General features: G+C 38.0%; 2 protein-coding genes across 3 annotated transcripts; one reads left to right on the top strand and one right to left on the bottom strand.

Moving 5' to 3' along the window:
* Positions 1-10,175: 10,175 nt before the first annotated feature.
* LOC129762527 (uncharacterized) lies at positions 10,176-22,538 on the top strand. The gene is made up of 3 exons (XM_055760915.1): positions 10,176-10,615; positions 10,847-11,019; positions 22,001-22,538. Exons 1-3 carry the CDS (start codon positions 10,366-10,368, stop codon positions 22,295-22,297), a joined length of 720 nt encoding a protein of 239 aa, XP_055616890.1. The 5' UTR covers positions 10,176-10,365; the 3' UTR covers positions 22,298-22,538.
* On the bottom strand, positions 22,275-99,974 carry LOC129762526 (uncharacterized). Of its 2 annotated transcripts, none has more exons than XM_055760913.1 (8): positions 99,138-99,974; positions 62,231-63,170; positions 48,656-49,234; positions 30,924-31,076; positions 30,555-30,687; positions 23,017-23,199; positions 22,734-22,872; positions 22,275-22,667 (listed from the first exon to the last, which is right to left on the bottom strand). In XM_055760913.1, the coding sequence occupies exons 2-8, from the start codon at positions 62,473-62,475 to the stop codon at positions 22,537-22,539; spliced, it is 1,563 nt and encodes a 520-aa protein (XP_055616888.1). In that variant the 5' UTR covers positions 62,476-63,170; positions 99,138-99,974; the 3' UTR covers positions 22,275-22,536. The 2 variants fall into 2 exon arrangements, with proteins under 2 accessions (XP_055616888.1, XP_055616889.1); XM_055760914.1 differs by having other exon boundaries at positions 62,231-63,166.
* Between the last annotated feature and the right edge of the window lie 31,572 nt (positions 99,975-131,546).

Here is a 131,546-nt window from a genome sequence, read left to right as displayed (position 1 = left end):
CGATGTATGGGTGCCACACACGTTGACGCAATAAAACATCTTTGACCGTATCGACGCATGTGAATCGCTGCTGAATCGCAACAAAATCGACCCGTTTCTGAAGCGGATGGTGACTGGCGATGAAAAGTGGGTCACTTACGACAACGTGAAGCGCAAACGGTCTTGGTCGAAGCCCGCTGAAGCGGCTCAGATGGTGGCCAAGCCCTCATTAACGGCCAGGAAGGTTCTGCTGTGTGTTTGGTGGGATTGTCAAGGAATAATCTATTATGAGCTGCTTCCCTATGGCCAAACGCTAAATTCGGACCTGTACTGCCAACAACTGGACCGCTTGAAGGTAGCACTCATGAAGAAGAGGCCATTTTTGATAAACAGAGGTCGCATTGTCTTCCATCAGGACAACGCCAGGCCACACACTTCTTTGGTGACGCGCCAGAAGCTCCGGGAGCTCGGATGGGAGGTCCTTTTGCATCCGCCGTATAGTCCGGACCTTGCACCAAGTGACTACCACCTGTTTTTGTCCATGGCGAACGAGCTAGGTAGTCAGAAGTTATCCACAAAAGAGGCCTGTGAAAATTGGCTATCCGAGTTTTTTGCCAATAAGGAAGCGAGCTTCTATAACAGGGGTATTATGAAGTTGGCATCTCGTTGGGAACAAATCATCGAACAAAACGGTACATATTTGACTTAAAACAGATGATTGTAACTAATTTTATGAACAAATGAAAATTTAAAAAAAATACCGCAGGACTTTTTTGACAGCCTAATATAATTTTATCGTTCAGAATAATAAAAACCTAATATTTGGCGAGAAGTAAAATTTAACAAATGACAAATGTATGGGAAAATGGAAATGCTTCTAGTTTTCATCAATTTAAACCGTTTACACAACTGGGGATTGTAATATATAGCATTAAATACAAATCTTAGAGAATTTCCGATACGTTAGGTATGTAAATCGTTAAAATCCGTTCGCGGCAAAAATAGTTATTAACGTTAACTTTATTTCATCAAAACGTTTTCTGATTTGGCACCCTTAATGAAAGGCGTAGTTCTACGTCAAACAAAATGTAAGACACTGGAGGGAAAGTAAACAAATGTCACTAAGCAAAAATTTCCATTTGCTATACTTTCAATTTAGATGTTCAATTGATGTTTTGACGTAGGACTACGTCTAACCGGAAGATATAGGGGGTGAAATGGAAATCTAGGCACTGAACAAGTACGAAAAAATGCAAGATTTGGAACACTTATAACTCGAGCATTTTTCAATAGATCGCAAAGGTTTTTGCATCAATTGATAGGAAATATATCTACGCATCTATCATAACGAATAACATTTCATTTTTCTTGAGATAAATAATTGAATAATTGTGAAATATCAAGCATTCTCAAAATTCACTATGTGCCCATTTTTGATTGGTCCATTTTGTGCTCCTCAAATCGTACCGACCAAAACGGGCAACCAGAGCAGCAGCGAAATAGAATGAAGCACGATTGGAAAGGAAAAAGAAAAAAATGAACGAAACATTGGTCGCAGTCTCACACATGCGTAATTCTCGAGGCAGCCGGTCAGCTTAAAAATCCCCGCTCCGCTGCCGTAACGATCATTCTCATTCAAACCGTACACCACATCGGTTCGCATCACAACACATCAACAAACCAACCCAAGCACCCATGTCTGGACATGGTAAAGGAGGAAAAGTGAAGGGAAAGGCAAAGTCCCGCTCGAACCGTGTTGATATGGAGTTCCCCGCAGTACCAGTGCACCAGTCGCCGCCGTTATATAGTTTCGGCCGCCGAAGTGATCGAGTTGGCTGGTAAAGCTGCTCGCGACGATAAGAAAAACCGCATTCAGAACAGAACACATCAAGACAACAACAGGCAGTTGCAGCGAGTGGCGAGTGGCAAACGCAATCGCAAAACGGCAGCAGGTAGCAGAAGAAAAAAGTTTGTTCTTTTTACAATCTGCTTTGGTGGCAAATCCAGAACAAGGCGGCATCGAGGGCGTTCGAAATGGTTTTTTTTTCAAAACCACGAGTACTAAGTTTTCTAAATTGGAACCATTCCATAAAACAAGGCGCTTTTCAGGGCCATTAAACCTTCCAAAAAAAGAGTTTAGGAAATAAAGTTCAATGCGTTCTAAAACATTATCCAAAATAATAATAAAACACAAATTGATGTTTTCATAATTTGTTTGCCAGGATCTGATGAGTATGTGAATTTGGCAGTAGTTCTGAGCTTATTGTTAGTTGGGGACTTTCAAGATTATTCAATTTTCACCAACTCTTAAATTGTTTCCAGATTGAAAGTACAGTAATTTACAATTAGTTCGACATTTAGCTAATTGGACGGACATGTAATGCGACTTATTTAGTTGGACATTTTTGTAAACATAGAGATCCAAATTATGACCGCACATTGAAAGTCGACACTGTACCACTGTCATCGCAAATGTTCAATTACAGGTTCAAATCGCCTCCAATGCGACACTGAGTGGCGCTTCGGTACGTTGCATTGAATGTAATTTACTGTAAAATATGTCACAAGCTGGATGGGAAGAAATTTTCCAACTGTGAAAGATGAGGCGAGTGGCAAATGCAATCGCTAAACAGAAAGGTTTAGCCGAACAAGATGGGGATATCGAGTGACAACAAAACAATAAACTCTTTAGATTGAAGATAATTTTGTGATCCTGAAAAGGACCCTTTTCAGCCTGCATGTGAATCCAACGAGCGAACAAATCGTAATGAATGTATTTTTTTGCCATCGCTGCCTTTTAACGCTCATTCGTTCGTCTCGTTGGACTCGCCCCTCTGGCTGAGTCTGCCGATTTGTCTCTATCCTGTGAGTGTGTACCGCTAGAGTATAAAACACGCGGACCCCAAAAAATATCTTATTTTCTTTCAAACCGTAAACCCGTGTGGTTGTACGGCATCGGCACCGTGGACGTAACAAAGGAGGACAAGTTAAGGAAAAGGCAAAGTCTCACTCGAACCGTGCAGGTCTCCAGTTCTCTGTTGGTCGCATTCACTGATTGCTCCGCAAGGGTAACTAGGCCGAACGGATTGGTGCCGGAGCACCAGTATACCTAACAGCGATTATAGAGTTTCGGCCGTCGGAGTGCTCGAGTTGGCTTGCAAAGCTGCTCACGACAATCAGAAAACCCGCATCAAGAACAGAGCAGCTTCGGTTCGGCGCTCATCAAGGCAACAATTAGTTTCAGTGAGTGGCAAACTGCTTCTCCGGCACGTCGCATTAAATGTAATTTACTGAACAATATGTCACAAGCTGGATAGGAAGAAATTTTCCAACTGTGAAAGCTGTGGCGAGTGGCAAACGTAATAGCTAAACAGGAAGGTTTAACCGAACAAGATGGGAATATCGAGTGATAACAAAAACACAACACCAAAGGTTCTTTTCAACCCTCAACATATTCATAAAGAGTAAACAGTAAACTAATCCATTTTTCAGGTAGATAGGTAGGTATTCACGTAGGAGAAGAAAATAAAACAATATATTTAAAATATATATTTAACAAAAGCTGTCCCCTTTGTATAGTCCTACGTCACTCCGGTTATGTCCCTGACATTACCCACCCGTCTTTTTTTTAAGAAAAATACGCTATAAATCAAATTGAGGAAGACCCCTGTCTGTAAGGTCGAAAAATAATGAATTTCGTGTTTTTTTCCCTGATGATAGTAAAGAAGTGAAGTGTTCAGGTATTTTAGATATTGTTTAAGGTATGTTTGAAGATGTATTTTCCATTTTTTTGAGTGCACGAATAATGATTATTACGCCGTTGACAGCTGGATGCGTAAATGATGTCTGTAAATCGGAATCATGCTGGTGGTATCGGTTCTGAAGCAACGGGATATCGCAAAACGAATTGCAATGAATATTTTGAAACTTTAGGACGATATAGGGGTTTTAGAATTTCGAAAAAAATCGGCAATGGCGGCCTTTTTTATTAAAAATAAATTATTTTTAATAAAAAATCGGTCATGAAAAAAATCGAAAACAATTTATTCAGAAAAAAAACATTTTTACATGCTGATAAAAAGTTTCAGCCAAATCGGTCGCGTAGATCCTGAGATATCGATACCACCAGCTGAAAAAACATAGTTTCGGGAAAAACGCATTTAAAAATTCGTACAGCAATACTATATTCTTTGAGGTGAACTCATACTTTTGCCTGTAACTTTCCAACGAAATCATTACTAAGGGCACAAGCTTCCCAAAAATGACAAAAAAATCGATTTTTTTGGGGTCGCTCCTTGAAGGAATTTCTACAATTTATTCCAGTTCTAATCGTATTTTCATTATTTTAGCCAAGGCGCGTAGAAGTATATCCTAAGGTGGGCCAACTTGCTAAAACCACTCTTCAGCCATCTTGGAAGTCTACTGTGTTTTGTTTGTAAACAAAACACAATACGCTAGTGCCGAAGCTCGTTCCTGATCAGTCTGTCTCATTCACGCTTCAAGGAAATAATTCCCCTTCTGCTTTCTTCCGTACTGTTTTCATATACCGCTCCCCTAACCATCTTAGTGACGAAACGGCCTCACCTAGTACAATAGATCCGTCTTGATTTTAGCGATACCAAAATTAATTAATTAAAATTAATTAAATAATGTAAATGAGTCACGATACAATCTTCATCTATTATAAATCAAATAGTTGTAGTATTTCATTAGTATTTTCGCTTAAAACATCATGAAACCATGAGTTTTTTTTAACATTATTTTGTTTCTTCCATATACATTTCATATTGAATGCAAATAATATGACACCATATTCACCAATACCAATCCGAATATATTTCGCCTACTACTTCACCTCGATATGCATTAATTGCTCCAAATCTAGTGAAATCGATTTTATAGCAAAACCACGAACGAACAAAGCGCCACCTATGAATCTAGTGATGAAAACGGTGGCAAAAACTCGGCATTTTATGGCATGTGTTTGTATCTTGGTTATTTCACTTAGTTTTTCGGGCGACACGAAATTTAAGAGTATGAGTACATCACAAATTGATACATTCGAGTACCGTCGATAGGGGTGAGAATGAGTCAAAACGGAGGAAATTACTAGTTGTAATATCTTGACAAATATTGCGAATATTTTTGAAAGCTGTAAACCGTTTAGTAGGAGACATACTTTCACAACTTTCTATGCATAATACTTAACTGTAGTACAAATAGTTGTTGTTTAATAATTTAATAATACATCAAACTTCGATAATCTCATAAAAATACATACATGTAAATACATCAAACTTAAGCTGACCAAACGTTTTTAATGGGACAGTACCGTTTTTTCAACCGATTTTGGTTGTACCGTTTTTTGTCAATTTGTACCGTATTTTGAGTATACAGAAAATTTTTATATTCCGTAATATTCCACTATCATTATTTTCAATAATTTTATTTGAATGAACATCTGATGAATGGATTATGATTTACATTGTTGTATTCGCAGAGATTTTACACCAAAAAAAATTGTAAAAGTTGTAAAAATTTATAAATATGTTCATATTTACTCGATTCGAGTAGAAAAATTTAATAGTTTTTTGTGATTTTTTCGGTGAACATGGTGCTAAATTGCTTGAGCAGGGTAACACACGACACCTTCTATCGAGAGGATTCTTAGTATTTTTCAAGGATTGCGCTTTTATTTTTTCACAAGAAAAGTGTTCTGTTGTACTACGGGATTCAGCTGAAACCCGATGCTTAAGACAATGGTTGCTTTCTTCCAGAGGCATCAGTTTCAAACATTTCAAACATTTATTAGCCTTGTTGAAAGAGACGATGTATCTGCCACTGATATTGCCATTCATTTTGATAATTTTATTAGAATTATTATCGGTGTCAAATCGTCTTCAACTCGATTATACCCAAGGTTAGCAACTTCTCCCAACTCAAATCCAATCACTGTTCACTAGACGCGCTGTTATTGCGCATCAATCTGGCCAGCAACAATCCCTTCGTTTTCGTTTCGTGTGGTCATACGAGATGTATCTTGTGGCCAGATTGAATTTAGAAAACTCTCATCGGGTCTGAGGGAAACAACCCATTGTGCCGGTGCGGGATGTGTTGGTTCGGTTATACCAAATCTATCTTTTCCTCGAAACTGTCGATCTCCGTGTGTAATCATCAAAATGGTCCAAATCTCATTATGTCCCCTCCTCTCGATGATAAGAATATGTCACATTAAACGAAATTTAATTAAACTGTGGATAATTAAACAAACAAAAGTATAAATGTATTTTATTAAAGTCCATTTCTAACTGATCATTCAAAGTAGCATTAGTGAAAATCTTAATAAATAAAATGCAAACATGTTGTTTGATGAGCACACAACAACTAAGTAATTGAAATTGATGAGATAAGGTGGTGATGGAACTAATAATCCTTGCCAGGTGCAAATCTTTGGGTGTAAATATTCTTTATATTATTTGGCTTACTTATTATATTTTATGTGTGTATGAAAGTACCGCATCAGTTGGAATGATTTTTCCATGATGAACAATTTATGAACAACGGAAAAGTCACGACTCAATATTGAAATCATAAATAATTTTCGAATAGAACTTTTATCGGGATTGTGACAAAATTTATGAGAAAATTTCCAAAAATCATAATTATCTCAACATTCTTTCTTTGAAGAGAAAAAATAGGGGTATATGCAGCCATTCCAGGCAAAAGCGGTATGGAGCTCTTTTTCCAAAAAAATCGGTCTAATATTTTACAATTCACCAATTTAAACGAAATCTGAATATCGGTTTGACATGCAATGGCTGTATGAGAATGTTTTATTGTTTTGTTTTGTTTTGGCTCACGTGTCCCGTTTTTAGTCCGGAACTATTTGTTCAGCCTAATTAAACTTCGATAAATTATTAAACAATACCTATCTGTACTACAGTTAAGCAAGTTCACAGCTCTCAAAATATTCGTAATATTTTTTGACCCATTCTCACCCCCATCGACGGTATATTATGAATGCAATTGAATATGCTGCAATGGAAATTTCTCACTTATTCGTATTTATGTTCGTTTCAAATATGCTTTTATTCATAAACGAGCCGTGCTCGACGAGCATTGCGTCTTTTGAAAAAGGATCTACCTGCATTAATCAATTCTGTTCATCAATATTTTCTTTCGTTTATAACTCAGCGGTAAAAGGAATTCCTGATGTGTTGACCGATCAGGAGTATAGTAACGTTTATGTAACTATATGACAAAACTGGTGCAAAATCTGTTTACGAGACCCTGGTTATCGAAAGCGGAAGTCAATGAAGTGAATCGATCAAAGCACATACAGTGACTCAAACATTCGTATATCACCATGCGAGAGATCTGCAGGAAAGTCGTTCACTACTTTTGAAAGTCGAAAACTAGCTTTCGAAATTTATTTAGATAAGGGGCTGTCCACGTACCACGTGGACAACTTTAGGAGGGTAGGGGCTAAGAAAATGTTCACGCTTGTCCACGGAGAGGGGATATAGACTGATAGGAGTACCGGTAAGTTTCGTTTTTTTTAAATTAATGCTTTACTCAGTAAAAATGGTTACAAATTTAATATTCAAAATATTTTCAACCAGGCAAAAGCGGTATGGAGCTCTTTTTCCAAAAAAATCGGTCTAATATTTTACAATTCACCAATTTAAACGAAATCTGAATATCGGTTTGACATGCAATGGCTGTATGAGAATGTTTTATTGTTTTGTTTTGTTTTGGCTCACGTGTCCCGTTTTTAGTCCGGAACTATTTGTTCAGCCTAATTAAACTTCGATAAATTATTAAACAATACCTATCTGTACTACAGTTAAGCAAGTTCACAGCTCTCAAAATATTCGTAATATTTTTTGACCCATTCTCACCCCCATCGACGGTATATTATGAATGCAATTGAATATGCTGCAATGGAAATTTCTCACTTATTCGTATTTATGTTCGTTTCAAATATGCTTTTATTCATAAACGAGCCGTGCTCGACGAGCATTGCGTCTTTTGAAAAAGGATCTACCTGCATTAATCAATTCTGTTCATCAATATTTTCTTTCGTTTATAACTCAGCGGTAAAAGGAATTCCTGATGTGTTGACCGATCAGGAGTATAGTAACGTTTATGTAACTATATGACAAAACTGGTGCAAAATCTGTTTACGAGACCCTGGTTATCGAAAGCGGAAGTCAATGAAGTGAATCGATCAAAGCACATACAGTGACTCAAACATTCGTATATCACCATGCGAGAGATCTGCAGGAAAGTCGTTCACTACTTTTGAAAGTCGAAAACTAGCTTTCGAAATTTATTTAGATAAGGGGCTGTCCACGTACCACGTGGACAACTTTAGGAGGGTAGGGGCTAAGAAAATGTTCACGCTTGTCCACGGAGAGGGGATATAGACTGATAGGAGTACCGGTAAGTTTCGTTTTTTTTTTTAAATTAATGCTTTACTCAGTAAAAATGGTTACAAATTTAATATTCAAAATATTTCCAACTTTTTCCTATCTTTCTGGCAATTCACGGATCCCTTTGCGGAAATAATCGGCCGGTTTGTCGGCTAACCACGAAACGATCCAATTTTTGACTTCATCAAAATTGGAGAAGTGCTGGTCAACCAGGCCATGTTGCATCGATCGAAAAAGGTTGTAATTGGACAGAGCTATGTCTAGAGTATACGGTGGGTGGGATAGGACCTTTCATTTCTGCGTTTCCAAGTATGTTTTGACCGGTTTCGTAACATGCGGCCGAGCATTGTCGTGCTGCAAAATAACTTTATCGTGTCTTTGCTCGTATTGTGGCCGCTTTTCCTTCAGTGCATGACTCAAACGCATCAATTGTCGTCGGTGGAGCTCCCCTGTAATGGTTTCATTCGGTTTTAGCAGCTCATAGTACACCACATCCAGCTGGTCCCACCAAATAAACAGCATAACTTTCTGGCCATGAATATTCCGTGCGGCCTTCGATGTTGATGCATGACTGGGGTATCCATACGTTTCCCGACGTTTAGGATTGTCTTAATGAACCCATCGCCAGTACGATTCGATGCAAAAAACCCTTTCTTTAATGCCGTAGCAGCAGTTGTTCGCACGTGAAAAAACGGCGTTTAACGTCTCGTGGCTTCAATTTATATGGCACCCAATGTCATATCTTTCGAATCATTTCCATTGCTTGTAAACAATCGGATATGGTTTGCTAAGCTACTCCAAGTGTATCTGTAAGTTCTTGTTACGATTGTGACGGATCTTGATCGAGTAAAGCCTCCAATTCTTCATCTCCAACTTTTTTGGCGGTCCGAAAAGTTCTTCGTTTTCCAAGTCAAAATTACCACTTTTAAACCGTGTAAACCACGTCTGACATGTTCGCTCAGTTGGAGTATGGTCACCATAAACTTCCACCAAAATGCGATGACTTTCCGCAGCTTTTTTCTTCATATTGAAGTTATGAAGTAACACTCCTCGCAAAAACACTTTCGTTGGTACGAAATTCGACATATTAAAAGTGGCAAAAAACTATGTTGTTTACGCTTCAATATTTTGTCATATACTGAAAAAGACGCGCAATGACAGTAGCTTTCCAACGAATGTCTGGAAATTTGATTCACTGGAATAATAATCAAGTTCCGCCATCTGTTGTAATACCGAAGAAACTTACCGGTACACCTAATATTTTCACAAATGATATTTTGATATAAATATGGAGATAACGTAAATTGAATTTGGAAGGAAATAATGAGCTTCCCAGACAATGTTGAAAAAAAATTAAAACTATTACTAAGGCTATCAATTTTATCAATAATACATGGAATAGAAAATAGAAACAAACTCGGAATAAAATAAAATTTTACTGATTTTTTTTCCAAAAACTGTTGGAATGATCACGTAAACAACAGGGGGAGGGGCATGAGGAATGTTCACGCTTGTCCACGGAGGGGAAGTGGGTGTCTAAAATTATGCTTTTTTTGTCCACGTGGTATGTGGATTTCCCTATATTAGTTCCTTCGATTTTCAGGCAACCCTATGTCGGGAATGCAATCTCTTTTGTTTTTGTCCCGACGAACCCGAACGACAACGACGAAGACTTTTGTTTTGAGATTTTCACTGGGAGTCGCTTCGAGCGACCCCGTAAGCAAAACACAAACCCAATCCGAATGTGTGACAAAACAAATGATGCGCTAGTCTGAATTCGCATATCCTCGGGATAACATCTGGCGTCAGATTGTAATCATTGCACTGAAAACATGTGAGAAACTAAATGCTTTAAATCTTCGTCTAGAAACAATTAGTTGAAAATCTTGGAGTGAACGATAGTTTAGTGAACTTGATTGAATTTAGCGGAAGTGAGTTTTCGACATCTGCAATGTGTTGCTGTATGAAGGTGTCGGTGAACCTGTTCATGAATCTGCTTCAACGCGTCTGTGATAATATAATGCAACTGATTTACTGCCAAAGGCAGTGGCCTCCGTCTCAAGCCGATGCCCAGAGTGGTCCCCCAAGTTGCGGTAGTCTCGCACTAGCTATTGCCGATGAAGATCAATATCAGTACCATCACCAGAATTCTTCTAACGGTCGCAAACCGCAACAACCAGTCGATCGTGATGCCCTTCGAGGTGATTAATGTCAATACATGTTAGATTTACTGTTCCAAATAGTGTTTGATGTTCCGTTGAATGGAACTGATGCAAAAGACCGTTGATAACTACATTCAAGTTTTGTCCACTCTTATTTCTGATATTGTCTAGGAGGTTGTTCCATACAGCTGTTTCGTGAAAAATAACAGGAAAAGCAACTAACATTGAGTGTATGTTTCATTTTCCATCTAATTCGACTCTGATGCACAGATGTGGATAGCGGAGAGGCCATTGACCGAGGCAAAGGATCTAGCATTTACAACGTAATTTATGACACTGTGGAACTCGAGTCGTATTACTATGACGTTGGTCGACGGCAATGCGAAGCATTGCTCAAAGGTTACAAGGAAGGGACATGTTTGGTGAGGCCATTTAAATTCAAGGTATGATCGAGGAATTTTTACATTTGACGGATTTCGCGCCAACTCGAGCAGATGTTGGCATGACCCTCTCAGAACTCAACGAAACTTTCTGGGCGTGAAGACCTTACCTAATTAAGCAACTTGGCATACTTAGTTTTCCGAAAATTTATCTAGACTAACATATGGAAAGGGCTGAATATTTTGACGTAGGACTACGTCTTTCATTTCTATACCGGGGTGTAAAACCAAAGTTTCGAAAACGAAAGCGTTACGCCGGAGACCGAGATTTTGAGCGTTAATAGCTCCTAAACAACTGAACGAAATGGTATGATAAACACTTCATTCGAAAGATAAAATGTCTACGCGTTCTATATTTGTTACTTTTTGATCCAAAAACTTGTTTCAATAGTCTTAAAATTGCTTTCAAAACAGGCTATTGAAACCACCAATCGGTATATAAGCGAGCGCCGCTCGGAAATCCACTCAGTTCTAATTCAACAGCGATTGGAGCATGTTGTCGCTGTTGTGGTGAAGCTCTTCGTTTATCATGAAAGCGCGGATGAACGGTGTCACCAAGAGCCTGTTTGTGCACCCTAGGCCAGAAGGGAATCCATCAGGAGGAGAGTGATGCCACAAACGGTTCCCCGGGAAGACATCGCTACATACACATCACGCGCGGAATTCTTTCCGTTTGGATGCCTTTCCGTTTAGATGCATCGAGAAAGTTCCGGAAAGATCTAATCATTTCTGGAAAATAATCTGCCAGTTCCTCTGGGAATTCAAAAATACATCATGTGAAAGAGTTTATTTGAATGTTTTCTATCCATGTAACACTGTGACCAAATATGTTTCAATCAAGTACTATTAACAGGTGGTTATCGAGTTAGTATTAACCACTGGTGGGCTTCCAGTATCGAGGAAAATGTGGAAATATCTAATCGTTGCTGGAAAATAATCTGCCAGTTCCTCTGGGAATTCAAAAATACATTCATGTGCAAGAGTTTATTTGAATGTTTTCTATCCATGTAACACTGTGACCAAATATGTTTCAATCAAGTACTATTAACAGGTGGTTATCGAGTTAGTATTAACCACTGGTGGGCTTCCAGTATCGAGGAAAATGTGGAAATATCTAATCGTTGCTGGAAAATAATCTGCCAGTTCCCCTTGGAATTGAAAATTACATTCAAGCGAAAGAGTTTATTTTAATGTTTTCTATCCATAAAATATCCATATAATACATTTGGGTTTGTGATTTGTCAATCAAGTACAGTTAGCAGGTTAGCTTCTGAAGATTATTCTTCAGAACAAGGTTTTTCGTATCCTATATTGGATGCATTAAACCTTGTGCCTCCAACGTAACGCTCTCGTTTTCGAAGTCCCCCAAATATTCATTTATTCATTCATTCAGAATGGATTTAGATTCAACTTCAAACAAATGATCTCTAAATCAACGATAGTCCTACGTCACCCTTGCGGTTATACCATAGATATAACCCACTTCCTGTTTTTTATCATTTTTTATAAAATTTTTTTACTCGAATTTTTTTTATGGAGCATGTGAATCTTTAATATTTTGGTTAGTGTTATCCTCATCTATACGTCGTTTTTTCTGTTGAACAAACCTATTGTTCTAAATCACTGCTGAACAAGTTTCACAAATTCGCGTTGTATCATCCAACGGATGGGTATATCCCGCTAAACGTCTTTTCTCTATTACTGTTGGTAGGCGAACCAGCCCAGGAGGCTGAAAGCCTCTCAAATAAAGAATAAAAAAAAAATATTACTGTTGGTGTTAACCGACGTAGTTTATTACGGTTACACTTGGGATTGCTAACCCTTTCCCGTACAACATCGAGTCTCACTTGTAGTGTACTTACATAACATAGGGCGCTAGAATGCTCTGCAGAGTAGTGGACTCACATGATGTGTGACGTATGAAATAATACGGGAGGGGGTTAATACCAGCACTGCATTTGTAATCCTTGCAAATCTTGGAGATCACGGCTTGACTCATGTTGCTAAATCATGTCACACTTTTCTTTTTTGAATCCTGATGATTACGCAGAAACGAAATAATGCTATTTCTTTTCCGCCACTTTACATTTGCTGCCGGTCATAAATGGTAATTTTCAAACAACTGCAGAGTCATTTTATTCATCATTTAGGTATCTATACAACCCATTTATTATTATCATATCTACAGAGACTTACAGTGACTCTTAATAGATACCTAAATCTACAACAACTATTCGATACCTATCCGACCGATCAAGAGATTGTTGGCAGATAGCTATTGTTTGAGAACTGTCGTTGCTCTCTGAATTGAAACATATTGTATTTGACTACAAAAAGACGGGTGGGTAATGTCGGGGACATAACCGGAGTGACGTAGGACTATACAAAGGGGACAGCTTTTGTTAAATATATATTTTAAATATATTGTTTTATTTTCTTCTCCTACGTGAATACCTACCTATCTACCTGAAAAATGGATTAGTTTACTGTTTACTCTTTATGAACATGTTGATGGTTCTGAAAAGAACCTTTGGTGTTGTGTTTTTGTTATCACTCGATATTCCTATCTTGTTCGGTTAAACCTTCCTGTTTAGCTATTGCGTTTGCCACTCGCCACAGCTTTCACAGTTGGAAAATTTCTTCCCATCCAGCTTGTGACATGTTGTTCAGTAAATTACATTCAATGGCACGTCGCATTATCACCACTCAGTGTCGGTTCTGTATGCGGTTTTTCTTATCGTCGCGAGCAGCTTTACCAGCCAACTCGAACACTTCGGCGGCCGAAACTATATAACGCCGGCTAGGTAGACTGGTGCACTGGTACTAACGCGCTCGGCCTAGCTACCCTTGCGGAGCAATTGGCGGATACACCTACGAAGAACTGCACACCTGCACGGTTCGAGTGGGTCTTTGCCTTTCCCTTAACTTGTCCTCGTTTGTTACGTCCACGATGCCGATGCTGTACAACCACACGGGTTTACGGTTTGAAAGAAAATAAGATATTTTTTTGGGGTCCGCGCGTTTTATTCTCTAGCGGTACACACTCACAGGATAGAGACAAATCGGCAGACTCAGCCAGAGGGGCGAGTCCAACGAGACGAACGAATGAGCGTTAAAAGGGAGCGATGGCAAAAAAATACATTCATTACGATTTGTTCGCTCGTTGGATTCACATACAGACTAAAAAGGGTACTTTTCAGGATCACAAAAAGTCTAAAGAGTTTATTGTTTTGTTATCACTCGATATCCCCATCTTGTTCGGCTAAACCTTCCTGTTTAGCTATTCCGTTTGCCACTCGCCACAGCTTTCACAGATGGAAAATTTCTTCCCATCCAGCTTTGTGACATGTTGTACAGTAAATTACATTCAATGCGACGTGCCGAAGCGCCACTCAGTGTCGCATTGGAGGCGATTTTAACCTGTAATTGAACATTTGCAGTGGTACAGTGTCGACTTTCAATGTGGGGTCACAATTTGGATCTCTATGTTTACAAAAATGTCCAACTAAATAAGTCGCATTACATGTCCGTCCGATTAGCTAAATGTCGAACTAATAGTAAATTACTGTATTTTCAATCTGGAAACAATTTAAGAATTGGTGGAAATTAAATAATCAGGAAAGTCCCCAACAATCAATAAGCTCAGAACAACTGCCAAATTCACATACTCATCAGATCCTGGCAAACAAATTATGAAAAAATCAATTTGTGTTTTATTATTATTTTGGATAATGTTTTAGAAAGCATTGAACTGTATTTCCTGAACTCTTTTTTGGAAGGTTTAATGGCCCTGAAAAACGCCTTGTTTTATGGAATGGTTCCAATTTAGAAAACTTAGTACTCGTGGTTTTGAAAAAAAAAGACGGGTGGGTAATGTCGGGGACATAACCGGAGTGACGTAGGACTATACAAAGGGGACAGCTTTTGTTAAATATATATTTTAAATATATTGTTTTATTTTCTTCTCCTACGTGAATACCTACCTATCTACCTTAAAAATGGATTAGTTTACTGTTTACTCTTCATGAATATGTTGATGGTTCTGAAAAGAACCTTTGGTGTTGTGTTTTTGTTATCACTCGATATTCCCATCTTGTTCGGTTAAACCTTCCTGTTTAGCTATTGCGTTTGCCACTCGCCACAGCTTTCACAGTTGGAATATTTCTTCCCATCCAGCTTGTGACATGTTGTTCAGTAAATTACATTTGATGCGACGTGCCGGAGAAACACTTTGCCACTCACTGAAACTAATTGTTGCCTTGATGAGCGCCGTACCGAAGCTGCTCTGTTCTTGATGCGGGTTTTCTGATTGTCGTGAGCAGCTTTGCAAGCCAACTCGAGCACTCCGACGGCCGAAACTCTATAATCGCTGTTAGGTATACTGGTGCTCCGGCACCAATCCGTTCGGCCTAGTTACCCTTGCGGAGCAATCAGTGAATGCGACCAACAGGGAACTGGAGACTTGCACGGTTCGAGTGAGACTTTGCCTTTCCCTTAACTTGTCCTCCTTTGTTACGTCCACGATGCCGATGCCGTACAACCACACGGGTTTACGGTTTGAAAGAAAATAAGATATTTTTTTGGGGTCCGCGTGTTTTATACTCCAGCGGTACACACTCACAGGATAGAGACAAATCGGCAGACTCAGCCAGAGGGGCGAGTCCAACGAGACGAACGAATGGGCGTTAAAAGGGAGCGATGACAAAAAAATACATTCATTACGATTTGTTCGCTCGTTGGATTCACATGCTGGCTAAAAAGGGTCCTTTTCAGGATCACAAAATTATCTTCAATCTAAAGTGTTTATTTTTTTGTTATCACTCGATATCCCCATCTTATTCGGCTAAACCTTGCTGTTTAGCGATTGCATTTGCCACTCGCCACAGCTTTCACAGTTGGAAAATTTCTTCCCATCCAGCTTGTGACAGTAAATTACATTCAATGGCACGTCGCATTACCACCACTCAGTATCGGATTGGAGGTAATTTTAACCTGTAATTGAACATTTGCGATGACAGTGGTACAGTGTCGACCTTCAATGTGGGGTCATAATTTGGACCCCGAACTCTATGTTTACAAAAATGTCCAACTAAATATGTCGCATTACTGGTCCGTCCAATTAGCTAAATGTCGAGATAAGTGTAAATTACTGTACTTTCAATCTAGAAGCAATTTAAGAATTGGTGAAAATCAATAAGCTCAGAACAACTGCCAAATTCACATACTCATCATATCCTGGCAAACAAATTATGAAAAAATCAATTTGTGTTTTATTATTATTTTGGATATTGTTTTAGAAAGCATTGAACTGTATTTCCTAAACTCTTTTTTGGAAGTTTTAATGGCCCTGAAAAGCGCCTTGTTTTATGGAATGGTTCCAATTTAGAAAACTTAGTACTCGTGGTTTTGAAAAAAAACCCATTTCGAACGCCCTCAATGCCGCCTTGTTCTGGATTTGCCACCAAAGCAGTGTGTATAAAGAACAAACTTTTTTCTTCTGCTACCTGATGCCGTTTTGCGATTGCGTTTGCCACTCGCCACTCGCTGCAACTGCCTGTTGTCTTGATGTCCACCGAACCGAATGTGTTCTGTTCCGAATACGGGTTTTCTTATCGTCGCGAGCAGCTTTGGCAGCTAACTCGATCACTTCGGCGGCCGAAACTATATAACGCCGGCTTGGTGGACTGGTGCACTGGTACTAATGCGCTCAGCCTAGCTACCCTTGCGGGGAACTCCAGACCGACACGATTCGAGCGGGTTTTGCCTTTCCCTTAATTTTTCCTCCTTTGCCATGTCCAGATTTGGCTGCTTGGTTTGGTTTGTTGATGTGTTGTGATGCGAACTGATGTGGTGTACGGTTTGAATGAGAATGATCGTTACGGCAGCGGAGCGGGGATTTTTAAGCTGACTGGCTGGCTCGAAAATTACGCATGTCTGAGACTGCGACCAATGTTTCGTTTCATTTTTTTCTTTTTCCTTTCCAATCGTGGTTCATTCTATTTCGCTGCTGCTCTGGTTGCCCGTTTTGGTCGGTTCGATTTGAGGAGCACAAAATGGACCAATCAAAAATGGGCACATAGTGCATTTTGACAATGCTTGATATTTCACAATTATTCAATTATTTATCTCAAGAAAAATGAAATGTTATTCGTTATGATAGATGCGTAGATATATTTCCTATCAATTGATGAAAAAACCTTTGCGATCTATTGAGAAATGCTCGAGTTATAAGCGTTCCAAATCTCGCATTTTTTCCTACTTGTTCAGTGCCTAGATTTCCATTTCACCCCCTATATCTTCCGGTTAGACGTAGTCCTACGTCAAAACATTTCGAACGCCCTCGATGCCGCCTTGTTCTGGATTTGTCACCGAAGCAGTTTGTATAAAGAACAAACTTTTTTCTTCTGCTACCTGCTGCCGTTTTGCGATCGCGTTTGCGTCTGCCTGTTGTTGTCTTGATGTCCACCGAACCAAAGCGCGAGCAGTTTTACCAGCCAACTCGCTCACTTCAGCAGCCGAAACTGTATAACGGCGGCTAGGTGGACTGGTGCACTGTTACTAACGCGCTCGGCCTAGCTACCCTTGCGGAGCAATTGGCGGATACACCTACGGGAAACTGCAGTCCAACACGGTTCGAGCGGGATTTTGCCTTTCCCTTAACTTGTCCTCTTTTGTCACGTCCACACGTCCACGTTGCTGCTTGTGTTGCTGTGTTGATGTGATGCGATGCGATGTGAAACGATGCCATACAACCACACTGGTTCACGGTTTAAAAGAAAATGAGAAATTTTTTGGGGTCCGCGTGTTATATACTCTAGCGGTACATACTCACAGGATAGAGACAAATCGGCAGACTCAGCCAAAGGGGCGAGTCCAACGAGACGAACGAATGAGCGTTAAAAGGCAGCGATGGCAAAAAAATACATTCATTACGATTTGTTCGCTCGTTGGATTCACATGAAGGCTAAAAAGGGTCCTTTTCAGGATCACAAAATTATCTTTAATCTAAAGAGTTTAATGTTTTGTTATCACTCGATATCCCCATCTTGTTCGGCTAAACCTTCCTGTTTAGCGATTGCGTTTACCGCTCGCCACAGTTTTCACAGTTGGAAAATTTCTTCCCATCCAGCTTGTGACATGTTGTACAGTAAATCACATTTATCACCACCACTCAGTGTCGGATTGGAGGCAATTTTAACCTGTAATTGAACATTTGCGATGATAGTGGTACAGTTTCGACTTTCAATGTGGGGTCATAATTTGGAACCTGCACTCTATGTTTACAAAAATGTCCAACTAAATATGTCGCATTACATGACCGTCCAATTAGCTAATTTTTTATTTTTTTTATAAATTCGTTTATTTTTACAGGCTCAGTTACATAAGTTTAAAGGAGCCGAAATCTTAAATATATTTTTAAAACTATATATATGAACAATTTTCTTAAATCTATGGTTAGTAATGTGGGAAACCAATTACTCGCGGTGGACTCAAGATTAGAAGGGTGACATATTTTTCTCAGGAAAAGGATGGGGTATAAGGAAATTATTACAATGTTGATAATCACACACACTCAATTCTTAAATCTATTCGTACATCTATTGTGAATTTACATTTCATTCTCCTGTTTATAGCAAGCGGACCAATTACTCACAAAGGAAGAAATGGAGGGTATTAGGATATAAGGATAATCACACACGAACATCGATAGATTTAAGGAAAACATATATTTGGGACATGTAATCAAGGTCTAACCGAGCCAACACATCTCTCACCGGCACATTGGGCTGCCTTCCTCTAGCCCGAAGGGAGTAACAAGATACACCTCACACGACCAAACAACGTGTTCGATGTCGTGATAACCTCGGCCACAAACGCAGATATTGCTGCCGGCCAGATTGAAACGAAAGAGTAGCGCGTCTAACGAACAGTGATTGGACATGAGTCGGGAGAAGGTGCGAATAAAGTCCCGACTCAAGTCCGGACTTTTGAACCATGGTTTGAGGCTAACCTTAGGGATAATCGAGTGAAGCCACCGGCCCAATTCATCTTCGTTCCATTTGCGTTGCCAGTTAGCGATGGTATTTTTACGGACTAAAGAGTAAAATTCATTGAAGGCGATTTGACGCTGATAAATATCGCCTTCAATCGCACCTACCTTTGCTAATGAGTCAGCCCTCTCATTACCCGGAATTGAGCAATGAGAAGGGACCCACACAAAGGTAATGACATAACAGCGTCTGGATAAAGCACTCAAAATTTCTCGTATTCTCTCAAGGAAGTACGGCGAGTGCTTTTCCGGCCTCACTGAACGGATAGCTTCGACGGAGCTAAGACTATCCGTTACAATGTAATAGTGTTCAACAGGTCGTTAGGCGACGCTGTCCAGCGCCCAGTGTATCGCTGCCAATTCAGCAATATACACTGAGCAAGGAAACTGAAGACTATGGGAGGAGCTGAAAATTTTGTTGAACACTCCAAATCCTGTGAACTCGTTTATAGTGGACCCATCAGTAAAGTACATATTATCACAACTGATACCCCCATACTTTGCATCGAAGATCGTTGGAGCGATCCTCGATCGTTGATAATCTGAATATTCATGGATATCTTGCTTCATGGACAGATCAAAATGTACAGAGGAATTGATGTAGTCAGGAAAACAAACACGGTTGGGAATATACGAGGAAGGATCAACCTGCATGGAGATGAATTCATGATATGAGCTCATGAATCCTGAATGAAAATTTAGCTCGATCAGCTGCTCAAAATTTCCGATCACCAATGGGTTCATAACCTTACACCGGATGAGGAACCGAAGAGATAATAAATTGAAGCGATCTTTTAGTGGGAGTACGCCTGCCAAAACCTCGAGGCTCATGGTATGCGTTGAGGGCATACATCCCAACGCAATACGGAGACAAAGATACTGAATTCGCTCGAGTTTAATTAAGTGTGTTTTGGCAGCTGATTGAAAACAGAAACTGCCATACTCCATCACTGAGAGAATAGTTGTTCGATACAACATTATAAGATCTTCTGGATGGGCTCCCCACCAGGTGCCGGTAATTGTACGGAGAAAGTTTATTTTTTGTTGGCATTTTTTACTCAGATACCTAATATGGGCCCCCCCAAGTACATTTGGAGTCGAACCATACCCCAAGATACTTGAATGACATAGCATGAGTGATCGGTTTACCCAAAAGTTGAAGCTTTGGTTTTGCTGGTCTATGCTTCCTAGAAAAAACCACCATCTCTGTTTTCTCCGTGGAGAATTCGATCCCTAGCCCAATGGCCCAGGTTGAAAAATTGTTCAAAGTATCTTGTAAGGGTCCTTGCAGGTCGGATTCGTTTGATCCTACGACAGACACCACTCCATCATCTGCAAGTTGTCTTAGGCTGCAATTTTGTGTAAGGCAATTTTCGATGTCGCTTACATAGAAGTTGTACAAAAGGGGGCTTAAACATGAGCCCTGGGGGAGGCCCATGTAAGAGACCCGACTTACTGCCGAATCTCCGTGAGAAAAGTTCAAATGCTTCTCACAAAGCAAGTTATATAACATATTATTCAATAGAGGCGGCAGACCCAATTAGCTAAATGTCGAACGAACTAATTGTAAATTACTGTACTTTCAACCTGGAAACAATTTAAGAATTGGTGAAAATTGAATAATCGGGAAAGTCCCCTCTATAATAAGCTCAAAACAACTGCCAAATTCTCATACTCATCATATCCTGGAAAACAAATTATGAAAAAATCAATTTGTGTTTTATTATTATTTTGGATATTGTTTTAGAAAGCATTGAACTGTATTTCGTAAACTCTTTTTTGACAGGTTTAATGGCCCGATAAGCGCCTTGTTTCATGGGATGGTTCCAATTTAGAAAACTTAGTACTCGTGGTTTTGAAAAAAAACCATTTCGAACGCCCTCGATGCCGCCTTGTTCTGGATTTGTCACCAAAGCAGTTTGTATAAAGAACAAACTTTTTTCTTCTGCTACCTGCTGCCGTTTTGTGATTGCGTTTGCGTCTGCCTGTTGTTGTTTTGATGTCCACAGAACCAAAGAGCGAGCAGTTTTGCCAGCCAACTCGCTCACTTCAGCAGCCGAAACTCTATAACGGCGGCTAGGTGGACTGGTGCACTGGTAATAACGCGCTCGGCCTCGCTACCCTTGCGGAGCAATTGGCAAATACACCTACGGGAAACTGCAGTCCAACACGCTTCGAGCGGGATTTTGCCTTTCCCTTCACTTTTCCTCCTTTGCCATGTCCAGACATGGCTGCTTGTGTTAGTTTGTTGATGTGATGTGATGCGAAACGATGTGGTGTACGGTTTGGATGAGAATGATCGTCTGGCTCGCTCGAGAATTACGCATGTGTGAGACTGCGACCAATGTTTCGTTCATTTTTTTTCTTTTTCCTTTCCAATCGTGCTTCATTCTATCTCGCTGCTGCTCTGGTTGCCCGTTTTGGTCGGTACGATTTGAGGAGCACAAAATGGACCAATCAAAAATGGGCACATAGTGCATTTTGACAATGCTTGATATTTCACAATTATTCAGTTATTTATCTCAAGAAAAATGAAATGTTATTCGTAATGATAGATACGTAGATATATTTCCTATCAATTGATGCAAAAACCTTTGCGATCTTTTGAGAAATGCTCGAGTTATAAGCGTTCCAAATCTTGCATTTTTTCCTACTTGTTCAGTGCCTAGATTTCCATTTCACCCCCTATATCTTCCGGTTAGACGTAGTCCTACGTCAAAACTACCAAAAAAATTTAGCCCTTTCCATATGTTAGTCTAGATAAATTTTCGAAAAACTTAGTATGCCAAGTTGCTTAATTAGGCGAGGTCTTCACGCCCAGAAAGGTTTATTGAGTTCTGCGAGGGTCATGCCAATCCCATAGACGAGTTGGCGCGAAATCCGTCAGTTGTGTTTACATGCATTTTTTTTTAATTTGACTCTTTTTAATTTAAGCAAAGCCACATCCGCTACATCCTGTCGATTAAAGCGACCAGCAACTACTTCCACCTCTTCATTCGTCAAACCGGTCCAAACCGAATGTACGCACTCGGCCTGGAAAAGCAAAACGAGCGACAGTTTAAATTTCCCGCCGATATTGTCCTCTACTATCGCACCCACTTGTTGAAATGCGCCAGGAATAAAATCCAGATAATGCTGTATTTGGTGCCGCTCGAAAACACTGAAATGATTGAACCGGCCGGGACTGCACCGACAGTGCCACAAAAGAAATCGTTAAAATTTAGGCCATAATGTTTTTTATTAACATAAAACTGAGTATATGTACAAATCCTTACTGCAGTGATAGATCACCTGTTTGGTTAAAAATGACGATTCTTATAATATTTTTGGAAACAAATTTCTCTGTGTGTACAATCTATTTTGTATGTTTTGATTGTTATAACGGCATATTGGAGAGCCGTTTCAGTTATGATCAATAAAATCGCATTGAGCAAAGTATCACTGTGACTTTGTAAATACTCGGTGTGTTATTACGTTGCCACGACGGCTTTGTGGACACAGCGTCCGTTCTGCATCAGGGCGGGCCACAGAAAGGCCCGTATGATGTCCGACCGTTTCTCCGAGATAGGGTAACGTTCGTGCTTCTCCGGTTGAAGGAGACCTAAAAACCATTTTTATCGTCAGTAATGAAAAATTTACTTATTTACATTAGCGAACAGTATCTTACCCAAGGTAAAGTCTGTGTCCAAATAGTACGGCACGGTTTGGTTGGACATTTTCCACGCTAGCCGCACACAATCGCTGATATAGTGAATCAGTGGAATGCAGGCCTCAAGGCAAGGATATTCATGTAACGTTGACAGAACCTATAATGAATGATGAAATATGCTTCAGTTCCGTTTCCGTTGCGGCCGCAAAGCCGCAATTACCACAATCCACCTCCTAATCCAAACGGGCACCGCTGTCGATGGGTATTAGCGCTACCGCGATAGCGATCCCCGTAAACTCACCTGATTGGCAACCTGTCGCTCGACGTCACCCATCGGGAACCGGTCCGCGGTATCTTTGAGGTTTTGTCGTACCGCCCGATCCAGGGCAGCCGTCGCGTCGTCGTTCGTGTCCAACACGTGCAGCGTTCGTCGAACCTCGAGCACCTTGCGTTCCTTCAGGCCATGACAGGCGCGAAATGCCAACTGTGGACGTGGTGTGCCCGGATGGTGGTGGTGATAATGCGGTGACGGGTTTGACGAGATCCGAGAAAGGGATGAAAGATAATAACCGTTAATCATTTTCGGAGCTGCGAACTACGGAACTGCGATAAATGATTGCAGTCGTTGTGCAACTGATAAGCATCCCGGTCTGTGTGCGTATATGGGCGATGATGTCAATTTCACCTTTCACGGTGTTTGATGGACAGGTCGGCGATAGCAACGCTCGCTGAGAGGAGTCGATCAACAAGTCTCCGGTGTACCTATAATGGGCGAGCTGTGGTAGATCACCTGCATTGCCACCGGGATAATCTTGTCTAACAAGGTAAATAGCAATTTACTGAAATAAGTGCCCAGCGATTTGGGTGGTTTTTGAACGCCGAGCGTAATTATCGCCTTGTGAGCTTTTGGGATCATAATTTGGTGTAACCTCGGGACTACATCTGAACCCGGGTAAGCATTTATTATGCAGTTGGAACTATTAAATCTACAATTACCCGAGTTGTCGAATTGATAGGTAGAGCAACGAGAGAATTGATTGATAGGGAAACAAGATTCTATAGCACGTGAAACAAATTTTTGATGCAACTTCTGGTGTTGATGAACTTTTTGGGCCTCCTACGCGTGAATCGTCTTCATGACTTGCAGTGGCGCAGTGGAAAGAGTTAAAAAGAGTTAATCGATTTGCATCCCTACTCCTCCGCCAGAAAAGGATATCAATCATATTTATTAAATTATTCATATAAATTCGGTTTATTCTGCACCCCTAAAACCGTGTACCCGGAGGCGGTCTGCGCTCGAGTCTTACTGAGTCTTGCAACGATTGGGGTATTTTCAATGCTTTTGCAGTTTACCCAGGATTTTCGTTTGGCTTGTCTTAGTTCTCTGTTATATTCGGTTAGAACACTTCTCTATTGAGACCAATCCGAAGTAATTTTAGCTCTGTTGAACAGTTTCCGCACTGTTTTGCGAAGCCACTCGAGCTTTTTGTTCCACCAAGGAACGTTTCTTGTCGGAAAGACTCTTCTTACTGGGCAATTACTGTTACAACAAAAAATATCCTTTCGTTTAATTCTTATGGTTTAAATTGGTGAAAATTGGAAGCATTCCCTTTTCCCGTATAATTGTTCTGTCCATTTGTGTACTTTCCCGAACAGAGCTGTTAATAACGGGCAACTTATGCAGCCGCTAGAATAGAAACAACGGAGGGGGATAGCGAGAAGAGAATATTTGCGAAGTAAACTCCACCCTTGCATGGTAAGTAAGCTGTCGCTAGCGTATAAGTATTGCATCTCCTCTGAGGAAAATTCTCAGAATTTTTCTGTGCCCGAAACAATAAAGGTAGCTTATTCTGCTCATTCTGTGTTTTATGTTTCCACTCGAGCTGTGATCAGCCATTAGTGCTTGGCTTTGTGTTGCTTGTTTTCGTTACGCGAAACTTAGAACTTGTTCATTTCCTGTACATGTGAATAGAGCACCTTCGATAGTTTTAGTTGCCATTAGTATTTGCTCTCATGCGCATCGGCTCTGTTCTATTGCAACAAACTCCTAGCTTTGTTGACGGTTTCAACCGAAAGACGAGAAACGATTTTTCATAAACGGTCATTCTCGCGTCATATTCATTTTCATTCGAATGGACTATATGCCAGCATCATTTTCATATGTGAAAGGATGATCGATGCTTTCAGTTGATGTTTTGTATGTTTTCATTTCTCCAAACTGAATTGTCCCGAACCGTTATCCAAAAAAAGTGGAATTGAAAGAGCCATATGACCTACGATCACTGATTAGGCCTGCTGGCTCACTGCACATCCTTTCACATCCTCATTTTCATTAGCTTCAGTCAATACGGTTCGTGCTCCAACGAAAAATTTGAATATAAGACACATTCATTCGATAGAAGAATCTTTCATTTTCATTTGACGATTTGATAACTTCGCTTAAGTGTGAAGAATAAAAAAATTGAACTTGAAACGAAACGAGACTGTACGAAGGTGAAGTGGTAGTCTTTTTATCCAACGTGAGAAGAGAGTAGCACTATATTCAGCCTGCATGAGTTTGCATGAAATTGAAGGCGATATGCTCATAAAGGGTGTGTCACATCAAATTGCATCACGGAAAAAACGCTGTAGAAATTCACCCAGTAGACCGATCCTTTTGAAAATTTTAGACAGTAAAATAAAAACTATTAAACAACTTTTGGCATTTTCTTTTTATTCATACTTCGAGCCCAAGCCCGTATGCTCGCACCTTCCTCTTTAACCCGTCCATAAGGTTCTGTACAACGTCAGGTTGTAGTTTTTTCGAACAGAAATCCATTTTCTCTTGAAGTCCGCCTCCGATAAGCATTTATTATGCAGTTGGAACTATTAAATCTACAATTACCCGAGTTGTCGAATTGATAGGTAGAGCAACGAGAGAATTGATTGATAGGGAAACAAGATTCTATAGCACGTGAAACAAATTTTTGATGCAACTTCTGGTGTTGATGAACTTTTTGGGCCTCCTACGCGTGAATCGTCTTCATGACTTGCAGTGGCGCAGTGGAAAGAGTTAAAAAGAGTTAATCGATTTGCATCCCTACTCCTCCGCCGGAAAAGGATATCAATCATATTTATTAAATTATTCATATAAATTCGGTTTATTCTGCACCCCTAAAACCGTGTACCCGGAGGCGGTCTGCGCTCGAGTCTTACTGAGTCTTGCAACGATTGGGGTACTTTCAATGCTTTTGCAGTTTACCCAGGATTTTCGTTTGGCTTGTCTTAGTTCTCTGTTATATTCGGTTAGAACACTTCTCTATTGAGACCAATCCGAAGTAATTTTAGCTCTGTTGAACAGTTTCCGCACTGTTTTGCGAAGCCACTCGAGCTTTTTGTTCCACCAAGGAACGTTTCTTGTCGGAAAGACTCTTCTTACTGGGCAATTACTGTTACAACAAAAAATATCCTTTCGTTTAATTCTTATGGTTTAAATTGGTGAAAATTGGAAGCATTCCCTTTTCCCGTATAATTGTTCTGTCCATTTGTGTACTTTCCCGAACAGAGCTGTTAATAACGGGCAACTTATGCAGCCGCTAGAATAGAAACAACGGAGGGGGATAGCGAGAAGAGAATATTTGCGAAGTAAACTCCACCCTTGCATGGTAAGTAAGCTGTCGCTAGCGTATAAGTATTGCATCTCCTCTGAGGAAAATTCTCAGAATTTTTCTGTGCCCGAAACAATAAAGGTAGTTTATTCTGCTCATTCTGTGTTTTATGTTTCCACTCGAGCTGTGATCAGCCATTAGTGCTTGGCTTTGTGTTGCTTGTTTTCGTTACGCGAAACTTAGAACTTGTTCATTTCCTGTACATGTGAATAGAGCACCTTCGATAGTTTTAGTTGCCATTAGTATTTGCTCTCATGCGCATCGGCTCTGTTCTATTGCAACAAACTCCTAGCTTTGTTGACGGTTTCAACCGAAAGACGAGAAACGATTTTTCATAAACGGTCATTCTCGCGTCATATTCATTTTCATTCGAATGGACTATATGCCAGCATCATTTCCATATGTGAAAGGATGATCGATGCTTTCAGTTGATGTTTTGTATGTTTTCATTTCTCCAAACTGAATTGTCCCGAACCGTTATCCAAAAAAAGTGGAATTGAAAGAGCCATATGACCTACGATCACTGATTAGGCCTGCTGGCTCACTGCACATCCTTTCACATTCTCATTTTCATTAGCTTCAGTCAATACGGTTCGTGCTCCAACGAAAAATTTGAATATAAGACACATTCATTCGATAGAAGAATCTTTCATTTTCATTTGACGATTTGATAACTTCGCTTAAGTGTGAAGAATAAAAAAATTGAACTTGAAACGAAATGAGACTGTACGAAGGTGAAGTGGTAGTCTTTTTATCCAACGTGAGAAGAGAGTAGCACTATATTCAGCCTGCATGAGTTTGCATGAAATTGAAGGCGATATGCTCATAAAGGGTGTGTCACATCAAATTGCATCACGGAAAAAACGCTGTAGAAATTCACCCAGTAGACCGATCCTTTTGAAAATTTTAGACAGTAAAATAAAAACTATTAAACAACTTTTGGCATTTTCTTTTTATTCATACTTCGAGCCCAAGCCCGTATGCTCGCACCTTCCTCTTTAACCCGTCCATAAGGTTCTGTACAACGTCAGGTTGTAGTTTTTTCGAACAGAAATCCATTTTCTCTTGAAGTCCGCCTCCGATTTGACAACTTTTGGGTTCTTCCGGAGGGCCTGCTTCATAATCGCCCAATATTTCTCTATTGGGCGAAGCTCCGGCGCGTTGGGCGGGTTCATTTCCTTTGGCACGAAGGTGACCCCGTTGGCTTCGTACCACTCCAACACGTCCTTTGAATAGTGGCACGAAGCGAGATCCGGCCAGAAGATGGTCGGGCCCTCGTGCTGCTTCAATAGTGGTAGTAAGCGCTTCTGTAGGCACTCCTTAAGGTAAACCTGCCCGTTTACCGTGCCGGTCATCACGAAGGGGGCGCTCCGCTTTCCGCAAGAGCAGATCGCTTGCCACACCATGTATTTTTTGGCAAACTTGGATAGTTTCTGCTTGCGAATCACCTCCGGAACGCTGAATTTCTCCTCTGCGGAGAAGAACAACAGGCCCTGCAGCTGGCGAAAGTCCGCTTTGACGTAGGTTTCGTCGTCCATTACCAGACAATGCGGCTTCATCAGCATTTCGGTGTACAGCTTCCGGGCTCGCGTCTTCCCCACCATGTTTTGCCTTTCGTCGCGGTTAGGAGCCTTCTTGTATGTACGCAGGCCCTCCCACTGCTTGGTCCGCTGGACGAATGAACTTGACAAATTCAGCTTATTGGCGACATCCCGGACCGAACTTCTCGGATCACGTCTAAACTGCTTAACTACGCGCTTGTGATCTTTTTCACTGACGGAGCATCCATTTTTGCCGTTCTTCACCTTCCGGTCGATGGTTAGGTTCTCGAAGTATCGTTTTAGTATTCTGCTGACCGTGGATTGGACGATTCCCAGCATCTTACCGATGTCCCGATGTGACAACTCCGGATTCTCGAAATGAGTGCGTAGGATTAATTCACGACGCTCTTTTTCGTTCGACGACATTTTTCCAAATTTACTAAAAATTGACAGTGAAGCATGGCCAACGTGATCTATACACTCTTATCTGATTATAAGCGAAAGCTGAAGATATAATTCCTAAAAATTAAATTTCTACAGCGTTTTTTCCGTGATGCAATTTGATGTGACACACCCTTTAATTCATGTCCATACTCCTTTCCCTTTCCTATACAACGGTTTCCTTAGCACCCAATGAGATCAGTTAACTACAACAGCTACAAGAACTTCCTAAGAGAGCACTCATGGCCATAGGATACTCAATATACATCACCTGGCTATAAAGTTATTACAACCCTATACAAACAATGTTCCAGACAACGTGGCAACGAAGGAGAAAATGCTACTTTTTATCTATATAATATTTTTGTAGTCATAGATTCCCTTGACTCAGGCTTATATTTATGTAGATCTAAACTATTTAGACTATTTAAAAATGAATAATGATGACTCCTTGTCTTCTTCTGCATAATTGAATAAACAGGCGAAAATGGTAGTAATGGCTTTAATGGTATTTTTGTGTACATTTTTGAACAGAATGTGGTTCTGGATTTCTCCACGTTATCTCATCTAACCGTTTGAAGGATACAAGTTCATACAGGAAACGGTTTTTTTCAGGGCTTCCATTTGATGAATCAAAAGGGATTTTGAACAATGAAAAACTCAATTAAAATGCAATTACATCTTAAAAAATTTGCGGATCATGTCGTTTATTTATATTTTACAGATCATGCCATTCATCTCTATATCTTGATCATGATCAGCGAATTTTTAAATATGTATCTAAAAGGACATTGCATCTAATTAACTTAAGTTTCTCAATCACTGACACGGTTTGGAAACGTTCTTCATATGAACGTTTCTCGGAAACGGTCTACAACACGAGAATATTTTGTTTCAGTCCATTGTGGTATACTGTTATTCACTCTATACGGAAGATTGTTCGACTGATGAACGATGTTGATGATGAGGTTGAATTAAAGAGGCTTTAAACTTTTCAGTTCATGCGTCTCTAATGATGAACGATGTTTGAATCTGAGTAACTTTTCATACATATACAGAGGTCCCTTAAATATACCTGACTTCAGGTACAATCTAGGCATAACGTAAACAAGTTATTTGTTTTTGTACCCATAACGTCCGGTTGAATCAATAAGGTTTATTCCTGTTGTTGGGCTTTCAATTCTACTTTGAAAACTGTTCGTGTTTTGATTGTGCAACACGAATAATATATTAAAAGTTTATATCATAAACTTTTTTTCATAAAAAATTGTTTTTAATATCGCAACGTTTTGTATTAACCCACATGTCTTCAAATATAAAAATGTCTTCAAATGTCAAATGTAAAAACATAAACGTGGCCGAGTGTCACATTATCATGCCGGGTGTTCGGGTTCGATTCCCGTTCTGGACGGGGGATTTTTCGTCAAAGAAATTTCTTCCGACTTGCACTGTGGTCACGCGTGTTCTAGAGCTGACGCAAATTATTACATACGTTCAGACGAAAAAAGTATTAAAAGGGCCTATTCACTATAAAAAACGACGATAAATTGATTTTTTTTAATATCTCGAGAATGGCTGTGTTTAGAAGGAGATTGATAATGAGCTGTTTTGTTTTAAATCACATAAGGATCCACAATTTTTGGCTAAAAATGATTGTTAAAATACAAAAATTCGAAGTTTCGAAATTCATATAAATTCGATGTTCCAACAAAGTTCGCCAAAAATAGTTATACCATCTTGAACTAATCTTTTAAACTTTCTACATGACTTCTTTTTTAAATGAAAAAAAATGAAAAATACATATTTTAGATATTGCGAATTAATTTTTTTTGTAAATAAAAAAAGGGTACTACTTTTTTCTCAGTGTACCCTTTCTATGACACTATTTCGGTACGACTCATAGTTTTTTAGTTTTTATCTATCAAAGATTTCTCTTACCAAAATCGATAGGCCCTTTTCAAAAGTTACGCTTGGGTCAAAAAAAATCCGAATGCTGTGAAAAACTCATATTTCCTCCAACCCAAACGGAATACAAGCTTTCAATCGAATAAAAAATACTCATGTTTTGTCATTTGTCGATGTCATTTGAAATTGCTCAGACGGTACTCCCAGCTTAATAACGCTCGAAATCAGTTTGAGCGTTGCGCGCCACGCATGACTTGAACCTAATCGAAAATACTAAGCTGACCCTAAAAACCGCAATGACTTACCACGACAATGGAGAACAGTATCTTCGCCTTGAGTTGGTGCGCGTGCTTGAGCTGGGGCAAACTGTTGAGGGAATCCAGGGTGTCGATGCGGTTCTTGCTGTACATCGCATTGTATTGCCGCACAAACTCGGAACTGGACCGTGACCGATTGCGCGACGACGACGACGGGGAGACACACAGTGGGTCAGTTTGTGTTTTCGGTGAGGGCAGAGTTTGGTTCGTCACAGATAGCAACAGAAAAAAACAGGAGGATGGTATAGAGAAGAAGAACAAATGTGCAACGGTGCATTAGTCGATTGTGGTTCCCTAGGTGGGTAATTTCAGGCTGTGGGAGGGTAAAAGAAAGCGCAAACATAATTTTCGCAATACTTAGTTTCGTCTGAGTCTGAGTCCGAATGGTAACCGTCACTTCCGCTGCCACATCCGTTGCTTGTTGGACTGCTGGGGGCGGACAGTGGTCCCATCAGTCCCAGGACCGCTTCACAACCACGAGAGAAGTTCATCAGCAGGCCGGCTGCAGGTCTACGAATGAATAAACGAAACCAAAATAAACGAACAATATTAATAACTTTCTAGGAAATGTTTTTAGTACATATACAGCTTACTGAGGGTTGTATTTTCTAGTGAAATCGTTTTTTGTTTGACGTAGGACTACGCCTTTCAGAAATTGTGCTAATTCAAAAAACAGGTCACGTTTGAATGACGTAAATAACTATTTTTGGTTCCGGCGATTTGTATACCAATCGAATCGAAAATTCTCTAAGATACTGTACATTAGTTTGTAAATGCTGAATGGTCTGAAAATTAGAAGCATTCCCATTTTCCCATATTTTTGTTCTATTCACTTGTGTGTTCATCTATCCGTACCGTCAATAAAAAGCAACTTATGCAGCCGCGATAATATAAACAACGAAGGGAAATAACGAGAAGGGAATATTCGCGGATAAACCGCAAAGTTTAAAACCACATAAAAACAAATAAGAGGAAGAAGAGGGCAAATTTTCAATCTCTCTGTATATTCAAAGCAGCGAAGATCCCTTGTTATATGCCGCACAAAGAATAATGGAGAATAATCAAGCTAAGCCATCGACAGCTCTCCAAGAAAATTAAATTTGTGCTGGAATATTCTATATGATTTGGTTTCGCGTGCCAGTTAGGATTGGGCGATCTTGGATCGGTTTTCAGAAGATCGATCTTTTCCATTTCGATTTACGATTTTTTTGGATTGATTCTTTGTACCCGAAAAAATTGTAAAGATCGAACTTTTTCTTCCGATCTTTTCGATCTTAGAGTTTTTTTTCAATGTACATTGATTTTAATCTCAACACCTGACAAATTTTATGAACATAATGTCAACATTTGGATAGCTTTCGAGGATGTCAAATTAGTGATAGTGAATAGTATAGAGCTATCCATGATCGATATTTAGATATTTAGAGGTTTTTTTCTCTCCGATTTGTCGGATTGATTTTTCCTACTCCAAATAAAATTGCGAAAATCGATCTTTTCTTTGCTATTTTCCCAATCTTTTTGACCGTAGAAACTTTTTTGTAAATTTGTTTTTTTTGTGAACATTGGTTCTCACCAAAATCCACAAATTTCATAAACATTGGATCCTTTGCAAGGTTGTCAAATTAGTGGTCGTAAATTCAGGAGAAGCAGTTTTGTAAGTTTGGTAAGTTTTCATTCATATTTTTTGTTTTAAAAGTGCATTTGTTACACCTGGAAATCTATTAAAATTTTCACTTCACATTGATAGACAGGGTTGTCAATAATATTTTTCAAATAAAAACTGGAAGAAAACTGGATAAAACGGTTTTATTATAAAAAGATCGATCTTCATTTACCTAAACTGATCTCTATCCATTCCAATGCTTAAGAAATAGGATTTTACATCTAAGCTTCGTATAGTTTTTATATGTAGTTCATAAAATGGCGATATAAACTCCTAATTAATCAAGTTATTCGAGTAGTTCAAAATGATGTTTCTCACCACTCGAACATTACTGTAAAACAATATTTGATAACAGGGGGGTCTCCGCATTGGTTGCACGTTCGCTTAGTAAGCGATCGATAGGGAGTTCGAAAACTCAGGGCCCTCATTGACCACACATAGTTTTTTTGAACCTATATTGCAAACTATCAATTTTTAAAATTTTCGAACTGCTCCCACGATGTTTGTCCAAATCCTTTGATCTCAAAATAACGTTCATCGTATCGTTGCTGAGCCGATTTCAACGCTTATTCTTGTTCTAATTATATTCAGAAAAAATCGCTTGACAGTTGCCGAGGAGTGAGGCATAGTGAGAACGTTACAAACAAGGCATCGAAGCGCCTTCAATTCATTTTAGGTATCCAATTTTTGTCCACCAACCCTGCACATGCTAGTTTTCTGAAATTGTGATTTCCTTACAAAATAATTTTATCTTTAGGCTACAAAATTAATTTTTCACATCTTGTACATTCCCATTCTAGAATCCTGGAAACGCTTCTAACACAACGTTAAAGCTAGTCAAATGAGAAATTTTTCTGGGATTTAACATTGCCATAGACTTGAGCGTCGAATCATCAAAATCGAATCTTTTTCTCATTTGTTTGATCAGCTCCACGAAAAAACTGCGACAAATATCCTTTGAAATGATCTGCCTTTTGCTGACCATTGTTCGGATAATTTCTTCTTAATTTTTTCTGCTGCTATTCCAACCCAACATTTTTGTCGCTTTTCAAATCATCTTCGTATTCAATAGCATTGGACATTGAAACAACGTAAGATTCATCGCAGATATTAGTGAGAATGATCAAATAAAAATCATTCAGCTCTTCATGTAGCCTCGAGAATTCTTTTTTTTCAGCCTGGAACAAACGATTTAATCTGTTGATCTAGGACAAAACATACGTCGCACTGTCCGACGCGGATCCTTTCAGACGATCCTTGTAAGGAATTTCGTCCTTATGAAACTGATCATACATCGCATTGTAAATGCTTTTCTGATCAGCATCATCAAGCGATAATGCGGCGTAAAAGTCGTCATGTACCTCAATGCTGCTTTGTTCAAATGTAATAAATTTCACAAATGGAAAAAATCTGCCCAATCTGTACCTTTTGACTAAAATCTGTACTCTGTACCGAACAGAATCAGTACCAAAAATAACGGAAAAATCTGTACCATTCCAGATAAATCTGTACGTGTGGCAACACTGCATACAACTGCTCTGCAAGACACATCGGGCTGCTGTTCTATTAATAACTCAACAATGATCATATAAACTGTCTCCGCTGTCCGGTGGTTTAACTGGATAATGGAAGAACAGAAAGAATACTCTTACGCGTAAATGGCTACTGTGTAAATGTACCATATGCAATAGCATAGAAGGAATACTCTTACGCCAAAAAATGGCAATTGTGTAATGTGCTTATTATAGATATGACATGTACACGATTAAAATTCGGCACTGTTGCAGGTAAAATGCTAATGAGCCTAAAGTAAACAAATGGGATGAAAAAAAACCTCTCGGACCTCTAGAAAATACGCTTTTATTTGGATTAAATTTGAAAAATTTCATATTTATTGCTTCATGCCCAGGAAATCACTGATAGAAGATCATCGCAAAACTTGCGACAATTGCATTCCGATACTAAAATGAGCACATTCAATACCAAAACAACCCTACTCAAGGGTTTCTTTGGTATTGAAATTGTCAAATTTTATTATTGAAAAGCTATTTTTCTCCAATAATGTGGTCTTATTGTTTAGTATTTTACATATAATATCGGGTTTGTCCAAACAAAATTTTGGTATCAAGATCAAATGTGGTGCCCTTAAATAGTTCCTCCTGCTCGAAAAAATATTTTTGGAGAAATATACATAGCACGCATACTTGCAAAACAAGCACTATAGTGCATATGCGTTTTATGCAAAGTGTAGATTGTCTCTTTTTATTAAGAACTATGCGCCAAATAGCAGAGTTTAGATCATGCGTATTATTTAGAACTGGAAACGTTTGAGTGACCATTTGGATTTTTTACTCATTTCAATCAAAGACAATGGAGCAGATAGAGATGTTCTTCTCAAGTTTAGAATGATTTGAAGGACCTATAATAATCCTATCCTATAATAATCTGATACTTAAACTCAATGCCAACATAGCAATAGGTTTCTATGAACCATTTTTGGTAAGATTTCTTCCTATGAACATTGCACCAGTCGTGGTCGACATGGTAGATCAATTAGCTTGAACTTCAGAATGTTTTGAAGGACCTAGAAAATCGGATATTTATATATATATACCCGAATTTACTCATATTAATTCAGAAACCAGAATAATTTATCTTTCTTTGTAGAGTAATATATACACAAATCTGAAGAAGTAGGATTGGACTTTGGAGTTTTTGAGCAGCATCTGAAGAAGTCAAATATATCTACATCGGTGTTGAAGTAGTAGAAACAGCAGCTGAAATAGGTGAGTGCAGAAAAATTAAGCTATCTACGGAATCAAACGTTTGATTAAAAATATTCACTAAAAAATTTAATAAAAACATACCCGATTATTTAATTTTGAATTAGATAATTCCACTAAAACCTTTATGTACCCTAAGCATATGGCTCTATGCTATGATACATACTGATACTAAATGATAATAAAGCTAAGATAATTTTTTTCAAAAATAGAACAATTTTTCAAAAATTGGACTGATACAGATTTTCTGAGAACAAACTAAGATGAAAAGATTTGTTTAGATCAAAAACACAGATTTTCTTGTGACAACCCTGTGAGGAATAATATTTATACATTGTGAGTATGTTTACATAAAATGAGTAAAGCTGAAGCACACATATAAAAAAACTGGATTAAACTGGAATATAATAAAAAATCTTAATATTTAGAATCTAACTGTATTACTGAATCGAGAAAAAAACTGGAAGAATTCAGCTTAAACTGGAATATCGGCAACCCTGGTGACAGAACACAAAGCTCAATGCCGTCAGCGCGAATTGAAGGAATCTAAAATAACCTGTCAGAAGTGCCTATCACGACCAAACTTTTTTAGAACTTAACTATCTGTCATTATCAAAAACTACTAAAAATCCATAAAAACACGTAAAAATAATTTTAATAGAGGGCCTAACTGATAATGCTTAACTTTTTAGATAAACCATTTTGATACAAAAGGATCTAATTTCAATTGGATCAAATAAAAAGGTAGGTCCTTTAATTGAACGCATCCGTTTAATATTTTCTGTATACAGAGTCTTTCAGATTAAACGCTCACGCAAAAAAAATCGAATAGCTCCTTATAAAAATTATTTTTCGCTCCGTCGTTGGTAACACTGCGATCTCCCCACTTCGGGTCGATAATATTCGGCTACTCGTTCAGTTAAAGTTCATTCATTATGATCTATTAGGTAAGATCATGCAGTTTTTGACGTAGAACTACGTCTTCCATTAAGGGTGCCAAATCAGAAAACAGGTCTCGTTTTTATGAAATAAAGTTAACGTTAATAACAATTTTTGTCGCGAACGGATTTTGGTGATTTACATACTAAACGAATCGGAAATTCAGTAAGATTTGTTTAATATGCTATACATTAGATTCCCCTGGTTTGTAGATGGTTAAAATTCATGAAAACTTTAAGCGTTTTCATTTTCCCATACATTTGTTCTGTCCATTTGTGTGCTTTCCCGAACAGAGCTGTCAATAACGAGCAACTTATCGACGACCAACGGAGGGGGAATCGTAGGATTTAAAGTCTCCGTGAGCAAAGGAAAAGGTAGAAGAATGAAGGGGAATACTTGCCAAGAGTATAAACAGTGGAACTCGCTGAGGCAAACTTTTATTCGGCATCGGACTGTTGAGCAATCCCGTTCACTTTGCTTTTGCTGCGCTTCGATCTAAGATTGGACCCCACCAATGGTAATCCAACTTGGATATCGTCGTTTGGTTTTTTTTTGTTCGTTTTTCGCGTTATTCGTATCGTGTGTTTTTCTTTCCTCGTCATAAATTGGACGCTTCGCGTAGTGTGTGATGAGCAAGAAGAAGAGGAAGGCAGGTTCGAGCCTTGCAAAAAACGAACGCATTGTAAACGCCGTTACCCAGACAGCAACTAAAATCAAGCTCCCCCGCTGGTGGTGAAGGCGGTCGCTCTTGACAAACTCATCAGCGAATTCGCATCGATGGGCGTTACAGCAGAGAACAAGCTGTGTGGCATAATTCAGTCTTTTTCCAAGCTGGTAACATTGTTTGTTTTCCGTCATCATAAGGGCTTCGTTGGTGCATCATGAGAATGCATCAATGCATTAAACTAACGTTTTGGTGAAGCAGGCGGGGAATACCAAGCATCTTGAATGTCTTATTGGAATGTTATAACTGTTTGGGTTCGCGTGCCAATCGCAAAACTGCCTTCAACTAGGATTGCATTTGCGCTAATATTGATCATAATGAAGCATTGCTACGGTTTTCGAGGTTGTTATCAACAAAAAAGAGTTTATTTCGCTTGAAATAAACTCTTTTGTAGTAAAAAAAGTCGTACTGGAATTTTTTTCAACTTTTTTCGAGGTCAGTAATATTAACATAAGCGTTTCTTTTGAGAATAGCGCAAAATGATGAGAGTTTCAAGCCACCAATGTATGGCGACTTATATAAAATAACAGTGTAGTTCTACGTCAACAATGCGGTCGTATCTTGAACACAACCTCCTATAATTTTTTGAATAAAATAAATAGTGTATTTGATGAAAAATTCAAATTTGCTATTTTTTCTTTGTAATTCTATGTAAACAAAATTTTTTTTTGCTTCACTAGAAATTTGTTTAAATTTTTGCACAACCAAGGGTGCAATTAAATGAGCTTACAAGGCAGTGTCAAACAGTGTTCTTGGGGTTGACGGCAACTATATTTTCATCAAATTTTTCAACTGTTTCAATAGTTTATTTTTTATCAAAGGTAAATATGTATTTTTCCTCATATAAGGGTTATATTCTCTGAGGTTTGAGTCGATTACTTGTCTAGTTTTTACGGTCTTATAAAGGGCTAAGCAAAATGAATCACCATTAGCCAGCCCCACAGCCTGCATTTACCCCAAGAATGTAATACTCTGTGTCCGATGGAATTGGAAAAGAATTCTGTATTATGAGTTTCTACCAGTCGATGAATTCCCACAAGTACTGCTCGTAACTGGACAAATTGAAGGGAACAATCCAGGACGAACCTTCAAAATTAGTCAATATGATAGACATAGCGTTCCGTCAGAACAACACCAAAGCTCATGTTTCTTTGACAATACGACAAATTATTTTGTAGTTTTGCTGGGATATTGCATCTATGGATTGTCGTAGGTTCAGGTTTTTATTACCACTCTTCCTGATATTTGAATATAATAGCTGGCAACCCTGGTTGACAGGGTAGAATCAAATACAGTAGAACCCCAATAATCCGTGGAATGGAGTGGCAAGGTCATCGCATATAGCGTAAATTGCGGATAATACAGTAAAAAACTAAAAATGAGAAAACAAACGAAAAGATGTTTCAGTATGAAAACTATGTTTCATCAATACAGAGATTATTGAACTATCCATCTGTAAAGACGTATACACCAGTGATCAAATGGATTTAAAGAAATATATCAATAAAAAATGGGAGGGTTATATATATATATATATATATATATGATATATCCGCAAAGTTGACGTGGGACTACCATAGCTCGGCAATAATTTATTCGTATTGATTAAATTTTTGAGTGGATGAAACAATTTCCGCATTCAATTGAATCCAATATATTTGTTTTGTGAGTAAAAAGATTGTATAACACCATGTAAGGTCAATTCATGCATTGTGATAGATTATATTCTTCGTTACAAGTAAATTTAATGCCAGTCCTTTTACGTTTGGTATGATGACATCTTGGTTTTGAAGTCTGTGTTAGGCGAACACATTTCAGTCGGAACAAAATTGCCCCCGATTTGCATGTATTTGCAATGCCGATTTCCCCATACACCTTGGTTTAGAAGTCTGTATTAGGTAAACACATTTCAGTCGGAACAAAAATACCCCGATCTGCGTGAATTTTCAATGCTAATTTCCTCAGACACCTTGGTTCTGAAGGCTGTGTCGACACATTTCAGTCGGAACAAAAATGCCCCGTATTCGCACTGCCAATTTCCCCACGCTCCTTGGATTTGAAGTCCGTGTTAGGGAAACACATTTCACTTGGAACAAAAATACCCTCGACTTTCATGTATTTGCAATGCCGATTTCACCAAGGCTGCTTGGTTTAGATGGCTGTGTTGGGGAAACCGTAAATCGGGCCAATCAAAACGATCTAGTTAGGGCGTTTAGATAACGCCTCACATTTTACAGTTATTCAATTGTTTATCTAATGAAAAACGACATTTTAATCATCGCGATAGATGCGAAGAAATATTCCCTATCAATTGATGCAAATATCTTTCCGATCCAGTACGAAATGTTCGAGTTATAAGCATTCGGAATCTTTCATTTTTTCATGCATCTTCTGTGTTTAGGTTTTCATTTTACCCCCCATATACTCGAGTTAGACGTAGTCCCACGTCAAAACAAGACAGTTTCATGTCTATCTCGTTGAGTGAAGAGGACTTCAAATCGAACATTTATGAGCAACAAACCGACAAAAAACAAACGTATAGGGAAAATCAGGATAAAACCGACGACCTATGGATTTCTACATATTTCCAAGACCTCTCATGTTTCTTCCACTTCAAATCCATGAATCATTCTACAGTATCTGTTGATCATTTTTTGAGTAGAACTCGAATTTTGGCAGAACCCATTTTTCTAGGTTTTTAGGTACAATAAATGGGAGTGCGGGATAGATCGACACTCTGTCGGGGTAAAACCGACGCCTTCAATGAAACGAATGAAAACTTGTTATAATAATTTCTAAGTATTAAGAGGCTGTCTATATACACTAGTGAGCCAATGAAAATTGTGTCTCTAATTTCAAAAAGTTACCTCATAAAAAATGTTCACCACCTCGAAAAAACACCCTATGCCGAATTTCAGCTCAATCGGACTTAAGGGAGAGTGGCGCAAAGCGGTCAAAGTTTGAGTTTTTTGAAAATCGAAAAATCACCCAAGGGGGGAGTAAAGGAAATCGGGGTTTTTGAAAAAAAAATGTCTGGTGCCAATCGTCTTAAAATTGCTTAAAATTTTTTGTCAAAAATTGGCATTCTGGGACTTTTTGACGTAGGACTACGTCTTTCATTTCTATACCGGGGTGTAAAACCAAAGTTTCGAGAACGAAAGCGTTACGCTGGAGACCGAGATTTTGAGCGTTAATAGCTCTTAAACAACTGAACGAAATGGTATGATAAACACTTCATTTGAAAGATAAAATGTCTACGCGTCATATACTTGTTACTTTTTCATCCAAAAACTTGTTTCAATAGTCTTAAAATTGCTTTCAAAACAGGCTATTGAAATCACCAATCGGTATATAAGCGAGCGCCGCTCGTAAACCCACTCAGTTATGATTGAACAGTGATTGGAGCATGTTGTCGCTGTTGTTGTGAAGCTAATTTCGTTTATCATGAAAGCGCTGATGAACGGTGTCACCAAGAGCCTGTTTGTGAACCTAAGGCCAAAAGGGAATCCATCAGGAGGAGAGTGATGCCACGGTTCCGCTTGAAACATCGGAGCAGCTGCCACACACACACACACATACACGCGCGGAATTCTCGTTGCTATCATCGTTGCTGAAAAATAATCTGCCAGTTCCCCTGGGAATTGAAAAATACATTCATGCGAAAGAGTTTATTTTAATGTTTTCTATCCATATAACACTGTAACCAAATACATTTGGTTTTGTTATTTTTCAATCAATCGCAATTAACAGGAAAGCTTCTGAATATTTTTTTCCCCATCAGTGGAAATTTTCGTATCCAATATTGGATGCATAACATGAAAAACGGAAAATGTTTCACATCGCGAAAATCAAGTCATTTTCGAGCGATTATTTGCTTTCTACTCATATAATGCTGCGACCAAATACATTTCGTTTTTGATTTTTTCAATCAAGTGCGATCAACGTAAGACCACGTCTTTCGGCAATTTATTAGAGGTGCAATGAATCTTTAGGAATTCCCGCTCTACGCGCACTGACAAACAATGTTTACTCAACAATTTCTCAAACTAGAAATGGGTGTTGTGAGAAAGGATTAGCGAACGCGAAAACGACAAACGGGAGAAAGATACGTTTGGAGGTTGAAGGAAATTGGCAGAAAACTTCTTCATTCTATCATTCAAATAATGTGATTAATACCACATCGTTTTGCCAGAAAGAGATTATTAATGTTCAAAGGAGGAATCGAGTCCTCCGAGAAAATTACCCAGCGCAAATTAGAGTCGACTATCGATTGCGGCATTCGTACACAAATAATTTCATAATGTAGTTTCACCAAAGTGATTTCTTCGGATATATTCACTACATCATGTCATGTATTTCATATTCTTCATTAAGAAATCCATATCCATGGCACCTATCGGTAACGAATTATTATCGAAACCACGATTTTCGCTAAATGCTCCTTTCAGTTCGGCCTGTAAAAAACTTTTCTGTACTCTAATCCATCAAATTTGGAGCCCTGAAAAGGACCGTTGATTATATGCTAAGCTAATATAGCACGCTCTCCTCGGATACGATGGGCCAGCTGGATGTCCTTGGGCATGATGTGACGCGTTTTGCATGGATAGCACACAAATTGGTATCTTCGAATAAGCCTCCTGCAGCGTCATAGCCGCGGAACTTTGGAAGCGCAAGTCGGTTTTGAAGTCCTGAGCAATTCCACGATCCAAACGCTGCAAAGGTAGCTGCGGATCAGCAATTCGGTCGACTTCTGATAGCGATGAATTTCACGCAAAGTTCCCGGTCGATAGCGATGTGGCTTCTCTACCTATCCTGCTACTGGTGCGCTTATCCGAGCTGACTTCGTGTGCCTTACCACCGAATGACTAACGAGCTGTCTGCGAAAGACTAACGAGCTCGAGTCCTCACGGTGCGAGAGTAGAGTAAGAAATGAACGAAAGCAAAGGAAGCGTCATTTTATAAACCATAAAAGTATAGAATCTAAATCCCACCCTTATTATATTCGTGAGTATAGAGTAAGCTTATATAATAAAGAGGGTGGGGTTTACATTCGATTCTTTTATGTTTTATAAAATGACACTTCCCTTGCTTTCGTTCATTTCTTACTCTACTCTCGCACCGTGAGGACTCGTTTCATCGGGACTAAGCAGACAGCTCGTTAGTCCTTCGGTGGTAAGGCACCACGAAAGCAGCTCGGATAAGCCGCACCAGCCGCAGGAAGCGTGAAGAAGCCACATCGCTATCGACCGGGAACTTCGCATGAAATTCGTCGCTATCAGAAGTCGACCGAATTGCTGATCCGCAAGCTACCTTTGCAGCATTTGGTTCGTGGAATTGCTCAGGACTTCAAAACCGACTTGCGCTTCCAAAGTTCCGCGGTTATGACGCTGCAGGAGGCTTATTCGAAGATACAAATTTGTGTGCTATCCATGCAAAACGCGTCACTTCATGCCCAAGGACATTCAGCTGGCCCGTCGAATCCAAGGAGAGGGTGCTATATTAGCTTAGCATATAATCAACGGCCCTTTTCAGGGCTCCAAATTTGATGGATTAGAGTTCAGAAAAGTTTTTTGCAGGCCAAACTGAAACGAAAATTTTCGTTTGGATGCCATACAGCATCGAGAAAATTCCGGAAAGATCTAATCATTGCTGAAAAATAATCTGCCAGTTCCCTGGGAATTGAAGAATACATCCATGCGAAAGAGTTTATTTTAATGTTTTCTAATTGTATGGCGAACACAGCGACCAAATACATTTGATTTCGTAATTTTTCAATCAAGTGTAATTAGCTGGAAAGCTTCTGAAGATTATTCTTTCCCATCAGTGGGATATTTTCGTATCCAATAATGGATGCATAACATGAAAAACGGAAAATGTTTCGTATCGCCAAAATTATATAATTTTCAATCGATTATTGCTCAGTCGCCGAAATTTTCATACTCAGAGAGTTCATTCTCCTCTAGTTTGCCTTCCAAATTGCCATCGTAAACCACACCTTCTCTCGATTCAATCACGCACGAAAAGCATACTGAAATGATATTCTGGTGGTGAAACCCATTCATTTTTCGTGAGGCGTCGTGCACAAATTACGTAACGCGATAAGGGGGGAGGGGTTAGATGTTGCGTTACTTTCTGTTTATTAGAGATAGGAAATTGCGTTACGAAAGGGGGGGGGGAGGTTCAAAATCCGGATTTTTGCGTTACGTAATTTGTGCACGACGCCTGAGGACATCGACAAGACAACATCGTTACTGAACGAGCTGAACGGCGAGGGATCGAGGTATTCATTACCTGGCTTGACCTGACCTGAAATGCAATCAGTTTGTTTTAACTGTGAGGGAGCGCAGAAAAGCCGATCGATCAGAAGGAGAAGAGAAGGTGACCAAGAGAGTATCAGCATCGAAATACGGTTCCTCGGGAAGACATAGAAGCAGCCGCCACACACACACACATACACGCGCGCAACTCTTTTCGTTTGCTGGTTATCAAGAGGAAACCTGGAAAGAAATGATCGTTGCTGAAAAATAATCTGCCAGTTCCCCTTGGAATTGAAAATTACATTCAAGCGAGTTTATATTAATGTTTTCTATCCATATAATACTGCGACCACATACATTTGGTTTTGTGATTTGTCAATCAAGTGCAGTTAACAGGAAAGCTTCTGAAGATTATTCTTCAGAACAAGGTTTTTTGTATCCAATATTGGATGCATAAAACCTTGAATCTTCAAAGTAACACTCTCGTTTTTGAAGTCACCCAAATATTTATTTATTCATTCATTCAGGATGGATTTAGATTCAACTTCAAACAAATGATCTCTAAATCAACGATAGTCCTACGTCACCCTTGCGGTTATACCATAGATATAACCCACTTCCTGTTTTTTTCGGAGTACGAAACGAAAAGTATGATTTCGGGTACCAATAAAAATAATTATCTCGATGTTTAATTCGGAACTTGCTACGAAATGTTGATTTGCATGTTCCATGAATTATCATGTTCCATGAATTATGTATTAATATCGACATCGAATTTTTTTTTGCCGTTATAACGAAACATTTTAGGCCGTAAATCGAAAACGTGCCTTAATTGAAGAAGGCCGTTATGGCGAAATGCCGTATAAAGAGCAACCGTATAGCGAGGTATGGGTGTATTCGAAAAAGTGGGGAATAAAAAACAAAAAAAAATATTCACTGGATTTACTCGGCAATTGTGAGACCCAGACTAACATATGCTTCGATAGTGTGGTGGCCTAAAACTACACAAATATCAGCTCAGAAAAAGCTCGATAAACTCCAACGTCTGGCATGCTTATCAATATCTGGAGCAATGCCCAGTGCACCTTCCAAAGCCCTAGATGCTCTTTTATACCTTCTACCCTTGCACCAATATGTGTAACTTGAAGCGGAAAATGGTGCTCTTAGGCTGAAACGTATAAAACATTTTCTAGAAGTAGATTTCACAGGGCATTCACAAATCCTGAAAGATTTTCAACTGAAAACTATAGTAAGCATGAATGAAGACTGGATGGAAACAAAGACTAACTTCAGTGTTCCTTTCAAAGTGATTGAATTCAATCGCGATGAATGGGAAGAAGGTGGTCCCAAAACTCGTCCAGGATCACTCGTGTTTTATACCGATGGATCTAAAATCGGTAAATCTACGAGAGCTGGGATTACTGGACCAGGAATCGATATGTCAATTCGAATGGGACAGTGGCCTACAGTTTTTCAAGCAGAAATACAAGCTATTCTAACATATACAAATATTTGTTTGATTAGAAAATACAGGTATGCCAATATCTGTATCTTCTCAGATAGCCAAGTAGCTCTTAATGCAGTAAAAGCATACAAATGTCAGTTAAAGCTTTTTTGGGAATGTGTACAACTAGCTGCTACTAACGAAGTCAACTTATACTGGGTGCCTGGTCACTGCTGGATAGAAGGTAATGAAAAAGCCGATCTCTTAGCAAGATTTTTTTTATTTATTTGTTTTGGCTTAACGTCTTTACAACATGGCCTGATTCACAATTTTTCTCCAATTAACTCGGTTCGTGGCTATCTCTCTCCAATTCCGCGGGCACCCCGTGCTCACCATGTGATTAGGATCTTCAACTAAATTCGTCGGACCTGAGCCATTTCGTAGATTATCTTCATCATGCATGAAAGCTGAGCTCAAAATCTGGGAAATATCAATGACTGAAGCCAACTGGAGGACTCTATCAACATCAAGACAATCCAAATTATTCATTACACCTTGTAACAGTATAACATGCAACCTACTCAGCTTGAATAAAGCAGATTTGAGTACATTAATCGGTCTATTAGGGGGTCTTTGAAGCCACTTGGTTACGCGTTCGCTTACTAAGCGATCGATCGTGAGTTCAAACTCAGGGCCCTCAATTGACCATCTTTGTGTTGTTGTAGAATAACTACGTCCACGCAACCATCATCAGCTATGGAGATCGATCCACGGTGGAACAAATATCGATTCATCTATACAACTGCTCTGCTCTGCAAGAAACATCGGGCTGCTGTTCTATAAATAACCCAACAATGATCAAAATCAACTGTCTCCGCTATCCAGGCTGCTGAACAATGGAAGAACAGATAGAATATCCTTACGCCTAAATGGCTACTACAGTGTAATTTACCATAATGTAATGGAACAGAAAACCTAACGCCTAAATGGCTACTACTTCTACTGTGTAATTTACAATTTATAGAAACATAAACATATGAACATGTACACGATAAAAACCCGGCTCTGTTACAGATAAAATGCTAATGAGCCTGATAAATAAATAAATGGGATAAACTAAAACCGGTCTGTTGACCGGACACTGTCCGAGCAAATATCACCTTAAAAAATCGGATAACTGTCGTTTCTGCAATTTTGAAGCTGAGACTTCGGAACATTTAGGGGAAAAGGGGGGAATTTGGACCACCTAAGCAAATCGCCTAATATTTCCAAACCAATACGGTCTAAATAAAAAACGTCAATCAATAATGCTTAATCATTATATCAAGCTTGAAACTACCAAATATATCATAAAATAAAAGAGATGATTTTTGGACATTAAAATTTGATGCGGGGTGATTCGGACCGTCTGTAGGGTGATTTGGTCCAGTGTGTGTTTCATCGAAAAAACATACTTATGTTTATGTAAAGTATGTTGGGATAATGTTACAACCAGTAACAGTGTTTTGGGATAGATACCAGGTGTCTTGGCCAGATTCCAAACCAGAAAAATTGGATTGACACTATCTCGAATTCTGCATGAATCTTTTCACTGTTGTTCGAGCATTTTCAAACACTTTCGTTGTTGGTCAAAGAAAATCCGCTCTTGATGGTCGGGGTTGCTTTTTAAGCTCCTCCTTCTTCCAACGTTGTCTGCCCATCCTCTTTTTGTAATTCCTTGACATCTGAAATCAATTATATAAAAAAAAGCCTCAAACCTGTAGGACCAATTCACCCTACAGAAACGTGTCCATGTCACCCCACACAACATGCAAAAATTAAAATGCAATTGATTTCATTTATTGTTATCAAACTTACAGTTTCGCTGCATCAAATTGTTCCTCTTCTGTAGACAAACAGAACTTCACTGCACAATACACGAAAAGTTTGTTTAATCAGCGGGAAAAACCTTAAAACCACGATCGGAAAACTCACATTTTGACGTAGGACAACGTCTTTCATTTCTATACCGGGGTGTAAAATCAAAGTTTCGAAAACGAAAGCGTTACGCCGGAGACCGAGATTTTGAGTGTTTATAGCTCCTAAACAACTGAACGAAATGGTATGATAAACACTTCATTCGAAAGATAAAATGTCTACGCGTTCTATACTTGTTACTTTCTGATCCAAAAACTCGTTTCAATAGTCTTAAATTTGCTTTCAAAACAGGCTATTGAAATCACCAATCGGTATATAAGCGAGCGCCGCTCGGAAACCCACTCAGTTCTAATTGAACAGCGATTGGAGCATGTTGTCGCTGTTGTGGTGAAGCTCTTCATTTATCATGAAAGCGCGGATGAACGGTGTCACCAAGAGATTGTTTGTGCACCTGGCCAGAAGGGAATCCATCAGGAGAAGAGTGATGCCACAAACGGTTCCCCGGGAAGATCTCGAAGTAGCCGCTACAAACACACACACACACACACACACACATACACGCGCGGAATTCTTTCCGTTTGGATGCCGTTCAGCATCGAGAAAGATCCGGAAAATAATCTGCCAGTTCCTCTGGGAATTTAAAAATACATTCATGTGAAAGTGTTTATTTCGATGTTTTCTATCCATGTAACACTGTGACCAAATATTTTTCAATCAAGTGCCATTAACAGATGGTTATCGAGTTAGCATTAACCACTGGTGGGCTTCCAGTATCGAGGAAAATGTGGAAATATCTTTTTAGTTTATTTTAATGTTTTCTATTCATGTAACACTGTGACCAAATACATTTGGTTTTGTGATTTTTCAATCAATCGCAATCAACAGGATAGCTTCTGAAGATTATTCTTCCCCATCAGTAGGATATTTCCGTATCCAATATTGGATGCATAAAAACTTGTGCCTCCAACGTAACGCTCTCGTTTTCGAAGTTCTCCAAATATTCATTCATTCAGAATGAATTCAGATTCAACTTCAAACAAATGATCTCTCAATCAACGATAGTCGTACGTCACCCTTGCGGTTATACCATAGATATAACCCACTTCCTGTTTTTTGATAATCAAAGTGCTTGTTGTGTTCATGCTACCATTTCCTTCCACCTGTCGAATTTTACCAAAGTTTTTTTACGTTAGTTACACACGGTTCAATGAAAAAAAAAATTACATTATAAAAAATCCAAGTTGAGCCGTACTTTTTGAGATAAAGGGTCCAAACCACCCCGTATGTCCAACCCACCCCGTGTTACCCTACTGTGTCAATGCAGTACACTAATTCAGCGAAGACTGCGAATTCTTGGAAAGGGCATTCTTATGCCTAACGAGATTTGGTTTGCTGAACCAAAACAGGTAAGGAACTTCATAAAGGAAGTCATACCTTCGTGGGGGGATATGCAAAGTCCTGGTGCGACTATCACTTATTCCCTGAGTGATGGAACTAACTGACACTGCATACATAGCAAACTGGAGTGCACTACAATAGATCAACCATTCAGCGACCATTAGGCAGTGGTACAATACTCCTACAGAAGAAGAAGAATATACACTTTCAGAGGGGAAAGGGGGATAGCTGTAAATTGAATTTAGTTGGATTGCTCAGATTCTGAATGATAAAAATGATAGCATGTATTTCATTTATTTCAACTGCAAGAAAAAGTTGTTCATTGATGGCTTATGGAACTACACAGTTCTCGCTGCTGATGCAGTATTAGGTTTGCGGAACGAATGGTTCGGATTCCGGTCTAGAAATATCAACCAGCACTAACTGGAAAAATCATGGAGTACCGGTTTTACCCACAGTGTCAGTTTTACCCTGATTTCCCCTACATAATCAGTTTGCGTACACAAATGAGAATTCACTGTGAGCGAGAAGTAATTGATTAACAATGATTGCCGTTAGGGTACAAATCGAATTATACGATTTCAGAGCCACTTGAATGTCGTTTCACGCGATGTTTACCGCGAGGCTTCATCGCGTTACTCGTACACGTGTGGCAAGCAAACACGACCGGCTGGTGCGAGCGCCGGAAGCAGCTTTCACATGGAAGCCTGCAAGAAGTCGACGGAGATGGCCTTAGCTGTGTGATACCACCATAAAATTTTATTCAGGTTTATTATTGCCCGCGGTGGTCGATTTGGGGAGAGAAGAGATATATTTGAAAAGACCAAACCTGAATGGCATTCTTAAAGAAATGCAATGATTTTCTTTCCTTAGTTGACACCACAATCTTCATCATTGTCCTACCCAACAGTTAGGAATTTTGTAACGCTAAATTGGTAAGGTACAAAAACAAAAGTTCCATTACCTTTCATCCGTGTTTGCCGAGGTGTCAATCCGCCGGATTTGGCCCACACAAAACAGTACCTCTTTGTCGTTCTGCACTCGCTGGGACAGGTTTTCCACCAGCTGACCGAGCTGCTTCAGGGCCGGTTTGTCCAGCATCGTGAGCAGTGTCTTATTGTCGATCAGTCTCTGTTGGATGTCACCGTGGCTGATGGCCAGCAGCCGCTGGTGTGATGATTGGGCGGGATCCTGGTTCACGGTGACCGGGCTCAGCTCTTCCAGCTTGTGAATGGCGTTTTTGTACGTTTCGATGTGGCGCTGGAGTTCATTTTTGAGCGCCACGTGTAGCGAAATGAGGGACCCGTTTTGATCCGCCGTAAGGCCGTGCACGCCAAGACCTTCGATGGCTTGATCGAGCTGCTTCCGGCGCCCCACGAGTGCGTCCCGCAGCGATGGCTGCCAGGTTCCAATCGCCTGGGCCAGCTTGGCGCACCGCTGTCTGAGTCCGGTTTCGTGTGGGTTGCTGAACAGCTTCACCAGGTGCCACATGATTGCCTCGCTAGGAACATCAGGCTTTGGGTTTGGCACAACCGTGTTTAGTCTGTATCGGGACGAGATGGAAATTAAAATGATTAGTCTTAAAAGCATCGAAATTGTATCATTCGCCGAAAAGCTGAAATTGACCGGTCTCCATTTTCGGTGAAGTTGAAACAAAGAGGAAAATATGAATGGAATATTCTTCTTCAATTGAAAGCGTATGGCAATAGGAAATGAACTATTCTAATTGGCGCGGTAGCGGCCTCTTACTTCTAGTGTAGGTGGTGTATGTGGTACATATGTTCTATATCAATGTGCAACAGGTATGCTCATATGTTGAATTTGCTGCTCGCGAACGAAGAAAACATTAATCAATTGAACAGGCTAAATCAGCTTTAGACCTCATCACCATTGAAGATCATCGACAGATACTCAAGCTAGTGTTAATTGTCGTATCTTAATCACCAATTTCCCCTCCAAGCAGCTCTGGATACCTGGCAATGCTTGTGCCGAGACAGTTGCTTGAAGCTGGAACCCGTGAAAGAGTAGACAGAGCGAGGGGCCCGCAGAAAATTAGTGGTCGATTTCGCTAAGCGCTCGAATATTGACCTGTGCTATACGGAGACAGGCATGTGGCTCGTCATTCCATTTCAGCGACCGGTTGTCTTGGGGAAGGTATTCGGGGTTTGGCTAGGTGAAAGTCAAATTCGTGAAAACGCGCGCAATCGCCAGCGGTTGTTTGTCAAACTCACTTGCTCCTGGTGCGAGTGGGGCGGTAGAGGAACAGGAACATGTTTATGCTTTTTGTGTGAGTATCCGACACTTCCACTCTGCACCGTTGAAATGCCGCTGCTGTGTGTCACTACGGACGGTGGATCTGTTTTTATTGGCAGTCGTTGTCTGCTCGATTGCCTCTCGCAGTCGGGGATGAGCATCATCTTAATTTCATGAGAAATGAAAGTAGTGGGACGGGAATGTTAATTCGGGCTTTCCTTATTCGGCGTTGATATTATATGAGCGGTATTTGTAAACTTTACGTGTTACTCTCATGCAGACCATGAGTCTCTGTTTTTTGGCAAGTGCACTCCCACCAAAAAATCACTTCATTTATTTATCTCTCCGGTTCCTCATCCGGTGTGAGGTTATGGACCCTTTGGTGATCGAACATATTAAGCGTCCAAGCGAGTTAGATCATTGATCTGTGTTCATGTCTTTCACCATAAATTCATCTTTATGCAGGTTGATCCTCCTTGTTATATTGCGTGTTTGTTTTGCTGATAACATCAATTCCTCTGCTCATTTTTATGTGTTCACTAGCTGACCCGGCAAATTTCGTCCCGCCCAAAATTTGTTTTTTTTTTGTTTTCAATACCTTCAAACGTTTTCTTACTATACCCAAGTTCTTGGGTCCAGAAGATAAAGATATTTCGTTAGTGCAAACTTCAAATGGACTAACAACGCTTGTCACCATGTAATTGTAGAACATAAGGGAATTAAATTTTCAGAATTTTCCCCTTTTCAGACTTTTCCGAAAATTTTCAATTGTCATGTTTGATTGGAATATTTTTGGTTGAAATATGTGTAATATTTTTATGGGACCCCCACTTCATTCCAGAGGAGGGAGGGATGTCATACCATCATAGAAATATTTCTTATACCCAAAAACCCTCACATCCCAAATTGTGCTTGATTAGTTCTCGAGTTATGCAGAAGTTTGTATTTCATTTCTATGGCAGACCCCCCTTCCCTCCTTCTTAGAAAGACCCCTGCCCCCTAGAACATCCACATGCCAAAATTGGTTCCGTTTGTTTAATTAGTTCTTGAATTATGCAGAAATGTATGCTTCATTTGTATCCCCCATCTCCCCTCAGAGAGAGGGGAGGAGTGTCTATTCACCATAGAAACGTTTCGCATGCCAAATTTGGCTCCATTTACTTGATTAGTTTTCGAGTTATACAGAAATTAGTCTTTCATTTGTATGGTAATTCCTCCTTAGAGAGGGGGTGGAGTGTCTGACCACCGTAAAAACATTTATTGCACCTTAAAACCTCCACATGCCAAATTTGGTTTCATTTTCTTGATTAATTCTCGAGTAATGCAGAAATTTGTGTTTCGTTTGTGTGCCATTTGTAATCTTTTCGTGTGGAAACACTGCTGGTGGGTCCTCCATAAACGATATTTTCAGCACCTCCCCCAGTTTTCAGTTCTATTGTTCAGTGTCGCTGCTGAATTCGCAGCGCTTCAGTGAGTGTTAGGCAGTCTTCCATGTTTCACAAAAAACACTGCGTCCGAGATAAACATGCCCACGCTGCTGTTCGCAGTTCTGTGTTTGAATACAAACATGATTTTTTCGTACCTATGTTTCGAAAGGTGACATGTTTGTATTCGTAGTATGTTTGGACATACGATGTTTAATCCTAATGTTTCACATGATGTTCGAACATGGTGTAAAGTTTCTCTTGCATTTTCCCCTGAGCACCGGCAGTGCGTACACCCAAAGTTAATTTTTAGCACATTTTCTGGCATCCCGATTTATTACATTAAATGAGCTGAAAGGTAACAAAAAATGTTCTACTCCCCAATACATGTATATCATCTGTATAATATATATGCTAGAGCCAATATGAGGGAGCGAAACAGGAAACACATTTAAATGAAAGTTTTTTGTATAGTTTGCCAAATACACGGCCCAGACAGAGAAAGATATATTCTCGTTCATGTTCCTCTTTATCGGCTTAGAAAACACCTTGCAATTTCATTTTATGATGAGGTGTAATATTACCACGCTCCTTTATAATAGCGCTGGCAGCTATATGGATAGCGTGGTCGTGTAAAGAAACTTTGCATTCCAGCCGGCCTTGCTTCGATCCCCATTGAAGTCGTATGGACTTTTTTTTGCACAATCCCAAATGAAAAGAGAAAAGAAAACAGAAAGAGATGTCTGCTCGCATACATACAAACCATTTTTAAGCTTCAAAATAGCTCATTATTTGCGCATCTGATTCTCATAACCAGGAAATGGCATCTTTTCTGCCAAAGATGACATGTTTTCTGCTAACGCTAGTTTGGGTGTGGAGTAGAAGAAGCGAATCAGACACCACATCACCACTACTCAACACGCGGTATGTTGGTGTGTTGACATGGAAAAAATGCTTTCCTATCATGACAATGGGTGCTTCGTCTAAAATTTTGGGCAAATAAAATAAATCTCTTTATCAGTTCTGAACAAAATAAACGTCGATTGATATCAGAGTTCTTCACAATTGATATCATTATTTAGTGCAGGCATCAATTTATATATTGAATTCATGTAACATTCGCTATTATTAGCTATTTGAACAAGTACTAAAACTTAATGGAGCGTGGCGGAGATGTTTATTCACCCACAACAAATTTTGATTACAATATTTCTATAATTTTAAAGAATATAAAGCACCAGAATTATTCAGCGGTGACATGTTAGGCGTGGCGCTAACCACTCGACCACGGGAGCAACATTTTTGGCTGAATCTTTGAATGTTTACAAATGGCTAATACTGCTTGTTCGCGACGAACGCGACCCGAACTATAAAACGAGCGAAGAAGAGGAGAAGAAAAGATTATGCAATCGCATACACACATAGCATATGTAGTGTAGTGTAAGTGTAGCTTTTAGATTTTTCCTTCATTCATTTTGTGATAACATTGAGAAATTGATGGCTTAATACGGTGACTGATATGTCTCTATGCGCAGTATATCTGTCATTGAAGCTAATCTTTCCTTCAACACCCATTTATAATGGTATAAATATATTGGGGAGAGTATCGAGATACAGAACATAGATTAAAGATGGGTTGATTGTAATTCTTTCACAAATCGTCATTGCAAAAGCTAATCATGAATATGGTACAGATTTTTCCATAATAATTTTGCATGTAACAATTGGTTTCAACTCAACTGATTTTATGCGTTTGATGCAGACATTTTTCAGAAACATTACCCTGCAAAATTAAATTTCCAGAATTGGTTTTTTGAACACCCTAACTTGGACCGCCATAATCAAACATTCATAAAAATATCAAGCATATCTGGTAAACTTTCCTGAAAACATGCATCTAAAACAAAATTTTTGAGTATTTATTTATTTATTTGGCCAGCATTTGTACGACGTCGCCCGCTGTGAAGTCGGTTCAACAGACTTCAATTGGTAACATGCACGCAAAAAAAACTCATAGAAAGCTTCTTTCTATTCAGAGAATGTTTTCTTTGCACGAAACCAAGGATTATTTAATCAGACTTGCAAAATGTCATAGCCTCTAAGCTCATGCAATTTTTGTAATGCGAACCAAATTTCAAGTTCGTTTCTGTGAAAAAGTATTCTACGAAGAAATGTTTTAGGTTGAATAATTTCTTTCCGTGCATGAAAAGAAATGAAACGAAAGAAATGAATACTACGACATCGGGTGATATGTTTGTACATGATGTTCTTGAATTATAAACATCGTGTTTGTTTACACATGTTTATGTTTGTGTATCATTGTTCATGTTTGGGATAGTTATTCAACACTATCGAAAATCATGTTCGAGTTCAAACAAAAACATGGAATTTTCACATCACGTGGACATGTGTAAGTGTTTTTCGGAAGGCTGGTGTTAGGTAGCGTCGCCCCTCGACCCAGTGCTATTACATTCGAACGGATAGTCTTAGCTCTGACGAAACTACCCGTTCAGTCGCCAGTCGGAAAAATGTCCTTCGTACTTCCTTGTGAAGATACGAGATAGTGGATACCTTTGGGTCTCTTCACATTGCTCAATTCCGGACAATCACTAAGGTGACTGACTGGCAAAGGTGGGTTCCATTGAAGGCATTATCAGGCATTTATCAGAGTCAAATAACGTTCAATATTTTTTATTGTTTAGTTCACCGGAATGCCTTTTTTTGGTGGCTGCGTAAACTAAACGGACATATATTGGGCCGATAGCCTAATTAAATTATTTTCAAGATTTGTCGCGAACAGTGTTGCCACACCTGCAGATTTATCTGGAAAGGTACAGATTTTTTCAATTTTTTGGTACATATTCTGTACGATACAAATTACATATGTTTGTACAAAAGTACAGATATGTACAGATTTTCTGTGATTAAATTACACGTGGAGTTGGTAGAACAGAGGACCCTCAAGGTTGCTGCAATGTTAAATCCCAGAAACATTCCCAATCTAACAAGCATCAAAAAAGTATTTGATGTTATTTAAAGAAAAACCTCAGATTTCATGTAAAAATATAAAAATATAGCACCCTTGGTCTCGAGATCGTGTGAATTATAAAAAAATACAAACCAATCAGTAACTACGAAAACAACATACATTTTTTTCGCAAATGTTATAGCTCACTAGAGCTCATTGGCTTCAATCAATCATCTATCATTAGAACCGGTGTGATAGTTCAAAAGTTATGAATTTTTGAAAATAAAGTCATTTTTGGGAAAAAAGGTGATTTTTCCAACCACCCTAAAATGCAAATGGGCACTCTGATTAAAAAAAAAAAATACCACTTTTCACGAAAATGTGAGAACCTCTATGCAGCTATTTTTTTTATTAGGGTGCCCATTTCCATTTTTGGGTGGTCTGAAAAATCGATTTTTTGCACTTTTTTCCCAGAAATTATTTTTTTTTAATTCATAACTTTTGAACCACTGAACCGATTTAGATGATCGATATATTAAATTGAAGCCAATGAGCTTTGTTGAAAAATATTGAACTTGCAAAAAAAAAAATTGAATTTTATTTTCGTAATTATTGATTGTAGTTGCTTTTCATTGCTTTCAAGGCTTTGGATTAGAGCAAGCTCTATATACGCTTCACAAACCTAAGGATTTTGGACATACGAGGAGCATTCAGTAACAACTGTCAGTAAAATCTCCAAAAATCGAAAAATATATTTATTCAAAAAAAATCAATTACAGGCTTTCAAAGTACTTCCCTTCTGATAAAATATACGATTCCCAGCGAGTTTTCAACTCTTGGAAGGTCTGATAAAAGACGCTTTCTCCGTGCTTCTTGTAAATCGCCTCCGATACTTTTACTGGTATATTCTTGGTGAATCGACGGCCTCTAAGGTGTTTTTTCAGCTCAGGGAACAACGAAAAATTACAGTGAGCCAAATTTGGGGAGTAAGAAGGGTGAAAACCAACACGATTTCACAACACATATACTCATCTATCATCTCATCTATATATATATATATATATATATATATATATATATATATATATATATATATATATATATATATATATATATATATATATATATATATATATATATATATATATATATATATATATATATATATATATATATATATATATATAAATGGATTTCTGTCTGTCTGTCTGCCTGATTCTTATAGACTCGGAAACTACTGAACCGATCAACATGAAAATTAGTATGTAGGCGTTTTTGAGATATGATTTCCAAAGTTAATCGGTGGTCCGAAAAATCATTTTCCCCTTTTTTCCAAAACTACGTTTTGCAAAAATTCATAACATTTGGACTACTGAACCAAATTGGATGATCGACATATTAAATTGAAGCCAATAAACAAACCTTTTTTGAAAAAAATTCACGCTTGCGGGAAGATTAGATTCTAGTCCCATAGGTCTAGTCTAGGCACATAGGAATATTGAACGAAGACTTAAAATATGTTGAATTTGCAAAACAATAACTCAAAAACGAAAAATGGAAGGGTTATATCTATGATATAACAGCAAGATTGACGTAGAACCCCTGTTGGCTTAATAATTATTTGTTTGAATTGATTAAAGTATTGATTGAATGTTGTGGAAACCGTTAATCGGGCCAATGAAAACGGGGCAGTTAGGGCGTTTAGATTTTTTTATCCCACTTTTTAATTTATTTAGGCTCATTAGCATTCTAGCTGTAACAGAGTTGGAGTTTTTTTTATCGTGTACATGTTACATGTTTTATTATATCTATAAATTGTACATTACACAGTATTGAGGGCCCTATATTTTTCGTTGCACTTGGAATATTATATCAATAATTTACTTAACCAAAAACTTCTAAAGATATCTGGAAATACTCCAATTTTTTTGGCTGCTGAAAATGTACGATATTAATTTTGGAGTCATTTTTATGTAACAAAACCACGATTTAAGGACGCCAGTAGAGAATTTTGTTCAAATTTGATGAAAATGCAACAAGTTGACAAGTTTTTCGCTGTAAACGTACTATTTAGAATCTGTTGTGTAAGATCAGGCAGTTTTCTTAATAAAATAAACGGTGTATTTGATGAAAAATTATTTTTTTTCTTTTAAACTCTATATAAAAAAACAGCCATTCCATGCCAAACCGATAAAGTGGTTCTCAGATTTTTGTGAAAAGTAGTAATTTTGTTCTTTATCACAACACATTAGACCCATATTTTTTTATTTTTTCTTTAGGGTTACCATTTCCATTTTAGGGTGGTTCGAAAAATATTTTTTTTTAAATTCATAACTTTTGAACCATTGAACCGTTTTAGATGATCGACATATTAAATTGAAGCCAATGAACCAGCAAAATAAATGGATTTTGTTTTAGTAATTATTGATTGCAGTCGTTTTTTGTTGTTTTCATGACTTTGGACTAAAGGGCGCTATATATTTTTATATTTTTTCTTGAAAGCTGAGGATATTTTACATAACATATCTCGACATCAGAGAAGCTATTTTTTTCGTTTTTAAAATATTTTTTCAAAGTTAACCGATGGGTCGAAAAAACTATATTGAAAACACCTTGTTTCCATTAGAAAAATATTATCGCTGCACTAGAATTTATAATATTCTGATCTGCTGCTTCAATAGTTAAAATTTTTTCAAGGTCATCATTACCATAACATCCCCTTCGAATGGAAGTTTGAGCATAAAGCCTCAGTAAAACATATCATAAAGAAAGAGAAGAAGGAGCCAAAAAGAAGTGAGAAGCAATTGAGAAATTGTGTAGAAATAAAATAAACTCATCAGAATTCAATCAAAATCGAATCCGGCAACACCATCGACAGCACCAAAGCTATGATCAGAAACCGCAAACCCCAATGACAACACCAAAGGTTGTTTCCGAACGTGAACATTTTCATAAAGAGTTTAATTTTCAGAGTCAACTAGAAGATTCATTCACGTACAAGTCACATTATCATTTGAAAATTTAAAGCAAATGAAAATATTACTAAATATTTAAATTGACAGTCATTGAAGTAGTTCTACGTCTCTTCGGTTATGTCCCCGACATTATCCACCCATCTTTCTAAACTACAGATGATCTTTTCATATGGAAAGAAGTTCAATTGGAACGGCCCCGGCGGTTTTATAGGATACTGTCGAGACCCACAAAAAAAAGGAGAACTTCTCCACGCGTAATTTTGGAGAAGAATGTCTACTGGTTTGACTTGATTTTTGTTACATGATTTGGCGTTTACCAAGAGAGAGGTAAACTTGATTTGGTGTTTATCTCTTGGAATATTACTCTCAGGTTATGGAAAGTTGCTTTCAACAAGATAACACCAGCAATAACACCAGTTCATCTACAAAATCATGGTTCGATTAGGAACAAATTTAATTGCTGAAATGATCGCAGTTCCGATTTAAATTCAGTAGAAAACATCAGTATCAGTAATGTTTATGTAACAATTCCATTTTTCCCTAAATTATAAAAGCAATAAAATACCTGCAATATATGTTTTTAGGATACTTCAGCTCTGCATTAAGATCTTTTGCTATGTTTTCTACCAATTGTTGTGGTTGCTGGGTGTAATAAAATAGACCAAATCAGAAGTACTTTTAAGTAGTAGGGGAAAGGGGCAGTTTCGCACGGGGGCAGTTTCGGACAACGCTTGTAAAAATTAAGTGCTACAATTTTCAATCAAATTAAAAATATAAGTAAGTTAACAGCCCTTCCACCAACAGCTGTCATATGGTTTGTCATCTTCTGGTTGTTTATTACATACGAAAACAACACAGCGCCCTTTTTCATACACTTTTGAAATTTTTGAGCTTTGTAAGTATTTTCCTAATTCCTTGGTGAACGATATAGAAAATACCACCACCTTAGTTAGTAGTTAATATAAAATGAAAAAAAGTGCATACAACGGGAAAATAAAGGTCTATTTATTAGATAAAATTATGATTTGTCTTCGGATGGTGGTGGGGCACATTCGGACATCGTCCACGGGGCACATTCGGACACTGTTTAATACCTCATAAACCTCAAATCATGTTTACCAACAAACATCAATTTAGTCTGATTCTCAGACCTAATGATGGTTCGAAACCACGAAAAGAAAACCGATAGAACCAACATCAACGAAGATGAGATGTAAAGAGCTTCCGAACTAGTTTCGAATAGAAAGTTTTAATGATTCTAGTCCACAGGTGGTTCAACTGAGTCTTTGCTAGTTTCCCAACTAATGGTTGCATAACGGGAAAAATGTTTCTCAATGTTCTGGAACATTTGAAAAAAGTAGCAAAAAGCAACGTAAACGAATCAATTTCAAAAAATCAAAATCAATCGAAAAATCATTGCACTTTGAAAACAATTAAATAGTGCCGAGAAAATTGCACAATTTATGTATCTTTTCCACCTTGTGTCACGAATCGCTTACAACCGCTGGATGTTTTAGTTATGGCCCTTTCAAGCAAAAGCTCTCAGTTTCAACCATCCTGGAGATTTCTATACACGACCTTTCAGGTATAGTTGCATCGGCTCATAATGCTTTTTTCAATTTGAGTAATATGCTTGCTGGATATAAAATGGCAGGTTGCTATCCATTCTCAAGAAAGTTTTTTTTCGGACAAGGATTTTGAATACTCAAATGATTTCACCTACTGAAACGGAGGTAGCAACTGACTCATCGGGTAATACAATAATGCTGCAAAACAATGCGTCTACAGCACAGATAGATTTTACTTTGGCAACTTTGTCCCCGGAAAATGATGAACGTTTCCCAAACACTTCAACGCGGAAAACCACCTCTCGAAAACGGAGGAAAGCAAAATCACGAATTTTTACTGACTCTCATAGCAAGCAGTTTCCTTTCAGACAAAAACTGATAAACAGAAAAATGCAGAATATGCTGGAAATAAGAGGAAACGGAAATAATTGTTGATAAACATAAAATTTCAATTATTTTTTTCGTTGTCCGAAAGTGCCCCAGGACTGTCCGAAACTGCCCCACACATGGGGCACATTCGGACAAAAAGGCAATTTTCAAAAATTCGAATAAACCATTCGTAATCGCATCATCGCACACCTCTAACACGCTCATATGATACATTGATGTCCAAATGATAACCAAGATGAATTCAGGGTTTTTTTAAGTTTACAAAAAATATTAAAAATCTAGGAAAAAAAGTGTCCGAATGTGCCCCCCTCTCCCCTACTGAATATCGAAGGACGTTATTGATGGGGTTATTTTTAATTTGCAAATCTGGATTCTCAGAATTCATCGATTTTTTCGCATCAATACTTAATAGCTAATAAGTTTTCCGCGTAACTAATACCATCGCAAATAGTGTAATCCAGGAGTTCTCAAAGTTCCCTTGAGGTCGATATTGGTTTTCCAGGGGTCGACATAAACGAAAACCAGGTCTACACATCGACCCCTATTAATTAACACAACTTCTTATTTGAAACTTTCGAGATACTGTATAAGCTGTTTTACATGGAACAACTTGTTTTAAGAATGATTAATATTTTAGTAGAAAATATTTTTGTTGAAATTTATACTAATAATTAACAATTACACTTGATATTTACTTGATTTTATTTCTTTTTATTGATGAGAAAATTATGTGAAATTTACTCACCTAACCAACCGCTTTGTTTTCGAATTGGTAAGCGTTTTGTATGAATGAGATAAAGATAAAAGTTTCAAAGAACCTTGGCTATTTGGGGTCCCTTCACTTCATTCTGGAAAAGGGGTCTCTTGCTCAAAATAGTTTGAGTATCCCTGGTGTAATCGAACATCACGTACATTACACATGGATGTTTTTGTTGTTTATTTTTTTTTTCGCTTTCTCCTATTAACCCTTTATAAAAGGGTTTTACTCAACCAAAAAACTTCTAAAGGTATCTGGCAATAGTCCAATGTTTTCTTGGCTTCTAAAAATGTAAGATATAAATTTAGGAGTAATTTTAAAGAAACAAAACCACGAATTTAGAGTGTTGGCCAGGGTTGCCAACTATTTTTTTGAAAAAATCAGGGAGAATGAAAAACAAAAATCAGGGAAAATCAGGATGGGTCATATTGGGTTGTCCGGAAAGTTCGTACCCATTTTTGAGAAAACAAAAATATTATTTTTTGAATTTTATATGCACAGTGATGTTTTGCAATCAATTCAGGAAGTGCTGAAATCTTTCAGGTAACCTAACAATTCTAAACATTATCTAGTTATGGAAGCTAATTTGTCCAGTTGCGAGCAGTATTTGCGGAAATGTATCGACTAGTTGCTTGGTAGAAGCCCACAATACAGAATTCCTCTCCAATACCACCTGAACCAGATCATAATTTTTTTTCATGTGAAGACCGGGTCAGTCTGATTGTTTAAAATTACCTGTTTTCATCACCCGCCACGATTTGCTCAAAAAAAAATCGATGCATAGATGAAACGCATAAGTCGTAGCGATTTACGTAACCACGTTTCAACTGATGCACAAAAACGGAGATTTTAAACATATGTAGTGTACCTGCTAATTCATTTGTCGTGTCTCACGGATCATTCTTACAACTTCTTGCTTTACAAACAATTTAATATATATTCTTCAAGAAATAAAACACTTTTTAATAATAATTACATTTTAATAAAAAAAGATGCTTACACGTTCTTACTTCTTAAATTCTTGTACATTGGATGTTATTTGCTGCGAACATGTAATGAAACCTGTATCGTTTTCATTTAACTGTACATAATTTTTGGTCGCTAATATTCCTTTCATCGTTTCCGTTCCAATTCTGTTTCTAATCTTCGATTTATTGAGATTGAATTGCAAGAATCTTCGGGCATATGATTCTTATAGATTATATTTCTTTCACGTTAACTTCAAAATTCAAGGAATGTCGACACTGTACCTTCGAAAATGCGTATAAGTATAATCGAAAGAAAAAGTAAACATTTCATAAGCGCGGACCGGAAAGCTTTTTAATGTAGACTATTATGACAATTCTCATACTTCTTCTTCTTCTTCTTCTTCAATGGCACTAACGTTCCTAGAGGAACTTCGCCGTCTCAACGTAGTATTACTTGCGTTATTTTTATTAGTACTTAGTTGAGATTTCTATGCCAAATAACACGCCTTGAATGCATTCTGAGTGGCAAGCTCTAGAATACGCGTGATCACAGTGCAAGTCGGAGGAAATTTCTTTGACGAAAAATTCCCCCGACCAGAACGGGAATCGAACCCGAACACCCGGCATGTTAGTTATGACGCTAACCACTCGGTCAAAGGAGCACAATTCTCATACACAACCAGCAAAACTCCCAGTATATTTATATGGATATTTTTCTGAGCAAAAAGTAAAAAGTAAAAAATGCAAAAAGCAAAAAAATCTGGGAAATCCTGAAAAATCAAATTGAGTCGATTTTTTATCTAATCTCCACTGCCTTATAATTTTCATTGAAAAATATAGATTTTTTAGGATGAAATTTAAGCTGGGGAAACATATATTAAAAATTAAAATTCATTTTTCACAAAACGATTTTTTTCAATTCTGATAAAAATGATATGAATAGCTTAATCCAAAACCAGCAAGTTATTCATACATTGGTAGAAGGTTTTTCAAACAACTGCTTTTTCGTGTTTTCTTGTTTTGAAAACTTACAGCATGCTTGTCTTTAATTTTTTTTATTATTAAATTTTAATATTAAATTTTTAATTACTTCAATTCGTAACATTTTTGTTTGTGAAATCTCGCGTTTGACATGTTGTGCAAACTTTTATTTTTATTCACAAACATGTCAAGAGCATGTCAATCGCATTCATTGTTCATGCTCGAAATTAAGCTCTATAGCAATCTTGGACTCACCTGTTGAAAAACGACTCTAGCAGATAAGTACTGTGAGGCAGTGCCTCGATCAGAATATCCATCGGTAGCTCCGCCACGACCGAGCGCAGCACTGAAGGTCCCAAGCGTCCCACCACAGTGGCGGCCTCCCGATATTGACGACCCTCTGACAGTAGCATCAGCCGTCGAAGCACCTGCCGTGGACTGGTAAAACCCTCGCGGCCATCACGCGGTGGACCTCGTATTCTTTCCCGGCTGTCGGCCATGACTATCACGGTTCGATACTGCACTTCACTTGAACACTACTAGCGCCAGCGGAAATGTTGCAAAATCTGGCTGCGAGCCACACTAATTGTCAATGGATTAAGGTAAAGGTCACCACAGTCGCTGCCACTGGTCACAACCATCGCGCGCAGTTCCTTTCTCTGCGGGGAGTTATCAAATCACTCGAGCCCTAGTTCGGTTGGAAAATTAACGGTGAAATCGTAAAAAAGGCAGCCAAAAGTTCACTTGTTTCGTCGATTGCATTACCATTGTTTTCATGATTCACCGCACAGAGCACCGGCGCACTGAAAATTTCTCGATTTCCCACCGTGTCTTCTTGACTTACATCTGCTGCTCGCGTTTCGCGTCGTGTCCAACACCTTCCGACGAATTATTTCGCAATACACCCACCCGCCGTGATTTGCAATTTGAACCATATCATTAGCAATTGTGACGGCTCACTTTCCCTCCCGCGTGGAGTCTCAGACCCCACGCAAGAAAAGCGTTCGCTTGGCGACCTTAACTAACGCGCGCACCTGATGGGCACGGCACGATGGCGTCCGGAGTGATGCTGAGAGGTGCGGGCCGAACGTGTGCCTCCTCCGTAAACAGGTCGATGCCAGACTAGATCGTGTTAACGAGAGCTCAGGTGAGTAAGGTGCCACGCGCCTGGGGGTTAACGCGGCTCACTGTCTGTCTGGGAATGAGATCGAGAGAAGAGAAACATGGGTAAGAGAATAAATTTAAAAAATAGAATAAAGGGGTTTCTGTATCTGGGCCGCGCGCCGACAGGAAATGCTAAAACCCCCTTTGTAACGATACTTTTATTCGGGAGTTCGGAATATGTTACGCTTTAACCGAAACCAACTTTCTTTTCGGCAATGTTTTGGATGTTTAGATCGGATATTTTCTTCATTGTATTATTGAAATATTTTTGTTTCTTTTTTGTTTCGCCTTTGGGGTACACCAACTTTTTGCACTTACGAGATGGTCGCTCTTCAGCAAATTGCAGGGTTATCAATTCTATTCGTTTTTGGCTCTAAAAAACAGAAAGAACAGAAAGTTACAGAAAGATGCGAGAAAGTAGTGGCTAGCGATGAACAATATTTTGAATCAGTGGCGTAGTTTAGGGGGGGGGGGGTTAGGGGTGGCGGAAGGGTCGGTCTGTCCTGGGTGACAACCACGACCATGACAAGTATATTATATTTAAAAACATGTTTTTGAATGAAGTCACTATGGAAAAGTCCATGTGATAGAATCTTCCTTGTTTTTTATGTTCATTATTTCGTTATAGGGGTAGTGGGGGCAAATTGGTCATGGGGGGCAAAGTGCTCACCTGCTTGTTTGGTAGTATAACTATTGACTATAGATGCCGTATTGATAGTCACCTTATGTTTGAAGAACTTAATGACTTTTGAGCCACCCTGTACTTCAGTAGAGCTGTCGAATGTCAAAATATAAATAAAAACAGAAATTACTCTCTCGATAGCCATTCGGCCTTAGTTTTGTGCGCATGGTATCTAAGGAATTTATCGTGAAATTTAGTTTGTTTAATCTGATATATTGGACAAATCATCAGTTTGGACGACTGTTCACATATTCCAGGAGAGGTGAACAGATATTTTGTTTAATCTCAGTGATTAATTAGCATAGAAATTACTTTGATGTTTGGGGGCAAAGTGGTCATAGGTGAATAACAACTTACAATGTTCTGTTTACTAAAGCTGATATACTGCATCACATTCTGCTCTTGAAGAGGATCCTTTTGTGGCTTTGACCCTGGATAAATATGCCACTCCAAATAAACCAAGCCTCATTATGCAGAACGTTATGTGTTTCTTACTACGTTTTTGTATACATGAGAAAATTTAAATTGAGACTCTAGGTGAATAGGCTAAGCTTATTTCATACATGTACCTACTATTTCAAATATGATTTGAACAAATTTGGACGAAAAAAACGCATAAATCTATCCCATTTAGTTTGATATGTGCGAGTGACCACTTTACCTCCAAGTCAAAATAATGTTCGATTTTTCACCTTTCTTTTTAATGATGAAAAGTGTACTCTTTTGATTTTTTATAGTAAAAGCCGTTTGCTATCTTGAATAACAATGAGTTGAACTATAATATTCTTCGAGAAAAGGAATTGAAGCGGTATGTGGACGCCGAAAATGGACACATTCCTTAGGGTGACCACTATGCCCCACTTCCCCTACTACATCTCTGATTTCTGTCCTGGGGTGTAATTTCCAAGTCTCGAAAATGAGGGGGTTACGTTCGAAGTACAAAGTTTTGAGTGATCATATTTCTTTAACGGATGAACGAAGTTTTATGAAAATAACATTATTCGAAAGATAAAAGATCTACGAGAGATGTTTTTATTTATTGGCCATAAAAACTTGTTTCAATAACTTAAAAATGGTTCGAAAGCAAACTCTTTGAATCATTATAAATAGCGATAGCTTCTTGAAATATCATTTCAGTCTCGATTGGTCTGCGGTTGATGCATGATGCAAGATGCGTCGGCTGGTCAGCCTCTGTCAGTTTCTCTTTTGCTGCCGTGATGAACCGACATGCAAAATCGTTTGCTTGTGATTGCACCCAAGGGGTAACATATGATTTCGTACACATTTGGACAGTTAACTAGGTGTTCCCGTGATGATTTTTTTATATTTCGGATGTACGAAGGATTGAGTAAGGTTGTCTTGTTGATTTGAGTGTCAAAAAAAAAGAGATCACAAGTGAACGAATATTTTTTCGTCTATATTTGAGCAGATCGCAAGACAACTCCAAGGAAAAGCAAAATATCCATTTATCCATTTATTGAGAATTGATTCAGATGCAACTTCAAACAAATGATTACTAAGTCAATGGTAGTCCTACGTTAACCTTGCGGTTATATCACAGATATAACCCACTCCTAGTTTTATTCTTTTTGGGTGGGAAAAGCTGCATATTTGAATAATGACATCTTCAAACAACTGGAAGGGCACGGTTTAGTTTTCATGAAGTCCCGTTCGCAGGCTATCGACCGCTCCAACTATGTCAGGATCAAATGAAAAAGTTCAGGTTTTGTTGAGAAAGCAAAACAAAAAGTAGAATGGTCTGAGCCAAGGGGCACGGACGGAAGTTTGACGTAGGACTATGGAGGTTCAGAACACTTGGTTATTTTATATGTAATTCTTTTCATTATTCAGAAATCTGTTAGTTTAACTCTCTTAAACTGTAAATAGTAGCCTTGAAAAGGGGCGTTTGTTGTATGTACTCATAACCTTTGAACGGTTTGTAACGAACAAAACAAAGAAAGACAATAATCTTCTGGGGGAAGTTCAACTGTGTAACTGAAAATGATTAATGAATATCACATAACAGGGTGCAATGGTAGACGACGTATATGTGAATCGGTAAACAAAAAAAAATATATTGTCATTGATTACATTGAATATGAAATTTATGGTGAAGCAACAAAAAAACAAGTTGAAAGCACTCACTGATATTTTGAGGTAAAATACACATGAAATAATGAAGTTGCTTTATTTTTAATGGATAGCTATGATATTGTGATTTAATTCATTTGTCTTATTCTTATTATTAGGCATCGAGAGCAGTAGCTTTTTCGATGAAATAATGTTTGTTTGCAGACTATCACAATCAAGTCGAATTGGTTATTCTGCTCAATCTATCATAGAAGGAATTGAGTTATTGAGAATTATGAATATGAGTCATGAAGAATATTAATATTTCATTTCGTTTCATTTTTGTGGTGCGATGTAAGGCCGATCTCAATAAGTCTTCGCATGATAATCGCAGCCTCCTTCTTATTAATGAACGATCACTGTATGGGTGACATTTTCCTCGTTGCTTTGATGAAATCTTGCATGAAGTTTCAGTGATGCATGAAATCTTGCATCTGATTACTTTAACATCTGGCTTATTTGTTAGATAGAACGAATTATTGCACGCAATTTTGTGTTATATACAACATTCATGGGAACGAAGTTGGAAGAAAGAATGCATAATACATGATTTACCTTCGCACCCGCTCGCAAAACATACCTCTTTTATTTGTTAAATTGCTCACTTGTTTTATTATTTCCACTGTTGATGTCTCAGGAGAAAAAAATTCTGGATAAATTTTCCGTCTAACGGTATATATTATAACAAATATCGTAAGAATGATTCTGCGTAATATGCGTTTGAAAACTCTTAATAAACGTTACATTTTTCGTAGAGTGACCCCCTATATAGAAATCAAAGACGTAGTCCTACGTCAAAAAGCCGTATCCATAGGGTTTGTAGACAACTCTTTGGGCTTATGAGGACAACATGATTTTGCTAAGAATCTACAGTGTGTGACATTTTTAGAACAGTTTAATCTGTTTACTCATTTTTTGCAGTTTCAACTGATAGCTGAGAAATGTTGCTGAGCCACACCGGTATGTTGTTAAAAGATTGTCGCAAACTCGATGGAGTGTTCATTATAATGCTGTGAAACCAATTCATGGACTGATCACAGCCATTGGAGTATTGTGCGACTCAAATACTTGATCAAGTTCACAGTTTCTATTACCAGAATTTTATGATTTAATACTTCTGTTTTATCTGTACTTCTGATGCGTTGTACCGCACGAAGTAGATCTAGCGCAGAAAATTTTCGAACCAAAGGACTATCTGATAATTTTTTTCGCTGTTGAAATCTTTGAAGTTGAATCTAGCGAAACTGCCATTAAGGTTTCATTAGGATCCAACGAATAACAATTTGCTACTTAAAAGAGAATTTCTCATAAGATGAGCAAACCCAATAGGGGAATGTTGGAGTGCATTGGCCATTTTTATCGGGAATTACAAGAACGGTCAAATTCGTCCAAAGAAGAAGCCGAAAATTTTAAAGCAATTCAAGTTCAACACATGTTATGAGTATCTGACAGCGAACTGAAAAAAATCGATTTGACAAACTGGCGAAGTTTCGGTAGGAAAGCTTTTGATAGAGATACCGAAACTCCGTAGACCACGCCTCTGACTCGAGAACTAATCAAGCAAATGGAACCAAATTTGGCATGAGGAGGTTTTAGGAAACAAGAAATGGTAGTTCGACAGTCATCCTCTCTCTCTAAAAAAACTTTTGGAAAACTCTGAAGGAAAATGGGAAAACTCGAAAAATTGAATTCTCATATGTTCTTCAATTACATCGTGACGAGCATTGTTAGTTCATTTGATATTTGTATTCTATGTAACGGAGAAACATGTTATTTGCAAGTGATTGAAAAATGTTGAACGAGAATTTTGTCTGAAAATTATTTTATATTATAATGACGAGTTTTGGTAGAAGTACTAGGAAAAATGAAATTGTTAAGGGTCAATTAAAATATCAATCAATGAACAGTTCTGCGATTGGCTTTATGAACGTTCGCTTAATAAAAAAACGTGAATGTTTGAAGGTATTGATAACAAAAAATCCATTTCGGACGGGACGAAGTTCGCCGGGTCAGCTAGTCTTATAATAAATTCTTTTCTTGTTTAGATAAGTTTGGTTTTTATTACATAGGGATGACACGCTAGTAACCCGCCCGGGGTAACCCGGTCTCGCTGCGCCACTGCTTTGAATAATCCATTGATAACTTTTTTTTGAAATAAATGGATTTTCATGCAAAAAAATGGGACTAATTAACACATACCCAATAGTTTTTCGAAGTTTTATTCTAACTTAGTAAGAATTCAAATGAAAATGACAAAGTTTTCGGAACAATATTCTGAACAACTTTTCTGAAGACACCCAACCTCTTAAATGTATGGTACGGCGAGAAATGATTTTTGACCATCTTTTTGTGGAACTGCCCCACTGTGTGTAAGACTGTTTTTTTTAAATTTTTATATAAAAATAAATGAAAGATATTTAGGTGAACTTTTTAGTAAAAATATGAAACTGCGTGTCAAATTGTCCATTTTAGGTGAGAGTCACCCAAAAAAATATACTTTGTTCTTAACGTAGGCGAAAAAAACGTTTAGAATGTTCTTGAGCTTCGATTGTGCCGAATTTAACCATTTCAGCAAATTCGTTACTCCAGAACAGCTGAACCGATTTTTGCCAGCAGATGAAAGGCATTCAAGGACTGCACTTCCAATGTCCACTGAAGGCGAAACATTCGAAAAAAATAACTAGAAGTTGGTTATATCTTTGATATAACCGCAAGGTGGACGTAGGACTGCCTTTGGCTTAGCAATCAAGAAGTAACTAGCATATAACTCTTAGCCTTTTATGTTTCGACTAAAGTGATAATCATTTTAGTTTTGATCATGATTTGCGTATTTGAAACAGAAATGCCAGCAAAGAATCAATTTTCTCCAAACAATAACCGGAACATGGTGGGGCGCCCATCCAGGAGACCTCATTCAGTTGTACAAAACAACGATATTGTCAGTGTTAGAATATGGCAGTTTTTACTTCCGATCAGCTGCCAGGATTCATATTCTCAAGCTGGAGAGGATACAATATCGTTGCTTGCGTATAGCCATGGGGTGTTTGCATTCGACACATACGATGAGTCTCGAAGTTTTGGCAGGAGTACCCCCGCTTACTCTTCGGTTCACAGAATTATCCTACAGATTTCTCATCCGTTGCAAGATCATGAATCCATTGGTGATTGATAACTTCGAAAATCTACTCCAACTGACTCCTCAGTCAAGTTTTATGTCTTTATACCATGAGTACCTTACCCACGACGTGCACCCTTCAGCAGGCATCTCCAACCAAGTTTGCTTCCCATACTTTTGCAATTCCTCTGTCATTTTTTATCTGTCCATGCGACAAAAAATCCATGGAATACCAGATCACCTACGCTCCAATGTTATTCCGTCGATATTTTCGGAAAAATATGGGAAAGTTGGATCTGATAAAATGTTCTTTACTGACGGTTCATACATAAACGGGTCCACTGGCTTCGGCATCTTCAATGAAAATTCCAGTGCCTCTTTCAAACTCAAAGATCCTTGTTCCGTGTATGTCGCAGAAATGGGTTCGATATACTATGCTCTAGGGATCATTGAAACACTGCCCATCGACCATTATTTTATTTTTTCAGACAGTCTCAGCTCAATAGAGGCAATCCGCTCAATGAAAGTTGATAAACGCTCATCTTATTTCCTAACAAGAATAAGACATCTATTGAGTGTTTTGGTCGAAAAATTATTCAAGATTACCTTAGCATGGGTTCCCTCTCATTGCTCGATTCCGGGGAATGAGAAAGCGGACTCGCTAGCTAAGGTGGGCGCTTCAGAAGGCACACTTTTTGAAAGGCAAATTGCCTATAATGAATTTTTTCACATTCCTCGTCAGGACACACTCGTTAGTTGGCAGCGCATGTGGAGTGAAGATGAGTTCGGTCGTTGGTTACACACGATTATCCCTAAGGTCTCGACGAGTGCATGGTTCAAGGGATTGAATGTAGGTCGTGATTTCATTCGCGTGATATCTCGGCTTATGTCCAATCACTACAACCTAAACGCGCATCTCTATCGCATTGGGCTCGCAGCAAACAATCTTTGTGATTGTGGCGATGGCTACCACGACATCGAGCATGTTGTCTGGTCGTGTATCCGGTTCCATGCTGCTCGCTCTCAGCTCTCTAGAGCACTGAGAGCACAAGGCAGAAAATCGGATATCCCCGTCCGGGATATCTTAGGTAGCCGGGATCCTGATCTTCTGCTTCATCTATACCTGTTCCTCAGAAACGCCGATGTCAACGTTTAATGATGTTTCCTTCGTTGTGTCCCCGTTTCATATCCCTCCTATCCGATCGATAAACTTTTACATAGTCGCGGCAATACATACACACACTCTTTACAGATGCACGGGCCGAAGGTTGTGCAGTCCACTGATCATTCAACAAGAGCCAAAGGTTGTACCGCTCATGACAACTCTACACGAACTGATGATTGCGCCGGCTAGTGACCATTCTATCCTGGATTCCTCGAGTCGAGAAAGACGCACCACGCTAGATATGGGGTACAGACTAGGGAGCGTTGCTGATTAATGGTCAGCTGCATCCCAATAGGAAGTAGCCCGTGTCGGGCACACGTATAGAGCATCGAAGACTGCAACATACCAATTATGAGAACATTTGTAATACTAACCTCGAGCCAACCGCGAGTAATCGGTTACATATTACTAACATAGTTGTAAGACAAAAATTGTCAAAATATTGGACTCCCGGCCCCGTCAGGCTAACGCCACATGTGCCTTAATAAAAAATATATTTTGGAAAAAAAAAAAAAAAAAGTGATAATCATCCCACTTTATTGAGCCGAAAATGAACGCTCAAAAAGAGGAATCGATTCGTCCTCCGGGGTACCGAGCGCAAATCATACCAAACCAAATCATTTTCGATATTTACTCCAGTATAGAAATGATAGACGTAGTCCTACGTCAATTTAATTTTTATGGTCTTTGAGGTATTGACGCCATGTGACCATGTAAGAAGCGAACAATGCTAATTAAGATCCTAACCCTAGAACCTAGAAATGAGCTTAAAAGTCTCATAAAATGTGATGTCCACCCATACTGGTATAGTATTTAATCAAGTGAGATGCGAGTTTGTGTATAGAGCAACTTTACCCCAAAAAAGCCGAAAACAACAAAATTCTGACGCAACCCTTTTCGGTTTAATTGAAATTTGGTACTTATGATGGAAGCTACCCAAAATCACAATTTTCATTATCCTATGACCAATTGAAATTACGACTGATTTTTTAAATGTGCGTATTTGAAATTGAGTAAGATGTTTATACAGTTACTAGCTGACCCGGCAAACTTCATCCCGCACACAATTTGTTTTGACGTAGGACTACGTCTTACATTAAGGGTACCAAATCAGAAAACAGGTCACGTTTTTATGAAATAAAGTTAACGTTAATAACTATTTCTGCTGCGAACGGATTTTGACGATTTGCATACCATACGAATCGGAAATTTTCTAAGATTTGTTTTATATGCTATACATTACAATCCTATAGTCTGTATATGGTTTAAATTGGTGAAAATTGGAAGCATCCCCATTTCCCCATACATTTGTTCTGTCCATTTGTGTGCTTTCCCGAACAGAGCTGTCAATAACGGGCAACTCATGCAGCCGCTACAATAGAAACAACGATGGGGGATAGCGAAAAGAGAACACTTGGAACTTGTTCATTTCCTGTACATGTGTATAGAACACCTTCGATACTTTTAGTTGTCATTCGTATTTCTTCTCGTACGCATCGGCACTGTTCTGATGCAACAAGCGCTTAGCTTTGTTGACGGTTTTGACCGATAGTAGAGAAACGATTTTTCATAAACGGCCATTCTCGCGATGTTTCATTTTTATCGCTGCAACTGTGTGCACCTGTTAGACGCGTGTTTGATGTTTGTTGAGTGGCGATGCACGGAAGATGCATCTTGTTATATACTCAGTGCAATGCGAACATTGATATAAATAGACTAATTGCGACATATGATCAATTAGTGTATTGTTCTCACAAGGGCACGAAAGAATCGTTGCTTTTAGAAATGATTCTACAAACCCATGCAATTATCATTAAACCTTTTCAGGGTCCCCGGAACTTTTTACTAAAAAGTTAGTTATGAAATTTCGACGTATTCGCAAATAATATCCGAAATGATAAACCAACAAATTAAAAAAGATATTGCGTAGTCCTGCGTCCTAAGCGGTCGTGTCTCGGATACAATCCCTCGATTTTTTTTTGTTATCTATTGATTCAAACATTCACGTTTTCTTACTAAGCGGAAGTTCATGAGTCCAATCGCAGAACTGTTCATTGATTGATCTTCTATTCGATCCCGTTGAATTTACCTTTTCCTAAAAAATTCCTAGCACTTCTACCAAATCTCATCATTATAATATCAGATTATTTTCAGACACAATTCTCGTTCAAGATCTTCCAACCACTTGCAAATAACATGTTTCTCCGTTACATGTAATAAATGTTCGATACAGAAAATATGATATAATAAGAACAGACCCCTCCCCTATCCACCCCTTAGAGAGGGGGAGGAGTGTCTATTCACCATAGAAACGTTTCGTGCCCCCTAAAATCTTCACATGCCAAATTTGGCTCCATTTTCTTGATTAGTTTTCGAGTTATGCAGGAATTTGTTTTTCATTTGTATGACAACCCACCCTAAAAGAGGGGGGAGGAGTGTCGAGCCACCATAGAAACATTTATTGCATCATAAAACCTCCACATGCCCAATTTGGTTTCGTTTGCTTGATTAGTTTTTGAGCAATGCAGAAATTTGTGTTTTATTTGTATGGGAGACCCTCTTAGAGAGGGAGAGGAGTGTCGAACCACCTTAGAAATGTTTCTTTCCCATAAAACCTGCACATGCCAAATTTAGTTCCGTTTGCTTGATTAGTTCTTGAATTATGCGGAAATGTATGCTTCATTTGTATGGCAGACCCCTCCCCCTTAGACAGACGGGAGGAGTGTCTATTCGCCATAGAAACGTTTTATGTTCCCAAAAACCTTCGCATGCCAAATTTGGTATTTTCTTGATTAGTTTTCGAGTAATGCAGAAATTTGTCTTTTATTTGTATGGCAGCTCCTCATAAGTGAGGGGATGGAGTGTTTAACCACCGTGAAAACATTTATTGTGCCCTAAAACCTCCATGTGCCTAATTTGGTTTCATTTGCTTGATTAATTCTCGAGTAATGCAGAAATTTGTGTTTCAATTGTATGGCTGCACAAACTGCACAAACATTTCGGAAAACTTTGAAGGAAGAAGGGAACATTCTGAAAATTAAATGTCCATATGTTCTACAATTACATAGTGGCAAGTGCTGTTAGTTCATTTGATGTTTGCGCTAGCGAAATTGATCTTTGTTCGAAACTAGAAATGATGATGAAACGCATTTCTATATCTTCTTCTATCTATACCAAAAAAAAAGAATCGCCGGATGTGTTGATAAGAGCAGAACTCTAGGAAGGAATTGTCCGATTTAGGGCTGTCTTTATTCTATCATATTTCCTGTATAAAACATTCATTCCATGTAACGGAGAAACATGTTATTTGCAAGTGGTTGAAAAATCTTGAACGAGAATTATGTCTGAAAATAATCTGATATTGTAATGATGAGTTTTGTTAGAAATACTAGGAAGGTAAATTCAACGGGGTCGAAAAAAAGATCAATCAATGAACAGTTCTGCGATTGGACCCATAAACTTGTTCATAGTAAGAAAACGTGAATGTTTGAAGGTATTGATAACAAAAAAAAAATTTGGACGGGACGAAGTTTGCCGGTTCAGCTAGTATATGATAAAATAAAAGAGATGATTTGAACAATAAAATTTGATGTGGGGTGATTTCCAGGATAATATTTCAATCAGTAGCAGTATTCTGGGATCGATGCCATTCATCCTGGCCCGAAGCCAGATCAGAAAAATTGCATTGATACCATGCAGTTCCTTTTTCAGCAAAGGAATGTTATGGTACAAAAGGATGGCGTTACCCAACATGTATGCAAACCCTAGTTATTCGGTAAGAATGCTTGTTGAATGTGACACTTTAGGCGCTGAACCAAACCAATCTTTTCCGACTAACCGAGTTTTGACATTGATCGGATGAGTAAACTTATTGTGTTGAACCAATTCAATGCCATCGCCCGGATATCATGTGACGTTAAACCATATAGCTGATTTTGCAGGTCGAGAATATGATTGTTCCTGTTGAGGTGTAAAAACGGTTCTGTGTGATTTTTCGGTTTTATTCTTCCCTTCTCTATAGATGTCGCCGAAATACCATCATATTCGATCACATCCCGCTAAGATTCTATCTTAGTTATTTGGAAATTCTCGGGATCTGTTTTTCTTTCATATTTGAACATCCAGCTATTAGTGATGAAGACCATAACAATCCGAGACTATTCGTCTAATTCTAAATGAAGAAATTGTTTTGAACCATTCCATCCAGTATACCTCTCATCATGGTATTTTACAAAAATAACTAAAGGTGGCATCGGGTGTCTATGAATACCCCCTTTCGAGACGATTGCAGTCTGACCGATTCTCAAATCGATTGCCAGTCATCTTTTGAATCGGTTGTCAATTTTCATACCGGCCGTAACACCTGGGTGTGGTCCCCATTGAGCCCCTATTGAACTGACAGGAGCCAACATCTCGTGTTTCCCACAGACATTCTTAATTTGTGTTCCTCTGAGACATGTTCCCCACGGACAGTTCCGATTGAGGATCAGCATCCGGCATAGTAGCCATCCGGACCGTAACAATTCCTAAATTGAAAAATGCTTTTATACGATTTATTTTCATGAAATAATTAAGCAACCAATGGAATCTTTTCCCATGATTTGTATTCCCATCTTCGGGCACTTGTTCGGCCCAATTCTGGACGTAATTGTTGTTGGTTCGATGGGGGAGAAAAATTATATAAACCAACATCGCCGCGTGTTACCCGCATTTGAATGCCCGACCGACCGCGTTTGACTTAATTACCGTGGATCGCGTTCGCTCGCGGATTACATGTATTGCCGTTGTTCCAGTGCCGCATGATCTTATCAGTGCACCGTATTACCACCCTGGGAGGTACACTCCGTCTCCGTTCGGTGCTCAACATCTAATTCCCCGTCATCGACAGGCGGAGACAACTTCACCTCCCTTTTGTTTTGAACCATCGTTGGATCAAATCGTTTTATGCTTCATGCTGGGGGAGGAATGGTGAGGGGCTTCTCCAATCGTGGGAAATATCTCATTTTCTTGCGTCCGCGGAGCAGAGAAACATTGAGAAACAGTGCCTTTCCAGCAAATTTCCGATTGAAATATGTGCTCAACACATGTTAGCGAGCTCGTTGGTGACCTTTCCAGTTTATGTATAAATACAAGTACATCAACTCCGATCGACCGGTTTGTGTGTGAGCTTTTCCGCCCGCGTTTTCTAACGGTTCAAGCTGATTCCTAGTTGAGACACGGCGATGCTTCAATCCGCGAAAAAAAAGGCTAACAGAACTGCGCATCGGATTTCAACCAACTATTAAGGCTGTGAAATGAGACTCTAAAACAAAAAGATGTTCAAAGAATGTAAATTAATCAATTGAATGTAGAGTAGACACAATTAACTGAACAGCACGGCAAACAATGATTTAAAAAAAAAGACTATGCAATTTGATTAGTCGCACCCTAATTTCAATTTAATGATCACGCTAGCAATAGGCAACGGGTCGGAACTTTGGTACAATTGGTGTGATCTAGATCTAACATCTAGCAAGTTATTCAATGCTAGTTTAAAATTGTGAGAGAAATAAATGATTGGATAATGAGAATCTTGGTACAGGAAAGTGCAGAATATTTTGCGATCTAAATCGATCGGAAAGCATTTTGCCAAGAAAAGTACCGAAAACGCAACATTCAGAACACCAATCGTCAAACTGTTTTATATGAGGGGCTTGGAATGCAAGGGGTGTAAGTGACTTGATCGATTTCTCTTCATCAACTTTTTCTTTAGTTAATAACTCAATTGCAAAAACGTTCCAATTTAAGTTTGCTATAGAATCTGATAGGTGAGGTTCTGACCTATCTTCCACATTGTCAAATACAGCTGGGAATGTATTTGCAGCTAAGTTATGACCAAAAGAGAGAGTCGATGTAGAGAAATCGATCAAATCACTTACATCCTTTTCATTCTAGGCCCCTCATATATAAGTTAAAGACCCGATCTGGGCTTCCGGATTTAAAGAGTACTCTGCTCTACGACATTAGGACTAAGACTAATTTATTTACAGAGTTTTTACAAACAAGAAACTTTTGTATCTCTTGCCACGCCAACGTGCTCATCTCCGTTTCCCGCGTTGTTCATCACTTATGATTTCGCTTTCCTACGTCGCTTGTGTTCTTATCGCTATTTGTTTAGGAATTCTCATTCCTGCTTGCATCGTTGGTATCCTTATCGCTGCTGCTTAGATTGTTGTTGGCTATCTGCAATCTTTGGTCTATCTCATAATCCTTGTCAATCCAAATCAACCAAATGCAATTGTTTGATGTGGGTTAAAATGTAAACAAACAGTTGACGATAACCAACAGTGAAAATAAAAGCTAAAAATGATAAATTCAAAAAAAAAATCGATTGAACATAGAATTTAGCTTGTTCTATTGAAACTTGAGTCATTAATAACTAGGTCAAAAAATGCATCTTTCTCGGAGCCATGTGAATGAAATAAAAATGCTGAGTATTCAAAATAAAAGTCATTTATTGCACTTCAACCTTTTATAAGACCCTAGAAACTAGGTAAAAAATCGACTCAAATGGCCTGGCCGGGTAAGGGAGTAAAAAGTGCCCCAAACCAAATCGCCAGCTGTATGGCAAATATTGTATAGGATATTAAATAAGAAATTTTGGCGGTTTATTTGAACCCCTATGTGGTTTAACATAGGATCTATAGTGAAAAACGTACTTTTTCGTTTATTTCACGCCATCCTCTAAAGCTTCTAAATTTGAAAAAAGAATACTGAATGTGCATCTCACTACGGTGTATCAAGAAAAAATATCAAAAAAAATTTCATCCAAAATTTAAGTACTAAAAAAATATTGAAATTTTGAAATTTTTTTTTTGGATTTAGATATTCAGTACTACTCTAATTTATATTTAAATGTGTTTTACGGCTTTTCTAGATATGTGTGATTTTTTCAGATTTTTTGCAGTGTTTCGCGGTACAAAAAATATTTTTTATTTTTCCAAAGAGAGTAAAAAGTCCTCCCAAACCAAATGACCAGCTTTATTGAAAATGTTGTATAGAGTACTAAAAAAACATTTTGACAGTACCATATACAGGTGACACTCAATTATATGTGATTCGATTATATACAATTTTGGACTCGATTATATACAGCTTGGAAAAAAATATTTTTTTTCATGTTTCAAATATGGCTTATTTCAAGAAGAAATGTAACCTTTCAACGTTAAGGTGAAATTTAAGTGGCTATTACATGTACAATGGGGTAAAAATCGCGATTTTTGAATATTTTGCTTGAATTTTCACCAGGGATTGTGTATATCGATATTGCAGCCAAATTAAGAGTGATAGAATTTGGGCGTTAAAGAACAAATTGTAGAGCGGTTAAAGAACTTCAATAGGTAGAAACCTTCTAGTTTAATATGAATGTTTAGGATAAAATTAATAATAACACATTAAAAATGATTAACTTTTAAAGTTTTCACTTCCAAAATGTAATTAGATTCCACTAATTTAGTTGTTCCACTCTATATCCTGTACTAAATTTCCTCATCTTTTAAATGAAAGCATCAGAATCGTCCTCCGTAGCGTACTTTTCAATGTAGAGCCAGTTTGAGGCAACAGAGTCCGAAACAAAAAAAAAGTTCTATAACTCATTAACATAACTCATGTCATTGTTGAAATTCGAACATATGCGTAGGAGGGTTTTTTTCATGAAATATGATCGTCTATCACCTCCTGAGAGAATCTGGATAAATTTATTTTTTTCATGTGAGAAATTTCTGACTGATTTTCTGACTTTAAGGGAATGAATCAAAAATGGAATTCCCCTTTTATTTTCAAAAAACGAAAAATACATGCAAAAACAAATAAAAATCATTTTTTGACTCAATTATATACAGGAATTGATTATATACAGTAAAAAGAAATCAATAACTGTATATAATCCAGTCCGTGCTGTATTTGAGTCCATATATGGCACACCATAGGATCTATGGTGAAAAATGCACCTTTTCTTTTTTTTTTCACTTTTTTTCATTCTCAATAGCTCTGAGATAAAAATATGAAAAAAATACTGAATGTACATTTTACTAAGGTGCGTCGATCAATTTTTTCAAACAAATTTTTCACCATAAAAATAAATACTAAAAAAAATTAAATTAATTTTTATTTTATTCTAAATTAAATGTTATTTATTAGAGATTCAGTAATACTCTAGTTTGTATTCAAATTTCTTCCTACATCTATTTTAGGCACATGTGATTTTTTTTATTAGAGTGTTTTCCGCGGTACAAAAAACAAATCTATATATATATATATATATATATATATATATATATATATATATATATATATATATATATATAATCTATATATCTATATATATATATATATATATATATATATATATATATATATATATATATATATATATATATAAATATAAATGGATTTCTGTCTATCTGTCTGATTCTTATGGACTCGAAAACTACTGGACTGATCAACATGAAAATTGGTATGTAGGGGTTTTTGGGCCCGGCGAAGGTTTTCGTGATAGTTTGAGACCCCTCCCCTCTCTCTAAGAGGGGACTCCCATACAAATGAAATACAAATTTCTGCATTAATCGAGAATTAATCAAGCAAACGAAATAAAATTGGGCATGTGGAGGTTTTAGGATGCAATAAATGTTTCCATGGTGGTTAGGTACTCCTCCCCATCTTTTAGGGGAGGCTGCCATATAAATGAAACACAAATTTCTGCATTGCTCGAGAATTAATCAAGCAAATCAAATCAAATTAGGCATATGGAGGTTTTAGGGTGCAATAAATGTTTCTATGGTGGTTAGACACTCCACCTCCCTTTCTAAGGGGGAGCTGCCATACATACGAAATACACATTTCTGCATTACTCGAGAATTAATCAAGCAAATAAAACTAAATTAGGCATATGGAGGTTTTGGGGGAACGAAACGTTCGTATGGTGAATCGACACTTCTCCTCCCTCTCTAAGGGGGACTTCCATACAAATGAAGCATACATTTCTGCATAACTCAAGAACTAATCAAGCAAACGAAACCAAATTTGGCATGTAGAGGTTTTAGGGGGCAAGACACATTCCTAGGGTGGCTCAACACTCCTCCCACATCTCTAATGGGTAGCTGCCATACACATGAAACAAGATTTGGCATGTGGAGGTTTTAGAGTGCAATAAATGATTCTGTGGTGGTTAGATATTCCTCTTTCTTCTCTTAGAGGGAGCTGCCATACAAATGAAACACAAAGTTTTGCATTACTCGAGAATTAATGAAGCAAATAAAACCAAATTACGCATATGAAGGTTTTGGGGGCACAAAACGTTTCTATGGTGAATCGACACTTCTCCTCCCTCTCTAATGGGGGCCATACAAATGAAGCATACATTTCTGCATAACTCAAGAACTAATCAAGCAAACGAAACCAAATTTGGCATGTAGCGGTTTTAGGGGGCAAGAAACATTCCTAGGGTGGCTTAACACAGAATTATGCAGAAATTTATGTTTCATTTCTATGGCAGCCCCCCTACTCCCACCACTCTAAGGGGGGCTGCCATAGAAATGAAACATAAATTTCTGCATAACTCGAGAACTAATCAAGCAATTGGAACCAAATTTGGCGTATGGAGGTTTTAGGAAGCAATACATGTTTTTATGGTGGTTAACACTACTTTCTCTAAAGAGGAGAAAGGAGAAAGAAAGGGTGCTGAACAACTCGAGAAACTAATCAAACAACTGGAATTAAACTTAGCATATAGGAGTTTTAGGGATCGTTAAACGTTTCTACGGTGATTCGACACTCCTTCCTCCTCTCTAAGGAGAGGCTACCATACAAATGAAACACAACTTTCTGCATAACTCGAAAAACAATCAATCAAATGGAGCCAAATTTTTCATGTGAAAAACGTTTTTATGATGGTATGACACCCCTCCCTCCTCTGAAATGTAGAGGGGGGTCATATAAAAATAATACACATATTTCAACCAAACATGACAATTGATGTTTTTATTTATTTATTTATTTATTTGATTTTTATTCATGTAACTTAAGGAAAAAATCCTTTTCAACTACGTTACACTGTGGTGGGAAATACTGATAAAAAAAATAACATATTATTACAAACTATCATAACAAGTTCCTGAATTTTGAATTTAATTCAAAAAATCCTTTACTGCATGCGATCAAGTTCCCCGAGTAGACCCCTTTTAAAGCTAGAAATAGTTATAGACGATTTAAGAGCAGGTGATAAGCGATTCCAATATATAACACCTCTCACTAACATTGATTGCCCATAGTAAATAGATGAATGTTGTGGAATTAAAAAACTCACGGTTCTCGTGTTTCTCATAAACTGAAGTTGTTCAAATAGGTACTGTGGCACGCCACTTTTAACAATTTTAAAAAAGTTTATGCATGTACGATACACATAAAATTTGGTGAAACTACATCCTAATAAAGTGCTATGTAAGTGTGAAACACTGGAATATCTCGATAGATTGTATACACATCTTACACATGAATTCAAAGCAACTCTTAGTCTGTTGAGTGCGGCCGCAGAAGCATTAGTGTAAATGAAATCTCCGTACAAAAAATGAGTAAGAATCAACGACTTGAATAATTTTATTTTCGTAGATGTATCCAAATGCCTAGTCACTAAATTCAAACGTTTTAAGGCGCCGTAGATCTTACCACATTGTGAATTGATGAAAACATCCCATGACAAATTAGATGTAAATATAACACCCAGATTATTGAGTTTATCGGCATAATGTGATAAAACGCACTCCTATGTCTTCTTATAGCTATATAAATAAAAATGGCTCACCGAATGTGTTGATAAGAGCAAAACTCGAGAAAGGAATTCTCGCGTAACTTTTGAAAAGGTCCTATGTAACAAATGTAAACAAATCGAGTTAATGGATGCACGCTATTAGTTTTCAATCATTGAATGCATTACAAAAACAATCGTTCACGTATCTATCTTCTTCATCTTTTAATCGCCGATGCAAAAAATATCCAATGTTCAGATTCGGATTTTAAGCACTCGGCTGTTACTTCAGACGCCTCTTTCCTCCGACGCTCGAAACGTCCGAAGTAACAAAGCAATCAAAACAACACGAAGTCGTACTTCGGTCGTTTTGAGTTTTTGTTTCTTTCAGGTGTTGTTATCTATGTCAGTGCAATTCAACGAGTGATGACAATAATAATCTGTCTTTAGAATGAAATGCTGATGTTTCGATTGTTCTTCAGTAGTTAGTTTCAAATTCTTATCGTGAAACGTAATATGTCCAATGTGCAAACAGGGGCAGTCAAAACGTCCAACGTAACATTTTTCGCCCCAAGGCTTCAAATTTAAGCTCAAATCACGGAACAACTGTTACGATTGGTTTTTCAGAGTTATTATTGACTGCTAGTGGTAAAGTAGTGATAAAGATCGATACCTATTAAGACAATTCGCGGAATAATGTTCGGGTCTTCAACTTCATTTTTCTCGAGTTGACGAAAATGTTACATTGGACCTTTTCAAAAGTTACGCGAGAATTGTTCGATTTAGGGCTGTCTTAATTCTATCATATGTATCAAACATTTATTCCATGTAACGGATAAACATGTTATTTGCAAGTGGTTGAAAAATCTTGAACGAGAATTTTGTCTGAAAATAATATGATGAGTTTTGTTAGGAATGCTAGGAATTTTATAGTAAAAGGTAAATTCGACGGTGTCGATTAGAAGATCAATCAATGGACATTTTTGCGATTTGACCCATGAACTTGCGCATAGTAAGAAAACGTGAATGTTTGAAGGTATTGATAACAAAAAACAAATGTTGGGCGGGACGAAGTTTGCTGGGTCAGCTAGTTTACATATAAATATGTCTCTAACATTTGTGTGCGTATGTGTACTTGATAGTGCTGACATCTAGTTAAACCTGGTGTACTGGTTTGTTTGTCGGGATGCTAGATGCGTATCTTGCTTGTTTGTGTCTGTAACAGCTGTGTGATAAATAAGGGAAGGTTGTCCTGGACCGACCGGTACTGAATCGATCTCTGTGTTACTTTATTGAAACACCCACGAACCATAGCAATTGTTAGAGGACAAAAACTAATATTTAACTGAATTGTTTTTTTACGCGATTGATACGTGCGCGCAAAAAAATAAATCGCTTCAAAAAAATCGCGAACAAATCGCGTAAAAAAGAATCCAGAATATATTGGTTTGGTCTTTTATGTCTTTGCAATTGTTAGGACCATTTTTTTCATCTGTTTAGTATTTGACGTTTTTTTTTTTGATAATTGAGTTTTCGTATTGCTTTTGCGGGCTCCAGCCTTTGATTACTTACCCCAAAATTAAACTTTATGTTTGGCCAAATATTATTGTGAACGCTTTACAAAATTATTCTACGATTTTGTGTTTCTATTTTGAATTCAATTCGTATATTAGGATTTCTGATGAAGGATTGAAAACTCCCCAGTGATACAGTTTCAAACTTTATTATTCTAACTCTATTCCAAATTCGAGATCTGAATTGGATTGGAGAAATCAATAATTCGTTCATTGCTCAGAAAATATCAACACTACGACATTGCGATTCTTTCTAGCTTCGTTATTCGTCGTTCGTCATAATTTAGGGTATCGCATGTGTTGGTACAATGGGGACATATGCCACTTTTTTAAAACTTTCGGTCTGACACACCGACGCGAGTATAGGAGTAACTTTTTTGGACAAGTGCCTTTTTTCATATTCCAGAATATTGTTGAATGAAATGTATAAATTAATGTTAGTGGCGTGGAATATTTATTGCATATAATGCATAAGATTATTACCGGACTATTCTTATTTGATTTCAGTCCTTTTTGTAACTGGATTGAACGGATCCATATATTAACTATTCGTCGATATATTCGTCGTTAGATTCATACGTTCAAAAGCAAAAAATAAATGTTTGACTTTCGTATAGTTATTCGTTAAATATAATGGTCAGACATATACACAAAAAAAAGAATTTCGCTTGTGGAATAATTGTAAACAGTAAACTATAATCGGTGGCTTATACTAATTTTTAAACAGTTACAGTTTCGGGGATATTTTTTTTATAATGGACAATATCGACAAGAAAACAAGAAAAAGAAAAGGAAGTTCCTAGAAATCCTTTTACATCATCTCTTCATGTCCCATCTAAAAAAGGCATTTATTCTTAGTTTACCAAGAATACAGAGACAAAAAATATTAGAAATATGCAAACTTTATATTCCAGAACCTTTATCACCTGGTAATTATCTAGAAGGTTGTTATACATTCTTCTCTTTGATAAAAGACCCGAAAAATACGCAACAACTGCATGAAATGTAAAAAATATGTTTGTTTCGAGCATTCTAGTCCCAAGCGTCATTCTGTGTGTTTGGTTGCAATTTGGTTGGTTCTGGTCAATCACGGAGAGCAACTACGAATTGTACAGTCTACCCAAGCTTAAGCTCAAGCTCAAAATTAAAAAAAAGCCCATTTCAAAAAGTAGTCTAAGTCTTTTTTGAATATTTCAAGTATGCAAAGTTGCTTAAATGACCAATGTCGCTACACCCACAACGTTGCACTGCTATCTGAAGTGGTGCTGGTTGAAGACAGTTGGGTTGATTGGTGTCATTTTCGAAGATATCCACCCCTTTGATCTTCATACCACTGTAGTACTTTTCGCTGTAATGATAACTTGCCAAATCAGGTCAAAACTTTACATAAAACAAAAATTCGTTAAGTCATACTTGTACCTATGTACCTAGTACCTATAATACTATACCTAGTAATAAAATGGCAAGGTTCAAGAACGCAGTTTGATACATTCTGTGGATAATTTGGCGATCCAATATTTTAGTGAACAAGTATTCCAGCAAATAAGTGGATAGCTCATCTTCCACTTGAGCCGTATCAAATTGACGATGGGGAAAACACAAGCTCGTGCTCAAATTATACAATCTTTCCAGGCTTACCAAGCTTAGTACAAGATAAAAAAGAATCGCGCAAAATTCAACACAAATTAAATAATCAACCAAATTTTCATAACAATCAAACCGAGTGGACATGAACAATAAGTACGCCGATTAACTCAGCCACAGAAACCCGCATTTTTTGTGTAATATAACAAACTGCTCGAGGAAACGAATAACCAAACTGTGTTAATTGAAACCCATTTGGTACAGCTGTTGCTGCTGCTGCTGCTCGAAAATGTGGAAGCGAAGAGAAAAGAAGTAACTTTCACACAGAAAAAGTCAAAGGCTAACCCGTTTTTGTTTTTCAATTCAATTCACAACCGTGATGCAATATTATATACTCGAAAGGTATTGCACCGCAGCAGGTGCTCTGTGGTTTGTTTATTCAAATTAATGGTTGAACCACTTGGGCCGGATTATGGATGCCAGATGCGAGATCAATCAACATTTGTCGAATCGTCCTCAACGGGACGACATCGAAGTTAGGCCGATTGTTCCGCCAAACATTTAGCGGTTGAAAATTAAAGCTCACATGAAATGGAACTATTGTACAATCGAACAAATAAACTATTTTAGGGGAATGTTTCTAGCGTGAAAAGTGTCATCCCCATTAAAGTGGTCGCGAAAATGGTCATGTCAATTTCAGCTCAATCGCACATGATTTAAAGGTGCCTCAAAGTATTGATTTTTTGACGCTCGAAAATTTCCCAAGAGGGATACATGAAATTGGGGATTTTAAAAAATTTCATGATGCCAAATGTCTTCAAATTGCATGAAACGTTGAAATCTACACTAAAGTTAATTTTTAGCACATGTTATGGCATCCCGATTTGTTAGATTAAATGAGCCGAAAAATAACAGAAAATGCTCTACTCCCCAATACATGTATGTCATTTGCTTAATATTAGGTTAGAGAAATAGTAATCCATTATTTTTGGGTGAAATTCAAACCTGTTTTTTTATGTGCTTACGATTGTTCGATTTAGGTTAAATATGCACCGTTTTGTTGTAAAATTCGTTGCCGTTCCAATGGTAGCTTTATAATGTCTCTATCATAGAGGTCTTGGTCCTTATTGATGATAAACTCTAGCAATAGATTTTAACAATCTTCTCTTGATCCCAGTTTCGTATCACCCTGGAAATTTTGGTAATCGCTCGGTGCTAGGTCCGAACTATATGGTGGATGCATTAAAACATTCTGTAGAGTTCTTAGTTTTCTATATTGCATTGAAAAAAAAAAATTTAAAAATTTAAGAATTTTTTTTTTTTGCAAAATAATTTAAGTTACACGTACTTTCCTATTGGGGGCTGTCCACATATCACGTGGACAGAAAAAGCACGATTTTACACCCCCCCCCCTCCCCCTCCGTGGACAAGCGTGGACATTTTCATACCCCTCCCTCTGTTGTCCACGTGGACATTTTTGCCTATTTAATTAGAACAATGGAGGAAATAACTGGATTGCGCTTACATTAAATTTTAAGTCCATTTAAGATTTTTTTTCAAATTTTACTAGCTGTACCCTGCCACGCTTTGCCAACACGGAAACGCGCAATATACAGTAGAACAATCCGCACCCGAATCTACATCACACAATTCCAAAGATTGATTTTTTAAACACTTGCAAAAAAAATGTGTTGCTACCACATAGAATACGTATTCAATAATAGAAAGTTGATTTAAGCTCACAGCTTTACTTCAGTAGTGTGCTTACTCCATCTGGAAATCTTATAGCTTCCTGAGGGATTGGCAGTGGCAACAACAATCCTTGAAGTGGATTTTATATTGTGTCATAAAAGAGCTCCATCAATGGCGAACTTTCCGAGTTTATGAAGCGCACAAAAACAAAATTTTATATGCATAGATTTTTTTATCAATTAAGAAAAAATTCAAAAAAGAAAAGATGGAATAGAGACCATGCACTGATATCTTAAGATCTTCATTTGATAAAGGATTGAGGAGTAAAGGGTCGAAATTTCTAAGCGATTTCGAAACGCCTGTACTTTCGATATAAATCATGACATGAAGACAAAAAATTCGGCATTTTCAAACTACAACCAGAAATTATGGATATCGTACGTACATATTTTAATTTAATGTGTATATGCGTTGTAGACAAAAGACATTGCAAGAAAAGATAAAACGTTTGCGTTCAAAGTTTCTATAAATTTTAAAAATATATTCACAATAACAATCCAATCGACCTGATTATTTCGCTTTCATTTGATTCATAGAAAGTTTCAGTAGAACTATTCTCTACAGAAGTATTCTCTATCGAATGATCCGTTTATCCTTTAATTTTAAATCATGAATATTTCATGAAATAATGAACGCACCGCAAATCGATGGTCAAAACTGCCCACTGCAAACTTGAAAATATTCTATACAAGGTCCAGTTGTTGCTTTGACGAATGCATTATTTTATAACATAGTTATACCGTTTCAAAAATCATTCAAAATTTTCGATGTCGCATTTTCTCCTCTATTTTTTTTTGTTGAGTGTAGTTTTTTGAAGAACTCCGGAGTACGATTGATCACAGGAAATGTCGATTCATTTACACATTCGCTTCACTTTAAGTCATCAGCGCAATGCGAAACCTTTTCCGCAATAGTTCCGGGAATTTTCAGAAAGTACTGCGTACTGCGAGAAATTCCTAAAAGCGCACATGTATATTTTGGCTGTAAGATTAACTAGATATATATTTCCAAAATATTTTCATGGGATTTAAATGACATCAAGTTTATCTTGCCAAGAAAAGTCCCAATCCTATTCTCAACAGTTATTCAGAATGAGAAAAACGTGTTTTCAAGGTAGAAATTCTTATGAGCGCATATCATACTTTATTCTCAAAGAACGATTTATACATGAAAATGACAGCATTCAATATTTGGTTGGTTTACCATTTTTCAGACTAGTTTCATAGACACGGTTTGGCTTTGACTCAATCAGATTATCCAACATTTCATGTGGAATTTTATTCCACTCGTTCCTCACACATCTCTCCAACACACGAACTGTTGCAAATTGCCGTCCACCACTGTAGACTCGCCTTGCCAGGATTCCCCAGAGATTCTCGATGGGATTGAGATCCGGGCTACAAGCTGGCCAGTCCATAACCTGAATGTTTCTTTCGGAAAACCATGACAATGATTTCTTGCTTACGTGAATGGCAGCATTATCCTGCTGGAAGATGAAGTTGTCGTCCATAATGTCTTCTGTAAATGGCACCAAAACACTGTCCAGTAGCTCTACATAGTTGTCGGAGTTCATCCTTGTCGAAATAGTGGCGATAGGAGTTTTCCCTTTTCTTGACGCAGCCCACACCATAAGACTTCCACCACCAAAATTCCTGCTCAACTTCACTTCGGGATTTTTTCGTAGATCATGCCAATAATACGCGCAGCAGTCAGGACCATCAAGATTGAACTTTTTCTCTCTTTTTCTCTGCCTTCCAATCCATGTGCTGTTTAGTCCAAATCCAATCTTGCTTTAATGTGCCTTGGGGCGAGGTTTGGTTTCTTTGCCTTCTTCGTGTAAACCAGATGTCCAGATCCTCGCAAAATTTGGGAAACACGTCGTTTGGATATGGGAAGGTCCATTTCTTGCTTTTCTTGCAGTCTCCCCATGCTGAATGATGCGGTTCCGGTCGCGATTTGAAATTTTGCAGTTACCTTTATTCTTCCTTCTGATGCCATATTTTGGGCCCTTCTTGAAAAAATTCCGGACCACTGTTTCTCCTCTATCGATCCTCTTCCCGGTTCCTTAAACCAATATCCTTAAATTCGGTTATTAATCTCCGCTCAGTTTCGTCCAAGAACTTTCCTTTCGGCATCGTGTTTCAAATTCAATTGCGCTACTTCACTGCTTAGCTGATTGTGGTTAACTCGTTCTCACGTTTACATATTGTTTACATATTGGTGGGAAAATATTTATAGGATTTTCCCCCACTGTATACATCAGAAATCTCACGACTCATTGATTTTTTTACTAACCTTGCCCGAAAAATTATTTGTATTGCTCTCCTCCGCTAAAATCCTTATCAAAACATCACTTATCAAATTTGAACAATTTACTAAAGAACTATTTAACGCCAAATCAATCAGTCGCTGGCCCGATCCTCCCTTTTTTTTTAAATTTGTACATTTTTGGTGTGAAATCTCCTGCCCGATTGGAATAAGTTTTTGAGAAATCAATTGATTTAATACAAAGTGAATTGATTCTTCAAAAACATAAAGAAATGTTTGACCCATTTTACGCCAAGCGTTCGAAAAATCGAACAGCATCTTTGATAATTTTTCATGGCTTTGGAAAGCTACCATATGGTAAGGTTTTGGCATCAAATGATAGCTCAATTTATTAGCTATCACCTACCATCAATTTCATTCGATTTTGTATACGTTACGTTATTGTAAACGTTACGTTATTGGACAATAAATTCGGATTTATGCAACTATGTGCGAAAAGTACATGTGACGTTATGTACAACAAAACCTTCTAAAATGTAAAAACATTTAAACTTTCTTAGACTATTACTTCGATAAAAGAACACACATTGTGATGTTCAAAAAAACCATTGGATTGAACCTCCTACAGGATCATAAATGTAGGTTTTAGCCATTGTTTTTGTTTGGCGATTTTTCGGTTTTTTTCGGAAAACGGAAGGACGGAAAAAAATAATTCTTGAAGATTTGGGTTTCTGTAAACCAAATAATCAAAATTAAAATCGTTAAAAAAATAATGTTTACAGCTTGGTCGTTAATGGATTAAACTGCTGAGAAAAATTTCTCCCTAATTGAAAAGAATATCGAAAATAATTATATCTGTTTGAAATATTGTTGTATACAAGTTGCAACTGATCCGAAATATTTCAGGTGATAGAGGATCGTATTTGATAAAAAAAATCTTCCACGCTTATGGTCAAATCTCATCTACGAAATAATTATTAGACTTTTCCTTGAGACCGTTTTTTTTGCCTTAAACTGACTTTAATTCAAAAATTACGCTGCTTACCACGATTCAATTGCTTTCATTTGAGAAAATTGTGCATAAATGATGTTGTGAATCATTTAAATTTTTGCAAGATTAAAAGAAGGATAACAGTGTAGTGTCAAGGAAAGAAGTGTAGAATGGTTGGACAGCTTCAATTTGATTGATAGAAACATTCCAGCTTATCATGCATATAAACATATATAAGCACAAAAATTTAAGTTTTATCTTTACCTCTAAAAGTTACTTGGTTCCATTAATTCAAATGTTTTACAACTGAATTCTTCGCAAAATTATCTTATTTTTCAAATGAGTAGCATAATTATTCTAAGTAGCGTACTTTCTAAATTAGAGTCAGTTCAATACATAAAATTCGACTAAAGAAAAGTTCAACAACTCTAGTTGAGAATAGACCAAATGCGTAGAATTTTTCCATCAAATATGATCCTCTATCACCTCCTGAAATATTCCGAATCAGCTACCTAATTCCACGTATATTTTTATCAGAACACAGGTGGTTGTATTTAAAAAAAATATATTCTTCCTGTCCACGTGGACTCGATCAATACCCCCATCCCCTCTCCGTGGAGAAGCGTGGACATTGTCTTACCCCCTTCTCTCTCTTCTCCAATGGCACTAACGTTCCTAGAGGAACTTCGCCGTCTCAACGTAGTATTACTTGCGTCATTTTTATTAGTACTTAGTTGAGATTTCTATGCCAAATAACACGCCTTGAATGCATTTTGAGTGGCAAGCTCTAGAATACGCGTGATCACAGTGCAAGTCGGAGGAAATTTCTTTGACGAAAAATTTCCCCGACCAGAACGGGAATCGAACCCGAACACCCAGCATGTTAGTTATGACGCTAACCACTCGACCAAGGGAGTGTCTTACCCCCTACCCCCGCTAAAAATGTCCACGTGGTATGTGGACAGTCCCTTGCTGTATCGGCTCCATAAACACCATTTACAATTTCAGATAAAGTGTGAAATGTACCGAATTTTCTCTTTATTGACCTTTATTGTTAACACCCTGTAACTCACAACCGAATGGAACAAACAAAAACAGTAAATCTCGACGTTTCATGTGTAGGTTTTCGAGATTAGTTCCAAATAGTCGATTTTTGACAAAAAAAAAATCTAAATGACAGTACACCCAAACTAGCGTTGGCTGAAAACATGTCATCTTTGGCAGAAATAATGTTTTTTCGTGTGCTGGAGGGTCAAAAGCGCAACTAATGAGCTGTTTTAAAATCTTAAAAATGGGAGCAGATATCTCTTTTTTTTGTTTCTTCATTTCATTCGGGAATGTGCAAAAAAAATGTCCATACGACGTCAATAGGGATCGAACCAAGGCCGGCTGGAATGTTTCACACGACCACGCTAATCATATAGCTACTAGTGCTGTTGTATAAAAGCGTGATAATATTACACCTCATCATAAAATGAAGTTGGAAAGTGTTTTCCAAGAGGAAAAAGAAGAGCATAAACGAGAATGGATATCTTCCTCTGTCTGGGCCGTGTATTTGGCAAACTATACGAAAATTTTTTTATATGCTTTCATTTCAGTGGGTCTCCTGTTTCGCTCGCTCATATTGGCTCATATTGGCTCTACCATATATATTAGGTTGGGGAAAAAGTTATCCATGATTTTCTCAATAGTTAGCTTTAGTGATCGATATCTCGCGTTATATCGATCATACAATTTCAAGTTGTAAAGGTGACATTTCACGCTAAAAAAAAAGTTAACATTTCACGCTAACAATTTTTTTTTCATATTTTTGTTTATTCCATTCAGTTGTGCGTTACAGGGTGTTTTCAGTGAAGATCAACAAAGAGAAAATTCGGTACATTTTATATTTTGTTTTTGTAAATGCGAAAATGCAAGCCAGGCCGTTGAAGTTGCGATTGGTGTGTATGGTGTCGATACTGCAACAGTAAAATAGGTGCAACTTAATTTATTCTTCAAATTTTTTTTGATTTTTTTCTATTTTTTATTAAATTAAAAAAAATTATTTTAGTGCAGTACACTAAATTGAGATATCTACTGTCAACAAATGGACCGTTTGTAGATAGTGATTGACCAGAAACGTTCAAAACTGGCTAATAGAAGAGGTTTTGTGTTACATCAGGACAACGCAAGGCCACAGATTGACGAGAGCTTGATTGGGATGTTTTTATGCATCCACCATATAGTTCGGACCCGGCACCAAGCGATTACCACCCTTGCCTCGCATTGCGAAATTTCCAGAGTGTTAAAAAAATGGGATGAAGAGAGAATTGTAAAAATATATTACTAGAGTTTATCGCCTATAAGGATCAAGACCTATGATAGAGATATTATGAATCTCAAGATCACGAGTTCAATTCTCACTCCCGATATTCTTCCAAAAATGGAAGGAAAAGTGACGAACCAGCCGAAAGTGTTGGTCACAATAATACATTAAAAAAAATTATGAATCTACCTCTAGAACGGCAACAAAATTTGCAACAAAACGGTGCATATTTGACAATCGACAATCCGACAATCCGAAGCATATTAAAAAATAGTTTTGAATTTCACCCAAAAATAATGGGTTACTTTTTCTCCAACCTAATAAATTGATAATAAATTAATAAATTGTCTGTTGATATGAATCACCCAACAAGGTAAACGAAAATTAAAAAGGCGGTAACAGAATTGATAGTATATTCCTGTGTAGAACCCTCAAGTGAACACGTACACAAATAAGAGGTTCTCGCTAGTTGCTGTAGCTACTGCTACTTGAATGACACGACATGGAAGCACGATCCATCTCTCATTCTGTATTCCATCAATCATGTACGCATTGGATAATTATCTTCAGCATCCGAGTACACACACCTTACGATAGGTGTTGTAAATGCAAACATGCCAGCTAACCTACCCGGACAATGACTGTTGTGAACAGTAGCGCATACAAAAGCATTAAGGGTCAACACTAGCGGCAGCCGATAAACGGAACTTCCTAAGACCAGCCTTCTCACATGCTGATGATGATATCGTAGCATAGCTTTTCCGTTTCTCATTATTTTCTCAAAACAATGTGTATGAAACGTGACACGAAAAAGTCGAACCCCGAGTGCCGGCAAGCCAATGGCGTCAAGTCGAACTAAGAGTTTCTGATGCTTTCCCGGATGGTCGCCAGCCATTCTGCCGTACGATTACGGTTGATTAGCCGCGTTCGGGAAGTATAAAAGAATTATTTACCTGTCCACTCCGACGAGCATAGTTCATCGTTCTTCCAGCAGTGAATGGGGTAATTAATCAGGGTGACATCCAAATCAAGTTTGTTGCCTCTTCGATCAAGTCTCTCTCATGGAATGCTGTTATTTTGTCTCTTCCAGTCATAGCCAATGGAACCTATTCGAGCTTTCCCGAACTTAGTAGGAAGCATCCAATTTTATCGAGTGGTTTTTCGTGTTTCTGTCTTGTTTCCACCCATCGAGGTCCAAATTTTATTGTTGTTCCCCCCACACGATAGGTCATGCCGTGGTCTCCGCGGAATGTTTCAAGTGGAACAATTGAGCTCCTAACGGAACACAAGACGGGCATTTAACTCTCACGCCGTGGGGCTCGATCTGTTTAAGGCGGTTCACCCGCAAGGTCTACAATCACCTCCTGGAAGTGTAATTAATCATTCCCTTTACCACCGTTGACACTCCACTGTTCAGCGATTTATCTTTGTTGGGGGCAATATAAACTTACAACCACCGGAGCGCGGTGACCTAATTGTTGGTGAAGGCTGATCGTCTGTTTGTTTACTTAGTTTTTATGGGTTGTTGCCTGGGAAATAGAAACTATTCATCTTCGTTTACAAATGTAGCATCCGAGTGCAACCTTCAGAGTGCAGTCGCATCTCATGTTTACAATCGAAAAGTGAAAATGGACGCCAATTGTGTGTTCTCTCATGATTTTCCGAGGTCATAATTTTTTCACGAGTTAAGAAAAAGCAAAAATTCAATAACTCATAAGACCTGATGGGAACACTTTCTGGTAGTAGTACTGGCCACTTCAACTGGGAAGATTGAAGTATAAAATGTAATACGAAACTAAATAAAATTACTTCTAGAACTTCTCGATAAAACCGTTTTATTTGGATAAAACTCAAAAAATCTCGTATTTATTGCTTCATCTTCATTAAATCACTGATAAAGGCTCGTCGCAAATCCGCTCGACAATGTGATTAGTTGAGGTGCATGGGGACACGATTCCTGGCTGCTCATTAGTTCCTGGAACTCATTACGAGTGATCGTATGAAGAGAATGCGATACAAACTATAACATGTCGCATCTTAGACCTCGCATCACCCCGAATAACTGATCACTGGTTGAAAACTACCCCAAATGATGGTCCTAGAAAATCGTTTGTTATATGAACTGAGCTGAACTTCAAAAAGGGTTGTAAAAGTTGTAGTCAGAGATGCCAACCTTCTTGATTTTTCAGGATTTCCCAGATTTTTTAGCGCGCTCCCTGATATTCTGACGAACACTCATTTATATTTATGTATATATCTTACATTAACTTAAATTGATTTTTTTTTATTTTTATATATGATTTTATATTTTTATATATGACTTGCAGCCTCCTGGGCTGGTTCGTCTCAGAGGGTAAATTGTGTATTTAACTTTTTTTTTATCTCTACCCTCAATTGTTTCGTGGCTCCCCAAAGCAGTCTGACGAATTTATGGAATTATAACGAGATTAAGTTTAAGGAACAACATTGCTCTATTGAAGATAATGTGTATGTAGATGTATCCCCAGAGTTATTAATGTAGGAATAAGTTTCAGAGTGTAAAATTACTCAAGAGAAAATTTTTGAATCCACAGTCAATATAAAAAAAATTCATATGTAATTTGTTCGTCTGATTCAAAGTAGAATAAACTTTGATGATGGGACTATGGAAAATATGTCTATAACCGTACTGAATATCATAAAAATTAGGAAAAATTCAGAAAAGTCTTCCACTGCTGATATGCTTTCCACATTTGTTGAGTAATGATTTATTTTAAAGAATGGTGAAAATTTGAATATTGATTTCTCTGCAATTGAATGTAGTGATGCTGTAGGTTTTTCTGAAAAAATATAAACAATCAAGTCAGGCGAAACATTAGCATTTCCGCTTTTGCGAGGATTTATACGATGCTTTTTAATAATAAAGACCGGATCCCCCGCAGGAAGATATACTCTGTTTCTGAAGGGATTTGGAATGGATTCTGTATTATGAGCTACTACCAAGCAACCTGTTTCTCACATGTATGGCTCGCAGCAGTTCTCGAGGAAGCAAACATGTTCTGGGAGAATAGAATATTTAAGCTGTGTGAAAGATGGCGAAAGATTGTGAAACAGAACTATGGATATAAAATTGAATTTTAATGCATTGATTGAAAATGACGTTTTTGTTTTCTCAAAAACCGACATTAACTTTCCATACAAATAAAACACAAATTCCTACATTACTCGAGAATTAATGAAGTAAATGAAACCAAATTTGGCATATGGAAGTTTTAGGGTGCAATAAATGTGTCTATGGTGGTTAGACTCTCCACCCCATAAATATTTTTACGGTGGTTAGATACTCCTCCCCCCTCTGTTAGTGGGGGCTGCTATACAAATGAAACACAAATTTCTGCATTACTCGAGAATTAATCAAGTAAATGAAAACAAATTTGGCATGTGAAGGTTTTAGGGTGCAATAAATGTGTCTAGATTCTCCACCCCCCTCTCTAAAGGGGGGGGGGGGCTGCCATACAAATGAAACACAAATTTCTGCATTACTCGAGAATTGATCAAGCAAATGAAACCAAATTTGACATGTGAAAGTTGTTTTAGGGTGCAATAAATGTGTCTATGGTGGTTAGACTCTCCACCCCCCTCTCTAAGGGGCCATACAATGCCATACAAATGAAACACAAATTTCTGCATTACTCGAGAATTAATCAAGAAAATGAAATCAAATCTGGCATGTGAAGATTTTAGGGTGCCATGATTGTTTCTATGGTGGTTAGGCTCTCCACCCCCTCTCTAAGGGGGTGCTGCCATACATATTAAAAACAAATTTCTGCATTACTCGAGAATTACTCAAGCAATTGAAACCAAATTAGGCATATGGAAGTTTTATGGTGCAATAAATATTTTTACGGTGGTTAGATACCCCTTCCCTCTCTCTTAGTGGGGGCTGCCATACGAATGAAACACAAATTTCTGCATTACTCGAGAACTAATCAAGCAAATGAAACCAAATTATGCATATTGAGGTTTTAGGGTGCAATAAATCTTTCTATGATGTTTAGACTCTCCACCCCCTTCTCTAAGGGGGATCTGCCATACAAATGAAACACAATTTTTTTCATTACTCAAGAATTAATCTAGCAAATGAAACCAAATTAGGCATATGGAAGTTTTAGGGTGCAATAAATGTTTTTGTGGTTGTTAGATACTCCTCCCCCTCTCTTAGGGGGAGCTGCCATACAAAAGAAAAACACAAATTCCTGCATTACTCGAGAATTAATCAAGCAAATGAAACCAAATTAGGTATATGGAGGTTTTAGGGTACAATAAATGTTTTCACGGTAGTTATACTCCTCCCTCCTCTCTTAGGGGGGCTGCCATACAAATGAAACTAAAATTTTTGCATTACTCGAGAATTAATCAAGCAAATTAAACCAAATTTTGCATGTGGAGGTTTTGGGTGCAATAAAATGAAGAATCTGAAATGGAGAGGGGTTTGAAGGAACTTTGAAGTAAAAATTGATTGAAAAACTAGCGAAACAGATCCTTGTTCAAAACTGGAAATGAAATTTAATGTGATGAAACGCACTCCTATATCTTCTTCTATCTATATCAATAAAAAAGTATCGCCGAATGTGTTGATAAGAGCAGAACTCGAGGAAGAAATTGTCCTATTTAGGGCTGTCTTTATTCTATCATATTTTCTGTATAAAACATTTTTTCCATGTAACGGAGAAACATGTTATTTGCAAGTGGTTGAAAAATCTTGAACGAGAATTATGTCTGAAAACAATCTGATATTATAATGATTTTGTTAGAAATACTAGGAATTTTATAGTAAAAGGTAAATTCAACGGGGTTGATTAGAAAATCAATCAATGAACCGTTCTTCGATTGGACCCATGAACTTGCTCATAATAAGAAAACGTGAATGTTTGATAACAAAAAACAAATTTTGGGCCGGACGAAGTTTGCCGGGTCAGCTAGTGAAGAATAAATCAGGACACCCCAGAAGCATCTCAAAATCAGAACATGTACTGCTAAATCAGGACACATGGTATCCCAGGTCATTGAGGCAACTTTGCATACTTGAAATCTTCGAAAAAGAATTAGTCTATTTTTTGAAAAGAACCAGCATTTTTTTCTTTATTTTTACAAAAATTTATAACTCAAAAACTATAATATCTACAACATTATAGTCTGAGGATGACGGGTAGGATGTTTTTGTTAAGATTTTCATAAAAATATACCAAACATATTTGAAAAATAAATTTCGCTGAAAAAAATATAAATATTGAAATTCATTTCTTCTCAAAAACGTATCTTTTGAAAATTCTTAAAAAAAATTATGTGAATAGCCCTTACAGTTTCCAACAAGTCAAACATACATCGGAAGATGGGCACTGTTACAGGGAAAAAGTTTTTCTAACACTTTTTCATGTTTCCTTTGGAACAGATATTACTAATCCTAATTTTGTTTAAAGTCAAGATAGCGGTATCAGATAGCGTACTTGACAAAAAATATCTTTTATAGTTTCTGGAATACATGGCATACAGACTCCTGTAAAAGTAATGTTCTACTCGTAACATTTTTGTGTGTAAATTCTCGCGTTTGACATGTTCTTGACATGTTTCAAAATATAAAAAAGTTTGCAGAACATGTAAATTGCGATAACTTTTACATAAGAATGCAACGGGTTAGTAACGAGTAGTAATTTTTCTAAAATAAACATGGAAAATTTGTTGGAAAAACTCTTTACCTGAAAAAGTGACCATCTTCCGATGTATGGGTGACTTGTTGGAAAGTGTAATTCGTATAAATTTTTTTCAGAATATAAAGTAATACGTTTTTGAGAAAAAAGAATTTCAATATTAAAAATAATAGTATTTTCAGTGCAATTCTTCTTTCAATTTTTTTTGTATTTTTTATGACTAAACAATTTCCTACATTTCATTCTATTTCATTCTTTGATCATAGTTTTTTGTAGATACTGTAGTTTTTGAGTTATATATTTTTTTGTAAAAAATAAAGAAAAAAAATTTACCCTTTTTCCAAAATAGTCTAAATCTTTTTGAAGATGTTTGAAGAGTATGTAAAGTTGCTCAAATGATCAATGTCTTTACACCCACAACGTTTCACTGCAATATGAGATGGTGCTGCCAAATCCCGAGACGAGTCGGCATGAAATCCACCAGTTCTCAAATTTCATTTCATTCTAAAATTATATACAAAACGAATTAAATAATATAATGTCGCAGTCCTACGTCAGCAACACGGTCGTGTCTTGTACACCACCCTTCTATTTTTATGAATAAAAAATAGAACAATTTACACGCATTCTTGTTTGACCAGACGTTGATCGTCACACCCTTCAGTCGAACCAGCTTGATACTGATATTGATCGAATTTTTATTGCGATTGTTTATACTACTCTTTGAAAGGCCCAATTAGAAGATAAATCACATTGATCCTCCATTGATCACAAGAAGATAAATGCTGGTATTTAACCCAAGATCTCAGATTATTAAGCGAATCACATGGCCACGAAAACCCCTCTCATGATTTTTGAACATTTTTTGTACTGTTCCCAATAGTGCACAATATCTCGCATACGGGTTTTGCACTACGTAAGGTAATCTGAGTCAGCAATCTAATACCAAATAAATGCCGTGGAATATAATGTAATAAACAAAATCTACATGGTCGGATTTTGAAATTCGATGATAATTATTTTCCATACATCTATTGCCACCCTAATGCTCACCTATGCTGGGATTAAAACTCCCATGTGTGCTCCTGACCAGAAGCAAGAGAGGTTGAGATTTCTGGACCGAAATCCGAATTATTCCATCCGCGAACCTACATCAGCAGCGGAAGCAATGCGGTTCAGTGAGTCAATCGTGAAAAGCTTTTGCTTGCAGTCGAAATACATCAATTTGTTTGTTTTTCATCATTTAAATTACGTATGATTCACCCCTTTTCATGTGTCCACAAAATATATGGATAGCCTCTTAGTACTTTGAAATTATTGTGACAAGTATTCATTTGTTTTCTTAATGTGTCGGTTTTAACCTGACATGGTGTCGATTTTACCCACACTTCCATTTATTTTACCTGAATACACCAATTTTTGTATTTCATAAAAATTCGAGTTCTACCTAATAAATGTTCAACAGATTCTGTAGAAGGTTCATGTTGAGTTTAGGAGAAGTTCTGTAACGGTTTGAAGTCACAGAAACATGGATAGTCTGGAAATCCTTAGAGTGTCAATTTATCAATTAGGTTGGTAGGATCATTGGTGACTGTTACCGAATATATAAACATGACACACCTGTCACAAAATTGTTGTCTTTCATAAAAGAGCAAACTCTTCAGTTTTATCTTTGAAACTAGAGCAAACAATGAGACATATCCAACACAAACAATTCTTATTACTCCGGGCAGCACTAACAAATTTGGCCGTGCATTAGCCTTTCGCGTGAAATTTTACCCGCGCCAAACAAAAGAACATTTCGGAAACAATTTCCCTTGTCCATGAAAACATACGATTGAGTATTGTGACATCGGAATCATCATTACCACCATTGAATTGTTTGTTTAAATTTTCAATGTCAGCCAATTTGGAGTGCCATCAGCGCACGAAAAGCACCGTTACGAATTGATTGAATTGACTCACCTTGAACCACATCCACTTGGTTTGTGTATATATTTTTTCGCAATTTCGGAAATAATCCAAACGAGCCGAAGCGGAGAGTCACAGAAAACCAATATTTACGTTCCAATGGTCGGACGATATCAAATTACACACAAAGGTTCCTCCGGAGCAAGCAGATGGCCAACAATTTTATCGTTTTTTTCTCAGAGTCACTTGAAAATCCAAACACAATATACACTTTTTGACATTTCCTGTGTCTTTCTGTACACTACAGTGGTTGCTGTTTGCTGTTACACAATCCGATTAACACACCTCACCGGCATTTAGGATCAATCATAAAATATTTTTTCGCTGCAACGTAAGTCACATCACTCATTTTCTGCGATTTTTTTTGCTTTTCTGTTTCGGCGCGTGAGAAAAAAAAGGTTGATCAGGTGTATAACATTGCAATCCGTCTTCATCCGTTGCTGGATCCAGATCGTTTGTTTATGTTTATGTAATGATGCTAATGCGCTGTACGCACTGTTTGAAACAGCGCGAAAACTTTTCCCAGCACTGTTTGGAGAGTCCGAGTGTAAACAAAAGTCCAAATATTTTTATGTAGGAATTCTGCACAGGTTCAACGTTCGGTTGTTTTCAGTTACGAGACAAAATTTTGTGGGTCACTTTCCTACCACATGATTCACCTGGGTTACCCAGCGTCGGAATGCAGCTCGGCAATAAAAGTTTATCCTTATGGTTTTATTATGCACTTTGTGATTTCACCAAAACAAAAAAAAGTTCCGAAACACACCTCTCTTCACTAAGCGAAGCGATTTCACGGTTCCGCGGCAACGGTCTGTCCCCGTCCAGTGCAGGCAGAAGACTGAATCTCAAGATAATGCTGGAGACCGAGCAGCAGGCAGCCACCCATTGAGAGAAGGCGTGCAGGAGAAAACAATTCCAGTCAATTGTGGTTGGCGAAGGCGAGGGCTTCAAAATGCTGCCCTATGCTTACGCTGCTCTCCGCCGGTGGACGGTTAAATCATCCGCGAATGCACCTGCGGCTGTGGTATTTGTTGGTTAGCGGGAAGCGACATGAGAAAAAAAATGCATAATGCACATTGCTTCTTTGGTAGTGATTCCTATACACCAAGCGAGAAATTGTGGGAATAATGGTTTAGATGAGAAGAGCGGTGATGGGAAGTATGCAAAGAGGGCTTTTACAGAATGTTTCTAGAAGTTTTCTTTGTATATTCGAATATTTTGTACTGTAACTAGGTCGCCCTGCTCTATGAGGATTGATAACTTGCACTTATGTTTTGGAGTTGCTTCCTTCAGATCGATTTATTAGACCATACAAACCCATGTGCGTTCGGTAAGAGTTATCGCATGAGAGAGTTATCATTAACCCATTAACGACCAAGCTGTAATTTTTTTTAAAGAATATCATTGGTATACTTTTGATTATTGGTGTTACAGAAACCCCAATCTTCCAGAATTATTTTTTCCATTCTTCCGTTTTCAAACATTTATTCCATGTAACGGAGAAACATGTTATTTGCAAGTGAAAAACCTTGCACGAGAATTGTGTCTGAAAACAGTCTGATGGTTTTGGTAGTAGTACTAAAATTTTATAGTAAAAATAAATTTAAAGGGTAGATTGGAAGATCAATCAATGAACAGTTCTGCGATTGGACCCATGAACGTGCGCTTAGTGAGAAAATGTGGATGTTATAACGAAAAACAAATTTTGGGCGGAACAAAGTTTGCCGGGTCAGCTAGTATGTAATAAAATAAAAGTGATGATTTTTGGACATTAAAATTTGATTTATGGGTGAAAATTTCTCTGAGACTATTTCGAATTCGAATTCACTGTTGTTCGAGCATTATCAAAAACTTTCGATGCTTTGTACAAAGAAAATCCATCCTTGATCCAATTAGATCAAAGAAGAGTCTCAAACCTGTATGACCAATTCACCCCACAGATACATGACCATAGCACCCCACACATCATGCAAAAATTAAAATGCAATTTATTTCATTTATAGTTATCAAACTTACAGTTTCGCTGCATCAAATGGCTTCTCTTGTGTTGGCGAACAGAATTTAACCCTTGGCAAACGAATGCCGCAATACTCACGACATTGCAAATATTCTAAAAAATCGAATGCCGTCATACATGCGGCATTCCGTTATATTTCAGGAATTCTGTTAAGTTATGCGTTTTTTATGCTTGCAACGTGATCTGAAGCGTTCCTTTCCGAGCATTCAGTGCAAATACATAACAGTTCGGCTGAAAAGTTTATGAGATAACACAGTAAAACTATTTTTTTTTGCAAAATTTAATTTTATTATTCAACATGATTGCCTTCGAGGGCGATACAGCGATTATAGCGATCTTGCAACTTTTCGATACCATTTTTATAGTACTCTTTCGGTTTTTTTTCAAAATTAGCCTCAGTTTCGGTAGTCACCTCATCATCGGTTTTAAAATTCTTGCCAGCAAGCGTTATCTTCAGGTCGGCGAACATTGTTTTGTGACATTTTAAGGGGTTTTACAATAACAAAAGTTGCTTCACTCTCAATGCTGTAACTTACGAACCAATCGACCGATATCTGTCAAATTTTGAAATGAATTGAAAAATGGTGCTTTGTGATAGTCAAGTAGATTTTTACAAGAGGCTCTATCTAGACGTCAACCTTATGAAATTTTCAGTCGAATTGTAATATATAATGCACCTTTTCTTGCTCTGGAAATAAAGCACTAATTTCTTTAAAACCCGTTGACCAACTGGTCATCGTTCTAGAAAAATGCGCTCGTTCGTTAAAGGTTAACTGCACAATAAACGAACAGTTTGTTTAATCAACCGAAAAAACATTAAACTACGATCGGAAGACTCACATTTCTTACAATTAAAGTGCTTTCTTTGTTCATGCTTCCGATTTCCTCCACCTGTCGAATTTTACCAAAGTGTTTGTTATAAGAAATCCGAGTTGAGTCGTACTTTTTTAGATAAATAAACTAAGCCATGAAAAATTATCAAAGTTGCTATTCTATTTTTCGAACGCTTGGACTAATGACGAATTTCATGCCAACTCGTCTTAGGAGCTTAAGGGCCTTTTAGGCAACTTTGCATACTTGACATATTAAAAAAAAAAATTAGACTACTTTTTTGAAAGGACCAAAAAATTTTCTTGATTTTTTACAAAAAAAAATATAACTCAAAAACTATGCTACCCACAAAATTTGGGTCAAAGGATGAAATATAGGAAATTGTTTAAATTTTCATAAAAAGATACCAAATTTCCTTTGAAAAAAAAATATTCGAAAAATTAAAATTCATTTTAACGTATTTTTTTTAAATTCTAAAAAAAATATGTGAATAGCCCTTACAATTTACAACAAGTCGTCCATAGGGGAACTGTGGGTAATACGGACAGTGGGGGTAATATGGACAGGTGGTTGATTTATATAGTTACATTTTGAATTTCAGATTTCTGTTAATGAGAACACCTTCTACATGTTATTCTATAATATTTAAGCCATCCTATTCGATGGTGCGATCGTTCCATGGTGGATATACCATCTATCAGAGCTGCGGCAACACACACGAGCTGGGTACAGCTTTCATCGTGATGGGGGAGATGCAAAAACGTGGTTAGTGGCCGATCAATGAAAGAATGTGCAGATTAAGGATGAGATGCCACTTCTTCAATATCAGCATTATCAACGTCCACAGCCCCCATCTAGCTAGCACCGATGACGATAAAGAAAAATTCTACGCGCAGCTAGAGCGTGAATATGATCGCTGCCCAAAACACGACATCAAAATCGTTATCGGTGATTTGAACGCTCAGGTCGGCCAGGAGGAGGAATTCAGACCGGTAATTGGTAGGTTCAGCGCCCATCAGCAAACCAACGAAAACGGCCTAAGACTTATCGACTTCGCTGCCTCCAAGAACATAGCCATACGTAGCACCTTCTTCCAGCACAGCCTCCAATACCGTTACACCTGGAGATCACCACAGCAAACAGAAACACAAATTGACCACGTTTTGATCGACGGTCGGCACTTCTTGGATATCATCGACGTCAGAACCTATCGTGGCGCTAACATCGATTCAGACCACTACCTGGTGATGGTCAAACTGCGTTCTAAACTGTCAGTCGTCAATAACATAAGACACCAGCGCTCACCACGGTACCACCTACGACGACTACAAGAGCCGAACGTTGCTGCAACATACTCGCAGCGTCTTGAAGCTGCGTTACCGGGGGTAGACGAACTGGATGCTGTTCCCCTCGATGAATGCTGGAACTCCTTAAAATCAGCAATTAGCAGCACAGCAGAGACCGTCATCGGGTATGAACAACGAGGACAACGGAACGAATGGTTTGACGACAAGTGCCGAGCGCTCCCGAACGAGAAGGATGCAGCACGCGCAGCCATGCTGCAATGAGCGACTCGACAAAACGTAGAACGATACAGACTGAAACAAAGGCAGCAACACATCTCTTTCGGGAAAAATGCGCCGGCTGGAAGAGAAAGAGTGTGAATCTCCTGCTTTATCGGAGCTGCTTTATCGTTCTCGAGAATCGCGGAAGTTCTTCAAGAAACTAAACGCCTCGCACAAAGGCTTTGTGCCGCGGGCCGAAATGTGCAGAAACAAGGAAGGATGGCCTCGTAGCGGAGCTCTTCAAGGGAGGTCCGAGAAAACTTGTAGAGTGTATGCACCGGTTGATAGTCAGGATCTGGGACACAGAACAGCTACCGGAGGAGTGGAAGGACGGTGTAATCTGCCCCATATTTAAAAAAGGCGACAAGTTGGATTGTGGGAACTATCGTACCATCACAATCCTGAATGGTGCCTACAAAACTTTGTCTCAGATCCTCTTCCGCCGCCTATCGCCAATAGTAAGTAGATTTGTGGGAAGTTATCAGGCCGGATTCATGCCCGGTTGCTCGACGACGGACCAGATTTTTACACTGCGGCAGATCCTCCAAAAGTGCCGCGAGTATCAGGTTCCTACACACCACATCTTCGTCAACTTCAAGGCCGCATATGATACAATCGACCGACGACAGCTATGGAGGATCATGGACGAACACGGCTTTCCCCGAAAGCTGACAAGACTGATTCAGGCAACGATGTGCGGTGCAGTGTGCGGATCTCAGGTGAGCTGTCGGAATCATTTGAGACTCACAGGGGACTTCGACAAGGCGATGGATTCTCCTGTCTGCTCTTCAACGTGGCGCTGGGAGGTGTTATACGGAGAACGGGCTTCAACATGCGGGGCACGATTTTCAACGAATCTAGTCAGTTTATCTGCTTCACCGACGACGTGTACATAATCGGAAGAACACATGCGACGGTAGCCGACTTGTATACCTGACTGAAACACGAAGCAGGGCTGATTGGGCTTGGGATCAATGCATCTAAGACTAAATACATGTTAGCTGGAGGGACTGATCGCAACAAAGTTCTTCTTGGTAGTAGTGTTGTGATCGACGGCGACGAGCTCGAGGTGGTAGAGGAATTTGTCTACCTTGGCTCGTTGATAACAACTGACAACAACAACAGCCATGAAATTCGAAGACGCATTGTCAATGGAAGTCGTGCTTACTATGGGCTCCGCAAATCCTTGAGGTCCAACAAACTCCGACCCCGTACGAAGTGTACCATGTACAAATCCCTACTTCGACCGGTTATTCTCTATGGGCACGAAGCATGGACGATGCTTGAAGAGGACTCACAAGCGCTTGGAGTTTTCGAACGCCGAGTGCTCAGAACAATATACGGTGGTGTACAGGAAAGCGGAGTATGGAGAAGGAGAATGAACCACGAACTGGCGCAACTCTACGGCGAACCCAGCATTCAGAAAGTCGCCAAGGCTGGACGAGTGCGATGGGCAGGGCATGTTGCAAGATTGCCGGACAGCAGCCCTGCAAAGATGGTGTTCGCATAGAATCCAGTAGGAACAAGAAGGAGAGGAGCCCAGCGAGCGAGGTGGTTGGACCAGGTGGAGCAGGACTTGGCAAGAATCGGTGCAGCCGGGAGTTGGAGAACTGCAGCCATGGATCGGTATTATTGGAGAAAAATTGTGAAGAAGATCTAATCTCTCAATGGGATGTAGTATCATTATAAATAAAAAAAAAATGGCAATGAATACTGATCCAAAGTGGAAAAAGGAAACAAAAATCGAAAATCATACATGATTCCACGTGGGGATGTAATTTTAGCTACTTCGATATGAAGCATTTTGAGTGGTTTAAAATCAAAATTCAATTCTCTGATGGCTATAATTCGGTTTGTGAGTTAACAGAGAAGCGATATTAGATATGTACGGAAAAGTAAATTCATTTTTGAGTAGAAAATTTAAATTATTGAAATAATTGTACTGGGTAGGTTAAACGGACAGTTGCCAGTAGGAGTGAGATGGACTGTGAAAAGTCTGTTTAATCTATTCCTAAGGAATGCCCTGCGTCTATAAATGGAAATCAAATCGCCAAATGTGGACTGTTTAAAAGCTGACTGGAACCAAAAGCAAAATAATTGAGGGTATGTACGTGTATACTGCTGAAAAGCACGATATTAATTCTAGGTTGATTAAATAGATTTTTTCATCATTTAACGGATATTCGTGATGAGTTCAAACCTTGGTTGAATCAAATTATTTGTCTCGCGATCGATAAACCTCTACGCTTCATATATCACAAACCTGTCCATATTACTCCACATATTACCTCACTATAATTAGGTAGGTAAATTGCAAGACTAGGTTCAAGATGCTAGAGTCCCAATTCAGAAAACTTCCGTGATTTCCGTGTATTACAATGGAAGAGCATGACGTGCGACTAGGCACAAGTATTAAGTCCGATCCGAGTCTGATAAGACCTTATCAGGTGACCCTTCAATATATTCAATCTTCAAATGCATTTGATTTTCGAGTTTTTGCTCCATTGAACAGAGGAGACTTCAGGTTACCGTTCAGCTGCTACGAAATGCATTTGATGTTCGAGTTTTCGTTTCAACGAGTAATTGGGTCCACGCTTACAAAATTAATTCACTTACCAGAGTTATGATCCTTTTGCAGAGACCTTTTCAGGTCACCCTTTAATATCTTCACGGCTACGAAATGCATTTGGTTTTCAAGTTTTCGTTTCGTCAAGTGATCTCTAGTTTGCGTTAGCATAATCACATCACTTACCACAGTGAATCCTGATTATTACCCCTTCCCACTAACAAACTATCCCTTCCATGATAAACGCTAGGGAACCACGCTATAGAGGCGACCCTTCTGGCCTTCGGGCGGCGAATATCATACTAACATTCCTACCCTTCCCCTGGTGACTGTAAGGACGTGGCCGGCGTCGTTATTGATCATTGAAAGCTCGAATCACCGAAAATTGCACAACGAGAATGATTTGCTAGTCCCAAGCGTCATTCTGTGTGTTCTTTGTGCAATTTGGTTGGTTCAGGTCAATCACGGAGAGCAACTACGAATTATACAGTCTACCCAAGCTCAAGCTCAAGCTCAATATTTGGCCAATTAGGTAGAAAAACAGTATGTTGAATTGCAAGATTCTGCATCATTTTGACACTCATGAGTTTCCAAAGACATAATTGAAGTTCTTCTTAACATGCCCGTTTTACCCCCACCTCCCCTACATAGTAAGATGGGCACTTTTACAGGGAAAAAGTTTTTCTAACAACAACTTTTTCATGTTTTTTTTTGAAAAAAATTACAACTAATCCTTATTTTGTTCAAAGTCGAGATAGCAATATAGTGTATTCGACAAAGTTTGTTAAAATATGAACTTTCATCGTAGACGTCAACTTTCTATATTTTACAGTTTCTGGAATAAAGGGCATTTTTGTATGGAGCCCCCAATAAATATGTTCTACTCGTTATATTTTTGTGCGAAATTCTCACGTTTGACATGTTCTTAACATGTTTCTGAATAGAAAAAAGTTAGTAGAGCATGTAAATCGCGATAATTTATACATACAAATGTTACGAATTAAACATTAATAGTAATTTTTTAAAGAAGAACATGAAAAAGTTGCCGTTCGAAAAACCTTTTCCCTGTAAAGGTGTCCTATTCAAATCTATTTTTTTCAGAATTAAAAAAAACATATTTTTAAGAAGAATGAATTTTAATTTAAAAAAGTTTTTTTTCAATGAATTTTTATTCAAAAATTTTTATGGTATTTTCTAATGAAAACATAAATAACTTCCTACATTTCATTCTTTGACTAAAACTTTGTAGGTCCGATAGATTTTGCGTGAGAGTTTTTTGAACTTTTTTTCGAAAAATCTTACTTTAAAAACTATAAGATCTACAAAATGTTGATTAAAGAATGAAATGTAGGGAATTATTCGTGTTTTCATTAAAAAATATCAAGCAAATTGTTGGAAAAAAAATTTCATTGAAAAAAAAAACATTTTGAAAATTAAAATTAATTTTTCTCGAAAAAATGTTTTTTAAAAATTCTGAAAAAAAAGATTTGAATAGCCCATACAATTTCCAACAAGTTACCCATACATCGGAAGATGGACACTTTTCCAGCGAAAAAGTTTTTCGAACGACAACTTTTTCATGTTTTTCATTGGAAAATGACTATTAATGTTTAATTCGTAACATTTGTACGTATAAATTATCGCGATTTACATGCTCTGCTAACTTTTTTCTATTCAGAAACATGTCAAGAACATGTCAACCCTTATAAAAAGGTAGAGGGTCTGAGCCTAGGGGCACGGACGTAAGTTTCACGTAGGACTGTGATTATTGGGAACAATTGTTTTTTATTTATGTAATTCTTTTCATTGTTCAGAAATCTGTTATTTTGACTCTTTTGAAACTCCAAATGGTGGCCCTGAAAAGGGTCGTTTGTTATATGTGCTCATAACCGTTGTCAGCAGCCCCATGACTGCAAGCGCGCTCGCAAATCATAACAAACCTAGATTGTGCACACACATTAAATAGGCATAGAATGTTGCTATAGTAACGTATAAACTATTGAAAAATTTAGACACTAAAAGGAATAGGATTCATCAATATAGATTAGGATACTACTGAATTGGTAACACATACACAGGAGGATTTGGAGTACATGAAAGGGATTAAACGTGAGTTTACACAAATAATACAATTGAACTGCTATTGAATTAATTATATGTATACAAATAAGAAAATTATAATCTCCACCTTACAACACCAAATTTCATATTTCATTCCCGGAGTATTGACTTGACTTGAATGGCACAAACGTTCCTAGAGAAACTTCGCCGTCTCAACGTAGTATTACTTGCGTCATTTTTATTAGTATTTAGTTGAGATTTCTATGCCAAATAACACGCCTTGAATGCATTCTGAGTGGCAAGCTCTAGAATACGCGTAACCACAGTGCAAGTCGGAGGAAATTTCTTTTGATGAAAAATTCCCCCAGAACGGGAATCGAACCCGAATCCCCGGCATGTTAGGTGTGACGCTAACCACTCGGCCACGGGAGCACTCCCGGAGTATTATAGTTGCGGATTTCACCCTTCCCGACCCGTTGATTTCAAATAATAAGGTGGAATGGTAGACGAAGTATATGTGAATCGGTAAACAAAAAAATTATACCTCGCGCAACTTTTGAAAAGGCCCAATGTACGAAATGTGAACAAATCAAGCCAATGGATGTACACTATTAGTTTAAATTCATTGAATGCATTACAAAAACAATCGTTCAAATATCAGTTCTCTTCAGCCTTTTATCGCCATAACACAAAATGTCCAATGTACAGATTCTGATTTCAAACACTCGACTGTTACTTCGGACGCCACTTTCCTCCGACGCTCGAAATGTCCGAAGTAACAAACTGCCGTTCTACGCATAGTTGTCCCATGTTCCAAAATCAGCAACTGAGAAAAACGCAATCAAAGTTTTCTGCCATAAAGGGTGTTCGGATCGAAAAGTGGTCAACTTAAATTCGCCGTATTTTTTCTAATCATTCATATAAAAAACCTGATCACCCCTTATTTCGTAGGTGTGTGTGTGTGTGTGTAGAATGATGCCTCTATTTGGATTTTGACATTAGATCTTTAGTTATCAAAATGGCGTCAAAGCAAGAGGAGCGACGAATCAAAATTTTGTACATGCGTCATGAAAATCCAAACTACACGCACGCAGAAATAGCAAAATCGTTGAATGTGACCAAATCAACCTTCACCAAAGTAATAAAAGTGTTCGGGGAACGTTTGTCGACAACTAGAAAGCCTGGATCTGGGGGAAATCGAAAGCCGGGAGCCGCAGTGACGAACAGAAGAGTGGCTAGCGCTTTCAAGCGCAACCCCAACCTCTCCGTTCGAGATGTCGCAAATAAGTTGGGAATATCGTCTACAACCGTGCATGAAGCTAAAGAACGATCCGGACTATCGACTTATAAGAAGGTAGTGACTCCAAATCGCAACGATAAGCAAAACCTTACGGCAAAAACAAGATCTCGGAAGCTGTATACGACATTGTTGCCAAAGTTTGATTGCGTGGTAATGGACGACGAAACCTTCGTCAAGGCAGACTTCAGACAGCTTCCTGGACTTCCTTATACAGCAACTGAAAGGGGAAAGGTGGCAGACATTTTCAAGCATATTAAACTATCAAAGTTTGCCAAGAAATATCTCGTTTGGCAAGCTATCTGCACCTGTGGGTTGAAAAGCGACATTTTCGTTGCAACCGGGACCGTCAACCAGGAAATTTACGTGAAAGAGTGTCTTCAAAAGCGTGTGCTGCCTTTCCTGAAGAAACATGACTTGTCTGTGCTGTTTTGGCCGGATTTGGCATCCTGCCATTATGGAAAAAGGCCATGGAGTGATATGCCGCTAACAAGATGCAGCTTGTGCCCAAGGGTAAGAACCCTCCCAACACACCAGAACTTCGCCCAATCGAAAAATATTGGGCGATAGTCAAGCAGAACCTTAAGAAGACCCAAAAACAGCAGCAGCGAGAAGCAGTTCAAAGCAAACTGGCGTTCTGCGGCGAAGAAAGTGGATAAGGTGACTATACAAAATCGGATGGCAGGCGTCAAACGAAAGGCTCGACAATTAAGCGAATTAATAAAATCTCATGAACATGATGGTATAACACGACAAACATATTTAAAGGGCCTATTTACTATTAAAAAGACAATAAATTACAAATATTTTTTTAAATATCTCGAGAATGGCTACATTTAGAAGGAGATTGATAATAACCTTTTTTATTTTAAATAACATCAGGATTCATAATTTGTGATTAAAAATGACTGCTAACATACAAAAACTCGAAGTTTCGAAAATTCCTAAAAATTCGATGTTCCATAAAGTTCGTCAAAAATAGTTTTACCATCTTGGGCCCATTTTTTAAATTTTCTACATGACTTCTATTTTATATGAAAAAATTGAAAAAAATATTAAAAAATACATATTTTTTGATATCGCAAATTGAAATTTTATTTTGTAAATAAAAAAAGTACTAATTTTTCTTCTCAGTGTATATTTTTTTTCAAACTAAGCCAACAATACTCTATAACTCTTTCTAACGCACTATTTTGGTACGAGTCATATTTTTTGAGATATAAATTATCAAAGATTTCTCTTACTCAAATCGATACGCCCTTTTCAAAAGTTACGCTCGAGTCAAAAAATGAACCATGATGATGTATTTAGAAAAGTTGTTGGAAATCATAAGAAAATTCATAAAATTTCATCAACATGACGGTATAACACGACAAACATATTAAAAGGGATTATTTACTATAAAAAAGACAATACATTAGAAATATTTTTTAAATATTTCGAGAATGGCTACATTTAGAAGGAGATTGATAATAACCTTTTTTGTTTTAAATCACATCAGGATTCATAATTTGTGGCTAAAAAAGGATTGTCAATATACAAAAATTCGAAGTTTCGAAAATTCCTTAAAATTCGATGTTCCACAAAGTTTGTCAAAAATAGTTTTACCATCTTGGGCCCATTTTTAAAATTTTCTGCATGACTTCTATTTTGTAGGAAAAAATAAAAAAAAAATAAAGAAAATGTGTTTGGATATTGCAAATTTAACTTTTATTTTGTAAATAAAAAAAAAGGTACTAATATTTTTCACAGTGTACATTTTTTCATATTCAACCATCAATACTCTATAACTCTTTCTCACACTCACATTCACATTCACATTCTCATTCACACTGACACTTCACACTCAATTCTTAAAACTATCCTTACATCTAATATGTATTTACAATTTAACTTATTCTAATGTTAGTAGGATGGGAACCGATAGCTCGTGAAGGACAAAAAGGAGGGGAGAGCAAATATTTTGATTTGGATGAAAAAGAATATGGAAATCCACAAAAAAAAACAAGACACGCAATTGTGCAATGTGCCTTCCGATAGAGCACATTTTGAATGATAAAGTAGCAGTAATTTTTATATTCCAAACGAATGCCTTTTTCGTCGAAAAATTAAATAGAGACATACTTGTGCACCTAAATAATATTGCAGAGTTGATTCAAAAATTTCGTTTAGGAGTTTTCGAGTGAGCAAGCAAACAGAACAAAATAAATCCATAGTACTACGTCAAGAAAGTGGTCGTGTCTCGAATACCATCCTTTAAAGCTGTTTAAGGCTCTGTTGATATCATAATAGTATTCACAAAGTACTTTCTTCGCCGAAATTTGAAAAAAATGCAGCCGCCTGAATGCAACTTGTTCTCAATTTTTCGACATTGGCCGTTGAATGACTGACCTTCTACATAATGCAACGTTGACGCTACGGAAAAAGAAATATATTAAATTCCATACACATTTTCGCGTTTCTTTTGTGAACATGCGCAGCATCCATGATCGTATGCCATATTTGGTCCGATCGAAAGGCGAAAGAAGGGAAGAAAGCAAATTACTTTTTTTTTGCGAATGACTGACACCGATGAGATGGATGAATGACAGGGGTGACAGGGGAGTTGAGGGGAGATGATGTGTGGGCTCTTTCGCAAAAGTCGGCGGGCTTTCGCAAAAGGATCGATGATAAATGGTTTTATCTTGAGAAGGTGTGGTTCTCCACTCGCAAAAATCACCAAAAAACACTTTCGCCCTTTTCTGGCAAAGAGGCCTTTCTTTCGGGACCCCTGGGGGCGAATACCTCTGTCGTGAGGATAAATTGCGTCTTATGCTGTGCGTTAATTACGCTCCAGGCTATGTTTTCGCAATGATAAAGAGAAATTATGAGTCACCGTGCGGGTAGTGTGTCGTTTTGTGTGTCTGGAACTCCTGAGTGAGAGAGAGAGAGAGGAACGAGTTCACGATGAATGTGCTGAGGTCTCCGCTATGTTATATCTGATTGGTTCGGGTTGGACCACCGGCAGGACATTGCCCAAAACCGGCAATGAACACGTCCCGGTTTGCAGGGAAAGTTTCAGTTCGATATTATCATGACAACGCCCGCAGTGTGAGTATTATTTTTTTCTTATGATCGATAATAAATGTCATAAAATATGATGTGAAATTATGACATAATACGGACACTTTTGTGACGCAAGTAGAAAAAATAGTGAATCGATACAATTTGATAGAAAATTTCGAACCAGTAAATAATTATTCCGTGCTCCCGTGGCCGAGTGGTTAGCGTCATAACTAACATGCCGGGTGTTCGGGTTCGATTCCCGTTCTGGTCGGGGGAATTTTTCGTCAAAGAAATTTCCTCCGACTTGCACTGTGATCACGCGTATTCTAGAGCTTGCCATTCAGAATGCATTCAAGGCGTGTTATTTGGCATAGAAATCTCAACTAAGTACTAATAAAAAATGATGCAAGTAATACTACGCTGAGACGGCGAAGTTCCTCTAGGAACGTTAGTGCCATTGAAGAAGAAAAAGAAGAAGAAGAAGAAATAATTATTCCTGGGTTTTCCATTTCATTCATGCTGCGGCTATCATTTGATTTCGATTTTTTTAAGATAAGGTAAAAACATATAACTACCCTGTTTAAGCCCTACGGAATCCTGTTGATTATGTTAATTTCGTTACAAGCACCAATTTGCTCCATCTCCTCGGGCGGTGGTTACGAGAAGAAAGTGAAATTTTAAGTATAAGTCGGATGATAACTGATATTTGAGGTATGAACTTTGTCCTAGAGATATACACTTCCGATGTGATCGGAATGCAGCCGATAACCAAACTAACGAAACCGCTGTCATCATAAATGAATTAAAAATTGCACTTATTTGCATAAAACCCCAACCAGTTCGGGAGGGACTAGTTTTTCACATTTATTGACAGATTAGATACCAATGGGAATGTAGATGATGCCAACCGTTCAGCTGCAACCGAGTCCACGATTATTGTTTGTATTATGGTTTTCGATTTAAGCTTTTGAGGGAAAGTTTTTCGGCGATGCAGGGTTTCTCTTTGCGCCTGAACCTGTTCAGCCAACGCCAGCCGGGGTAAATATGCGCGAAGTGGCTGAGCATTCGAAGCTGTGAATTAATCTGCATAAGTGAGGTGTCATTCGTTCACGAAAGATTGGAATTTGTGGGTTTTTTTTTGTGGTGATTTATCGCTGATAGGCCGACACCAGGCTCAAGTTACACTGCCATTAATTTTCGCTTTACTGAACGGGGCAATATTTATGAATGCCTCCGATGATGCATTCCTTTTTTTTTTTTGTTTTTTTCTCAATTTTCCTTGGACCTTTCCATATTTTGGCTCAAACTTCTTATTTTATATCATAATTTTTCTTTGCCTTTAAATCAAACACTCAAAAAAAGGTATTCGTTGTTACATTTGCGTTATTTTATCAGCTTCACGATTTCAATCATATCTTCTTCGTCTTCTTCTGGGATTCGCCATTGGTTGTGTCTGCTCGAATCACTTTCAGTATTGATCTATGTTGTTCGGATTGTGTGGTGATACAAAGTGATGTTCGCAATAAAAAAAAGTGCGTTTAGATGGATTCGACAGAGAAATTCACATAAGCCCTTCATTTCAATTCTTCGATGATGTTTTAAGGTGGGGCCAGAATGCCGCGCTATGCGTCGCGTTGCGACAATTGTGCTTTGACACTTCATTTTAAATATGTGTGTTTCCATTTAGTCGAACACAATAATGCGTTGCGTCATTAGCATCGTTGTACTAAACGCTAACATTTGTTCTAAACTGCTTGCGCCGAATTCGCGATGACAGTGGCATGGTGTCGACGTCTGGTGGTAACTTCAAATTAATCAAATTAACTTCAAATTATAATTTGGGTCCCAAACTCGTTAGCGTAATCTATATCAGATTAGAAGACACGAAGCCGGTTTTTAAATTCTAAAATTTGAATGAAAATTTTCATATCATGTTATTTGAGTACTTAAAACACGTATTTCTGACTTTCATTCAACCATATGGCTAAACAATTCCAACATTGTTGCTGAATTTTTTCATCATAATATAGAGTTGTCTTCATAAACAATTTTCGTATAAGACTTTTTCATCACCTGCAAACAAAAATGTTTTTCATTTCATTTCATTTCATTTAGAATACTAGTTTGATATGGAAAAGCTAATTTTCATTCATAATTTTAATTTTGAAAACGTGTTCATTCCGACTGAAAATCAGCTATTCTTTCACGCTCCCCTAAACTAGTAAACGAAGCTCAATGCCGCCAGCGCGGATATGTCAATGTGTTGTTTTTAAAACATTCAACTGATCCGTGGACACAACAAGAACAAGATTTTCATACGAATTTTATTTTGTTTTTGTTTACATGAAAAGTGGTGACGCGAATGCTAGATTGTGACTGCATATCAACAGACTGCGTCGGGCGAATATTTTAGTACAAAACGCAAGCAATGACAGTTGATGAGAAGCAACGCACAACGCGGCATTCTGTTTCCAACTTTAGGCTGTCAAAAAAGTCCTGCGGTATTTCCGCGAGGTGTCGTTGTAAGCGCGTAGTTCTAGTTGTATTCATTGTATCGAGTCATACTATAGCTTGTTGAAAAGGTATTTTTGCGCTATAGTATAGTTCTCGACAGTGTTTTGTTTGGTTAAGTCGTTCGTGAGTTATAGTGTCGCAAATATGGAGCAAAATAAAGAGAAAATCCGACATACTTTACAGTACTACTATGACAAAGGCAAAAATGCATCTCAAGCTGCCAATAAAATTTGTGCAGTTTATGGACCCGATACAGTTTCCATTTCCACCGAACAACGATGGTTTCAACGTTTTCGTTCTGGTGTAGAGGTCGTCGAAGATGCGCCACGCTCCGGAAGGCCTGTCGTCGAAAATTGCGACAAAATCGCTGAATTAGCCGAGAAAGACCGGCATAGTAGCATCGGCCAAGAGCTGGGGATAAGTCATCAAACCGTTATTAACCATTTGAAGAAGCTTGGATTCACAAAGAAGCTCGATGTATGGGTGCCACACATGTTGACGCAATAAAACATCTTTGACCGTATCGACGCATGTGAATCGCTGCTGAATCGCAACAAAATCGACCCGTTTCTGAAGCGGATGGTGACTGGCGATGAAAAGTGGGTCATTTACGACAACGTGAAGCGCAAACGGTCTTGGTCGAAGCCCGCTGAAGCGGCTCAGATGGTGGCCAAGCCCTCATTAACGGCCAGGAAGGTTCTGCTGTGTGTTTGGTGGGATTGTCAAGGAATAATCTATTATGAGCTGCTTCCCTATGGCCAAACGCTCAATTCGGACCTGTACTGCCAACAACTGGACCGCTTGAAGGTAGCACTCATGAAGAAGAGGCCATCTTTGATAAACAGAGGCCGCATTGTCTTCCATCAGGACAACGCCAGGCCACACACTTCTTTGGTGACGCGCCAGAAGCTCCGGGAGCTCGGATGGGAGGTTCTTTTGCATCCGCCGTATAGTCCGGACCTTGCATCAAGTGACTACCACCTGTTTTTGTCCATGGCGAACGAGCTAGGTAGTCAGAAGTTAGCCACAAAAGAGGCCTGTGAAAATTGGCTATCCGAGTTTTTTGCCAATAAGGAAGCGAGCTTCTATAACAGGGGTATTATGAAGTTGGCATCTCGTTAGGAACAAGTCATCGAATAAAACGGCACATATTTGACTTAAAACAGATGATTGTAACTAATTTTATGAACAAATGAAAATTTAAAAAAAAATCCGCAGGACTTTATGACAGCCTAATATAAAAGAACATTTGATTGCGATAGCGATGTCAATATCTGGTTCAGAATAAACGATAGTTTGTTTCGACCAGGCTGAAAGCAGAGCGAAAAATCAGAAAAAGTAAACAAATGAAGGCTCAGATACAGCTTAAGCAGCTTAAGATGAAGGTGGAAGCTAGCCATTGTAGTAGTATAGGTAAACCCACGTGTAAAAATGGGGTAATAGTGTTTGTGAGAGAAAAGCAAAGTACACGTAAATAGATCAATTCACTTATCAGACTGTGCGGCGCTTCATTGACACGAGTCATTGAATACATTTGAAAAAAAATAACAATTCAATACAAAAGTAAAATGTATGAACGATATGCTCCGGTGATCAATTGCATATGAAGTAAAATTCTGATTATACGCGAGCGTAACATGAGCAAATTTATAACCAGGGCCCGTGTGGAGGCGATCTGGCGTAGAGGTAACATCCATACCTCTCAAGCAGAGATCACGAGTTCAATTCTCACTCCCGACATTCTTCCATAAATGGAAGTAAAAGTGACGAACCAACCGAAATGTGTTGAAAGTCACTATAATATAGAAAAAAAATAAAAATAATCAGAGCCCGAAATTCTCGAAGGTGAAAAATCAGGACCGACTCTACTCTCAGCAGCTTCGCTTCAACTAGAACTGCTTCGGCAGTCGCCGCCAACAAAAAATGACTTGACTAGAAAATGAATTGACTAGCGTTGACTAGCGAGGATGACTGGTGAACTAGTCCAGTCAGTGGTTATTTCAACTGACTCGACTAATGAATAAAAATCTGCCTCTTCATTCAACTGACTTCAATTTCCCCCTGACACTAATTCATACTCGCGTACGCAATATTATTTTTACGTCCATATAAAGAGGAACGAAAACATGATTTCTGATGCAAAAAAGAGTTACCCCATCATTGGACGGTATATTGTCTTCCCATCGTGAACTCAAACCAACGAATGTAGACATTTATCAAGTATGCTATGAAGGTCCTCGCGTTAGTATTAGTTAGTATTAGGCGTGCAAAATAGCGCACATACTGCACATTATTTTATACGTGTAAGTAATTTTCGTGTACGATGCAAAAGAAAATCTAGCTCACCTGTAGCGTATGTCAAACCACGATGAACTCAAACATCGATGCATGCACATGTACATGGGAGAGAGAAAGAGAGGAACGAATTCGTTTTGGGGGGAAGTCACTTCAAAATGCAATGAGGCCAATTTGACTGGGAAGGATGAATTGATATAGTCGAGTCGGTAGAGGGAGATAGCGACTAAAAGCCCGACTGACTGTCCAGTCGTTTTGGCGGAGCAACTGCATGATGAAGCCAAAGTAATTACTAACTGACTGTGGATATAGTCAGTCAGATAGTCAGCTGACTATCCTCAGTTGACTATGACTATGCAGAGCCCTGTTTATAACACATGCGAATTGGGGCTCTTTTGGTATTAACAAGTTCTTCCGCATAGTAACTCGATGCTGATAATTTCTTAATATTTTCCTTCGTTGATCATATTGTTTTCACATATTCACGTTGGAGAGCCTTAACCCTTCTCTTCGTTGACCGAGGCATTTTGATTGAATGTAATACTTTTCCGTTTACTGTTTTGAAAGCATAGGCAGCCTTGGCAGTGTTCCGAGCTCTGCAATAGAAATTTCTTACCCAATGTTAAAGTTGCTAAAACTTGCATTATAGACCCATTAAACGTAAAAATAATAATTGTATTGATATCAACACAATTTTATTCTATTGAGTTTCATAACATGAAACGCTATGACTCAGGAATAACATTTTATTGAGTGTTTTTATAGCTGTTTCGATGATGTTGTCTGGCATCAGTGTCGAAAAAATAACGATGCTTTCACCAATACAAACAAAACCATTGCCGAAGATTGAAAATGAAAATTTAACTTTCCGAACACTAGCTCGAGTTTTCCGATGTTTTTCACTATACAGTGCGACAGTAGATGAAAATTTAATATCTTGTGAGTAATCGATTAGAGTTCGGTTGATATTTCTTGATGGGAAGTGTGCGAAAACGATCATTTTCTTCACACTGTTTCGCGAAATACTTTATTTTCGGGCGTGGGATGAGGGAGGGAGATAAAAGAAATGAGCGCCATTGTGGCAGCCATTTGTTTCTAGCATCCATCTTCACCTTAAGAGAGTATTCTAGTCTAGAAATTTCGAAAGATAGATTTTTTTTCTGTATATTTCTGAAAATACTATTGGAAAGTCCCATTATTCACCGAGTTACAACCATTTTAGTGATGCTATGTCTAACCTAACACAAAGCTTGGAACGCGTTTTTCTTAAAACTATTTTTTTCAAGCTGACGTACACGATATCTTAAGTTTTACTGAGCTTGAAATTGAGCTTTGGTGGATTGTACTGCCGTTCTACGCGTAGTTGTTCCATGTTACTTTTCGACAGTTTTAACTTTTCTTCATAAAACGATGTTTTTATGCCTAGTCTTCCGGAAAAATACAAAGAAAAATATAACTTGTTCCCAGTTTTTAGAAAAACAACATCAAGCTCAATTGTCCCATGTTGATATTTTATTCATAACTGTATTTTTTGTAGATCCATATCAAATAAATTGGTTCAAGTACAAGAATTTTATGTCACGCTTTCAGCAGGGTTAATGTACTCAGTTCAGGTTTGGAAGAACGAACTAATTTTCAAACAAATAAAAAAAAGTTTAACAGAACACGTGTATACCTTGTTAGCGAATGTCTAATAACAATGAGATTTATATTCTGCAAAGGTGTTGCAAATCACTCTCTTCTTCATAAAACGATGTTTTTATGCTTATATTTCGGAAAACACAAAAAACTTATTGTTTGTTCCCAGTATTTCAAAAAACAACATAAAGTTCAATTGTCCCATGTTGATAATCTAGGCATAACTGTCCCACCATGATTTTTCAAGCTCGTAACCTAGATTGATTGATTCGAATGAGGAGATCTTTTCACAATTCATTTAACAATAGTTTTCTGCTTATAGATAACACAGTGTATTGCTAAACCAGAATGCTGAAAGCTTCTAGTAGACAAATATGCTAGAATATTTTGAATGCGTTTTTCTCAATTGCTGATTTTGGAACTTGGGACAACTATGCGTAGAACAGCAGTGTACATTTCGTAGTTGCTACACAAAGAACACGCCGAATGACGCTTGGGAGTAGCAAATCATTCTCATTGTGCAAATTTCGGTGTATCGAGCTTTAAATAGTCCATAACGACGTCGACCACGTCCTTGCAGTCACCAGGGGAAGGGAAGGAATGTTAGTATGATATACGCCGCCCGAATGCCAGAAGGGTCGCCTCTATAGCGTGGTTCTCTAGCGATTATCATGGAAGGAACAGTAAGTGGGAAGAAGTAAGAATCGGGATTCACTGAGATGAGGGATGTGATTATGTAAACGCGAACTATCGACTAACGGACGAAACGACAAACCGATATGTCACAACCAATGTTGCCAGAAGTACGGATTTATCTGGAAGGTCCAATGCCATTAAATATGGAGATCATTTGAAAAGCGTTTTTTGGTTGGAATAGCAGCAGAAGAAATTATCAGAACAATGGATAGCGAAAGGCAGATCATTTCAAAGGATATTTGTCTCAGTTTTTTCGTGGAGCTGATCAAACAAATGAGAAAAATATTCGATTTTGATGATTCGACGCTCAAGTCTACGGCAATGTTAAATCCCAGGAACTTTTCCAATTTGACTAGCATTAACTTTGTATTAGAAGCGTTTCCAGGATTCTAGAATGGGAATGTACAAGATGTGAAAAATTAATTTTGTAGCCTAAAGATGAAATTACTATGTAAGGAAATCACAATTTCAGAAAACGAGCATGTGCAGGGTTGGTGGACAAAAATTGAATGCCTAAAAAGAATTGACGTTCCGCTCGCCTTTTCGACGCTTCGATGCCTTGTTTGTAACGTTCTCACTATGCCTCACTCTTCGGCAACTGTCGAGCGATTTTTTTCTGAATATAATCAGAACAAAAATAAGCTTCGAAATCGGCTCAGCAACGATACGATGAACGGTATTTTGAGATCAAAGGATTTGGTCAAACAATCAAACAAAGAAACAAAAATACAATCTAGATTCAAAACAGATGTGTATAAACATCATCAAAAACACGAATGTAAATTTAGTATTTGTAGTAAATAAATGATTATTTGTTTTAATGTAGTGTATTGTGCGTCTGTATTTGTATTGTATTTTGTATTGTATTTTTTCTCTACAACAAATATTTTCGATGGTACAGATTTTTGGAGTACAGATGAGAAAGATTTTTGACCCCTCTGGTACTGGGGACTGGTTGTATATTCAATTGTTTAAAGCATGTACTTTAAACTGTAGGAACCCTGATAAGGTAACCAAGAGAACTCCTCTAAAACCAATCGGACCTACGATATATTCCGTTATTCATTATTTGATTCTTTTTTAAAATCATTCAAATATTTTTTTTCGTCAAAACAACAAGTTAACTTTATACAGAATTTATTGGAGTTTTCTAATTACCTCTCCGTTTGCGGTGTGATTATTATTTATTGAATTATTCGAAATCAAAGACGAGGGGGTAATTTTTCATTCAAACAGAAATATCTCTGTTTGGAAAGGTTCTACAGGAACGTACTGTAAATCAAACGACAGCTGTTTGATAAGGTTAATTGAATTTGATATTGAATTGGTTAGGTTAGCAAAAAAATGTCTACAATTAGTTTGAAAAAACAGAAAAAAATCGATGTTCTATTTCCAATACTTTTGTCCACACTAGAGCGATCTTCGAATTTTCAAACGGAACTTGATTAAAAATGTTGATTCCCACAAAAAAACTACCCGATGCAAAATATCAGCTCGATCGGATTTCATTTACTAGTGTCGCACAGCCGTCAAAGTTTGAGTTTTTGGGAAATCGAAAAATCACCCAAGGGGGGACACTGTCGATTTCCTCAGGGCGTATTTCGTCTACTAACCAAACTAAAAATTTGTGTATGAGGTAATCCTCGCTTCTTCCATTCAACCGAATGCATCCAACAATATGTGGGACCGAATCCGACTGGACTTCATTTTTTGTTTGAACACACGCACTCTAATGTCATGACAATGCATTGCGTTTTGACCTGACAATAGCAAAGACTGTATAGGCGTTGCTCATGATAACGTCTCGCTAGTGAATGAATTCTTCCTCACGCCGCTTTTGTCGATAGTGTCGTACGAATCGCAGTAGTTCCTTCCTACATGTCGCGTACATGTCGGTCATAAATTGTTGGCACACCTCACGACATCGTAGATGGCGTTGTACTGACCATTTCGAATCATCACGTGATGCTTTTTTGTTTGTTTCGTCTTCTCTAATCGCATGTTCATAAATATTTATAAAAAGTGAGAAATGGTGTTCATAATGAATGAAGTATCTGTGACGGGGTCTTGTTGTGTAATGTTTCTACACTAAAGGGTGTGTCACATCAAATTGCATCACGGAAAAAACGCTGTAGAAATTCGCCCAGTAGACCGATCCTTTTGAAAATTGTAGACAGTAAAATAAAAACTATTAAACAACTTTTGGCATTTTCTTTTTATTCATACTTCGAGCCCAAGCCCGTATGCTCGCACCTTCCTCTTTACCCCGTCCATAAGGTTCTGTACAACGTCAGGTTGTAGTTTTTTTTGAACAGAAATCCATTGTCTCTTGAAGTCCGCCTCCGATTTGACAACTTTTGGGTTCTTCCGGAGGGCCTGCTTCATAATCGCCCAATATTTCTCTATTGGGCGAAGCTCCGGCGCGTTGGGCGGGTTCATTTCCTTTGGCACGAAGGTGACCCCGTTGGCTTCGAACCACTCCAACACGTCCTTTGAATAGTGGAACGAAGCGAGATCCGGCCAGAAGATGGTCGGGCCCTCGTTCTGCTTCAATAGTGGTAGTAAGCGCTTCTGTAGGCACTCCTTAAGGTAAACCTGCCCGTTTACCGTGCCGGTCATCACGAAGGGGGCGCTCCGCTTTCCGCAAGAGCAGATCGCTTGCCACACCATGTACTTTTTGGCAAACTTGGATAGTTTCTGCTTGCGAATCTCCTCCGGAACGCTGAATTTGTCCTCTGCGGAGAAGAACAACAGGCCCGGCAGCTGACGAAAGTCCGCTTTGACGTAGGTTTCGTCGTCCATTACCAGGCAATGCGACTTCGTCAGCATTTCGGTGTACAGCTTCCGGGCTCGCATCTTCCCCACCATGTTTTGCCTTTCGTCGCGGTTAGGAGCCTTCTGAACCTTGTATGTACGCAGGCCCTCCCGCTGCTTGGTCCGCTGGACGAATGAACTTGACAAATTCAGCTTATTGGCGACATCCCGGACCGAACTTCTCGGATCACGTCTAAACTGCTTAACTACGTGTTTGTGATCTTTGCCACTGACGGAGCATCCATTTTTGCCGTTCTTCACCTTCCTGTCGATGGTTAGGTTCTCGAAGTATCGTTTTAGTACTCTGCTGACCGTGGATTGGACGATTCCCAGCATCTTACCGATGTCCCGATGTGACAACTCCGGATTCTCGAAATGAGTGCACAGGATTAATTCACGACGCTCTTTTTCGTTCGACGACATTTTTCCAAATTTACGAAAAATTGACAGTGAAACATGGCCAACGTGATCTATACACTCTTACCTGATTATAAGCGAAAGCTGAAGATATAATTCCTAAAAATTAAATTTCTACAGCGTTTTTTCCGTGATGCAATTTGATGTGACACACCCTTTATGATCAGAAAGTACCGGGATATTTTTATTTAAACGCACCGTGCATGTGGGAACCGGTTTATTTTATTTTTTTTCTTATGTGGGTATGACCTTAAGGCGCACATCTGTCAGGTTTTGGTGCCATCCGATCATTATTATCTGTCTGTACGTCGCAGACAGCCGGAAATGTGGGCCGACAATTCTTGTATTTTGCATGATGATATCGCGTCATCGCACCGACTCCGAATTGAACTGAATTATTTGACCAAACATCAAGCACCGTATTCACCTGATATGGCCCCGTGCGACTTTTTGCTCCACAAGTTGAAGTTTTTACTTCGTGGAAATAGATTGCAGCCGATCGAGAAGATCAAAAGGAATGCGACAAGGGAACTAAAGGCCATCCCTTCGTCGGCCTACTACACTCTGTCCAACTTTTATAATACCAGGTGATGATTTTGCTGCTTCGTGTCATTGTAAACTAAAAACGCTTCAATTTATATTCTAGTGTATTTGTATTGGTAACTATCATACATTGTATGATTTTCATATGTGTGTATACAAGCGCTGAGGGTAAACAAATTTTTGTATTTTTCAAGTGTCAAGTTTCTATAAGACCAGTTCCGTTTTCCGTTGTTTTTAGTTAGTTTGATTAATAAATATAGAAAATGACAAAAGGAAAAGTGTTCACGGATAGAGAAAAAGGACACATTTCACCAAGAAAATGTTAGAATTAGATAAATTTCTCGTCGGATTGGACGATCCCATCAAGTAGTTCTCAATTATTTGACGAATCCTCAAGGATACGGTAAACTGAAGAGAGTTCCAAATAAAATGAAGCTCTCTGACCGGGATAAGCGAGAAATAATAAAAACAGTTTCTAATACTCCAAAATCGCTTATGCAAATAAAACAATCTTTGAATTTAAATGTTTCACGGGAGACAATTCGTCAAATTTTGGTAAAAATTCCTAACATAAAGAGGGCTAAAAAGGTTAATGCTCCTCATCTTACACCATCTCACATCGGAAGACGTCTGAGTTTTGCCAAAGCTCACATGAACCGACAGTGGGGCATAGTATGTTGTAACAAAGAATGTTTCCAAAAGAATACATTTTGCTAAATACCATAACGAAAAGTTCTCTAATTATTTATTTTTTACTTTTAACTTTGCTAGATTATCTTTAGTGACGAAAAAAAGTTCAATTTGGATGGTCCTAATAGTTGATTTACGATGGTGATTTACGGAGGGAGGAACAGTATTTTTCAACCAGGAATTTTGGTGGAGGCTCGTTCATGGTTTGGGTAGGGTTCTGTGCAACCGGAAAGCTAAAGATCACTTCCACATCATTCAAGGATTATATATATGTGTTCTGAAATCCTCTCCTACCGTTTTTACATGGATATCGTCACAAAAAAATCACATTCCAGCAAAAAAATGCTACTATTCATACTAGCAAGGAAACGAAGCAATGGATTAGGGAATAAAAACTTATTTTTTTTAACTGTTTGGCTCGCTCTCCAGACTTGAATCCTGTTGAAAATCTTAGGGGGATCCTTGTACGCAGAATCTACACTGAAGGAAAACGATACACCATGGTTGAAGAGCTAGAGGTCGCAATTTTGGAAAAATGGAAAAATGTCGAGAAATTTGTTCGCCAACATCTGATAAATAGTACGCCAACACGAATTATCCAGGTTATTATTATGACAAAAATGACCATCTATTGACATGTAAATCAGGCAATAGTTTTGAATTTTTCATTGATAATACTTATGAATTTCGAAATGGTCTAATAGAAACAGGACATTTGAAATTATGTTATTTAATGTTATTACGTTGATCGCACTTGATTAAAGAAATTACAAAAAAAAACATATTTGATCACAGTATTTGATAAACTCTTTCGCTTTGAAGAAATGACGATTTCTAAAAAGAACTATTTGATATTTGATCTGCTAAAAACAAAACAAGATAACTCGTGTTGTGCGTGATGATGTTTAGCTTTTTTCGCAGTTTTTGTTTCTTACAGCTGTTGTTACCGATTTCAATGCAATTCGACGAGTGATAACAATAATAATGCGTCTTTAGAATGTAATGCTGTTATTTGGATTGTTGCTTAGAAGTTAGTTTCAAATTTTTGTCGTGCAACGTAATATGTCCAATGTACAAATGCGGGCAGACAAAATGTCCAATGTAACATTTTTCGCTCCTAGTCTTCAACTTTAATCTTAAATCACAGAACAACAGTTACGATTGGTTTTTCAGAGTTATTCTTGACTGCTAGTGGTGAAAGTAGTGATAAAGATCGGAAGCTTTTAAGACCATTCGCGGAATAATGTTTGGGTCTTCAACTTCGTTTTTCTCGAGTTGACGAAAATTTTACATTGGACCTTTTCAAAAGTTATGCGAGAATTGATCCAAATGCAATTTTAAACAAATGATCACTAAACCAACGCTAGTCCTACGTCAACCTTGCGGTTATACCACAGATATAACCAATTTGCTGTTTTTTGACAACTCAACTGAAGTACAAAGTGACTCAAAATTCATGAAACTCTCCAAACACAGGGTGACCATCAATACGGCATCAAAAGTCAATAGTTAAACTGCCAAACAATCAAGTTACCATTTTACCTCCATTATCTCTGTCTTTTTTTCCTTCGCTGGTATCCATTTTTGAAGCGCACTCAATTGTTTCGCGTCCCATCCGTTACGGACCGCTCACGAGATTTCTCGTTTTCGCGTTCCTTCTTTACGGACTTGTGTGAAATTAGCGGATGAATGTTTTTGTTGCGTGCAAGTTCCTGTTCAACGTCTTACTGGATTTAATGAATAATGAATTATTTCAATTGAAATAAATTGATTGTTTATCAAGTAACAACATTCAAAATCATGCTCATTAGATAGAGAATTGAATCATTCATCTTTCCACATAATTCATTTTTTTCTTGATTGTGACAGAGAAAAGTTATAGACTGAAACATGGGTCAATATAGGAAAATATACAGAATTTTGAAAATCAAAAAAAGTTATTCGAATAGAGTTATCGAAGTTATTCGATAGAGAAATATTTTACCTATCTTCCAGCCACAATTTTATTAATCGGAAAAGGGTTTGAGAAAAGTTATAAGCCAAGTTGTATGTTAGAAATTAATCATGTTAAAGAAAATTGAAAAAAGTTATTTGAAAGGACCCAAAACACATTCTCGAGATAGTACTTATTCGATACATAATATTTTTATCTATCTTTATCAAAATTTCCATTGGTCGGAAGAGGGTCTAAGGAATGTTATAGCCCAAAACCTATACAACTTGTATGGGGGAAATCGATTAATTTAAAGAAAATTTAAAAAAAGTTATTTGAAAGGACCCGAAACACATTTTTGAGATAATACTAATTGGATAGAGAATACATTTATCCATCTTCGGCCAAATTTTCGTTGGCCGGAAAATATTCTGAGAAAAGCTATGGGCCAAAATGTATACAAGTTGAAAGAGGGAAATTAATAAATTTATCGAAAATGGAAATAGAACTTTTTTACACTCGAAAAAAATATGAAGCAACAGAGTGCGAAGTCGAAATTTTTAGGCGATTTTTGAAATGCTTTGAAATCGTGAAATACCAACGCATGAAGATGGGATTTAAATCTCTTTAAAGCATATACCATAGACAGACATACAACTGTACTAGCGTTGTACGTGTATAGCGTTGTACAGGTACCACGATAGCATGACACACATACTTTGGTTGTACATTGTACCGCATGCCAAACTGACAATCATAAATTTGAATTTATTGCATTGTATTTTCACCAATATTTGAATGAAAAAGGTTTTTATTTAGCGTCTAAACTATCAAACACAACAAATAGGTTTCCAATCTGAGTTATTAACTCAAGAGAAAGTCAATGAAAAGAATATTTACCAAGTGTTTTGATTCAGTTTGTTCATGCTACCCACCACTAACCATTAGTGGCGCTGCGCACAGTACAACTGTAGCCATGTACAGCGGTAAAATAGGTCGGTACAGGTACAGCGATTGTACCGAGTTGCTTGCATGGTTCTAGCACTGTACATGGTGACAGACATACAATTTTCGAAGTACAACGGTAGTACAGCTGTATGTCTGTCATAAGTAATAAAGGGTGTGTCACATCAAATTGCATCACGGAAAAAACGCTGTAGAAATTTAATTTTTAGGAATTATATCTTCAGCTTTCGCTTATAATCAGATAAGAGTGTATAGATCACGTTGGCCATGCTTCACTGTCAATTTTTCGTAAATTTGGAAAAATGTCGTCGAACGAAAAAGAGCGTCGTGAATTAATCCTGTGCACTCATTTCGAGAATCCGGAGTTGTCACATCGGGACATCGGTAAGATGCTGGGAATCGTCCAATCCACGGTCAGCAGAGTACTAAAACGATACTTCGAGAACCTAACCATCGACCGGAAGGTGAAGAACGGCAAAAATGGATGCTCCGTCAGTGAAAAAGATCACAAACGCGTAGTTAAGCAGTTTAGACGTGATCCGAGAAGTTCGGTCCGGGATGTCGCCAATAAGCTGAATTTGTCAAGTTCATTCGTCCAGCGGACCAAGCAGCGGGAGGGCCTGCGTACATACAAGGTTCAGAAGGCTCCTAACCGCGACAAAAGGCAAAACATGGTGGGGAAGACGCGAGCCCGGAAGCTGTACACCGAAATGCTGACGAAGCCGCATTGCCTGGTAATGGACGACGAAACCTACGTCAAAGCGGACTTTCGTCATCTGCCGGGCCTGTTGTTCTTCTCCGCAGAGGACAAATTCAGCGTTCCGGAGGAGATTCGCAAGCAGAAACTATCCAAGTTTGCCAAAAAGTACATGGTGTGGCAAGCGATCTGCTCTTGCGGAAAGCGGAGCGCCCCCTTCGCGATGACCGGCACGGTAAACGGGCAGGTTTACCTTAAGGAGTGTCTACAGAAGCGCTTACTACCACTATTGAAGCAGCACGAGGGCCCGACCATCTTCTGGCCGGATCTCGCTTCGTGCCACTATTCAAAGGACGTGTTGGAGTGGTACGAAGCCAACGGGGTAACCTTCGTGCCAAAGGAAATGAACCCGCCCAACGCGCCGGAGCTTCGCCCAATAGAGAAATATTGGGCGATTATGAAGCAGGCCCTCCGGAAGAACCCAAAAGTTGTCAAATCGGAGGCGGACTTCAAGAGGAAATGGATTTCTGTTCAAAAAAAAAACTACAACCTGACGTTGTACAGAACCTTATGGACGGGGTAAAGAGGAAGAGCATACGGGCTTGGGCTCGAAGTATGAATAAAAAGAAAATGCCAAAAGTTGTTTAATAGTTTTTATTTTACTGTCTAAAATTTTCAAAAGGATCGGTCTACTGGGCGAATTTCTACAGCGTTTTTTCCGTGATGCAATTTGATGTGACACACCCTTTAGTTTACATGGTCATTACAAGCATAATTTACATGGTCATTACAATCTATTTCTTTCTGTTTAACGTTATCAACTATCTTTCATCTGATTTCTATAACGTTGTTGTGGACCATTCAGTACGGAGATATTATTGTATGAACGAAAAATTTCGAATTCGTATTGGATCATAAATAGTTCAATAAATAGTCATCGAAGAATAGTTTTTATAACACTAAAAAAAATCACCCAGAATTTTTTACGCGGGGGATATAATTTTGTTATAATTTGTCTTGGTATACCATAGTAGATGTACTTTGAGTATTTTCTCAAATTTTCATTTCCAAACCTATTGAGAATGGAGAAAAAAAAAGAAAAACTCATTTTTTCACTATAGCTCTTATAGTGAACCGTATAGGGGACTTATCTTATTATTATTTAAAAAAATCATACATATCTATAAAAGGCGTAGGAACACATTTAAATACGAATTATAGTAGTACTTAATCTTTAAATCCTCAAAAAAAATCAATATTCAAGATTTTTTTTACTACTTGATTTTTTTTAGGATTTTCTTTTATTATATTTCTCGATATATCATAGTAAGATGCACTTTCAGTATTTTTTTTATTTTTTTATCTCGAAGCTATTGAGAATGGCATGCTACAAATTGGAAGGTACGTTTTTCATTGTGGTGAATTACATAGGGATTCTAAAAATAGTCAAAATTCCTATACTATAAAAATTTTTACTTTCATTTTACTTTTTACTTCCTTATCCAGCCAGACCTTTTCTCCCGTACAACTCGTGAACGTTTTGGCCAATAACTTTTCTCATACCCTTTTCGGACCAATGAAATTTTTGTTAAAGATAAATAAAAATATTCTTTATCGAATGAGTACTATCTCGAAAATGTGTTTTGGGTCCTTTCAAATAACTTTTTTGAATTTTCTTTGAATTAATTTATTCCACCCATACAACTTTGCCTATAACTTTTCTCAGACCCTTTTCCGATTAATAAAATTGTGGCTGGAAGATAGGTAAAATATTTCTCTATCGAATAACTTCGATAACTCTATTCGAACAACTTTTTTTTGATTTTCAAAATTCTGTATATTTTCCTATATTGACCCATGCTCACGTTTCAGTCTATAACTTTTCTATGTCAAGAAAAAAATGAATTATGTGGAAAGATGAATGATTGAACAGGAACTTCTTCTTCTTCTTCAATGGCACTAACGTTCCTAGAGGAACTTCGCCGTCTCAACGTATTTAACGTATTATAATTACTTGCGTCATTTTTATTAGTACTTAGTTGAGATTTCTATGCCAAATAACACGCCTTGAATGCATTCTGAGTGGCAAGCTCTAGAATACGCGTGATCACAGTGCAAGTCGGAGGAAATTTCTTTGACGAAAAATTCCCCCGACCAGAACGGGAATCGAACCCGAACACCCGGCATGTTTGTTATGACGCTAACCACTCGGCCACGGGAGCACTAACACAGGAACAGGAACTTGCACGCAACAAAAACTTTTATACGCTGAACTTTCATCCGTTAACTTCACACATAGAGGCGAATGAACTGTAAAGTTTAAAGCCTCGTAAAAACTTGCGTAAAGCCTCGTAAAAAGCAAGCAACTTCACACAAGTCAAAACGTGCGGTCCCAGACGTATGTCTTACAGATTTCTTCCCGGTCCTTAAGGTGTTAGCTAACGCGATTTGATTGAAGCGACAAACTGCATCATCGTTTGTTCCATACTCTATTAGCATATATTTGATCAACCTAAACCTGTTCAACGAAATTTAAATTTGATTAGATTGTTTCTAAATCGATTTTCGACAGTGGATTGAAAGGGTTTCCCATACATGGAGCTATCACAAAGCATGCATGACAATAATTTGAATATTTCAATCATTGAGGCTGTGACATCAATGAACAAATAAGGAAAATGCATTGGATAACGATTATATGCAACGGATAAAATAAAATGAGGAACAGTTTTTGAAACGTTCATGAATTTGTTAATTTTCTTGAAGTGGTTTTCGATTTGAGTATCACTAAACTTAACTAAAGCATTCAAATCTAGACATTGTGTAATCAATCACACTTTGAACCACTGCCCACGAGGAGACATTCCGCAGTAAATGTCGATTGTTGTCATCCAATAAAAACTTTCACATTTCATGATCGAAAAGGGTGTGTAGTCGTTTTTCCTTCTCACCGTAAGAAAACCTGTCCACAAATCGATGAAATTAACATCTGTCTGCAGTGTCAGTCGGTGCTCAACACTTTCCGAAGATATCAATTGATTGAGATCTTGATAAGGGAATAGCTCACAAGTTTGTCATCGCTTCCGACAAAAAAAGCTCTTTTTGTGACCGCTATTTTGTAGAGAATTTCACATTGATTAGTTTTAATTACGCCATAAAATGCTCTCCAATTCTCACAGGGTTAGCTCAAGCATAAGCAGCTTAGCCTAATCCAAATTAACACAAGTGCCTCCTAATCAGGTTCATTTACATCTGCTGACCCAAATACCATCACTCCGCCCCGTCGTTTGGGGCTTGGACACACCTTGAGAAGAGGTCATTCATCTATCTGGCGAGAGGCCAACTTTCGATGCGACGATAGTTTACGATTAGTTTCCGCAGAAGTTCGCCCTGGACTTCCATCCCAGCACTGCAATATTGCACTGATCTCTGTATTTCCAGAAGTCGGGGTGCCAAGTGCGCATCGTGTAAACATGGTCATTTTAATAACACACAATCTCCCTCACTGCCCGCTACACTCTAGCCCGACTGGAGCCCGGTTTCATCGCACGGCTAGGTAGCAAACGCATATTGCGAGTAAAAACTGGAAGTCATTTCGGTTATCGCTGCGGTGTGCGCTATAAGTGCATAAGATTAGAAAACTGCCGCAAGGCGACTGCGACGCAGCGGTTTATAGGAATCACATGCAATTTGCATCTTTAGCATGCGCCATTGATTCGAAGTCATGCCGCGACGTCTCGGACGTTCCGGTCATCAAGTTGTGATCCCCTGCGACGCTCAATGGGGGCCCGACAATTAATTAGCGCCGACCCGGCTAT

The sequence above is a fragment of the Toxorhynchites rutilus genome, chromosome 1 (assembly GCF_029784135.1).
Source record: "Toxorhynchites rutilus septentrionalis strain SRP chromosome 1, ASM2978413v1, whole genome shotgun sequence".
Taxonomy (NCBI): Eukaryota; Metazoa; Arthropoda; class Insecta; order Diptera; family Culicidae; genus Toxorhynchites; species Toxorhynchites rutilus.
The sequence above is the reverse complement of the archived record's forward strand: the minus strand, read 5'-3'. Positions and strand labels throughout refer to the sequence as shown.

Coding starts and splice junctions, on each gene's coding strand:
- LOC129762527 (XM_055760915.1), top strand. CDS start 10,366: ATGTGTTGCTGTATGAAGGTGTCGGTGAACCTGTTCATGAATCTGCTT. Junction 10,616..10,846: donor CGATCGTGATGCCCTTCGAG/GTGATTAATGTC, acceptor TCTGATGCACAG/ATGTGGATAGCGGAGAGGCC. Junction 11,020..22,000: donor TGAGGCCATTTAAATTCAAG/GTATGATCGAGG, acceptor TTTTAATTTAAG/CAAAGCCACATCCGCTACAT.
- LOC129762526 (XM_055760913.1), bottom strand. CDS start 62,475: ATGGCCGACAGCCGGGAAAGAATACGAGGTCCACCGCGTGATGGCCGC. Junction 30,688..30,923: donor TCAGACTCAGACGAAACTAA/GTATTGCGAAAA, acceptor GTCACGGTCCAG/TTCCGAGTTTGTGCGGCAAT. Junction 22,668..22,733: donor GGACACAGACTTTACCTTGG/GTAAGATACTGT, acceptor AATGGTTTTTAG/GTCTCCTTCAACCGGAGAAG.